The 121896-nt window shown below is 38.6% G+C and overlaps 7 protein-coding genes across 15 annotated transcripts in view; 1 reads left to right on the top strand and 6 right to left on the bottom strand.

The window, feature by feature from the left end:
• Nucleotides 1–4839: 4839 nt before the first annotated feature.
• On the bottom strand, nt 4840–64548 carry slc12a5b (solute carrier family 12 member 5b). The gene is made up of 26 exons (XM_027166997.2): nt 64342–64548; nt 27303–27406; nt 26022–26153; nt 25374–25520; nt 22413–22467; nt 21614–21744; nt 21207–21454; nt 20797–21008; nt 19861–20028; nt 18732–18830; nt 17770–17827; nt 17417–17591; nt 17206–17324; nt 16320–16418; nt 13810–13929; nt 13354–13458; nt 12895–13063; nt 12617–12812; nt 12167–12336; nt 10607–10738; nt 10387–10494; nt 10068–10193; nt 9150–9337; nt 8858–8872; nt 8437–8570; nt 4840–6226 (listed from the first exon to the last, which is right to left on the bottom strand). Exons 1-26 carry the CDS (start codon nt 64394–64396, stop codon nt 6135–6137), a joined length of 3357 nt encoding a protein of 1118 aa, XP_027022798.1. The 5' UTR covers nt 64397–64548; the 3' UTR covers nt 4840–6134.
• A 21292-nt stretch (nt 64549–85840) lies between these two features.
• On the bottom strand, nt 85841–95340 carry eif2d (eukaryotic translation initiation factor 2D). Its single transcript, XM_027166735.2, has 15 exons — nt 95140–95340; nt 93760–93950; nt 92949–93032; nt 92766–92856; nt 92530–92637; nt 91067–91320; nt 90421–90538; nt 89802–89847; nt 89553–89659; nt 88318–88473; nt 87981–88070; nt 87481–87576; nt 86963–87083; nt 86127–86301; nt 85841–86034 (listed from the first exon to the last, which is right to left on the bottom strand). The coding sequence occupies exons 1-15, from the start codon at nt 95193–95195 to the stop codon at nt 85964–85966; spliced, it is 1764 nt and encodes a 587-aa protein (XP_027022536.2). The 5' UTR covers nt 95196–95340; the 3' UTR covers nt 85841–85963.
• A 4522-nt stretch (nt 95341–99862) lies between these two features.
• Nucleotides 99863–102295, top strand: fmodb (fibromodulin b). Its single transcript, XM_027167155.2, has 3 exons — nt 99863–100359; nt 100613–101144; nt 101802–102295. Exons 1-3 carry the CDS (start codon nt 99961–99963, stop codon nt 101951–101953), a joined length of 1083 nt encoding a protein of 360 aa, XP_027022956.2. The 5' UTR covers nt 99863–99960; the 3' UTR covers nt 101954–102295.
• On the bottom strand, nt 100479–110351 carry pabpc1l (poly(A) binding protein, cytoplasmic 1-like). Of its 9 annotated transcripts, XR_007137652.1 has the most exons (19): nt 110194–110351; nt 109173–109375; nt 108570–108763; nt 108135–108250; nt 107465–107545; nt 107074–107213; nt 106564–106658; nt 106335–106472; nt 106111–106206; nt 105767–106033; nt 105595–105676; nt 105324–105437; nt 104627–104763; nt 103848–103956; nt 103591–103721; nt 103400–103477; nt 101769–101820; nt 101192–101313; nt 100479–101077 (listed from the first exon to the last, which is right to left on the bottom strand). XR_007137652.1 is itself a non-coding variant. In XM_027167038.2 (17 exons), exons 2-16 carry the CDS (start codon nt 109363–109365, stop codon nt 103415–103417), a joined length of 1956 nt encoding a protein of 651 aa, XP_027022839.1. In that variant the 5' UTR covers nt 109366–109375; nt 110194–110351; the 3' UTR covers nt 102866–103162; nt 103400–103414. The 9 variants fall into 9 exon arrangements, 3 of the variants coding, with proteins under 3 accessions (XP_027022839.1, XP_047655662.1, XP_027022841.1); XR_007137649.1 differs by having other exon boundaries at nt 100479–101313; XR_007137651.1 differs by lacking the exon at nt 101192–101313 and having other exon boundaries at nt 100479–101118.
• A 643-nt stretch (nt 110352–110994) lies between these two features.
• On the bottom strand, nt 110995–114454 carry LOC113656063 (14-3-3 protein beta/alpha-A-like). Its single transcript, XM_027167042.2, has 6 exons — nt 114296–114454; nt 112627–112927; nt 112351–112474; nt 112092–112255; nt 111918–112013; nt 110995–111819 (listed from the first exon to the last, which is right to left on the bottom strand). The coding sequence occupies exons 2-6, from the start codon at nt 112918–112920 to the stop codon at nt 111763–111765; spliced, it is 735 nt and encodes a 244-aa protein (XP_027022843.1). The 5' UTR covers nt 112921–112927; nt 114296–114454; the 3' UTR covers nt 110995–111762.
• A 338-nt stretch (nt 114455–114792) lies between these two features.
• Nucleotides 114793–118691, bottom strand: LOC113656062 (cytochrome c1, heme protein, mitochondrial-like). The gene is made up of 7 exons (XM_027167041.2): nt 118535–118691; nt 117424–117614; nt 117216–117342; nt 116924–117081; nt 116142–116302; nt 115655–115755; nt 114793–115149 (listed from the first exon to the last, which is right to left on the bottom strand). The coding sequence occupies exons 1-7, from the start codon at nt 118658–118660 to the stop codon at nt 115045–115047; spliced, it is 969 nt and encodes a 322-aa protein (XP_027022842.1). The 5' UTR covers nt 118661–118691; the 3' UTR covers nt 114793–115044.
• Nucleotides 118692–119918: 1227 nt separating this feature from the next.
• eif2s2 (eukaryotic translation initiation factor 2, subunit 2 beta) overlaps nt 119919–121896 on the bottom strand; it is a 6500-nt gene continuing 4522 nt past the window's right edge. The window contains exon 9 of the mRNA XM_027167447.2: nt 119919–120997. Coding sequence (XP_027023248.2) covers nt 120822–120997 — 176 coding nt within the window. The 3' untranslated portion in view covers nt 119919–120821. The remainder of the gene's footprint in view (nt 120998–121896) is intronic.

The following is a 121896-nucleotide window of genomic DNA, read 5'->3' as shown; positions in this document are numbered from 1 at the left end:
TTTGAAAGCTGTTTTTGCAAGCTGGCCTTTATAATAGTTTCTCAACATGATGACTAACTGTTAACCCATGGTTTGGTGGTTAGCATGTTTGCCTTCTAGCTCCAAGGTTGGGGATTTGATTCACTAGGAATGTGTGGTGTCTGCATGTTCTACCTGTGCCATTGAGTCCAAAGACATGTGTTGTAGGCTGATTGGCATCTTTAAATTGACCATACTGTGAATGTGCCCTGCGATAGACTGGCATCCCGTAAATGGTATACCCTACCTTGTACCCACAGCATAAATTGCTGCCCACTGCTCCAGGGGTGTCTTCACATTGTGTGTGTGTTCACTGTTGTGTGTGTGCACTTTGGATGGGTTAAATGCAGAGAATGAATTCTGACTATGTGTTACTATGTCACCTCTTTTTTTTTTTTTTTTTTTTTTTAAAAAGACAAGTGCATTGCATCTGCATATTTAATTTTTTGCATTGTCTTCAGTAATGCTTATGATGGTCATTTAGGGAAACATTCAATAAGTTTTTCTAAACATATTTAATACAATGAAATATTGTTCAACTCTATGCTAAGGTCCGATATAATTTTATATTTCTCAATTCCAGCTAATATTGCTCCAAAGTGAAAATTATTGCCAACAAAAGGCAGCCACAGCGATGTGTGTAATAAAACAACAATTTATTGCATTTGTGCAGACAACTCTATAAAATGGTCCAGAGAAACCATTAGCCATGTAATAGAGAAGCATTTTACAAGGTAAAACAATAATCTCAGATATCTCTTTTAAAATATGTTATCGAACACAATAGAGAACACACCTTTCTGTATTTTCTTTAAAATATTAGACTTGCATGGACATGGAAATAAAACAGCTACACTTGGATATAACTCTATAATAGTTGTATTTACAAAAACACCACTGCCTATCTTTTCTTATTTCGTATAGAAGTACAACTCAAACTCACACACACACACATACACACACACACACACACACCATGCCCTTTCTATCTCTATCCAACTTTCTCACATATGCCCTCACACACATTCAGGGAGTCCTCGCTTAGAGGATAGAGAATTGTAACAGACAACGTAAAACACTTTTAACATCGAACCTAAGCCATATCTGAGGACTACTATACAAAAACATATCACTACTCTTCTAAGAATAAAACACAAATGCTAAGGTGTGTAGAAATGCAAATTCTATTTCTGACCTTTTTTTTTTTTGCTAGGTGAGAAGTTTTTTCTGTCTTTTTTATTTTTATTTATATATTTTTTTCAGAATTCATAGTATGTATGTCCACGAAACTAAAAGCTAGATTACATGTAGTAAGCAGAAGATGAACAGGGCCTGGTATAATCCTGCTGTAAACACCAACCCAAGTAGATATTTAAATTTTTTTTGAATGAAATCATTATAATTTGAGAATGGTGGTTTGTGTCCACTCAAAAAAACAAAACAAAACAAAAAAAAACTTTTATATATTAAATATTTATCTTAATTTAAAGAAGAGATAATATAAGATAAACACATTTTAGGCTCACTTCAATTGATGGAGAGAACTTGCAGAGTTCAGTGTTGAGGATCCAACCCATGCAAATAAAGATACAGTGATTCTAAACTGACTATCGAAATCAGATCTTGCTGAAAAATCGTTCCTCTAAGAGGAAGCCATGGTTCTTTATGATACTCATTATTGCATTTGTACTGTACGTATTTGTGACTCCTGAGCCACACACGGCTTTTCTTCTCTACACTGTACATTTGTTAGCTACATCTTCCTTTGCCAAAGACTCTCTGATCTTTAAATAAATATATATTTGCTGTTTTCTCTTCTTTTTCTTTTTTAAAATAACATTCTTACAATTTCCACAACAATCATGCATATGTTTATAGCACCTTCTGAAAAAACCTGCAGTTTAATTAAAATAAATCTAATTAACTGGTCTCTTTATTGACCTTGCTGGACTACCGGTAGAAAAACTTTCCGCTTTCGTTGCAAGAAGGCTACAAGTCAACATTGCATATTAGCATGAGCTGAGATTCATGCTGTAGATTTCTGGATATTTTTAGAACACTCTGTTCCCTAAAGGCAACAAATTTCACAGCACAAGACAAGCATGAGGGATAATAGTTAAAGTGTGTGTGTGTGCAACCAAGATAATAAACCCATCTCTAACATGCACCAAAACAGATGTGAAATAAAATTTGACCGTCACGTCACAGTGCTAACATTTGTTCTACTTTGCCGTTACAGAACAAAGCGTTTCTTTAAAGAAAACTCAATGCCAGCTAAAATATATCTGGAAACAGATTAGCCCTAGCTAATAATTTAGGACAAAATCAATAACATTTTGTCCAGAACTACTCTTTAAACTGTCCAGCCCTGTAAGTAAGTAGTAAATAACAAATGCAATTTATTAGCATGGAATGATCCTGGAGAGCCCTTAGCATCACTGTGAATTGAAATTATTTCCAAATATTCCACTATGGTAACACTTTCCAAATTACATTAGAAAAGTAAGGTTAATCATTTCTTACAAACGAACTAGAATTAGTATTTTTAAAAGCTGACCACTTTATAAAATAAATACGCATTCATAAATATTGTAGTTGGTTTCTAATTATTCGTTGTTATTATTAGTTATGAAGGTTGTGCACCTCAGCACATAATGAATGGGATTATAATGAATCGTGTCACTTGCATTACGACATGACTGTCGAGGAATAATTATTATAATAATCGTACATTATTAGGCTGTTATTAAACATTATTAAAGTACTAAGAGAATCATTATCAAATTACAAAGAAGCCGTTTGTAACGATTTATGAATAGCGGCTTCATAGAAAGTGTTACCAAATCTTTTATTTTTACTTTAGAAATTCAGTTTTTTGACCTGAAATAAAATGTGGTTTGTTACTATGTAAGAAACTGTGAACAAAAACAAAAAACCCAAACAGACAAAAAAAATAGATGATGCACAAATTCTAGTTGAATTTTTAAAACACGCAGTTACACCCTATCTAGCTATGTAAATCTTGTTCTAGCTTGAAGTAGCTTAGCTTGTTTACGGATAGTTTAAATAAGTAGAAAGAAGGACAAAATTAATGAACAAATCAAATGAACATACTAAAGACATTTTAAGGGAAGGTGGTAAAAGTTCACATCTGAAATGGTGTACTTTTTCTTTTCACTAAACCTGTGCTGTAGTCGTATGATAGGTAGTCTGCTAGTAACATGTACTGATAGTGAAGTTCTCACAAAGGCGTCGCCTGTAAGTTAATGTGACTAAAGTGCCAGAAAACCTGTATAACCACCACGGAGAGATTTTCCACCCTTAGAGAAAAGTCACAAGAATTTCACAGGTGGGATCTTTGACACTTCACATGTTCAGGCTTCACACATTTTAAAGTTGTAGTGCAACTATACGTTTTTTTTCTATTGTCACATGCAAATTTCCCCACAGAGATGAAGCTATATAAATGTGATTTTTTTTCCACGTCAGCCTTATTTACATGTAGGCTTTTCATGCTAAATATTTTTTTACCAATTCATTTATTCACAGTTGATTTTCTACAGCACACAATTAATTCCACGTCCCACAACAATTTTCTTCTAATGTTATTTTTTGCCCTTTTTTTGTTTGTCATTTTCCCACAATTTTTCACAATTATGTTCACATGTCATTTTTCATGATTTAAAATACTTTTTCTTACGATTCTTTACAATTAAGTTATTTTCACATGATTTTTCATAATTTAGATACTTTCTCATATGACTTTTCACAATTTATGTTCACGTGATTTTTTTCATGATTAAGTTATTTTCCCCACATGATTTTTCAGGTAGGAGATTTTTTTCATGATGAAGCTATTTTCACATGAAAATTTTACAGTCATTATTTTCTCATGTAATTTCAATGTAATATTTTCACACCATATTTTTAAATCCTTAAATATATCCTTTTCACATGTCCATGTTCAGTTTAGAATTTTTTCCCCAATTACATAATTTCACATGACTGCACATGCATTATTTTTGTGATTTCATTGTTTTCAGATATTTTTAGTTTTTTATGATTAAATTACCTTTCATGTGATTACGTTATTTCCACATGGGAATTTTTCACTGATAACTTTATTTTCACGCATTATTTTTCACTCATAAATTTTTGGACATATGATCTGTTAATTCCTTTTACAGTAAAAATTTAAGTGCTTTTTTTTTTAACCATTTTCACAGGATATTTTTCACAAACAATTTATTTTCACATGTTTTTTAAAAAATACCACTGATTTATTTTTAAGTGAAATTATTTTTAAAAACCTGTAGGGCACCTGTGAAAAGTCTGCGATTTTTCAGTAAGGGCCGATAATTCAGACCTTCTCGAACGTTACTTTTTCTCCAAAGCGTACACTAGATGAACGTGAGATTATTTGAAAAAAGCAGTCAAGCAATGCTCTTAATTTCAACCAGCTTCCTGCCTCATTTACACAGCCTGCGGTTGGTGTGATTCTTATAATGTGTCAGATAACAGAATACTCAGTGCAATTGGATTCTAGTCTCTCCTTCACCTTCACAATTACACAAGACACAAGAATTCCTTTTTTTTTCCCCAAGAGTATACTCAGTAAACAGTTTCACCTTTGTAATTTAAAAAAAAAAAAGAGGATATATGGATATATATATATATATATACTGTATACTTCTAGTCTAAGTAAACATAGAACAATGCTTTTGAATATGTTGGTTGCTCTTACATCAAGAATATTCAATCTAATATAACATAACATAACACTGTGAAAAATAGAGAGTGTCGCTGTACAGTGGGTTTAGGTTTTGTTTGAACTTTTTTGTTTTTGTTTGGTGCGTTATTTAAACCATACAAAAATGAACGAAGCCCTAGGATAGTGCCTCATTAGCTTATTATAGGAATATAATATACCCAGTGTTCGTTTTTCACTTGGTTACGTTTAAAGAGAAAGGTCCTATTTAAATTTCTTTTATTTGTCCATATGGCACACATTGCACATTTCAGTGTTTGGCAGAAGCTGGTGATCATCATGGTAGTCATTCATTCAAAATTGCTGATAATGATAATAATCTTTTGTGTAGATAAATATTCACAATATACATATACTTTAACATTTTATATTCCTTTAGAATATTTTCTGCTCCTTTTTTTAAATGCTGTATGCTGTATATCTTTTTTAAATCGATAAATTTGTCACATAACACTTCTTTTTTTTGTTCTGTTTTAAAGCAATAATATGTCGAATATATCTATACTACAGTATGTACATCTCTATGTGTGATGAATCGTTCACGTTATGATCTCATAATATCTGTCATCCGTGTAAAGAGGATACTATGAACTGAAGTGTGTAAAAAATATAAAACTGCCTTCATGGTCTGGTCAAGTTTCCAAGAAACTCACATCCCTGTATTTTTTTTTGTTTTGTTTTGTTTTGTTTTGGTTGTTCTTCAATATATTAACATCAACCACTTATTAGATAAACTTATGCATCTCAGCAGCATCACTTTTCAACACTCAGGCATGTCCATGGCATGAACACATGGACAGCTACAAGGTTTGGCTCTAGTCAAGTCAAGCCAAGCGCACACACACACACACACACACACACACACACACACACACACACACACACACACACACACACACACACACACACACACACACATTCTGTGTTTTAGATTCAAAGTGCTTCTCGGGCCGTAAGACGATACACTGGAAGACGTTTTCATAAAATGATAATTACACCTGCTTGTTTCTCAGTATTACAGTATCAGTATCTTGGTGTTTGGCTGAGTCTAACTTTGGGTGTCGGCCTTCTGAGAGTCAGCTAGCTATCTATGCAATGCATGTACTTTCAAAAACTGGTAAAAACATAAAAGCAGTTCCTTAACTTAAGAGATAGAGAGAATAATGCTGAGCTAGACTGATGGTTAAGCTGGTGTAATAAAGAGGTCTCTGATGATGTAGTGCAAAGTAGTCTGATATGTGCTGGGGCTCTATTGCTCATGGCAGAGTCTGGGAACGCTGGGATGTTCAGTCTATGGATCGAGCAACATGGCATGAGAAAGACTTCACAGGGAGGATAGGTTTGTTCATTAAGAGTAGATGGTGATGACCTCACGTCCGCCACCACGCACAAGGAGGACTCGATTGAGACCCTCGGTCAGGACCTCGAGGAACTCCATGTCTGTAAAACCATTCAAGTTAAAGAGTTTAAACAACAACAAAAAAATTGCAGATATACACAAGAATAAAATTCTTTTCACACATGATTTTTTTCGCATATGCAATTTTTTCATTATGAAATTATTTTCTTTTGTGATTGTGTTTACCGTGAACTTAATTTCACACCTGATTTCTCCTGAATAAATGAGCATTGCATGTGGTTTTTTTTTTCAAAATGAAAGATTTTTCACATTTGTTTTTGAATCAAATTTCTTTTTTAAATGTAGTTTTATTTGTGATTGTTTAATGAATCATTTATTTTCAAACAAATTTTTTTAAAGAACAAAACATTTTACACATTTCATGTTTTTTCCAAAAATCATGTATTTTCACATTTCTTCCGAAACAGAACCAGAAAATTGATTAGTTTAGATCCCATAATCTCTGTTCTGCATGATTCTTTTTTTGTGTTATTTTCACATGTGATTTTACCCCCCAAAAGATTAATTTATTTGCATATGATTTTAAATACAGATGATTTAATTCCACAGAACATTTTCAGATAATTTTTTTTCATATTTTAATTTTTATATAGTGAAATTACTTTCACTTCCTTTTTTTATCTCTATAATTTTTCATAATTATTTTCCCATTTGATTTTTTACAGATGAAATGATTTTCACTTGTGATTGTTTCATTAAACCCCCCCCCTAAAAAATCAGGTATTAATAGTCATATATATATGACTATTAATACCTGACAGTAGAAAAGCAGAAAATGGACAAACTATATAATATAGTTTTCTATATAGTAGAAAATATATCAATCATTTGTAGCATGGTTATAGCATCATTGTGTATCTATTGTGTATCTATTGTCCTGTTTACTCTAACTCTTACTATCCGCTTTACATTACTTTACTTTGTACACTATCATGTACATATCTTAAATAGAATATAAAATCTGCCCTGTATATATCTGATTTATATGTAACACTCATTCGTATTCGATATATAATTGTTTTTATTTTTATTTTATTTTTCTTTATTGTATCTACATTTATATCTACATTTACAGATCTATGTTTACTTTTCTTTTTATTTGTCTTCATCTTTATTGCACCTACATTTTTTTTTTGTATGTCCTTCCACTATAAGGAACAGTCGTAAACATGTCACTACTTGTCATATTGTGTATGTTTGTGTTTGTGACAAATACAATTTGAATTAGAATTTTTTATGCTTTTTTTTTTATTATTTTTTACTCGTCTGTGTATTTTGCACTGTGGGCTTATTATCTTTTGCACTTTATGCAGACTTGCACCACGTTCCTATGGAAACCACATCTCTTACTGTTGTATACACGCTAGATAGTTAGACCACCTTGGATTGATTTGACTTGGCTTGACTCAGCCGACTTATCATAAACATCTGTTTCAAGGTGATTAACTCTTTACATAAAATCCTTAAAGGAACGTTATACATCACGATGCCTTAAAACTGCAGCAAACATCCTAAAAGTCCCTTTTCACCCTGGACTTCACCTATTTAAATTGCAGGAAATTTAATTGATTTAAACCAATGGACTTCTATCCCGGCATCATACGGGAGCTAAATGCTTCCAGGCTTGTGAACGCGCACACGTATACATACACTGATGGATCGTAACAAACTGATCTGACATTTTATACACAAAGCCTATAGGTTTACTTTCACTGTATACCTCAGTATGTGTTTATTCATACAGTATATTACTCAGTATGTTCAGATTCTGTTGCACATTATATTATATAATCATTGACATGTTTACAATCCTTTACACTTTGCAATAACTTATTTATATCTATATATTTCTATCTATATAAAATATTTGCATACTTATTTATACAAACAACAGTGTTTTAAGTCTCTGTGGATGAATACATTAACATTAGTTCACTAGGTTACAGACTTAAAACTTTCAGTTTCAGGGTTTTTTTTATACATATACATAAAATAAAATATATATAAATGAAATATATAACTAAAATATAAAATATTCACATATCTGACTTATTTATTACTAATTTTTTTTTTACTATTTTTTTGTGTACACTTTTTGTCAATTCTTAAAATTGTAGTTTAGCTTGCACCAAGGACTGAGGACTGCTTTAGTTTCAACGTACTCAGTATAGTGACAATAAAAGAATCTTGAATCTTTAACAAATTGGAAGAAGATGTGAGGGAAGGATACAGTTCTCTTCACCAGTGCGGTTTTTGGGAGGCCCAGGCATGTTCAGCAGGACTAGCTTAGCATCTTGCGACTTTCTCACAATCACTTCATTAAGCTTCTGCGCGTGGTGCATGCGCCTCACGTTGAACCGGTTCCTGAACAGACATGATGGCGAGAATCATCAAGAAGTCTTAAACATTCTTTGTGCAGAATATCTGTTATTTTTAATTATGCCTGATTGGCTTTCAGACTTATACAGTATGTGAAGGGTAAAAGACTTGGGAAGTACTATGAAAGCAGACGTAGCCACTATAACAAATCGTAAAATTGTGAATTATTATTACAGATCACTTCCCTGTACATGCTAAATCTGGTCATATATCACATTGTAGACAGAAAATGAGTGTGTAAGGGTGGCATGTTAAAATGAGAAGGTACTCACAGGTTTTCCCATTCCCTGAAGCATGACCAGGAGAGACCAACACTGCATTTAGAGCTAATTACACATGTATACAAGTACACTGAGTCTAATTAAAGCTAGAATCCTACAAATCCAACAAAAATATCATTGTCACATGTTAATTGTACTTAGCTGTAGCATTTAATTCTTATTTATTCTTATCATTTATGTTCTGCAGCGATATCACTATACCACTATACCCCTATTTTGTGTCCAAGATGGCTGCCAGGAACAGAACAGTAAGTTAAATCCATGTAACATCCATGTGACTCACGGTTTTATGTTAAACATGTCTTTATTGGTCTCCAATTTAGCCACAGGTGAATTCTTGGACTTGTCTAAGTCATCGCTCCAGGTCATATGCACCTCCTCGCTAGGGCTCATGGCACCTTTGTCCGTAGGAGTCGGAGTGACGGGGCTTGTCGGGGTGGGTGTGGCGTTCTTACCTTGGATGAGCTGTACCTGTCGGGAACAGGAGAGATGAAGAGACTGAGAGAGAGGAACATAGAAGAACATGTGATGAGAAGTTCGGTGAGGAAAAAGAAACAAATCAGGATTAAAACTTCTACTGCTTTTATGGCTGCTTCTTTTAGCATGGACATTTTACATAAATATAAAACTATTACATAGACCCAAAGCTACACTTTACTTACAGTGTTGACATTTAGTCCTTTGTTTAATCTGTACTTTGCATTGGATAATTGCTTAGTCTAATTACTTCTAGTTTCTGCACCAAAGGCACTTTGAGAAGTCAGTGATCGAGAAAATAATCCTCCTCCTTCATGCTCGTTACACCACATGTGCCTTCTCAATCACTGTAATCCAATTGTTTACTGTATAATCGAGTATAAAGTCTGGGCCAGAGAGAAATCAGCCGAGACCATTATTAAGTTTTACAACTGCGTTGTCTGTATTTTAAATCTCACATTCACACAAATTAAAAGCCAATGAAAAGCCAATTCCATTTGCATTGGATTCTGCTTGCCATTGCATTTACATTTCCACTGGCTTGCAGTCAGTCAGTCAGTCAGTCAGTCAGTCAGTCAGTCAGTCAGTCAGTGTAGAGAGCAGAAGTATACGATGGGCCTTTTTGTATTTCAATTTGAAATTGGGAATAAATTCATTAATAATAATCTGGAAAGACCTCCACAGCTATCACTTTATTAGAGGAAAAGGATTTAAATAGAGCTACCTCTTCCTCTGGTTTCTCCTCAGTGCTGCCCCCTGCAGGCTCCTCACTAATGTTTTTGGGTGGATGAAGGTTCGATGGGTTTTTTCGGCGGATGGAGCCACGGGACACGTCTGTGATGCTCTGAATCTGGGGGGTGTTAATAAAAAAAAAAACTTTGCTCAAACTCTCTGACAGGAAAGATAGCACAAGTACACACAGTTGTTTAGAAACCTGCCAAGTATTTGATATTTGATCAGTTGCAAGACAGACAGACAGACAGACAGACAGACAGACAGACAGACAGACCGACAGATGGTATAATATTGTGGTAATGCAGTACCTCTCTCTCCCACTCGTTTTTGGTAAGGTGCATCTCTTTAAGGATCTGTGACCTCTGCTCCATTACCAGAGTCTTCTCATAGGTGTAAGCTGAGATATCACTGTCATGCTTTGGGCACAGGGTGAGAAGTGGTCATTATGCATCTGTGTGTGTTTATGTGTTTGTATGTGTGTAGATGTGTAGAGTTCTGCAGATATCTAAAATTGTGCGTGCATCTCACCATTTCCACCACCTCCACCTCGGCGTCGAGTCGCAGGTGATAGAGGAAGGTTATCAGGTCTTTCTTCATCTGAATGCTGTTGTCATCCATCTGAGCCACAGTAAAGATGCGCATTTTGCACTTCCTCCAAACCTAAACACACACACACACACACACACACACACACACACACACACACACACACACACACACACACACACACACACACACACACACACACACGCACACACACACACACACACATTATGAAACACTTAATTTTAAATGTAAACCACAGCATTGGTGAATTCTTAATTCTGACTGATCAGAAGGTGTTGGGTAATTGTCTTAACAAGCAGATCGGATAGTGGTGGCAGCTGCCAGGCATATTTCAGGCTTTCGACATGTCTTCACAATCCGAGTCTTCAGAATTTTTTGTTCTTACTAACTTCAACAGAGAGAAAGAAGAAAGCCTTGGCAAGAAGCTACTATTTACAGTGGTTATAATGTAACTCATGAACTCATTTGTTTCCCAGTCGATCCACAACATGAATACAACCACACAAAGCTTAGTATAAACAACACAAGACGATTTTTTTCTGAAATTAACAACACTAGAAGTGGACTAAAACACTTCAGCGCATGCAATTATTGGAAAAGTATCAAATTAAGGTTGTAAATGTTATTCCACTAAACATCATCTGATTATTTTTCTGTAAGGCCCACAAGTATTTTATTTGTTACTAGATGTTCATTTAAAAAGTGACGTGACGTGACATACAGTACGGCTAAGTATGGTGACCCATACTCAGAATCCATTATCTGCATTTAACCCATCCAAAGTGCACACACACAGCAGTGAACACACACACCGTGAACACGGTGGGGGGTGGGGGGTGGGGGGTGGGGGTGGGTGGGTTTGGTGCCTTGCTCAAGCTCACCAACCTTAGGGTTAGGAGTCAAACTCTCTAACCATTAGGCCATGACTTCCCACTTATACACTTATAGCCAATTTTAATTACATTCCCAATCACATTTGGGAGGAAAAAATAAACAAATATCACTTTAAACAAATATCATCTCTCTTTAACTCATCTATCAATGGAATGGAATGTGAAAAAAATGGAATGTGGACCAATCAGAAAGTGCTAAAAATAATTCTAAATCATTTTTATTATACAAAAAAAAGTTTCTAGACTGTACAATGATGTCATCCACCCATCTCTTTTTAGGCTTATCTTGCACAGGGTTGTGAGGTACCTGGAGTTTATCTCAGGGGACTGAAGGCACAAGGAACAGGGACGTCCTGAACAGGGAAGGACCCTGTCAAGGCCCAATTCCTTACACATTACATACATGTACATAACATACATGGTAGAGATTCCAATCATCCTACAACACATGTATCTGGACTGCTGGAAGATACTGAACTATCAGAAAAAATCCCCTGTACATACAGAGAACATGCAGACAGGATGGAGGCAGTTATCAAATACCCCAACCCTAGAGCTGTGAGGCTAATCTGCTAACCACTGAGCTAACCATTTAAACATCAGAACATGCTAGCAGGCTGCTGAATACCTTGTGCTGTCGCAGCAAGAAAGGCAGGAGCATAAGCATTCCTCCATCATGGACAATCCACCAGACGTCGATGTGGCCCTCAGTGAAGCGCTCACCGTTAGATGGATACGCAGCAATGTTCTTTGGCACCAGAAGAGCCAAGTGAGCCGCAGTGGTCTCCCGCACAACCTCTAAAAAAAGAACAAACCCAGCACCCCAATGCGTTTTGTAATCATTTGGATCTGCCAAACTACAAAATTTGAATTATTTCAAAACTGTCTTTTCTCTTCTACATAGAAAGAAAAGTCTGAATGAAAAAGTAGCAACAATTTTTTGGATTTTCACAGGAGTTGCTTGTACATTATGATCGATTTCTAAAAGCCAGATTGTAACAGACTTTCTTCTCTATATCACTTGTTGCAGAACTCAGTGCTAGCATTGACTCTACACCTCAGAGGCTCAACATCGTACCAATAAAATTCCTTAGCTGATGATGGTCCTCGTGCTGCTTCCAGTTCTTGGGATAATTGATGACCAGCGTGTTGTGGCGCAGGCCTCCGAGTCCTCCAGCTTGGATGAGATGAGAGGTGGCCTCGCGCAGGTTGGAGGAGATCACCACCTGACTGAAGCCCTTTACCTTCTCCGTCTCCATCAGCTTCCTCAGAGACTGAGAGGCAAAAGCAGATTTGATTTCGAATGTTTTTTTTTTTTTTTGTGAGTGTGTGTGTTCATTTTCATCCTTTTCTTACCTGTTCTGCTTTCTGTGCTTTTTCGTGGTTGTTAAGGAATGTGCCCTCAATACAGGCTCCCACAATGGTCAAGCCTTTACCTGCCTTCAGCTGATTGGTCAGTGAGAGGAGGCGTGGCTGCTCCACGTTCTGTTCGCCATCCAAACCAACCAGAACCATGATCTGAGGCCTGGAAAAGATAGTGAGAAATGAGAAAATTCTGATAAACAACAATATATTAGCTTAAGCTGCTAGTCTTAATGTACATGTTTGTATAATCACAGGAAGATGTTCATGTTCTTGGACCTTTACAACCTATAAGCATTTTATTTGAGTTATGTAATATGTTTTTCCTTAATGCACTCGTCTTTTGTAAAAATCTTTTGGTGAGTAAATCTGACATCACCAGTTACAAATGATCTAATCAGAGGGATTGCTAAATGAGGATTGTATTGTTGGTGCATCTGGTGTGTTGCTCACCTCCAGTTTTTGGTGTGTGGTGGTCCTTCCTCCAGCCTCATCAGAGCGTAACGAGCAGCACTGAGAGATATGCCACGTATACCATCACCCCACTCTTTCTCCGCCCTGAGAAGTGAAGAAAAAAAAATCCCTCAAGAGTCAAGGTGGCTTCATTAATAGCACTTTTCCACTGATTAGAGTACTTCTAATTCCTTTGTCCTTTATCCAATCTCTTAATGGTATCTTGTACTATACATGCCGCAGTGATTTTACACCACAGTGAATTGCATTAAATAAAAGAGCCCAGCATATTGATCCAGCAGCTCTTAAAACAAGGCCAAGAGCAAAACTGCCAACCTGGTCCAAAAGAGTGGATAATAATAGCACTTTGCTAAGTAAGAGGCTTATCTGGTGTGTGGTGATGCCTCAGGCTTGATGTCTGCTTGTGTTCTAAGTGGGGGTTTAATGCCTGCTTACCCACAGAACTCGATGTATTTGTAGATGCACCCAGCAATGACCATGGCCACGATGGCATAGTACCAGGAGCAGATAAACATCAGGGAAAGACACAAGCTCATACCCAGAAAAGACAGAGCCCTGGATAAAAGAAAATACAGCAGAATAAATGTCAATGTTTATACCTGGATATTGAAATAGCAGAAAAACTGCTGTGCATACGATAGACCAAAAGCAGATAATCGTTTGATATGGTGAAGTTAAACTCCTGAAAAATAGGGAAAAATTATCATGACAACAGTTTGTATAAGTTTCCTCAGCCAGTGTTTTATTAGAATGAGGAAAATCACCACTAATCTAGATTTTGGACCTCCACTGAGATGAGGCTGACTCTATGAGAATCCTGAGACATCTACAGATCTACCAGCTCCAGTTGGACTCTGTGATACCAAGAGGAGATCTGAACTCCATGTGATCCTTACACCAATTCAACATTTGTTTGACTGTATATTTATAATCACACCCCGGTTTCCCCTTTTAGTCTGGTTCCTCTCAAGGTTTCTTCCTTACCCATTTAAGGGAGTTTTTCCTCACTACTGCTGCTACTACTACAAGTCACCTCAGACTTGCTCATTGGGGATAAATACATATGCATACATACATACATACATACATACATACATACATACGTAGATACATACATACATACATACATACATACATACATACATACAAACATACATACATACATACATACACACATACATACATACATACATACATACATACATACATACATACGTAGATACATACATACATACATACATACATACATACATACATACATACATACATACATACATACATACATACATACATACATACATATATACACACTGTGAACTATATATATCTTGAATTTTTTACTATATTAATTCTCTATATTTCTCCTTATGTTTATCTTCCGCATTGTAAAAAGTGCTATACAAGTAAACTTGAATTGAATTGAATTGAATCTCCACTCAGTGTGTGGGCACAGACAAAAGCAATCAAATTCAAATGTGCAGATTCACTCACTTTTTTACTTTCATTACTGATCATTACTGATCATTACCACAACTTATATAAGCTAGTAACTTACATTAACTTACATACAGTTATATTAACTTACATACAGTTTAACACGATTTTAACATACTTATAAATATTTATATAGTACAGTTAAGCGACTAAATGTGGGTGTGTCCTGCAATGTGACAAAGTTGAGAAAAGTTAAACTACATGAATGTAAGGAGCGACTTGGTGCAGCAACTACCAATGGGAGGGAAAACTGTAGAGGGCATGTGATCCGAGGCAAAGAGCACAAACGTCTTCATCTCATATAATATGATGCAGATATACACTGGTTAATTTTATACACAAATGTCGAATCTTCCTACAGAATGTTTCATTTTAGTGGCAAGAAAACGGATTTGTTGATGAATGTTATTACCATAGCAACAAGTAGTAATAGGAACGCCTACTGGTGGCTTCAAGGTACAAGACAAATCAACGCATGAGTAGGTTTTTTGCCACAGTGTGTTCTGTGCTTTGTGCGTTCTGTATTTTTAGGAAAGTGACAACCTACTTGTTTAATTTTTTTCATTAGCTTCAATAAAGTGGGAACGAGTGTTTATCACTGCCATAACATGAATGATAGCAGAAACTTGTTTAGTGGACAAACTACAACATTAATTGTAAATATATATGGTTAGACATAAATCATGTCATATTATAACTGCACAAATGTAATTATTTATAAATGTCTGCAATGTAAAAGAGGAATAAAGCTTCAGCATGGGCTTTGGCATGGTAACAGTATCTCCATTTCTTGTTATTACACATCACACCATATCTGTGTTTAAATTATTTTTTATTATTTGTAGTGCTGATTTTATGCCTTACTTATTGCGTATTATATTTTGCATGAGGGCACAATTTTTTAAAACCTAACTTTAACTTGAAAAGAAAAAAGAAAAAAAAAGACATTACAGAGTGAAAAATTCTACTACATGAAGTCTACTGCTTTATGGAATCGATTGCCATAGATCATATAAATCTGCCTCGTTTAATTAGCGATGTGTAAGAGCAGAGCATTAAGGGTAAAACATTTAAACCTCAATAATGATATACAGCTCACTCTTTAACGATTACTGCAATTCATTTTATTTATGCTGCATTACCACTGACAAATGGCGTCAAAAGTTCGTTCGTTTATTCATCTCAAGTAGCCGCATTTTCCTGGTCAGTGTCGTGGTGAAAACTTTGTGAGGTGAGAATCCACTTTGATTAGTATCACACATGCCAGACTATGCATCCTGAAACTTTTGAGAAGCCACAGACATATAGTACTCAAATAATGAAAAAAAAGCTTGATGAAGCATTTGTTATTATATGTATTCTGTTTATCAATGTCCTATTTTGTTAATCTTATCAGACAAATATACATATTTGTGTAACATTAACAAGGTGGAGATTGAGGTTACACCAACCAGTGGTAGAATTTGAAGCGTGGCCTCCAGTTGGGCGTTCTGAGGAGTGTCTGCAGAGCACAGGCCAGGTTCACAAACATGTAACACATCAAGAAGAACCTGTGCAAACAAAATAACATGATATAACAGATGAGCATGACATAAACACCTATATAGAGAGATAATTGCTGGAAATACCAGGGCAAGAGCAGAAATGAGGTCTTTGTGTGTTAATGATTAATATTTCAGGTGACATGGGGTTATGAATAATTGCTGCTTGTAAGACCATGGCTGAAGTGCCATTAAAATCCTTATTCCTTATTCCATTAAATGTTCTTCTCTAGTGATAAAGTTTGCATATAATGGGCATTAGTGGCTATCGCACCAAAAAGCATCAGATGCAATAAAATCAGAGACATGAGATGAAGAGTTTTCCAGTGATCAGCCCTCACCCTCTTAACTCATCCCATCCATCATCCCATTCTTTCATTACCACATTAACTTGGGATTAAGGTCATTTATTGCACTCCCTCACAGTTTCTCAGAGGAGTTCATCTACAGCTACATCTTTGACCAGTTCATCTACAGCTACATCTAAAACCAGTTCATCTACAGCTACATATAAAACCAGTTCATCTACAGCTACATCTAAAACCAGCTAATCTACAGCTACATCTAAAACCAGTTCATCTACACCTACATCTAAAACCAGTTCATCTACACCTACATCTAAAACCAGTTCATCTACAGCTACATCTAAAACCAGTTCATCTACAGCTACATCTAAATCCAGTTCATCCACAGCTACAGTTAAAACCATTTAAACTACAGGAAAGTTACAGTAGGGTCAGTGCTAACTAAATGAGATGGTTACGCATAATGTGTCAAAGCTATTAGAATTACGTACATGGAGAGGATGGGGGCGACAGCATCCAGAGAGGCAATAAGGATACCAATCTCACATATGGTGGTGGTCATAAGTAGAGCCCATGTGGGCTCACCGTTAGCCTTCCCATGACCGAACACCTGCCAAACATTGTACACAGAGTGTAAAGATCCCTCATACAGCATAGAAAAGAAACAGCTTTTCATTCCATGTACATGTTTCTCACACTCACCCTGAGGAAGGGGATAATCCCGTCTCGTGCAATGGCCTGTAAGAGACGAGGCGCCCCTGTCAAACTCTGAAGCCCCGCCCCGCAGGTAGAGAAGAATGAACCAAATACAATGACCCAAGGGGAAGGCCATGCAAGTGTACCAATGACCAGATTCCCATTGACCCCCTCACCAAATCTGTGCACAGAATAATGACAAGAATTTTTTTTCAGCTATAAGTCAACTAGAAAGACACAGTATCAAGAACCAGGTGAAGCGGCTTCATTAAGTGGCATGCAGTGAAGAGTAAAATAAGTAAAAGTGCCGATATTATGTCGAAAATGTATTGTACGGTGCGTGCAAGCATGTTCCTCACTTGTCTCTCAGCACTACTCCTTCTACACAGGCCCCGAACAGAATAACAGAGGACATGTCTAATACAACCAGAGCTCAGGAAAACAAATCTGACACTCAAATGATTCTCACTACTAAATAATTATAAACAGGAGGCTTAACTCCTTCCACCTGCCTAAACAACCAACTCTTTTTTCCAAAAAATATCATTTTTTTTCTTTTATAAGACCGGTTCATCTACAGCTACATTCATTCATTCATTCATTTTCTACCGCTTATACAAACTACCTCGGGTCACGGGGAGCATGTGCCTATCTCAGGCAGCATCGGGCATTGAGGCAGGATACACACACTATCATTCACTCATGCAATCACACACTACGGACAATTTTCCAGAGATGCCCATCAACCTACCATGCATGTCCTTGGACCGGGGGAGGAAACCGGAGTACCCCGAAAAAAACCCCTGAGGTACAGGGAGAACATGCAAACTTCACACACACAAGGCGGAGGCGGGAATCGAACCCCCAACCCTGAAGATGTGATGCGAACGTGCTAACCACGAAGCCACCGTGCGCCCTCTACAGCTACATGTAAGTCCAGTTCGTTCTGATTTCTGTTTTCACCTACTGTAGCATACACTTTTTTCAAAAGATTCCTTTTTTTATCAGGCAAATGTTTCTTTCTTCAGTGTAAATGTTCATATTCTGCCCAAGTCGACTAAAATTTGTCTTCACCTACTAAAATTCTGTGTAAGGTTATCGGGACCAAGGTGAAAAACTAATCACTCAGTTTTTATCAGCCTTGTGGCGATTAAATCATTCATATGTTTATATTAATTGAAAATGTCCCAAAAGTCGATTTCCATTCCACTTGTGAAATGAAACACCAGTGTACTGGTAAAAAAAAAAAAAGGTCCATATCAATTATAAAAACCACATATTTGATTTTGCTGCAAAAGAGTGTAAGATTACTGAAGGATACATATGGCAGAGGTGGTGGAGATGGCCAGGATGGTGCCGATGGGGATGGACTTCTGAGCGTCCTGCAGGTCACCAGAACGGTTGGATCCAGCCATGATACCTACATTGAAGACAGAGAAAGACAATCATGTTGCTGAAGAAGAATAAAGTTCAAACTTTTTTAGACTGAAAACTTTTCACAGCTGAAATTTTACTGACAATGGCGAATTCGTCCATAAATGGAAAAAAGAATTCCAGTAAATTATTAGACTTAGGGTATGTCGGGCATCTTCCATACAAGTTCTTGTTAAAGAGGTGTTACTATAGCAACAGTAACGTATTACAAGGATTGCGTTAGTAGAAACCTGTGATTTGAATAAGAGCAGAACTGTCAGAGCTGCTGTTTTAGAAAATGAATGGAATTCCTTGGCGAATTCGACAGAGCAGTGCTCAAATCCTGTTTAGACATCTGATTTGCTGCAATGTGTGTGTGTGTGTGTGTGTGTGTGAGTGTGTGTGTGAGCATGTGAGCATGTGAGTGTGAGCATGTGTGTGACTGGCAGAGGTCATGAAAACCACTGTAATCTTGTCAGATTGTGCTGATTCAGTGCCGCATGGATCACAGCTCAACAATTCAACACTTTCAACACACAAAGACACGCGCACACACACACACACACACACACACACACACACACACACTCTCTCTCTCTCTCTCTCTCTCTCTCTCTCTCTCTCTCTCTCTCTCTCTCTCTCTCTCTCTCTCTCTCTCTCTCTCTCTTTCTCTCGCTGTTTCATTAAGCTCTAAAATTTCATTTCATTTACTTCTCCAAACCAAGGGCGATATAATAAATAACACTTTGGAATAAAACACACTGACTGGCTATAAAGCAAAACACCAAAGTCAAAAGATTTTTAACCAAAAATGGATTACAACAGATTAAAACTGAACTCCAGACAGCAGGATAAACTATTCGATTTTTCTATGACTATAAACTGTAGTCTGTCTAATGGCTGAATGAAGCTACAACCTAAAACACACCAAAAGCCTTTTATTCAAAGCTGCAAAGTAAGGTAAGGCGTTTATTTGAGAAATACCGTGCTTCACTAATAATGCATCTGTTTCTAATCAGAGAATAAGTGCTACTGACCTGTGACTGAGGGGAAATAGATGCCCACCAGCAGGGTGAAGAAGCTGGTGATATCTGCTAGTACGTAGTGGTTACTGTTGGTTATTGGAGCGTCGGGTTCGGGCGCGGCAGGAATCCCTCGCTTCACTAAGAAGTCGTTTTTCTTCATAAAGCTGCTAAAGAGATTCTCTAGCAAAGAGAAACATTTTCATGTACAGCACATTTCTTATCTACATACTGTACATATTCATTCAAAGTGTTCCATCAACTGACACATAACATTATGAGCACTTTGTAAATGTGCCAAGCCGCCTGTCTTCTTCCAGCAGTGCTCTAATTAATCTACCCATAATCTCCCAAAGGTATGAGGAAGGTCTCTGTTCTGGCATTCTAGATGTCCAAATTGCCAAGTCACTGGTAGTCTCCAAAAAACGTCTTAAATCCTTATTTCCTCCTGACAGAGATTTACTCTATGTCCTAGCAAACCAGTGTCAATGTATTCACCAAGAAAAACTAATCTAAGTCGCTCTGGATACCGGCGTCTACCAAATACTATAAACATAAATGTAAACACATGTGACTTGAATGAAATGAAGGAATTTATAGCCATTTATACAAAAGATGAGAAAAGGAACCAGAAAAAACACTTTGATTTAAGCACAAGGCAGCGAAAGCTAATGCATTATAATCTCCAATTTGTTTAAGTTCACATAACTTTCTGAAACCAAATGCTGCTGTAAATCACACTGCGTATTCTCAGTCATAGTCAATTGCAATGTAGAAGTATGCAGAGACAAACTTTACATATCATACTGTAGGTTATACTTTAGTTCTGTAATGAGAAAAGTACTTGTTCATGAAAATTTATCTTTCCAAGCTGGGATAAAAAAAAATTCCCCCAAGTTTATGACGATACACAGACCATTGATTTGTGGTCTTGAGATTGGTCTTCCTTACCTGCCATGATGCCACTGGTGACGCCGGGAATGCCCTGCACCTCAGAAACGTTGTTTTTGGTGAAATATTCATCACAGGTGGCATTGAGGAACTCAGAGTCACAGAACAATCTCCAGAGTTTGGTGGTAACTGTAGCATTGCCCGTCTCAATGGTTTTTGCACAGATATCAAAGCCTTTAGATACCAAAGTCCGATCACCGAGCACACATATCCTAAACAGAGCAGGGAGTTTAGTTAATGGATTAAAACACCTATTAAGTGAAAATGTCCAAATGTCCAAAAGTCAGTAATCATTAAGATTCTTGCTAATAACACACTTATTTTGTCATTATTCATTCTTTTAGGTCGGACAGTAAGCAGTAATGCACAGAGATCATGTGACTATAATGAAGTAGAGTGAAGAAGCTCACGGGAAGTCTGGAGGGTCAAATGAGCTTTTGATCACTCCTGCATAAACAGCCAGAATGGACAGGATGACGCAGGCGAGGAAAACAAGCGCCAGCTTGTTCACATACTTTACGCCAACAAACACCACCAGAGACATGAGGGAGAGAACGATGCTGCCGTACACACGCATGTTGTTGAGCATCGCGGCTTCGGCTTCGGGGCCGTCCAGACCTTCCATCTTAAATATGGCTGCATGTGGAGCTATGTAGACCTAGAGAACAGAAAGAGCAGAAACACGTGTGTCAAAAATGACTGATCAGTTATTATACAGTACACAGAACTAGCTCACAAACAGTGACATCACAGATTTAAGTAAGATATTTAATCTCTTGACCAAAAACACACAGAAAAAAACTGCGCTTGTTCGTACCAAGAGAATCTCGATGCAGCCGAGTATATACATGGCTCCCGCGAATGTCGTTCCCAGGTAGAAACAGATGCCCACTGCTCCACCAAACTCCGGCCCCAGTGAGCGGGAGATCATATAATACGAACCACCAGCTGAAAGAGATGCACAGTAGCTACTTACATCAACAATACATACTGTACGTGATAGAAAAGCATTAAGAATGAAGTCTTTATTTCTTACATATACATTAGAGCACATTGAAATGCTTTTTTTTACACGTTACAGCGTCTTAGGAAGTCGTAGGTTAAGGGCCTTGGTTTAGGATCCAACAGTGGCAGTTTGTCAGTGCTGGGGTTGTTAACCCTGCCCTTATTTAAGGAGGCACCAGAGCGGTAACTATTTGAGCCATCACTACTCTAATCCACTGATTTGACTAGATTTGGTCGTCCAGCTTCTAACAGGTTCACAGCAGCACTTTATAATGGAGTTAAACTTTTCTTGAGTTTATATTTATCTCAGTGTCTCCCTCTGTAACTCTTCTAACAATAGCACGTAGACACATAATGGCTGAAATACGCATTGCAAAAGGACAACTCAGCTCACTGGGGAACTGTACTGTGTACTGTGACTAACTGGCCATAAAGAACATGAGGACAGCCATCCTCTAGGCAGACAGCACACACACAAACACACACACACACACACACACACACACACACACACACACACACACACACACACACACACACACACACACACACGCAAACACACACACATACACACACATACACACAGACATGGACCATTGCATTTTGCTTACCTGGCACTACTCCATTTGTAGCAATTGCACTCATTGAAATGGCAGTCAGCATAGTCTGCAAACACACATAAACCCAGACTTAAATACCTAAACAGTTCAGTTCCTGAATCACTGATACCTTTTCTATAATAGAAGTGTCTGAGATTTCATTTTTTTTTAATAATATTTTATTTCTAGACCACCAGTTTCGAACACAAGCATTTACCAATAAGAGTGGAATAATTTGGGATAGAAAATATGGACTGAATAAGAATGACCGAAATGTTGATATGTAAAAAGAAATCAGTGTGAGTCTCGACGGCGATGACGCTCTATTCGTGCACTGCTTCATGGCAGTAAAATACAGCATGTGTGTAAAAATAAAAAATGATAGCCTCCATAAAGGAGGTGCAGTAAAACCTATAGAGGAGACTTTATTTCAGAGCCTCATGGTCATGGAAGCTTTCATGGGGATAGTTTATTATATGTTCTCTCATATATCTGCTTTAAAAATAAAAAATAAAACACCAAATACATGAACGTAAAAGTGAACGCTTCATTTCCAGCAATTCATTTAGCGATCATTTAGCTGATATTAGCTGCTAAATTTTGTGAACTATAATGAACATGTATACATGACTATGTGACAAAAAATTTATTTCTTTGTTGTTTCATTGTGTTTGGAGAAGCAGAAGCAGATGATTGTCAGAGTTGGCTGAGATTTGACTCCCAGCTCTGATTTACTGTACTGCAATCAATAAAAGCAATGTTTAACATTACTCCATTACTCACCGTGACCCCATTAGTCTTATCTCAGCTTACAATATCAGTCACGTTACTGAGGAATTTGTGATCATGATTAAAACTGAATGAATTATACAGCTGTAATGCACACGAGACACATTCAGACACGACACTAGAGCCCAGAGCCATAGATGAGCTGTTAAAGAAAGAGAGAATGTGGAGAGGACTGCGGGCTTTGTAAATAAATAAAAAAAAATAAAAAAAACACTACTTTTCTACACTACTAATCTTTTCATAAAGGATGAAGTACCAAGAACGTACCAGGAAAGTTCAACAGGTCATGTGACATTCATTCAATTTAATTTACTTGTCTCAAAGCAACTGTACAGAAGTATAAGTATAATGTAAAATAAAAAATTCTAAGTTTAAAGATTACAAGATATCTCTAACATCTATCAAGTCTGAGGTGATGGTGGCAGGAAAAACTCCCTGAGATAATATGAGGAAGAAACCTTGAGAGGAACCAGACTCGGAATTGAACCTCATCCTCATTTGGGTGATAACAGACAGTAAATAATGTAAATGTAAACAATGTCCTTTCTACAACAGTTTATAGCTGAGTGGAATTGTGTAACCAAGAGCTCCTGAGGAACTAATAGGTCAGCGCAATTTCTGAGTTCACCACAGACCCAATACTAATTTCCTATCTTCCTGCCGGAGTCTTCAAATGATCGCTGATGAAGAACTGGCCATAAAGCTGACTGACTCACTGGCTGTACATGCAGATCACACCCCAGCAGACATGAGATGCTTTTCTGTTCACCATGCCTGTAAAGAACATTTATTTGAGGTAATTTTGTCTTCTGTTTGGCTTGAACACTGTTCGGCTTCAGTCCGGCCATTTTCCTCTACACCCTTGGTTTTTTTTGCTGTTTTCCTCAACATTCTGTGTGACTTCTAAAGCAAGGATGTTCAGTCTTATCCAGAATGGTCCGGTGTTGGTGTTTTCAAGTTTTCATTCGGACCGAGCAGAAGCCACACCTCATGGTGTTTTGAAAGCTAGGATTAACTAATCAAACAAATGAAATCAGATGCAGCTCCTTCGAGATCGGGATGAAAACCCGTAGCCGGATAAGATTGGACGTCGCTGATCTAGAGACTGCTGTGAATTCAATTGGATCCACAACCTTGCCAGTGCCCACCTGATGTCTGGATTAACACTGAGGTGAATCACAGGATTGTGTAAAAAAAAGTGCAATACTGAGTGGAATTGTATTAGTATGAGCAGTAGCATCTTAATTACACAACACTGACTGACAATATTTATGTTTATAGTCACACAAAAACTGGTGAGGAAAGAGATGTCCTCCAATTTCAGAGATGTCTAAAAAAAACTTTGATTTGTGATTCAAAATTTGTCTTAATTTCACATTTTTATGAACAATCCTGAGGCAGAACAGAGCAGCACTGTCATTTCCTTAGACTGTAGTTTCTTTCTACATGCAATAAATACATACATATAATAATAAGATCAGTCCCTTCAGGAATCCTCAAAAAAATTCTAGATTTTTCTCTTATATGGGACAAGATTGATATCACGAATGATTTGACATCATCACAACACACATTCACGTGTGTTCAAATGTGAGGACAGCTATCAGAAAAGAAAAACATTATTTAAAAATAATAACATGTGTCTTCACTGGTAGGAGTTTAAAAGAAGACTCCTGTGCTTGAAATTTCACAAGTTCTCATTTTTTTTGTTCAAATTAAAAAACAAAGCATTAAGAAAAAAAAAAAGGTTGCATCAAAAATATTTTAAAGATTTCTGCAGCAACATCAAACATATATGGATACAACAGTTACAAAAAAAAGAAAACAGTCTTGGAGGGTATGAAAGACAAAAGAATAGACTTTTATGTGTTTAATTACAACTGCAATTCACCTCTCGGCCAGTAGGAGGCTCTAAAATTTACATGCTGATACTTTAACCCTTTTAATAACCTGACCCCTTTAACACCACCTAATATCACCTTATCAAAAGACATAAATCTATTTTTCAATTACTATTCTTTATTTAAAAAGTTCAACATCTAAAAAAATAAAAATGTTAAATGTTTCACACTGTCATTAAAAAAATAATAATAATAATTTTTAATTTACGGACACCTGACCAGTAGAGACTTTGCTGTAAGTGCAAGCATTTATGAGGAGATTGAGAGAAAATATGAGACACACCGTAGAGCAGCACATGAAGACGATGAAAAAGGTTCCCAGGACGCCTCCGACCCCCACCAGCCACGTCATCCTGAGGAAGAGGATGACACCCAGGATGTTCTGCATGCATGGCAGATAGACACCCATCACCGTGCCCATACGAGGAGCCTGACAAGATCGATAAACTATAATCAGTAACCAGACAGCAGAAGCATCACTGGAGAAGACAAATCAATAAAATGAGTAACAAACAAATCAGCTGTGTGTGTGTGTGTGTGTGTGTGTGTGTGTGTGTGTGTGTGTGTGTGTGTGTGTGTGTGTGTGTGTGTGTGTGTGTGTGTGTGTGTGGGTGTAGGGGGGTATTAATAATGAATGCAGCCAGTCATTCAATGATCATTATACATGCTGAATCACTTTGTGGGTGGGGCTGAAATAATATATGCACAGAGGCAGGTCTGTGACGCACTGAATACTTTGATACTGACAACAAGGAAAATATTAAAATTATTACATTTTCTTTTTTTTTTGTAAAATTCAAATGATGTAAAAATAAAAAAGTTCAGATACTCAACTAAATGGATGAGACTGCATGGATGAATGGATGGATGAATGGATGGATGGATGGAATTATTCTTTCAGAAGGAAATTGGAGGATACATGTTTGTTTACCTGCACTGTTTTCTTGCGGCTCTCTTCGTTATTTTCAGCCTCCTCATGCTCCTTGCTGCCTTGAGTCAGGTTGGAGTAGTTGGCAAGGCTGCTGAGCAAAGAGGACACCATGGGACTCGTGTCCATCTCCTCCTAAAACACACACACACACACACACAAACACACACACACACACACACACACACACACACACACACACACACACACACACACACACACACACACACACACACACACACACACACACACACACATAAACACTCGCGTCAACAAATGGTAAACAATTTTAACGTCTCAAAGTCTTTAGTATACACAATATTTCCTTACATGCTATTTTATGCAGTGGATTTTCACCAGAAATTTTTGATGAGGGCTTTTAAATCTACCAAGAAATATGTGTTCAAAAACATTGAGAGTGTTTGTAATGGACTTAATTGTCATCACTTTCAGAATTTGTTTTTGTACTCACTTTCATATTTTAAGTTTAATGATTTTTATTGAGCCCGCTTACTTATTAGGCGGAAACTTTATTTTGACAGGTAATGTGGCTTCAGGAGCAATAATGATTATGAAGTTATGAACAGGAGCGTGTACGGTTACATAGTTCCAAAAGGCATAATGTCTTTGTATATTTGTCTACTGTTGTACTGAGTGTGGCATAATATACTGTGTATTTTGACTATAGTGCAGCATAAAAAGTATACGGTTGAGCGTTTCATGCGCATATTTCTTCTGTTAATTCAGCTCTTAAGCTGATTTTCTGGAGTAAAAACGGATGCTTGATCTTTGTATGATGTGTAATAAACTTCATAAAATTCATCAGTAAAGATTTGGCCATCATTCTGGTCCGATACACTGTTAACTATTAATATTTGAATAATTCAAAATGAAAGAAGAGATAACTTTATTTAATCACATAGACATTACAGCTTTACAACAACTTTGGATGTTGTCTTTGGGGTCAGAGCGCAGGGTCAGCCATAATACAGCACCCCTGGAGCTGAGAGAGGGTTAAAAGCCTTTCTCAAGGGCCCAACAGTGGCAGCTTGGCAGTGCTTGGGCTTGAATGATCAACAGCCCAGAGCCTTAACTGCTTGAGACACCACTGCGCCAATAATAATAATAATAATAATAACAATAATAATAATAATAATAATAATAATAATAATAAGAAGAAGAAGAAGAAGAAGAAGAAGAAGAAGAAGAAGAAGAAGAAGAAGAAGAAGAAATCAAGGAGATTGAAACAGAGATTTTTCTTACATCATATGTGAAAAACTGTACCTCAAACAAGGCCATGTGCTTGCTGTCATACTGCTGGCTCTTCTCAATATCAATGCTGCTGCTGCTGTTGATAAAAGGGCTGCTCTCTTTGGGGTTTCCATCTCCTGTGAACACAACATAAAGACTCAGTAATGAGGCTGCAGCCTCATCAGCTTTTTAATATCCACCCCCTTAATCAACAAAAGACTGCATCCAATTCAGATTTTCAACTAATCCATCCAAATGATACCAGTGAGTCCAAGCTGTACTGCTGTATATTACTCAGTCTCTAATGACCCACTTTTATAAGCTACAGCAAAGATTTTCGCCCTGGTTACTTGTCATAAGAAGTGATGCAGTGCGTATAAAATGCATTTATTTAATCTGGGATGAATTAGGATGAAGAATGAGACATTCGCGATGAGATATTTGCGTTTCCCGTCCGCTATGATGAGCTCCAGCACCAAAAGCTTCAATCTCAATAAACACAGTGCAGCAATGGGCAGAATTTCAAAATCCTCCTGCAAACTCTTCAGCCAAAAACAATTACACCAGTGTTAATCAAATTTTAGTCACTTCAGGAGCACAATATATTAGGTGGCTAGAGAAGGTTAAGAAAGAACTAAAGCACAAAGCTGTTAATATAAAATAAACGATGGCTACTGAATTGTATCCCAGAGTGTTGTTTATATTAATATGTATACCATATCAATGCTCCAACATTTTATGCATATTGGATGCATTTATAGTTAAACATAATTATACGCTTAATTATTTCCTGTTATCACTTCAATAATCTTCTTTTCACTCTCTCTCTTATAGACCAGAGTCCTCAGTTTCCATTACTGACTGTTACAAAGCACTGAAACTGGAGACTCCTTCCATAAACAATAACAAACATTTCACTCAAAGCTTCAACATATCAGTGATTTTATGTTTATATTTTGCTAAATGACAATGCATTAGTATGTGTACTTTATCATCATCATCGTCATCATCGTCATCATCGTCATCATCGTCATCATCATCATCATCATCATCATCATCATCATCATCATCACTGAGTTTCCGCCTGAACACCTGAGTTAAAGCAGTTTATACATGCACATATGGTTGCTGGACCTTGGCACATCAGTTTGAAGTATTTCAGTGAGCTTCCCACAGGCGCACAGTGTTAGATATGTATTTTTATACGCTGGATTGAATTTAGTGTGCCAGAGGTAAAGCGAGTGAAATAAATAGACTGAGATGAATGAAGTGCTAAAATAGAGAACAGCACTTTCAAAGAGAACACACTCAAAATAAGTTGAACATCCTGTGTGTGCGTGTCTGTGTGTATCTGTGTGTGTGTGCATGTGTGCGTGTGTGTGTGTGTGTGTGTGTGTGTGTGTGTGTGTGTGTGTGTTTACTATCTTATATGCAGCAGCCTTCTCCATAGCAACAACCCAGTAGTCAGCCTATTTCCATCCCACATTTTAAATTCGACCTTATGGATTTTGAGTAAATATTGTAGTTTAACCCTTTAGGAGGCAGCAGGTTGTTTTAAGCCATAGTGAGTTCTGCTTCGAAATACAATGACCTGGTCTTGTTTGGAAAATGATATATAAAACATATATAAAAATGAAATAGCAACTAGCAATGCAAACAGAGATGATGTCATTAATGGTGTTATATCCATTGCAATGTTTCGCATATATGCATAGAATAATAAAAGTGAATAAAAAAAGTGGGGTGGTAGCACCCCAGAGAATAACATCATGTGATAGCACCCCAGTGAATAAAATCATGTGGTAGCACCTCAGTGAATAAAATCATGTGGTAGCACCTCAGTGAATAACATCATGTGGTAGCACCTAAATGAATAAAATAATGTGATAGCACCACAGTTAATAAAATCATGTGGTAGCACCTAAATGAATAAAATCATGTGATAGCACCACAGTGAATAAAGTCATGTGGTAGCATCCCAGTGAATAAAGTCATGTGGTAGCACCTAAATTTATAAAATAATGTGATAGCACCACAGTTAATAAAATCATGTGGTAGCACCTAAATGAACAAAATAATGTGATAGCACCACAGTGAATAAAGTCATGTGGTAGCAACTCAGTGAATAAAATAATTTGATAGCACCCAAGTGAATAAAGTCAATTGGTAGCATCCCAGTGAATAAAGTCATGTGGTAGCACCCCAGTGAATAACATCATGTGGTAGCACCCCAGTGAATAAAATCATGTGGTAGCACCTAAATGAATAAAATAATGTGATACCACCACAGTGAATAAAATCATGTGGTAGCACCTCAGTGAATAACATCATGTGGTAGCACCTCAGTGAATAACATCATGTGGTAGCACCTCAGTGAATAAAATCATGTGGTAGCACCCCAGTGAATAAAATCATGTGGTAGCACCTAAATGAATAAAATAATGTGATAGCACCACAGTGAATAAAATCATGTGGTAGCACCTCAGTGAATAACATCATGTGGTAGCACCTCAGTGAATAACATCATGTGGTAGCATCCCAGTGAATAAAGTCATGTGGTAGCACCCCAGTGAATAACATCATGTTGTAGCATCCCAGTGAATAAAGTCATGTGGTAGCACCCCAGTGAATAACATCATGTGGTAGCATCCCAGTGAATAAAGTCATGTGGTAGCATCCCAGTAAATAAAATAATATGGTAGCACCCCAGTAAATAAAATCATACAGATTCATGCCAATGAGTTGTAAATGTTCATAGCAAACACCAGAACTGATGGAGAGATGAAATCTTGAATCATGGCATGGTTGTTGCTGGTTCACAGCATTTGGTAGATGCCATTATCCAGAGACTCTGTCGATGAATACATCCTTATACTAGTTTAGTATTCAACAAACCGAGAACACCATCAACATAAACACTCGGTTCGAGCACTTTTTTTTATTTATTTATATTTTCAGGAAGAGGTAAGTCTTTTGGTAGATGCTGTCAACTCAGCTTTTTGGAGAAGAGAAGAGTCCTGATGCACATCTTTCTTGCGAGAAGGTGGGACAAGTTCAGCACATGACAGTCTCCATATTTACACAGAATGGTGCAAAAAAAAGAAGGTCTTTACCATAAACATTGGGATGATGCGAGAAGTCAGAATAGACGGAACCACCGAGATACAGCAACTCAAATAAACACTCTTTACAAACGTGGTGTACAGAAAAGCATCTCAGAACACACAACAGGATGAAGGGTAAAGCTGGTGGGCTACAAGAGCAGACGATCAAGACAAGAAGTGGAATCTGAGGCTACAGTGAGCAGAAGCAGGTTCTGAAATACTTCTAGTTAACCTTTGTCATTGCTGTGAATTTTAACTGAAGTTCCTGACAATTTTCTACATAATACTCTGCATTGTGCTGCTGCAACATGATTAGATATAGTCATGAATAGGTCGGAAATTTGGGGGTTTGTGGTGATTGTTCCTAATACAGTGAATGCTATTAAAATGATTTTATGGTACATAACTAACCAGCTGCCTGCCATCTGTGTTACTGGGCTGCCAGTTTATAAGGTATTCAAGCAGTGCAAGGAACTAGGCAATAAATGTGCTAGAATATTTAGTACACAGGGTTAATATTATGACAGCATCTCATTACTGATGTTTTTTCTCTCTTGTGTTCGATGGCTGTAGCGCTACACAGATACGAATCTATAAATCATGTGAAGGTCAAGGAGACTGAACACAACGGGGGCGGTGGTGATGATCACAACTGGTGTCCTACAAAATCTCTCCCATCTCTTACACACACACACACACACACACACACACACACACACACACACACACACACACACACACACACACACACACGCGCGCGCGCGCACACACACACACACACACACACACACACACACACACACACACAAACTGGGTTTTCTTAAAACCATTTCTTCATGATGTTTTCTTAAACAAACACACACACACACACACACACACACACACACACACACACACACACACACACACACACACACACACACACACACACACACACACACACACACACACAGGGGAAATGGGGAAAATATCCATGGAAATATATTAATATGACGGTTTGCTGTAAGGAGGAAATCTGAAGCAGGTAATACATTCATGGTCCACAGGCATCACTGCATAGGTAACAATATTGTTTGAACCCAGTGGTAATTTATAGGTTGATTCAAATCCATGTACAAGAAAACTTGATGATTTATAGTTTTCTTGTAAGATATTAAATCAATAAGCCTCTCAAGGTTACACGATACAGTGATTCTATCACAGATATACATCTCTAAAACCATGTTGTCTATGCTAAACTCGCCACAATCATGAAAATCCTCCAGAAGCTCACGACTTTGGTAAAACAGTGACAAAACCACTACACTAAAATCTAAGGTTCACTCAATGATATTTGCAATAAACAATTATATTGCATCACCGTCTGTCTAATCAGTTAACAGAAAGCTTTGGTTGCTAAGCAACATAATGGCCAATGATTAGGGGATTCTATGGACAGAACGATGGCTCTAGTGTACAAATTATATTATTGTTAATCATCCAGACACACGTGTGAATAAGATTTGTTACAAACTGATAAATATCTATTTATCTGATATGAAAAAATTACCTGCTATGATGGTTTGGTTTGAGGGATTCATTGCCTGCTGCTATCTTTTAGAACCCAGAGATGCCAGACTATTAGGTACACTAGTACAATCTTTTATCGTATACATACCATGTTGCCGGTCTATTAGACATGACTCATTGTACTGTAAAAAAATAAAAATAACCCAATGACCTTGAGAACAATGACTGTGTATAATGGACAGTGTGGCAGTGGGTTGCAAGGTCTGTTATTTACTTTACTGTTTGACCTCTAACTGAATCCTTTATTGTGCTTCATATTGCATAGATAATTTGGATTATCTACACTAATATATAAGCCATGCATCAAAAATATGTCCTCGTCTTTTCTAAAATAGGTAATTACATTAACTATAATTGCCTGTTCATTGTGAGCGCATCAATTATATATATTGGATACGTCAACTCTGTGGCTAGTTGCATAATAAGGTTGATATAATCGAATGCGTTCATGTTTAATTAATGGCTGACTGACTGACCGAGCAGTGCGTGGTTTAATTTACATATTTGCTTCAGTTATGACCCACTGACTTTGAAGTATGCAGATTAACTCAGTCTAAATGAATGAGGAGTGTTTCCCTCGCTTACTTGCTCTTTGCCTGATAGTTTGGGTTTTTTGTTTTGTTTAGTGTTTTTTTTACAAATGGTAAAACCTTTATGTGAATGAAATGAATGACCAGAGTCATAAATGCTTAGCGTAAAGAGATTTTCCTAGTGATGTAATTCTAAGAAAATTCTTAGAAATTTAAACATTTCCCCTTGGTATTAAAGAGAAGATCTGAGTAAAGATACAAGATATAATTCATAAAACATCTTAACCCTTAAAAGAGCTCCTAAGGTCAAAAAGTGTTAGGAGTAGTGAGGAGAAAAGGGGAGAAGAAAAGAGAGAGAAGAAATGTTGTACATACAATATTTAATAATGATAGTGAGATAATAAGATGATACAGATTAGATATATTATATTATATTATATTATATTATATTATATATATATTATTACATTTATAACATACAGCTATTAGTGCATCTCTAATATGACCGTCATATGTCATTTATGATATGTCATAAACGCAATAAATCATGAATATTACCTCAATATTACCTACACAATATAACCTCAAACATAGAGACAAACATAGAGATAAACATAGAGACAAAGTGAAGGTTTATATTATACCAGATTTTAAAAGCGCTCCTTTTTTTATTAGACAACCAACCAGTCTTCAAAAGAATGTGTCATATCTAGTAACAGGGGTTTAGCTCCGCCTCCTCCATAAGATAAACATTGTTGTATTTTCTTGATCAGAGTTGCTTTGTGAATCACTCTTAAGATAAGTAGCTAGAAATTTTAAAGCTAAATTAGGAGCTCTCTGAGATCATTCTGAGAGAGAGAGAGAGAGAGAGAGAGAGAGAGAGAGAGAGAGAGAGAGAGAGAGAGCAACAAACAAGCGAATGTCCCAATATTTTAATAAAACAACCATAAAAAACATGATCACTTTTGTCTCTGATATAATTCTGTCTCATTTTTTTCCCTCTCTAACTTGACTCTAAACTTTTTAGAGTCAGTGCACATACACACTGATCCAAAAAAACTGGTAGACAGCATGAAATTTATGAGCATGAGAACATTGAAACATTAGCATAAGACCCTAGAAGCTACTATGATACACTATATAGTCTGCTGGTAAAGTTTTGGTTTAGCACTAACCACAGAAACAGCTTCATTTCACTGATTCTGATTTTCTAAAGCTAATGTTACAGTATTTCCAGCTGAGGGGTTTGTAATACAGTATGTGTTGTAAATTTAATTTTATAGCATGAGACAGACTTTGTTGTAGAAGTAATCTGCTTGTAGAAGTAACCTGCTTTTGAATTATTCATGTTCTTATACAGTTTCCTATTTTTTTTCCTCTCAGGGCTCTTGCATTTGTGTGTTTTTCAGCCACAGTGCTTGTTGCACCAATATTACACCACGTCATCCATGATTTATGAACTGCTCTGTTCTCTGGCAGCTAAGGACTGATGAGTTCAGAGCAGTAGGTGGCCTTAAAAGAACATCAAATGGAAACCAAGATCCATCTTCCAGAAAGTTACAGATTTCTGGATGAAACTTTTTTTTTTTTTTTTTTTGGGGGGGGGGGGGGGGGGGAGTAATAACAGAATATATAATGATTAAAAATACAGATTTGATCATTTCATGGTAATTAAGCTTCAATTTGGAGGCTATTTTCTGTTCAATTTTATGTCACATTTTCTTCTTATCTTTGTGACAGTGAAGGGATTAGATGGCCACAAATACAGGCAAACAATACAAAAAACATTGGACCAAATCAGACAGATCAGCAAAAAGAATGTTAAAGCAAATGTATAACACAAAAAATAAACAGGAAATGAGGAAAAACAAAGGCTTAGTGAATTCCAAGTGTGTGTGTGTGTGTGTGTGTGTGTGTGTGTGTGTGTGTGTGTGTGTGTGTGTGTGTGTGTGTGTACGTGTGTGTGTGTGTGTGTGTACGTGTGTGTGTGTGTGTGTGTAAAATAGTGTAGTTCATGGTGGTCATGTTCTGTTAATTGGAGTTGAAACACGGACCTGAGCTGGCAATCGCTACATGAACAACCTCCTCTTTAGAAATAGGTAACTCCCATCACTATTTGAGGGATCGTTTGCTGGACCCCCCCCCCCCTCCCCAATTATATCATCATAATACTCCTGACATGAGCTCTATCAAGAGGTTCAATTGTTTCCTTCATTTCACTTCTACATTTTAACTGCTTTTCATACAAGACTGCGGCTTCATCACATTTTCAAAATGAACTGCCTGCTTCTGCAAAAGACACCAGATTTTTTTAAAACATTAATTTAGCGTGTTGGTATGAATTTAGTTAGAAGTGCTATACTACAAAGGAATTTTAGAAATAGTTTAAGAGTAAAAAACCAAAGGACTGCAGTATTGACTTTAAAAAGGTTCTGCATTACGTGATGAGAAGCTACAAGCTTCCACAAGCTACGCCACACATTATACCCCCTCCTCCAGTCATCTTATATAAGACGTGACGCAGCGCATATAAAATGCGGGGTTCCATCTGGAGTGAATCTTACGGTGTGACATTGTGCTGCTATTCTTCATGTCCTTTTGGCCATGACGAGCGCTAACACCATCTTTCTCAGTCACAACACAACTCAATTCAACACCGTTGACCTTTGGGACCAGAGCAAATTTTGCACTCAGGTGAAACCTGTGAAAATCAGGACTGATGTAACTGTGAGCTTCAACATCAGTCACAGATCCAGCAGAAGGACAGATACCACACACAGCTTGTTTTTGACTGTTTAATTTTTTAATAGAGCTCTTGAAGAAAACAAAACAAGAAATTCCTGATGTAAAATGCAATTGTGCGTCAACAAGAGTCAAGGGTGATAATACAGCTTGTGCATTACATCAGTCCTTAAGCAGAGTGTGCTGACATGAAGTAATTGAGAAGGAGGTGAGAAACAATGGTGCTAGACCAGAAGTGATGAGCTCAAGCACACTAGTCAGAAAAAGAGACAAATGAGTAGATAGTGTGAGAGGAAAAGAAAAAATTGAATGGAAAATTAAAGAAAAGAATTTCCACTTCAGACTCACTTATTCAAAGCTACAATCTTGCCAAATTCTGTATGGATGTGGTAGCCTAATGGTTAAAGTATTGGACTACAGAACAGAAGGTTATGAGTTTGAATACCAGGTCCACCAAACTGTCCCTTACCCCTCAATTGCTCAGCTGTTATAAATGATATAAGGGCATGTGCTAAATAGTATAAATGTAAAATCCTGAGTTTCTAGAAGCTCTAAATAAAACATTGCTTAGATGTATTGCTATATCTGGAATTACACAACTTCCTTCTCTTACACATCATGGTTGTAAAGTGGAATGTGTGTGTGTGTGTGTGTGTGTGTGTGTGTGTGTGTGTGTGTGTGTGTGTGTGTGTGTGTGTGTGTGTGTGTGTGTGTGTGTGTGTGTGTGTGAACATTGTCACATTAAACCCTTGTGTCCTGTTGACAGAGGCTTCCATCGTGACTGTTCGTTTGATGAATTCGGCTGTACTGTCCAAGAGAGTTCATGTAGCAGTGTGATCAAGGATAATGCCGTTAAGTCCACTCTAATCTGATCTAAATCTGTGACAAGAGGTCATATCCAGAGTTTAGTTACTCTGCTTTTCAGACCTCAGAATTAATTAACAACGTTCTGATCACTTTCTATGTAAAATTCGGTCTTTAAACTTTTATTTTATTGGCATATGTAAGAAACAGCATTAAATTAATGAACTAACTGTAATTCACCTTAATGTTAATTTGTACTCAACTACACTCAGAAGTTGTGAAATGGCATTTCAGGTTAATTTAAATGTACAGACATAACAGGAATATGAATAACAATTGCATTAATGGTGCCCTAGATAAGGGACGTCTGTATTTAGACGACAGGATTTTATCCAGAGACAATACTTATGTCCAGATTCGAATTAATAAGCAAGTTTGATTAAATAGTCTGAAATTTTCCAGGTACAAAAGGATTAATATTGTGTAGAAACTAAATTAAGCACTTGGAAAAGTTACTACATGTTCTGTTGTGTCTCTCTATCTTCTCTGTCCTCTGTCTCAGTAACTCTTGCAGGCTTCTTTCTGGTGGTGTGACTTTTCAAAAAGTCAAACCTACTTTTCAAAGTCATTTATCTTCCACACAGATTCATAGTCAGCTAGGAGGACATGTTGGAACGGCACACTACTGCAGATCTGTTATATCAGGTTCTTTAACCTTATTGACCTGAGATGATCTGATCTAGATATTCAGCTGCCATAACTGTGCTGCTAATTTACTGCTAATGGAAACATTGGGCTGTAAAATGAATTGCCATAATTAGGCATTATTTACTGATCAAACTTACACCAAATAGATAACCAACCTGAAGACACACAACATACTATTACATACAAGTGAGAAATTAAATTTAATATAATTGTGTAGAGGGAGTATAATGTGTAATGGAATTGTGTAGAGAGAGTACAATGCGTAATATAATTGTGTAAAGGGAGTACGGTGTAATATAATTGTGTAGAGAGAGTACAATGCGTAATATAACTGTGTAAAGGGAGTACGGTGTAATATAATTGTGTAGAGAGAGTACAATGCGTAATATGTGTAAAGGGAGTACAGTGTAATATAATTGTGTAGAGGGAGTACAGTGTAATATAATTGTGTAGAGGGAGTACAGTGTGTAATATAATTGTGTAGAGGGAGTACAGTGTAATATAATTGTGTAGAGGGAGTACAGTGTGTAGTATAATTGTGTAGAGGGAGTACAGTGTGTAGTATAATTGTGTAGAGGGAGTACAGTGTGTAATATAATTGTGTAGAGGGAGTACAGTGTGTAATATAATTGTGTAGAGAGAGTACAGTGTGTAATATAATTGTGTAGAGGGAGTACAGTGTGTAATATAATTGTGTAGAGGGAGTACAGTGTAATATAATTGTGTAGAGGGAGTACAGTGTGTAATATAATTGTGTAGAGGGAGTACAGTGTGTAATATAATTGTGTAGAGGGAGTACAGTGTGTAATATAATTGTGTAGAGGGAGTACAGTGTAATATAATTGTGTAGAGGGAGTACAGTGTGTAATATAATTGTGTAGAGGGAGTACAGTGTGTAATATAATTGTGTAGAGGGAGTACAGTGTGTAATATAATTGTGTAGAGGGAGTACAGTGTGTAATATAATCACAGAGAGTAAAACATGTGACATTACATTACATAACAAAAGTTCACTTTTTGTCTTTTTTTTGTAAAGTCATTGTACACTATTGAACTATATTTGTTTTCAAAATCCTTTTAAGTCATAAGAGAGACAGAGAGAGAGACAGAGAGAGAAAGACAGAGAGAGAGAGAGAGACAGAGAGAGAGACAGAGAGAGAGAGAGAGAGAGTGAGAGAGAGAGAGAGAGAGAGAGAGAGAGAGAGAGAGAGAGAGAGAGAGAGAGAGAGAGAGAGAGAGAGCCCTATATTGTGATATGACCTAGATATAGAAGGTGGAGAGAGAAAGACAGAAAGCTGCTTTTCCCATAATCCTTTGCCTGAGGTAAAATTGAGACTTCTTCTGTCTCAGGATGGCGAAGCATGATGTAGTGTCTCTACTCTATACAGCCATCTAATGAGTTTACATAGCAAGCGTTTGGAGCTCGGCTCAAAAACAAAGGACGCTGTCCTTTAGGAATTCATCCCTGACCTGTACCATCCATATACCAGCAGCTGTGTAAGAACACACACACACACACACACACACACACACACACACACACACACACACACACACACACACACACACACACACACACTCACTACTTTTCTCACTACGGGGAAATCCTCACATCTGTGTGTGTACATCCCCCCGGGAAGGTTTAGGATATTATTTCTAATTCATTTACACATTTGTGCATCACACACACACACACACACACACACACACACACACACACACACACACACACACACACACACACACACACACACACACACACAGACACACAGACACACACACACACACGACTTGCAAAGCCGATGTAGCGTTACATCCAGAGTGCAATTGGTACAGGATCAGCACCACGGACAGCAACCCTGGAGACTCCACCACAACAACAGTGCTGAGAGGCAACATCCCAAACGCTTGCAGCAAAACACAACCAGCTACCAAATCACGTCAAGACCAGACAGCTGAGCTGAAAGCCAGGGAAAAAGGATAAAGAGAATAAATTCACTGTTCATAGCCAAATCCACTAATTCTGGCCTACAGACTCTCCAGAGGAAATTGTCCTCAAGCTTACCAGTAAGGACACAAACACACAACACACATTCACACAAAAACCTGCTCAAATCCTTCCCAGATCTCCCAAAGGTGAGCAGGAATCTGTGTTTAATGAATACAAAACGAATACTAATAAAGAGAACAATGAGAAAATGCAATAGACAAAAGAGAAAAATGTGGGCATTTTTGTGTGTGTGTGTGTGTGTGTGTGTGTGTGTGTGTGTGTGTGTGTGTGTGTGTGTGTGTGTGTGTGTGTGTGTGTGTGTGTGTGTGTGTGTTTTAATTTATAAACTTTTGAAGAGAAGAAACAAGTTCATATAACTTAATGAGGCTACCATCTTTTACTCTGATGTTAAATACGAACCGAAGGAGAATCTCATCCTTAATCCTAAAAAAAAAGAACAGAAAAATATTATGACAATTTTGAAATTTGGAACAAGTAATTTGAAGATTGTAATGAAACTAGTAAGAAGTAAAAAATGTTTCTTTTTTCCTTTTAAAAAATGTATTTATTATAAATAGAGTATAATTAAGTACAAAGTACAAATCCATCACTTTGCTGTAACAAAGTCCCTTTACTCAGGTATCCTCCTTTCCTGTATTCAGCTGATGAAATGTTTTTTTCCTTCGAATAGTTTTCTTTGTGATGATCAGTGCTGTAAGACACCTTCTGCTTTTCTTAGTGCTATCCATTTCTGAAGTGTCCCTGAGCACACAGAGTGATGGAGAGAGACGGATGGAATGGCTCAGCAGGCAGAAAAATTGATTAGTTGCTTGTTGCTAATGTTTAATGGGTGTGAAGAACCATATGGCATCTTATTAGTTGTTTGGAGTTTTTTCTGTTTAAGATCGTGTGCGTACACGATCCATGGCATAAATCTACCTCATACAGGAAGGTCCCAGAGAGCATGTTATTTGGAAAAGGTCACAATCACAGAGTCACTACAAAAAAATGTAGTAACCATTTAAATAAGGATCCTGAGTGGGATTATTAATATGTGTTGATCTGTAAGCTAAACTGGACCTACAGATAGCATACAACCATTCAGTGGACCGTATAGAGACATTCATGAAAGTAATGAATGATGTTCAATAAAGTAAAGAAACATTGTCTCATGAAAGTGGCAGAGACATGTTCACTGCAGTACCGAAACATTTATTCTCATTCCAGGGTCTTATGCTAATGTTTCAATGTCCTCATGCTCATAAATTTCATGCTGTCTTCCGGTTCTTTGGATCATTGTGTATGTGCACTGACTCTAAAGAATTCAGAGTCAAGTAGGAGAGGGGGGAAAATGTGACTGAATTATATCAGAGACAAAAGTGATCATGTTTTTTCTGGTTGTTTTATTAAAATACTGGGATATTTGCTTGTTTGTTGCTTTGGACTCTCTCTCTCTCTCTCTCTCTCTCTCTCTCTCTCTCTCTCTCTCTCTCCCTCCCTCTCCCTCTCCCTCTCTCTCTCTCTCTCTCTCTCTCTCTCTCTCTCTCTCTCTCTCTCTCTCTCTCTCTCTCTCTGTCTATCTGTCTTCCTCTCTCTGTCTCTGTCTTTTATTCTCTTCTCCAAATCTCTCTCTGCTCCGATTCTCTTTTTCTCTCAACATCTTTCTCAATCCCATTCTCCCATTCCCTATACTGTATCTCTGTCTCTTATTCTCTCATTCCCCCATTCTCTGTCTCATTCTGTTTCTCTCATTATCTCTCTCCTCTAATTCTCTCTCTCTCTCTCTCTCTCTCTCTCTCTCTCTCTCTCTCTCTCTCTCTCTCTCTCTATCTCTCATTCTGCCAATCTCTCTCTCATTCTTTCTCTCTTTCTCTTATTTTCATATTTACTCAATCTCTCTCCTGTATTCTCTCTCTCTCTCTCTCTCTCTCTCTCTCTCTCTCTCTCTCTCTCTCTCTCTCTCTCTCTCCCTCTCTCTGTCTATCTGTCTTCCTCTCTCTGTCTGACCTACATAGTGGAACGATGCTGGTGCCACACACAAATCCAATCACATTCACACACAGTTACTGTAGCATCTGCAGCATCCACAGTAAAAGGGAATGGATCAGAACTGCCATATGCACATAACTGAGATCTATGAGAATAGTTTAGCAGCAGAACATTATCCATTTAGTTATTTGCAAAACTCTGATCATGAACACATGGTTCTAAGATGCAATATGTTTCTTTAATTAGTGCGAATTTTGTCCTGTTTGTTTTTACAAAACACCAGAGATTCTGTACAACAGCAGGGATTTTCATTTCTTCAATAATTCCATAATATTTAACAATAGCTCACGTTTTGGTAGCCTTTAAAAAGATTTCGACATCAGAGGCTAAAGCTTATTATTTATTTTATTATATAACATGTGCGGTTGCTGAGGTTTTCCCTAATAATACAGAAGCTGGTTTACTCCAAACACACGTGTATGTACGGCTCGAACCTCGTGCATGTTTGGTAGCACATATCTGTGTGAGAAGCTCTTTGTGAGAAGCTCTTTTATTTAGATTTCCAGGGTTTTTTGGATCATGCTCATATTTTGAATTTGTATTATTTTGACAGGAGATATTTTTATGGAGAGCAAAATATTTAAATATATTTAAAGTTTAATTTTATTTTTTTATAAAATGGCTCAAAAGCAAAGAAAACTAAATGTTTTGATTTGTTATTTTTACTTTTGCGGAAAAGCATAATTTTTTTTGCAGCATGTTCATAGTCGTAACTTGTATAATTTTGACAAGGGATATTTTGATTCAGAGCAAAGTATTTTAAGTTATATAAAGTTTAAATTTATTTATTCTGGAATAATATGCTTGTCTGTTTTTATTCATATTTATGTTATGTGGCGGATTAGCGTGTTCAATAAATGTTTATCCTGTTTGGCCCCCAAAATTGTTCGAGCTAAAGTGTGCTTTTAGTTTTGGTCCCCTGTGCAATTGAGTTTGACACCTTTGGTCTAGAGCTATGCAGCAGCAGTGAAGGTTTCTACAGTGACAAATATGAACTAATAATATATTAACAGGTTGTTATGGCGAATGAGAATAAGTATTACATCGATCCTAACAGATGATTAACTTCAGCATTAGCATCAGCATTAGAACAGAATTACTACAAGTACTGATGAAGAAGGTGTCAGTTATACTAAACTGCAGCTTGAAGACAAACCCAAAACATTTTGGTTGACTGATATTTTAGTTCTATTGTATTTTTTTTTTTTTTGGCAGACTGTGTCTATTATATCGCTCCAGTTCTGAGAATGAGTTTGCAGAAAATAACTCATGCCTTCTGGGTAAATTCTGCTCATTGTCTCTACACTGATTCTGACCTGATGGGCCACCAAAGCGTCATCTAATAAACTTCATTAGAGTTAATGAAGTATAGAAATGGCCATTAAGATGGTGAAGAAATCCCCATAGGGAAGTGGAGTAGGCAAAGCTGATTTTAATTCTGTTCATACAGTATTTTCAGTATTTTCTGGTATTTGGCTGTGGATGTGGATGTGGATTATACAGTAAAATTTTATCTGCTTGTGTTGATGGATGCTGACCCTGATTTTGTGTATAAACCTTGATACGAGTGCTGCATGCAATAATGCTTTCCAAATAAATCTGTTGACTCATGAGAATATTAGCACCACATTCACATGACGTTTCTTTTTATATATATATATATATATATATATATATATATATATATATATATATATATATATATATATATATATATATATATATATTAACAGTTTAATTTCTGGGTGGATTTTCACTTTAAAGATAGAGATATACAGACATACAGACACAATATGTGCAGTGTACAGTATGTTGTGTATACATCAACTATATAATGAAGAAATGTAGACTTATTAAGACTTGTTCATTTCAATGCAACAATCTCCAGGATTAGTCACTAAGGATTTCTGAAGAGTCCTTGTTTAATAAAATGACATCCAGGGAAAATTAAATGTCTAGGTCACATGGGGGTCACCAACCCGTGTTTTTAGTGTTATTATTGTTGCCTTCCTATGTATTCCTTACTGCAACACAAATGCTAGTAATTATCCAGCAGTTTCCAGACTGAATTAAGTCTCTGCTGGCTAAGAAAAAGAAGGTGGGGGGTGAGGGTAGGGGAAAAGAACAAATGATAGAGAAAGCGAGAGGGAGAGAGAGAGAGAGAGAGAGAGAGAGAGAGAGAGAGAGAGAGAGAGAGAGAGAGAGAGAGAGAGAGAGAGAGATTGAAGAAAGGTATTTAGCATTAACTAGTACATCCTGCACCACTGACAAGAACAACGTCTTCTCATTTCTCCGTGACAGGAGTATTATCTTCTCAATAGTCATAAACTACTATCTACATACAGAACAGGATGAAGGAGTCGTGACCTGCAGCTGCTAAAAATAGCAGTCTTTTTTTTATCGTAGCCAATCAGCACCACTGCATGCACGGCCTCTGGGTGCCTTGTTTATCTCTCGTCTGTTCTTTCTTCTGTAAATGGCAAGGCATGCTCTACCTTGTCTTAGGCCACATTTAAATAAATGAAATGAAATATAAATGAAAGCCCTGTTTCCAAAAGCATTAGGTTATTGAAACAGCTTGTTCGTTTCGGTTCTGCTCTTGTTCATGAAGCTTATTTCAGTTCAGAGGGAATAAAAGTGGAGGGATTTATGAAGAGATTAGTTTATGACAACATGGTAGAGAGACGCATTTTCCTGATTAGTTAGTAATACTGACATACCATATGAAAGCATTAGTAATCGTACTAAGAGAATTTACTATACTTGCTCAACTATTATATGCCTGGGTATTGCTGTGGGGAAAAAAAGGGGTAGGGGATGAGGGGGATTATTGGTTATTTCCTGCAGCTGATGTTACAGTGGACCGGATAGTGTGCGGACAGGGGCAATTACATCAAAACCTGGGCATAACAGCATAGCACAAAAAATAAACAAGTAGCCGTGCACAGTGCTCAGTTACTCCTGGCAGTGAGACCCAGCAGCTGGATACGTGTTTTAAATTTGTCTATAATGTGTATTTATTTGTATACAGTAAAATACGTGACTAATACACATCCTGTCTTTACAGATGTGGGTGAAAAGTAGAATCTTTCTATGAGCTTTCTATGAAATATTTCTATTAGCTTTTTGTTCTTTTGCACGTGTGTGGTAAGTCCCAATGTCATACGTTTGCTGTCATTTTAATAGTAACCAGGATTCAGGATACTGATCTCTGATTTATCTGATTTATCATTTCAAAATGATAAAACTTTATGTTTATTTCCAGGCTGACATTGTAAAAAAAAATTTTTTTCAGCCATTTACATACAGTACATTCTCACATAGCAGCAGCCAAGTGGAAAAATAGGACCTAGTTCACCCTGTGCTCACTGAAGCCCTATTCTGACATTATTCATTTATCAGAGTGATGTATGCATGAGATAAAATCACATCATGCCTCATCCATGATAAAGCGCTTCCATCTGTGTGCAGATGAATGTGAAAGTTTGACTACCAACTAAAACTATGATCACATCAGATTAGATCAGGAATTTATTTATAAAAAACTAGAAGTACACTCTTGTGGCAAGTGCAAACAATAAATGAGACTATACTGGCTGTAACTGCATAAAATGATATGATCCTGGATATAGCATTTCACAAAACTTGGCCTCTGTGTGTGGGAGAGCTCAGATAAACTAGTTTATCCCAGATAATGATTTTTTTTGGAGGTGGTAATAAAATCATGTATGCAAAACCCCTTAATAAACACCCACACTACCAATATGGATGGAAATAAAATCACCTGCAAAAGATAAAATGGTAGCTGATTCTCACGCTCAGATATCATGCTACAACTCATGATATCTCTGATATCATGTTACAACTACTACAACTACTATAATGCGAATATTATTATTAATAATAATATGTATAATAATTAAAGCTACTAACAACGATGACGTGTGTGTGGTTGTAAGCACAAACTGAAAACCACATTCGCACTGCACTGACATCGGTTCTCCTTAGTCCAGTGCAGACAGACTGTGATTATTTGAGTGTTTGTGTGTCCTGTGAACATACTTGTGTCAATAATTTTCCTCAATCTATCTTTATCTTTTATTTACAGGTGCATCTCAATAAATTAGAATGTTGTGGAAAAGTTCATTTATTTCAGTAATTCAACTCAAATACTGAAACTCGTGTATTATATAAATTCAGTACACACAGACTGAAGCAGTTTAAGTCTTTGGTTCTTTTAATCGCAATGATTTTGGCTCACATTTAACAAAATCGCACCAATTCAATCACCAATTCTCAAAAAATTACTTCCATAAGAGCAATAAAAAAACATTTTAGTGAATTGTTGGCCTTCTGGAAAGTACTGTATGTTCATTTACTGTACAGTATGTGTACTCAATACTTGGTAACGGCTCCTTTTGCTTTAATTACTGCCTCAATTTGACTTGGCATGGAGGTGATCAGTCTGTGGCACTGCTGAGGTGGTATGAAAGCCCAGGTATCTGAGGCCTTCAGCTCATCTGCATTTGTTTAGTTCTTGTTTCTCTTTTTCCTCTTGACAATACCACACAGATCTATGGGGTTCAGCTCTGGTGAGTTTGCTGGCCAGTCAATCACACCAATACCATGGTCATTTAACCAACTTTTGGTGATTTTGGCAGTGTGGACTACTGCCAAATCCTGCTGAAAAGTAAAATCAGCTGAAGGAAGCATGAAGGGCTCTAATATTTCTTGGTAAACAGGTGCAGGGACTTTGGTTATCAAAAAACACAGTGGACCAACACCAGCAGATGACAATGCACCCCAAATCATCACAGACTGTGGAAACTTGGGCTATGAGCTTCTCCACCCTTCCTCCAGACTCTAGGACCTTGGTTTCCAAATGTAATACAAAACCTGCTCTCATCTGAAAAGAGGACTTTGGAGCACTGGGCAACAGTCTAGTTCTTCTGACGCCTCTGACGTTGTCTGTGGATCAGAAGAGGCTTAACAAGAGAAGTAGAGGCTTATCAATTCCTTGACACATCTGTGTGTGGTGGCTCTTGATGCCCTTTTTTTTGTGAATCTTTTTCTTCCCCACTTTTCCTTCCACTCAACTTTCTGTTAACATGCTTGGATACAGCGCTCTGTGAACAGTCAGTTTCTTTGACAATGAATGTTTGTGACTTACCCTCCTTGTGAAGGGTGTCAATGATTGTCTTCTGGACAACTGTCAGGTCAGCAGTCTTTCCCATGATTGTGTAGCCTAGTGAACAAAATTGAGAGACCATTTTGATGGTTTAGGAAACCTCTGCAGGTGTTTTGAGTTGTTTAGCTGATTGGCATTTCACCATATTCAAATTTTTTTGAGACAGTCAATTAGTGCATTTTTGTTAAATGTCATCACAATTAAAAGTACCAAAGACTAAAGTTTCAGACCAAAGTTTCACTATTTGAGTTGAATTACTGACTCTGATGAATTTCGCTCTGTGAATTTCGCACTCAGAATTTCGCACTGTGAGTCAGTCACTCTACTTGTTCTTTAAAGTTTACCTTTCCTTTAGAAACCTTACCCCAAGTCCCCTACCAAAAAAGGCCTCTGCTGCAGCTGATGTGCCTGGCAGGAACAGCTGGCCATCACAATTTAGCAAAGCCATCAATCATTGGCGAACACATCAGCGGGATTACAGCAGGACGCCATATTAAAATCCTGGATGTGGCATTAAGAGGCAGCGTTTATATAATGCCACATGCGCTACTGCTTTGGCATAATACTCACCCAATTATGTAAGAGCTACTGTTCCATCCGTTGACCCAAAAACCTGCTGAAAAGCAATGCTAAGGAAGAAAAAACAAAGTGCACTCATCACTTAGAGATCTATTCTAAATTGTCCTTGATGAACTGTAGTGAGATACTGTTAGTGTCGGATTAATAAAGGTACATCTCATCTCTTATCATCATCATCATTATCATCATCATCATCATCATCATCATCATCATTGATGCTGCATTCTAAAACAAGTGCAGCTCTGACAATACACTAACTGCAACACAAATTACAAGTCTGTAGTAGCATCTTCTTCTACTATTATTGTTTCTATAGCAACTCAATTTTTTAGAAAATTTTTTGATTTATTACTTATTACTTGCTCTGTCAACTTTAATTTAATAAAGATACATCATCATCATCATCATCATCATCATCTCACACCTCCAAGGTTTGGGGTTCGAACCTGAGCTTATGTTGAATAAGCTCTCTACAGTACTCTGTGAATATTTTAGTTCATCTCCTGCTCTTGACTGATCTCTCTGACTAATCCCGTCTGATTCACACTCTCATCTGTTTCTACTTAATGTTCCCTTTATGTTTAATGACACAGTGTACATTAATGACTCAGGGCATAGAGTAAGCGATATATTCAGCCGAAACACTTTAATTAGACCTATGTAGAGTCTAAACATTTATGACTAACTGTTAATAAACTACGAATGACTCTGTAATGTATCTGTTATGAAAGGAACACGAAGTGTATGCAGCTATGAGAATGAGAAACATTCTGATTTCAGGGGTCCAGTGTTGGACATGTCAGTGTGCTGGAGTTGATATGACTAACTTGATGATGAAGACTTTTGACCTGCTGATCACCAACAACACATTCTTGAGGCTCGAATGGTTAAGGCTCTGGGAATTGATTAGCGGATTGGGTTTCAAGCCCCAGCACTGTCAAGCTGTCACTGTGGGCCATAGAGCACGGCCCTTAACGTTCATTGTGCCAGGGGTGCTTTATCATGGTTGATCCTGTGCTTTGACCCCAACCTCCAAAGCTGGGAAATGTAAAGAAAGAATTTCACTGTGCTGTAATGTATATGTGACAAAAATAATAAAGGATTCTACTGTATAGTGTTTACGGCAGTGCAGTTAGGCATAATACTAATGTGTGTGTGTGAGTGTGTGTGTGTGTGTGTGTGTGTGTGTGTGTGTGTGTGTGTGTGTGTGTGTGTGTGTGTGTGTGTGTGTGTGTGTGTGTGTGTTTTAGGTAGTGAATGACCTCCAGGCCAATCTAATTGAAGGAAAGTGCTGCTTTGCTTTAATCCCCGCAGCATGTGCACCATCTAAAGCTGGTTTGCACCATCTGGCCCTCTGTGTTCATTTGACATCTGACAAACAACGACAAAAATCCGAGCAGCTATCACTATCCGAATTGATCTCTCCTGTTTTTTTTTCTAACAAGCCAAACTGCTGAAGCTGATGGTACATTTTGTGGCTGCTTCTGCAGAATTTCATTGTGAAGCTATAAATCTGGGGCCAGGACCCACTTAAAGAGCTTCACACAGATAACAAAGTGAATCGTTAAAAAAAACTCCAAGTCACCGTGACTACTTTATCAAAAATATTACAGGGCTTGTATACAGTAGAGGAAAATGTAATTATTCTCCTCTCTCTCTCTCTCTCTGTGTGTGTGTGTGTGTGTGTGTGTGTGTGTGTGTGTGTGTGTGTGTGTGTGTGTGTGTGTGTGTGCGTGTGCGTGTGTGTGTGCACATGTGAGTCTCGCTCTTGATGTAGTGTTACGCATTGAGGTGATCGATGACGGCTTGCTCATGGGTACCAAGACTATATCACAGAGCATCCCACAGGTCTGAAGTATTTTTTTATAGCACATCACTGTTGAATTCTAAAACATTACGGGTTAGAAGGCTTTGAGTAATTTTCTATAAGCGCAGCTCTGACAATAGCACCAACTGCAGCACAAATCGCAGGTTTCTAGTAGCTTCTAATTTCTTCCTCTTTATCGTTTCCATAGCAACAACTCACGGCGGGCGCTCCATATAATCTACGTCTAATAATTAACAAATTGAAAAGCATTATTATGTATCAAAAGCATCTGAGAGACGTATCTAATTGTTGATGAGGTGAAACTTCTTGTAAGAAGACATTTAAATGACGCTTACAGAAGACTTCTTATAATATGTCAATCCTATGGCACATGAAGGAAATAAAACCGAGAGGATGGGGAGGGGAAATTGTTGTGGTGTAATGTCAATGTAATGTAAAATCAAAACATTCTCGGAGTTCGTCAACCTGGCGTTGCTCCTGGACGGGTCCACGCTAACCTTGAGCGGTGTAGAGACGGAAGCCGGCCGTAAGTATTTTTTTGGGGGGGGGCAAAAAATAGGTGTAAAAAAAATAGGTGGAATCAGCCACGGACGCCCGAATGCTCCACAGTGCCTCCGCCCAGACCAGTCCCGTGCACACCCGTGATTGAGCCAGTTCCCATGGCTACCGTACCGGCGAGCTCGGCTGAGGTCCGTGCTAACCGGCTGGTCTCCAAACTGGCGGATACCCCGATGAGGTCGGCTCGGGCGGCCGGCATCCCTAAGCCGCCAGCTGGACCAGCCGGGTCGCCGGAACCAGCCGGGTCGACGGAACCGACCGGGTCGACGGAACCTGCCGAACCGACCGGGTCGACGGAACCGACCGGTTCGAAGGAACCTGCCGAACCGACCGGGTCGACGGAACCGACCGGGTCGATGGAACCTGCCGAACCGACCGGGTCGACGGAACCGACCGGGCCGATGGAACCTGCCGAACCGACCGGGTCGACGGAACCGACCGGGCCGATGGAACCTGCCGAACCGACCGGGTTGATGGAACCGACCGGGCCGATGGAACCGGCCGAGCTGACGGAACCAGCCGACTCAGCCGGGTCGACCGAAATGACTGAGTCAGAGAACGCGGTCGACATCATGACACCCAAACTACCTGAACTCTCTGCCTGGCCTGAACCTATGCATGTTTCTGTTTTCCTGTGTTTTGCTTCGCTGGACTTGCCAGCCCTTCTACCTCCTGTCCCTGTTCATAGGCTCAAAGCACCACCCTGGCTACCAACTCCGTTCCGGTCTCTGGCTCCGCCTCCAGCACCACCCTGGCCCCCGGTCCTGCTCTGGTCTCTGGCCCCGCCTCCAGCACCACCCTGGTCTCCGGTCCTGCTCTGGTCTCTGGCTCCGCCTCCAGCACCACCCTGGTCGCCGGTCCTGCTCTGGTCTCTGGCTCCGCCTCCGACACCACCCTGGTCTCCGGTCCTGCTCTGGTCTCTGGCTCAGCCTCCGGCACCACCCTGGTCTCCGGTCCTGCTCTGGTCTCTGGCTCCGCCTCCGGCTCCGCCCTGGCCTCCTGCTCTGCCGGCTCCACCCTGGCCTCCTGCTCTGCCGGCGCCGCCCTGGCCTCCTGCTCTGCCGGCGCCGCCCTGGCCTCCGGCTCGGCTGGCGCCACCCCGGCCTCTTGCTCAGCGGGCGCCACCACTACACGAACCCGACCCGCCCTCCCACCCTGGTTGCACCTTCGCTCCACCCGCCTGAACTGGGTTTTGTGGACTTGGGAGCGTCTGGAATCCGCTCGTGGGGGGGGGGGGGGGTGTCTGTAATGTGTCTGTCTGTGTTTTCCCCTTGTTTCTGTCTGCCGTCTCTCCCTGGTATTAATTGTTTTGCTCCGCCCACTCATTGCTCACCATGGACACTAATCACATTCCATCTCTTCCCCAGGTGTCTTGTCTTTGTCTCTAATCGCCTCTGCTTTGTTATTGGCTCCTGTCCACTATATCTACTCTGTCTGTTCACTTCCCTGGTGTTGGTCGTTGTAGGTGTTTGGTTCATGTTGTTCTCTGTTCCTGTTCCGTGTCCTGATCTGTTTTTGCCTGCCTGTATGTTTGTTTCTTGTTTTTGTCCAGTAAAGTCCTATCTGCATTTGGATCCTCTCTTGCCTTTTGTTTCACCGTGTCACATCGTGACATGTGGTTTAGCGTGACATCTGCAATCTCACATCCTGCCACAGATATTATTTTAGGGGATAAATATGATATTTAAAATGAAATATTTCTTGCTTCTCTTTTTCTACCCTTCCCAGGACATCCAGAGATCCGGTTGTATTCTGTGTCATGAAGATTTCGGACCGTCATTGAGATAAGGTCATCCCTGTAAGAATCCTGAGGCAGCTAGAGATGTATCAGCTCCAGTTGGATTCCACTTCATGAAGTATTCAGACATTCAAAGAGAAGATGCCAACTCCATGTGGTGTTTGAGGACAACAACCTCCTCATCAATACACAATTGTCAGACCTTATAGGACTGCAGAAAGTACATTATTCATAATAATTTATAACAGTTTATAATCACACCCTCCAGTGTCACCCAAATGAGGATGAGGATCCCTTTTGAGGCTGGTTCCTCTCAAGGTTTCTTCCTGTCCTATAGGAGAGTTTTTCCTCACCACAGTCACCTCAGTCACTCAGGCTTGTTCATTAGGGATAAATACAAACACATTTAAATATGAGTCTAATATTAATCTTGAACTTTTGTATTATATGAATCATTGTATATTATGAAACTCTCGTATTATGTTTCCATTGTTCTGTAAAGCTGCTGTGAGACAATGTCCATTGTTAAAAGAAATACATTTATAGAAATAAATTTGAATCGAAATCTAATTAAATCTGTGACAAAAATAAACATTAAAGTACAATTGAATTAAATGATAAATATTTCATATGAAATAGAAACATTTTCTTAGAATACAGTACAATGCCATGTTTTATGCTTTATGTACTCAATTTACAAGTTTCAGGTTAGCAACCGATGTCCTACAAGTACTGAGTATCAGAGACAAGAAGGTGTTTTGTCTCCTTAGTGTGATGACACAGTCCTTTGTTTGACTGTTAAAATCCACAAACTGCAAGTTATTACACCAAAAATATTCCAGCTCTTGAAACGATTTGTGTCACTTTTTTGCTCTTTCCTCAGCTCTATTGTCAACATCTCACACTCTATGCATCACATCAAGGTTCCCATGGCAACAGCAGCAGGTGCTTTTATTTTGTTTCATTCTTGTCTCCATCCTGTCATCGTTGCTTCATTATGTAGATTGTTTTCACCGGTCCTTTGTTTTCCTTGATTAGGTTTTCATTTAACTTTATTCCCCTGTCTGCTGGCAAAACTCATGTCATGCCTAAAATACAACAATATTTTCCCTGCGTGCCTTCAGAAAAAATATTATTTCCTTATTTTAAAACTTGTCTGTTTGACTTTTCTGAATTATTCTGACACCCTGCTTTGGATACTACTTCTTCTTCTCCTTCTTTTTCTTCTTCTCCTCCTCCTCCTCCTCCTCCTCCTTCTTCTTCTTCTTCTCCTCCTCCTCCTCCTCCTCCTTCTTCTTCTTCTTCTTCTTCTTCTTCTTCTCCTTCTCCTCCTCCTCCTCCTCCTCCTCCTCCTCCTCCTTCTTCTTCTTCTTCTTCTTCTTCTTCTTCTTCTTCTTCTTCTTCTTCTTATTATTATTATTATTATTATTATTATTATTATTATTATTATTATTAATGGTGCTTGCAAAGCAACATTTTTGTTATCTTGCATACTGATTATTCTTCTTCCAAACAAAACTTCGGCAGATGAAAAAGCAGACGAAAAAGCGGCCAAAAAAGTCCCATAGACTTGAATGGTAAATTCCTAAAATTTTACCCTAGCAACCGAGTGCCGAGATTTGCCACGTGCAAGCACCATTCACATTTTCTTCAGGAAATGTACATTCTATTTATTATTATTATCCTCCTCCTCCTCCTCCTCCTCCTCCTCCTTCTTCTTCTTCTTCTTCTTCTTCTTCAATACCTGTAAAATCTTTAGGTAAAAATCATGTCATCAAAGCCGGTGTATGTTCCCTATATTGCTAGCATCCAGGGGCATTCCTCTCTTTTCCTGTTTATGACTAATAGCATCCAGGCCGCTCTTTCTACCATTCATAGCTGTGCCCCATTTATCACATTGGCATAAAAAATGTTGTGACCTCTTTGTCACACCAGCTGGTGCTAAAGGATTTCTACTGGTGACTCAAATCAGCTCCCATCCTGTTGCATGGAAAATGATGAAATACAGAGTGAATGTGGAAATACCTCCAATAAATGGGAGTCTATTCATTACAAAGGTCAAATGAAATTGTAAACAAGTTAAAGAATAAGGACCAAACCCTGGACCAAAATGGTGTTCTAGCACTGTTACTAATGAAACCTTGTGTAACTAATTGTGCTCTGAGTCGTCTGGGATAATTCTCCAGGTTCCATGAGATCCTGTGTGGGATAAACGCTACAGAAATTAGATGGATGGATGGAGGGAAGTTTCATAAAATCAGCGTCTGATGTTTGAATGACTATCTTCATTTGAAGTCTGGAGTAGCATCTGAATCACTCATGAATGATATTAACATAGAGAAGGATTACTTTAAGCATCAGAGTTACAGTTAAAACTCCATTTTTTTTTCTATTTAGAATATAAGACCAAATTATTGTGAAGTCTTCTATTTGGTTCTATTTAGAATAGCAATATAAAAATCATTTTATTTCTTTTTAAAAGTCTTTTAAATAATTTCTATTATTTTTCTATTTTTTTCTAATTTTTCTAATCGAAATATTTTTAAAAATATATTTCTATTTAAAAGTCTTCTGTGTCGAATACCTATATAAAAATCAGGCTATTTCTATTTAAAAAATAGAAATGTAAAGGTAAAAAAAATGTAAAGGTATTTCTATTTACAAGCTTTCAATTTAGAAGTTAGTTCTATTTAGAAGAATAAAAATGATTTTATTTCTATTTAGAAGTCTTCTATTCAGAAAATATGTCTAATTAGAATCTTTTAAAAAAAATTCTGTTCTGTTTTTTTTTCTTTTAAAAATTTATTTCTGTGTAGAAGTCTTTTGTGTAGAATATTATAAAATATCAAGCTATTTCTATTTAGAAGTTAGTTCTATTTAAAATATGAATCTAAAATAAAATCAAAGTGGTTCTATTTAGAAGTCTTCTGGTTAGAATATCCATTTAAAGAATTAAGTTATTTCCATTTAGAAGTCAATTCTATTCAGAAAATATTTCTAATTAGAATATAAAAACAACAACAATGTACTTCTATTTAGAAGTGAGTTCTATTTCGAATATCCATCTAAAAATTCTATTTTTGTGTTACTCCAGTCGTCTGCAGTTTGACTCTCTCTTCTGTAATAGAGCTGAGGAGTATTACGATTACTATTCTGGCAGGTCGTGAATAAAACCAAACACAAGCTGTGTTAAATGCATTCACCGGAGAGAAGAGAATGTGAGCGCACACATATAATTACAGGATTCTACAGGATACTGTGTAATTATAACATTATAGTCTAATGTCTAACAGTGGATTATAGAACAGCTATAAGAATGTAATTAAGTCATTATCACTGAGCCACTTCTTATTCTCTTCTATTCACTTTTTTAAATTCTTTTATTCTCTTAGCTTTTCTCTTAGCTTTTTGTTCTTTTATTGTATTATAAACTTTCCAGAAAAAAGACCCTGGACCCTGATTATGACACCTAATGAGATTAGAATGTATTTGCAAAATGAGACAAGGGTTAAAGTGAGACTGAATGCGCAAACGTTGGAGAAAGAGTAATGTAGCGACAATATCAGGTGAGATATGGAGAAGTCTTAAGAAAAAAGGATGCATAATATAGTACAGTATATAGTGTGTGTGTGTGTGTGTGTGTGTGTGTGTGTGTGTGTGTGTGTGTGTGTGTGTGTGTGTGTGTGTGTATACCAAATAAGCACTGGTCTCTCTCCATCCATTCACAAGTCAACACTGACTTCTCTTTTCGCTGACAAGACTACAATCAGACTATGAGACGAACAGGAACATGTGTGTGAGTGTGTGTGTGTGTGTGTGTGTGTGTGTGTGTGTGTGTGTGTGTGTGTGTGTGTGTGTGTGTGTGTGTGTGTGTGTGTGTGTGTGTGTGTGTGTGTGTGTGTGTGTGTTCAGAATAATAATAGAAAAGTAATTATAGTGAAATGCACACTGGGGAATCAGGCACACACCAACTACAGCAGCCACACACACACACACACACACACACACACACACACACACACACACACACACACACACACACACACACACACACACACACACACACAGCATAATCTTAGATTCAGAGCAGAGATGGATTGCTCTAATTAAAGCTGATATTCATCAACTAGAGCAGGCTTTCTTGCTATCGCAATAGCTCTCGATATCTGGTTTTATCTGCAATGGATGTTAATTCGCACAGATGCACAGATGAGGCTTCCCCTCTCACAGATAACCATCTAACTGCCAAAGCCTCTGTAAATTTACTTAACAAATCATTTGCAGTTTGTCTCTTTCTATCTCTTTATCTCACACTGTCTCACATATACACAAAAACAGTCCCTGATTGCATCGCTGTCCTGAATAGAGAGCATGGGAGGCAATAACATCTATCAGAAAATATTTGTTTGGGTTTGGCTTCATGTAATGGATATGTGCTGCTAGTGTTTGGCTGATGACACACACATTACACAGCTAAACAGTGCTTTCTACCAGAAGCTGTCATTAACCCAGCGTGTATCTCTTACTGCGCTCTCTTTAATAGATTGGCTTAAGGTTTATATATTTTTTTTTTATAGTTTATTAAAGTTGAAGATAATTGAAGAAAGATAAAGAAAATGACCCTGGAAACTGTAAAAGTAGTCAAACATAAACTGTGAAAACTCACAAACAAACAAACAAACAAACAAACAAACAAACAAACAAACAAACAAACAAATAAATAAATAAATAAATAAATAAATAAATAAATGGACAAACAAACAAACAAACAAACAAACAATATAGCTTTGGGAAGCACGGTGGCTTAGTGGTTAGCACGTTCGCCTCATACCTCCAGGGTTGGTGGTTCGATTCCTGTCTCCGCCTTGTGTGTGTGTGGAGTTTACATGTTCTCCCCGTGCCTAGACATGCATGGTAGGTTGATTGGCATCTCTGGAAAATTGTCTGTAGTGTGTGAGTGAATGAGAGTGTGTTTGTGCCCTGTGATTAGTTGGCACTCTGTCCAGGGTGTATTCTGCCTTGATGCCTGAGATAGGCACAGGCTCCCCGTGACTCGAGGTAGTTCGGATAAGTGGTAGAAAATGAATGAATATGGCTTTCTTAAAAGAAATAGATGTAAACCTTATGCTCCCATATGGTGTTCCTGATTTTTCAGTACATATTCAATATAACATATCATTGCTATCAAAAATAGACAACACTGTGAGACCCAAAGCACTAGGAAAATAATCAGCCCCTTCATGATGTCACAGTGTTTTTTGTTATTGTTGCAGCCAGAAATGCTTGAATTTGCACCCCTCCCCCCAAAAAAAATAAAAATTATTTGATATGCTGTACTATGTTGTGTTTGAGGCACAAGAAATGAAGAGGCCTTTTGGCTGAATGAGCTTGAATTGTTGCACAAGTCTTGGCTAAAATCTGTCAAAAAGTTGCATCCATTTTGAAAAATTGTTAGCTCCTCCAAACAATTTGCAGTTTGCGTGATATTGTGTTAATTTCTACGATTAAGAGATCACAAAATTCCAGATGGACTGAATACACAAGCTGCGACTCCTCATTACCTGTGAATCTTGCAAAAAAAAAAAAGTGGGCTAAAATGGGAGCAGAATTTGAATCTGTGCATGAAAGGGTTGAAGGTTTCTTATGAAGCAATAGAAGGTAATTAGGAAATCAAGGTGAAATTGACAAATTTGTCTAAACTGATAACTGATAACAGTGTGATTTAATCACACTGTCTAAAGGTGATTCTGATTTAGTCCCATAGTAAAAGACAAATGAATTAACACCTACATGTACCACTGCTGAGCAGGCTGTAACATTAGACTATATTGGCTAATATTTTCTAACAGATCCATGTGTAAAATGTGTATGACTGCATTGGGTAAAGACATGTCCTGCTTGTCCCGGGTGGAATGACAGAAAAGTATTCAACTTTTGTTGAGAGTTTGCAGCTTTGAATCATATTGATAATTTATTCTTTTAGCAGAAGCAGTGTACAATTAAGCTGAGCAGATGAAGGTTAAGGGTCTTGCTCAAAGCCCCAACAGTGACAGCTTGGCAGTACTCGGTGTTCTCATGATAGGTGCAGTGACCCTGTTCAGGATAAAATGGTCACTTAAAATTAATATTCATTCTAATGCAGTCCCTGGTGAAAAAAAATCCTTTCTAATTGTTTTCATCTCATGAACTTCATTAACAATGAAATCACTCAATAGAAACCATTCGGCCATTTCTAATTAAGTGTTTTTTTCCACTGCAGTGGCTTCTGTAGACATGGTACCAAACAACATGTCCCTTCTCAGTGATTATTTTAAAAGATTCTTTTTTTTTACTAGAGCCATGCCTTGGTTCTCGCTTTGCCAGTATTCGCCACATTTGCGCTTTTGACACTTGCCAATCTTGGGCATCAGAAGAGGTCAGATAGCACTTTTATTTCTATTGAGCTACATTGTAATGCAACCTGAAAAAAATGCAAGTGTCTGGCTTTATACTCGGCCAGTTTGGTAGCTGTTCTATGATCGGGGAAAGCTGGTGGGCGGGAATTGGCAGGTCACCAGATTGGGGAGAAAACGTGGAGGAAGAAACTCCTGCTTACAATGCACACTGTAAAACCTGTGCCAAGAAATGCGTTCTCAGTGATGTGCAGATCTAAAATAGGTTTTGCTCCAATTAACACCAACATTGTCTGGCAGAGAAACATGTCCATAGGGGCTGAGACAGTGAACTTTAAAAAATGGACACTGCATCTGTAGCCAACATGCTGACTCAGACTAAACAAACATCCAGTATCTCAGTGTGCAGTAGACTGATACAGTTCTGGTAGCCTATAAAGCTTGCTCGCATTACAGAAAGTTGTGATGCTACATAGTGAAACCAAACAAGCAGATTGGGAATTCCGTGCAATTTGATACATCCCTGTTGGGCCAACAGCCATGTCTGAGGTTAGACTTCTTCTGCTCCAGTGACTAAAGACGAGCTGAGGGAATTTCTAGGTAAGCACCATATATACAGTACACAGAAGTCCAGCTGTTTCAGAAGTGATGCATAAAGTAGCTGTAGAGAAATCTCATATGCAGTTTACAGCATTGCAAATGAAACTCATTGACCTTGAATGGTGAGTAAATTAAAAAGAACAATGCTGTTCTTAAACATTCAGGAGTATGATGAAATTTCCTAGAAAATAATAGACATGACCTCAAAGCTGAACATAAAGACCTGTATTGAGTGAGTGAATAGCAGTACATAAGTTATATCTTTAAGCCTGGATTATATTTGTTTTAACTAAACATACAAGATGGCTGCTGTGCAGTTGAAGCAATGTTTGTTAACTCTGCATAGTATAAAACAGTGTACAATGTAAATAGTGGGGAAAGTGGAACACCGTGTTGTTTGCAACTAATTATACAAACTAGTATTGTGTTTCAATTAAATACATACAAAAGTCTGTTTTGTGTACAAAACTGCCAAATGTCTTAGATGTAAAAGTAGCTTTAAATCTTCTGGATCTAGATTCCAATTTTAAATTCAGCTCATTAAAATAACAACAGAAGTGTTTAAATAGAAAGAGAATTTGTAGGTGTGTTGAACATTGGTGTACTTAGATACCTGATCGTCACAGCTATTTTTGGCTCCAACTAGTTGTTCCAATGTTCCAACAGTACATAAGGAACACAAGCAAGTACAGTTTTGTGACCAAATGCTGCTTGACTTGCCCTTGCTTCTGCCTGCAAAGTCATGTATCATGTATAATCCAGGCCTTAGTGCTGATGTTGTAAAGCCAGATGACTTCAACCATTGCCTCTGCCAGTTAACAGGAAGGTACTTCAAAGCCTGTCATGATGACAAGATACCTCATGAAGCAACACTTACACCAGCTCTGAACAATAAGCACCATTCACTACTCTGAAAATTTCCATCACCCAGGATTCAAGCAGATGTCTCAAAGGATGGTGTAAGCCTGATGCAAGCAAAACAACCAACTGCTTGTGTATCCAGAGCTTTGTCTGACAAAAGACAAAACTACAACAAATGGAACTCTTCAGACCACAGAGTTGGTTCTGAAAAGATTGCATCAGCACATGTATGGTGCTAGGTTTCAATGTGGTGTAGCAAATAGCATTTCTGCCTCACAGCTCCAGGGTCCCTGGCTTGATCCTAAGCTAGGGTAACTGTCTGTGAGGAGTTTTACATGTTATACCCATTTAGGTTTCCTCTGGGTTCTCTGGTTTCCTCTCACCTCCTGAAAACCTGCCATCCCATTGGGACTGGCATCCCATTCAGGGTGTATACCAATCTGTTGCTGTGACAGATTTCAGATCCACTATGACCTCTTGACCACTGAAGATGAGTGAATAAATGAATGTATAGTGAATTCAGGAAATGCCATCCTGATGATATACCCTATATACTCTATCAATTGTGGGTGCATTGTTCAAGAATTTTGAAGATGTTCTTAATCAATGTTATCTCAGTGAGGAGAAGGTCAAATACACCGCAGTACAAAAACTTGTCTACTGGACAGCATAATGCAAATCTTTAGGAAAAAACTGCCCTGAGGACAATGAAGAGAATACATAATACAGCCACATTAGTTCATTAAACATTATGTTTGTTAAAGAAAGCATATTTTGGCAAGCATATTTTAGGACTTAATGCTAAGATGGGGTTTCTGAAATGGTGGCACACAGCACAAGTGCTTTATACAATGACATTTGTTTGATATAAATTCTATCATTTACTTTAAAAAACAGTTGTTTTTGTGATTAATGTGATTTCAAGATGAAATTGACACCTTTAAGTTGTTAAGGACAATTAACATTGTGGAATTCATTATGAGATAGTAATAGTAATGAGACAGGAATAGTAGCTTCTCATTGGCCATACATTGTAGGGTTGAAACCTTTAAGCCCTTTTACTTGGTTCCAAAAGACTGAGAAAATAAGACAATGAATATGACATGGCATAAAAATCATACTCTAGCCTTGGTCAAGCCAACTAGGTAATCTTTTTATCCCTGTGAAGAAATACAACAATGAGTGAAAGCTTGAACCACTTGCTTCAAGCAGCTAAGGAGCAAAACGTGAAAGAAGCAGGTGAATAAGAGATGTTCACCAGCCACCTGATTTTTTTTTTCTATCGGGAGGGTGATAGACCATGTGGCAGAACAGGTCAACAAACCTGTCACATGACTGCACAATGTCACCATCATTCATCCAGACATCAGTGGCCCATTCAAGTGCTTTCCTAGTGAGCTGTGAGATGAGCTGAGCCATGCTGCCTTTATCAAACTTGATCTCTGGAGAGCAGAAGTACATTCAGCGCTGTATTTGGAAACCCAGGCATGTCATACTTGTCAAGAGAAGCTTGTTACCTGACATGGGCACCAGTACTGGAATTCATCACATGTTGAAGCTGGCTAGGGAGACTTGCTAGTGTTGCAAAGATTTACTGACTGAGCTTTACTTGTTGCTGTTCACTGACTACACCGCCATGAGCAGAGAGAGGTGCTGGAATTGACTGAACCCATCGTGCTCTGATGTTTTTACCTAAGTCATCTATTGTGAAGCAGATATCTTCTAGTAACTGTTCTTTGTAAGGTTGCTTGGTTGCAGAACAGGTACCGCAGTGTCTCTGGTTTAATCCAAATCTCATACTACTAAGATTTCACATATTGTCCCTCTAGTCATATGTGTGTTCCTCTCAGTTCCCCAGTTTATTTCCACCCACAAAACATTTCTGTAAATAGATAACTTGGCAGCTGTAAATTGAATGTATGCATGTTGCTCTGTAATACAGTAGTGACCCTTTCATGCTATTCATATGGCTACATTGGCACAAACGTTTATTCATTTGCAGATGCTTTTATCCAAAGTGATTTACAATTCAGCTGACAAAATGAAGGTTAAAGATCTTGCTCAGTGACACTTGGAAACCAGTGTTTCTGAGAAAGGCTCTACTTGACCCTAAACAGGATAAGCTGTTTACTGAAAATCCAAGTTCTTTGTAATGCAGGTCATTGTATTTGACCTAATGACCTTCATTAGCAGTTACACCATTAGATACATAATAGACACCATTAGGCCATTACGAATTAAAGTACGTTTTTTATATACATTTGGCAAACATTCTTATTTTGGATATACTTTCAATAATATTTAGTTGTATGCTTTCATGTATTTCTAAATTACTGCTCTGATATTGTCCAGGTTTGCCTATTTTTCTATAACAGAGACAGTGCACACACTGCTTTGGGACTGCTTTTCTAATGGTGACTCAGTTGTAAGCTAGTAATTATTACAGAAGCCACAATTGGGCCATTGAGCTAGAATATTATTAAATTTCTTCACTTATAAGTCGGTTTGCATCAGAAAAATGATTGAACTTTAAAGTGTACCTGCATATGTTCTAGCCCTTAATATGATGTATGACTGTGATTATTGTGTGGTGTGGTACTGCTCTGTTATCTCATTCAAGGGTAAAACTGCTATACTGTAGGTTACTGCTCTAGGTCTGATGTCAATCACATACTACAGATAAATGTCAAGAGGTGGCAAAGCAATCAGAATAATCTCCATCCCAGCAGGAGGAGGACCTTCATCCAAAAAAGCAGTCTGGCAAAGGCATAATTTGGCATGCTTAAGTGTCAGACAGTTTGAAGTACTGTATGTGCTAAAATATGTGTGCACTGCTCACACTTTTCTCATTGATTTGTAATGTTTATGCTCCTAAATCATGTGACATTACTTAATACATTTCCAGCTTGAAAGTCTTGCTTGCTGCTCAGTCCTAAAAATCTGGAAGACATTAGATGGCAAGATCTCTGCGTAACTCAGTCACAGCATTGTTTCTATGATTTGGTCACTGTAGACAAATACACCTGCCAGAAAGATTCATAGGGCATCTGTTTGAATCTAGAGGTGTGCATCGGAACTGGGATCCCATGGGACACAACAGAAAAGATGCACGAGAAGGCATTTTTTACAATCACGCAGGCGCAACTGAGTGGTGAGATACGCATTTACAGCTTCATTCATTAATCCTTAACAACTGCCTAGTCAGGTTCATGCTGTTTAAATTAAGCTATTAATTTTCTTATATTTTGGGAAACAGAACCAATAGTTATTTGATAGATTAATTTGTTATGAAATATCTCAGACAGTTACGAAGCAAAATAACAAAAGCCAGAGCTGAAATTGAAATAACAGATCTCTGAGATCACGTATGGCCTCAAGTGATGTAGCTGAGGTTGAGGAAATGTCAGAGCCAGAATTAACACAGCATGTTGTCATGTGCAGGTATTTACAATATAGGATTGTCCGGTGTTTCTGGGTCATTGTGGGAAAGGTTCAATAAAGGGGATAACACCTTTTCAATTTAGGCCACACCCAGTCGAGGACTTAAATCTGAATACAGATACAGATACTGATACATATAGGTACAGTATAGAAAGCACTAAGCAGATGCACTAATGTTACTGCACTTAGTTACACTCCTAATTTTTAGGATATAGTTTTTTTGGGTCACCTTAAGGATGGAAACACTGACATATACAGTACCCGGCATTACAGTAGAGTAGAAATGTTCTGATCTGAAGACATTTTTTCTGTGCACGGAAAGACTTGGCTATGATGGTGATTGAGAATAAAATGTCAAGGACCAAACATGAACAAATTTTCAATAGGCAAAAAAAAAAAAAAAAGCTGTGACATTGCTGTTAACCTGCTATAAATGAGTTATTTTAAACAACTCTGTGGGTAGGATTTTAGAGAAGTTTGTCCTTCAGCTCTAAATGAGCATTAAATGGCATTTATTATTGTCTGATGGCAAAGATGAAATAATGGCAATACCACGTATGTGGAGAAGCTTTTAAGGGGATCTAACGGCTTTGTGTATTATGATCTCATCTCGTGACGTTAATGTAGTCTGATAGAGAATGAAGGTGACAACACAGTGACTGTTTTGGCACAGCTTTCAGGAACAAATCCCTAAAAACCAAATGGGTAGCAGCACTGCAGCACTGTCCCAGTTCCCCATAAAAAAAAAAGAGGGAGCGACAGCGAGTCAGATCCAAAAGCCAGTCATCTCTGGACTCTGTATCAAAAGCAAAAATCATTGTCAGGGCTTAAAATAACAAATAGACACAAAATAATATGAGTAAAATTCTATAGGTTATAAGAACAGGAAAAAAAGCAAAAACATTGCCTGCTTTTTTTTTTTTTTTTTGGTTGTATAAGGAAAAAGTGCTCATACCAGTACTATTATTAGTCAGATATCATGTAATAAGACCTTAGATCACTGATATATTTAAGACCAAATCCATTTAATTCTCTGCACATTAATATATCCGTATTGACTATTAGAATGAGTGTGATGTTTAATATGAAGATAAAAGGAAGAGAAAGCTTAAGCACTGCAGCACTTCTAGCACAGGCCAGATCCAGACGGAGCAGACCTGCAGTGCTCCTGTAAAGCAGAGCAGACCTTGAGATTAGAAGAGCACTACGTAGTAAATTCATTATTCAGATCAGTATTTTAAAACTAGATTTTTTTTTCAATCCCCCGAATGAAGCATGGACGAAGCAAGAACAGTATTTTATAGGATTTTGATTTTTGTTTTAAGTCCCTAATAGCATTATAACACACGCATACACTCATCAAAGAATTTCACTGGATCTCTGAATCCTAAAATTTAGCATATAAATATCTTGCACATCAGTTTTTCCATCTGAATTTCTGCTTGTCTAGCTCTTATCATCTGTCTCTGCCTATCATCTCCTAATCCCATGATCATCAGAGCTGCACACATACAGGTCCCTGCTCCTGCTCTACTGCAGAGGGTCTGTGAAAGGTCTATGATCCTGTAGTGAAATAAAGCAGTCTGACATCACTATCTTTCATCTTTCAAGCCTCATCGAAAAGAAATCATGTGCTCCTGCTTATGAAACAGACAAATGTCAGAAACACCTCGGAGCTTCAGACACAACGCATTCCGCAGCAGATCCACCTCACACACTGCAGCGGAGACTCGCAGCAACACACACACACTTCAGTCACCTCAGTATCAAGGATAGGATTATAAGAGGGAGATGATAGGTGAGGGGGCAAAGAGAAAGAAGACTGATGCAGGTGGATGACACTATGCGTGTGTGAAACTTCTCTCATTCATACATCCATAATGCATCAGGCATGCACTAGACATACCATACTGCCCGTCCTTCCTCAGTCAGAGGCAGAAAACATTATCATTCTCCTCACAGCAACCTTGCAGCATGAGCTTGTGCCAAAACTCTCTCACATCTCTCTCTCTCACACACACACACACACACACACACACACTCGTTCCTTTCCTAAAACTCATTTAGTATGTCACTGTCGCCCTGGTTACTTCATGCACACTCATACACACATACACACTTACTGTACAGGTACCAGGTGATAAGCACACTGGACAAGTATCAGGAACAGCGTCACACACTTACACATTTGCACCAGTGCCAGGTATCACTGCAGGATACGCAGTTATTTCAAGCTATGTCAAATACCAAAAAAAAAAAACCTTGTCAGGACATGTCAGCTGTTCCACGAGAGCTGAAACACACACACACACACACACACACACACACACACACACACACACACACACACACACACACACACACACACACACGAATGCAGTTGCCACTCACCCTGGTTGTTGGTGCCCCCATCCCCCTCCTCGCAGTCGGTTAGGTTGTTGAGCATCTTCTGGGAGAGAGAGGACCAGAGCTCCCACTATCGCTGCTGGTGCACTGATGCTGCCTCAGCTGCCTCTGTGGATGCTGCTGCTGCTGCTCTGTCCAGGAAGGAGGAAAAAAAAACATGCAGAGCAGATAGAGAAAGAGAGAGAGAGAGAGAGAGAGAGAGAGAGAGAGAGAGAGAGAGAGAGAGAGAATGCTAGGAGGAGGAGGAGGAGGGAAAGTGAGCAGTATTAACTCTCTCGCTCTCTCCTAAAGAAAAAAGAGCAATGAAGCAGCCTTCTTGATGTTGCTCTGCATGTTGCACCTCTCTCGCTCTTCTCTCTCACTCTACAGGAGGAGGGGTGTGTGAGAGACAGCCTGCAGGGGAGTACATGATGGAATGCCTAAGAGCATGGCTTTTCTTATACATTTCTCCTGTAAAAATCAGCCTACATTTTTTAAATAAATGCTTTATTCATTCTTGCCGTTTCATACCACCGTTCTTATCCGCATAAGAAATCTGAAAGAAAAGGAAAGACAGATCCTCTTTTGAAGAAGACCTACTGTATGGTGCTTCCGTGTCTTTTTCCTTTTTTGTTACATTTAGGTCCAATATAATGTATGACATTAGAGCAGAATTCTGCTTTAATTTGGACTGTAGTATGGACCGTTAGTTCCTAATCATGCAGAGAAAAACATTAGCATGAATGAAGTGAAGTATACTCCAAACAATATATCAACCCTGAATATCCTCCTTCTTTATCCATCCTTTCTGGGGTTTATGTGCAATATCAATTTATCCAGCTGTCATACAGATCCTGGGTATCCTCCACCCTTAACCTCCATTCATCTGTTCATCAACCAAGAGCACCTGCCATATCCATGCTAAACATGCGATCCTCCATCCATCCCATCGTTCTAAGCATGATCCATCCATCCATCTTGAGCATTTGCCATTCTTACATGCAATCCAAATATTCATTCATCCCTTTTTAGCTTGTCCTGTTCCTTCATCCATTCATCCATCTATCCATCCATTCAGTGTATCTAAAATTTTTCCATTTATCCGGAACATCTGTTATTTCGCCATCCATCCAACCATGCAGAGACATTGCTATTCCTCCAATCACCCTGAACATCAATCTATCCCATATCAACCATCCATCCATCCATCTATCCATCCATCCAGCCGGCCATTCATAAATTCTGAAATCATTCCTTATTCCAACCTGGTCATTCTTCGTTCCACTTTATCCATCTGTCTTGAATAGCTTTCCTCCATTCATTCTAGATCTTTCATCCATCCATCCATCTTAAGTATCACACATACATTAATTCTAACATCCTCCAACCATCCTGACATTCTGCTGCAGTAAACAAAACACAGTTTCCAGAGTTCCAGGCACAACTATCAAAGGTTTCACTCTGTTTCTTGTCCTGATTATATCTGTGAATGGAAGCTGAAAAGGGAATTAACCGTATCTGTTCTCCTTGTGAGAAGGATGGCCCTGCTTCCCTGTTGCTTTCCCTGTGGCCACATATGTTGGATGGATCAAAACCTATTCTCTTCAATATACTCTACACAATGATGACATGGTGAACGAATGGGAACGTTTTCTCCCTGTTATTCAGAACTGAGCATCGACTGAGACTTTGCTAGGGTGAGGGTTAATTCTTATATATTCACAGTTTTCACAGAGCATACTAAAAAAAAAACTTTGTGTATTTAATAAAACACAAAAATGAATTTGTTTTACATTTCCCATTCTCATTCAAGTGCTTCTGTAGGTAACAGCTTAATTCACCTAAATCCATGTGCTAGTCTTGTAGTATTATCCATCTAGTCATCCACCATCCTCCATACAGTACCAAGAATAGAGCATCTGAACCATAAGGATCTTAACTTACAAATTTCTTTATGATTGGAATGATGCTGGATCTAATGGTGCAGTCCATCCTCTCGGGCTTCAAGGAAGATTTGCCCAATGTGTTTCATGATGAACCCAGAACCCCTCAATAAACTAAGAGCTTTCTATAAATACATCACGGAACATAAGGGGGAAAAAACGCTCACTGCAGGGAGGGCAGATGTCAGAGAAGAAACAACCAAGGACTGAGAGTCCCATAAATAGAATGCACTTGGAGTGAAATAGGAATAGAAGGAGGAGGTAAAAAATTAAAAGACACCTTTTATGATGTTTTGCACGTTCTCCTTCTGTCTGCACAGGTTTCTTCAGTGTTCTCCAGTTTCCTCCCATCACTCAATGACTTGCCAGTAGGTGGATTAGCTATGTTCAATTTTTCTGCATGACTGAAATCTTGTGAGTGTCTGTGTGTGATTGTGTTTAAAGCTGGTTGTAAGGTTTGAAGTTGTTTTCACACGATTTTATAACTTGAGATGAATAGGTGATGAGACAGGATAAGACTAAGCATTACAAATCATATATTTTTTTTAAATACCTTAAATAATTGTATTTCTGGAATGTACTACCCGTGTTCTGCCATCTCAGAACATTAGTGCCTGATATCTCAAATCTGTTTCTCACCCCTACAGAAACCATCATGTTAATTTGTAACATATCCTGTGGTTATTATTAGCACTTGAGGACACTTGAGGACAATCTCATATGGCAGTCATTTATGGGTATTGATGTGAAAATGACTATATTGCATTGACCTGTTTACTGAATCATTGGGACAGAATTCTATGAAATCAATTATGTTTTTCAGTTGAAACAAGAACAACATTGTGACCAGTGATTGTCATTTTAAAAAAGCTCACAGTGATATGAAGTACAGGATGCAGCTGATTTCTTTCCAGAACAAACTGTACAGTAGATTCACACAGTATATCGTTGGCAGTCATGTCAGGTACATTTAATGAAATGCTTCCGAAATTTCATGTGCTGATGCATCCACATAACATTATCAGCAGTTATCACTACATGTTTTACTGACTTTTCTACGGGACAAACTAGAAGTATAAATTAGCACATACTGATTTAGTCAATGTACAACCTACATGTAAAGGAACAGTAGAATCAACAATAGGTTTTATGCAGTTTGAAAGAAAGAGGTAGATAGCAGCAAGCTCAGACTCCCTGTCATAAATGATTCTGAATAGAAACCTAGAACGAATAAAAGGGTTAGAACTCTGAACTCTCCTTAACCCCTTAAATCTAACTCTGTCCTGCTCAACACTGTGCTTGCCCCACAACTAAGATGAAAGGACCTACTAAAAGAACAATAAAGTTAAATTAATATATAGTGATATATGCACCACCACCAACCCACCTCCACACATTACAGAAGTCCTCCAGGTCTTCATGGCAAAGATTTCATAAGGTGGACCTTTGAGATTGAGTCTTTAGGATTCAGATAGGTGACTGGGGAAGCCACTGAAGTACAATGAGCTTATTATCATGTTCATGGAACTGGTCTGAGATGACCTGTTCTTTGTGTTTTCATGCTGGTCTTAGCCATTATACAGTAGAATAGTTAATTGGTGGCCCTTAATGAAGGCTCCATGTCAGCAACAATATCCAGATAGTCTGGTGCATTCAAATTATTCTCAACTGGTATTTAAGGGCCCAGTGTGTGGCACGGAAATATTCACCTCACCTTTGCATTACAGCCACAAGTCTGAACTTTTGATGCAAATTGTGAATTTATAACTTCATGTATTTGTTGATAAATCTGGATAGTACCATCCTTCATCCCTTAAGATTTCCAAGATTCGCCAATCCACCTAAAAGTTCTGACGTACGTTTCTGTTTAGCAAGAATGTAAAGAGTGGTTATTTTAAAGAGTTACTGGTGCCTTCAAACTTCTATCTTATCCTTTGACATCCCTTATCAACATGGTTTTGTAACTGCAGATGTGCCAGTCAGGATTTTTGCGTAAATTCTACAGAAAATCCCAAAAGATCAGCAGTTTCTATATCAAACCAGCCAATTTACAGTAGTATCAACCCCAATGCCATGGCCAAAGTCACTGTCATCATTTTCGTTCCCTTTTCTGGTGTTTGATGTGAACATGAAGCTCTCGAACTGCATCTGCATGACTGAATATTTTAACATTAACATAATTTGATAATTGTATTAATGTGAACCCTAACAGGTGATTGTTTCTATTATATTTATATTCCAAGCAAGCAAGAAATGTAATGATGCTAAACCTTTACATACTACTTTGATTGGAGTCTCATCTCAAAGGTCTGTACAGATGAAGAAGCTGCTTAACCTATTGGGAGGATTTTTGGTGGAATTGATCGGAGCTGCATGCATATAAATGTGTCCTCTAATATGTAAATACTAGCGACAGTTAAGGTCTGTCATGATTGGCAGACTTTACAAATGCCATTTTCATCTTAGCCAGGCAGCTTTAATTGAGCTTAAACCAAGGGCAACACCCCTCTTCTAACACACACACACACACACACACACACACACACACACACACACACACACACACACACACACACACACACACACACACACACGTGCACAAGCATTACAAGCTTCTCGCACTGCCATAATCCAAAGATTAAGGGCAACAAGATGTGACTTTTTTTCTTATTGCAGTTGTCTGAAAATGCAGGAATATAATGGCTGATTAAATAATCCTTGGTCTTGTTGCCATGATTTTCAGATCGAGATTGGAGAGTATGATACTGAAAAGAGCTAAATGCACAAGCTGTGTGCTGGGATTACAAACTCATGTCCACCAAAGCATGGAACATCATACACAGAGAGCTCTTGTTTGTAATTTATATCATGTTAGTCAGTAGCAAACAACTGGCTTGGCTTTACTCTGCCGTGCTGTTAATGATGGCCATCTGAACAGTGATGGAATGAAATCGGCAGATGTTACACATTTTTAGGTAATTACAGGCAGATGAGAATTTAGAGAATCATTAGAGCAAAATTTGCATTAAAATCTGCCTCCATCTGGCTGTATACAACATGAGTGTTAACGGATTTTGAAAAATGAAGAACAGCTCACTCTTGTTAACATCAGATTTTATTGTTGTTTTTTTTCTTGTCATACACACACACACACACACACACACACACACACACACACACACACACACACACACACACACACACACACACACACACACACACACACACACACACACACACACACACACATACACAAATTGACCAGTAGAAAAAGATGGTGTCAAGCTTATGTCAAAGAAATGCTACATAATACTAAACTAAACACGGTCCATATTCTCTTGTTTGGTTTAAGCTTTAAGTGCACTTTTTTGCTTCACTTTTCTGGAACTGAGAATAACAGAACCACCAGTGGTTGAATGTAAACCCATCAGAATGTTCTGAAATAGAGACTGTTGCCAATTTCTTTGTAGCCTAGTCTGTATAATCTCTCAGCCTGTACTTTTAGTCTGACAGGAATGAAACCCGAAGTGGTCTTCTCCTCTAGTAATTTCTTCATTCTGTTCACCACAGATGTAAAGACCGGTTATTTGTGATACCATAAAGTGTCAGCTCAAACCAATCACAGGATGGGTTTTTCAGCTTTTCACTGCCAACAGCAACTACGTCACAATCAAAACCACTGAGAACAGATTTAAAAAAATTATACATTTACTCCAGCAATACATTGAACAAAACTTACACCAATCAGCCATAACAATAAAACCACCTGTTTAATATCATCTAGGTCCCCATTGTGCCAGCAAAACACACCATGAAGGCATGGACTGACTTTATTCTGAGCTGATTCTTTAATTCCTATAAGTTGCGAGGTGGAACCTCTATGGATCAGACTTATTTATTCAGCACATCAAATAGATACTTGATCAAACTGAGATCTGGGGAAAATTGGAGTCAATTCAACAGCTTGAACTTTTTGTCAAGTTCCTCAAACCATGTAAGAACAATTTTTGTTGTGTGCCAGGTTTTGGCATCTCTGTTTTATAGATGCTCTTGTTTCCTGGTTCTAAAATATTTAGTATTTAGTGCAAGTATTGGTGTCAATCTAAAACCTTCTTAAATGACCAATACATCTTATTTTTATCACAAAATTATTTTATTCTCATCTCATTCTCTTTTATTCGTATTCTTCTGTGGTGCAGAATTTTCAGTGTTAGATACATAACCTTAGCTGGTGTGTAACAAGACAATATATGTGCTTGTGTCTCAGGGGTTAACTACTGTGTAGAGAAAGAGTACAATGAGTGTTTGGGACAAAACACCAACCCAGAACAGCCTTAATCTTCACCAAAATATATGAATATATTTAGTCACTGTTGCAATGGTATAATAAATCTAACACCTTAGCACAACATTGTCTATATCTTGATCATATGCCAAAATCATATTCATAAGTAACGATTAAGTGGTATCTTTTAGCATGAAAAGTTTTTGTGTTTATTTTGGAATTTTGCTCATAGTCTAAAAGGGACAAAGCAAAACGTACTGTATTGACGTTTTTTAACCTCCATAAAGTGCGTCCCTTTATTGCCACCTCAGGAGAGTGGAAGAGGAGCACTGTGGAAGCAGTTTCAATGATGTGTGAGAAATTGTATTTGTCCTAAAAACCTCCCTTGAATAAAGTCAAGGACAGTATGTGTCTCTTGTCCTTCTCCCTGAGTTTCTAAACCATCTGTCTGTCATTTCCCAGCAGGGGCTGCCAGTAAAATACCCAGAATGAACTATAGTGTTATGGTGTGACCAAGTGATGCAGAAAAAAGAAAAGATAAAAGCTCAAAAGCTAAATGAAGCTGAAATTCATGACAGAATAAACATGGCTGAAGTGTCAACATCCTTCATAACCATCAAATATATTCCAAGTCCATTCGTAGCATCATGAAAATCTTTTATATGTATTATCTAAAATAGTTCTCTATGCAGTAACTACTCTGAATTACTTAATTAGTTTCTGCTTTATTAGGTTTTGTTCACAGAGCTGCTTGACGGCTATGCGACCTGACATGAAGAGTGATCTCCAAAAATGAAAAAAAAAAAAAAAACCAACACATTCCAACAGGCATCAGCTGTAAGAAACACTGTGCGGTGACTCTTGTACTCAACATATGGTGATTTGATGAAATCTCTGGATTGTCAATAAAGTATAAACTATAAAATGTACAGCAGCTTTTACAGTGTAGCTGTTGTATTTTTAATATCCCCCAAAGGTATAGCAGCAGGATCCCGCTCTCTAACCCCTGAACCTGGGCTCGATTCCTGGGCAGGGAACCGACCGAGCCAGTAGAGGGTTAATTCTCAGTGCCAGTCCTAAGCCTGGAGAAGAAAGAAAATGTGTCAAGAAGAGCATTTTGTGTAAAAACCTGTGCAGTAAGGTTGCTGTGGCAATCATGGGTCCCTGAGCAAGGCCCTTAACCCACAGTTGCTCAGCTAAATGTAAGATAAATGTAAGTCATGGAGAGGGGAACGCTGTTCTGGATATGCCAAGTGGTCTTGAGAATTTTAGGAGTTGATCAGCACACTGAATCAATATCAGACGATTCCCTGCAGATTCAGAGGTTCCCACATGAGTCAAGTATTAACATAAGAACCATTTTTGGTTCATGTCATGTGTCTATTTAATGTAGTATTATAATAATAACAATGCCAGATTATGAGCCACCTCTGCAGATAAAACGGAACCGATGATGACATTTATAATGGAATGAAACGGTGTAGAACATTGGTACATGTTTTATTGGAAAGTCAGTTTGAAGAAAATGGATTTTTTTTTTCTATACTGTTGAATGATCCAGTGCTATGAAGGAAAAGATTTGTAGGAGAACAGTTGCTCTTGACATAAACCACTGCATCATTTATCGGATCGGCTCTGGGAGGTTTTATATGTCGTGTTTAAAGAGAAGAAGAGAATGGCTGTCATGGGCAGCGTGAAGGCCTCAGAGTGTTTTAACAGAAGTTTGACTGTGTGGGTGTAATATATTAGTAAAGGGATGCATTTATAAATCATGGAGGTGGAGAGGAATAAAGCTTAATGCTCTTCTTCAGCACTGAACCTCACCAGAGAGTCTTAAACCCATTGGAAATACAGGTAATATTCAGAAAGAACACACACACACACACACACACACACACACACACACACACACACACACACACACACACACACACACACACACACACACACACACTGCAAACTTCAGGCTTATCTGGAGGGCACTGGGATAGGATGTAAGAGAGAAGACTTACCAGAAACAGGAACAATTTCACTTTTTTTTTCTCATAATGTACTGCTCTCTTGTTGGAGCAAGACTTTTTTTCTCTGTTATTTATGTGTCTGCTTCCTTTGTGTTGATGTATTTTTCTCTGGTTTGTAGCAGCCCATTAAATGTGGATGGCCAACGTATTAGTTTCTGCTGATGGAATGTAACAGGAGCGACGGCTAAAGACAGAAAGAGCACAGACTGATGAGGAGTAAAAGGTCAACGAGACAGGGATAGCAGCATAATGAATGTTGATTGGCATTTATAAATAGCTGAAGAGAGAGAGCGAAGGCGTCCTGGCAAATAAATTATGCAGCAGGACACAGAGATGTATTCGGGTGGTCAATTATGTCCATATCAGGCAAATTCACACCATGTGAATGTTTGAATCACCCTTAAATAATAACCCGCATGTTATTACATATTAATGCTTCAAGAAACATACAGTCGTTGCAATACATTTCCCTATTTCAGTGTCGTTTCCTGTATTGGGAAGAGAAACAGAAACTGATCAGAAATTCTTTACAGATTTTAAGGTTTGTTTTAAAATCCACTTTTATTCAAACCACATTGAGAAGGTCTGAATAAAATGCAAACACAAAATACATTTTGATTGCCATACATTAAACCAGTCACCACTTCTTTTTCTAAACTGCTTAGACATAAATGAATAAAACTGAGTGTTGTTAATTTGGGATAGAAATATCAGGATGGAACAGGAGAGGGTGGCACATTGGTGCAGCGTGTAGTATATAGAGTTGTATATATGCCTCATAGCTCCATGCTTCCCAGTTTGACTCTAAGCTTGGGTTTATGACTGTAAATGGTTTAGTATTATCCTAATGTGGCGTAATGTGGGTTTCTTTAGTTTACTCCCATCTCCGTATAATGCAAATAGATGGACAGTCTGCTCTAAACTGCCCCGAAGAGTGACAGTGTGAATTGTAAATGTTGCCTTGGGAGTATTCCCAACTAATGCCCAGTGTTCCTGACATAGACATTTACAGTATTTGGCAGAAACACTCATCCAGAGCAACTTACATATATCTTATTTATACAACTGAGCAGCTGAAAGTTGAGGGCTTTGCTCAAGGGCACAGCAGTGGCAGCTTGGTGGTCCTGGTGGCTTCACAATTTGACTTGAATTTACTGACTTATTTTAATAAAAATGTGTTCTGTAGTTGTCAAGCTAGTAATAGAAATATATTGTTGCTGCATTGTTAGTAGAATAAATCTAGGACAATAACTCTCGGTAATCCAATGTCTTAACCACAATGCCTCTAGACTCATTTACATTTCTGGCATTTAGCAGACACTAAATCCACCCTTATCCAGAATGACTTACTTTTGATTTCAATTTATACAACTGATCAATTGAGGGTTAAGGGCCTTGCTCAGGGGCCCAACGGCATCAGCTTGGTGGACCTCGGATTCAAACCCATGACCTTCCGAGCAACAGCCCAACAGCTTAACCACTTAGCTACCACGTCCCATTGTGGACCAAGCAGAGCCAAAATACCATAATAAAGCACTGAACAAATGAAACTGTCCCCGGTCTCCTGTATGCTGGCCTGTAAATCTGACTGCTCTTATTTGAGTGTATTGAAAATTCTTTTTAGTATGTATTCATGCCAGATAATGGGCCATCAAAGCTAATAATGGACCTGAGTATAGACCTGACTTGGGCTTGGGGTATTGGGAAATTTAGAAGTCAGACATATTTGCCACAATATGTCATTAAAGGCACAAAATAAATGCTTCACCAATCTATGTTTTAATTTGGCGTGACCGGCGAGTGACTCAGACCGAATGGTAAATCAATTTGCTGACATGTTGAGGCTTAAGATATTGATCATGCTATAAGGACAAGAGCAATGTTACACCTTAAAACTACATCTGTGGCCTAAAAAAAACCCTGCCACAATATTGTAGCTGTAGGAAAAAAGCAGATTAATAATTTCTTCAAATTATTTTTGAATGATGTTTTAAACGAAGTTATTTATCAGAGAGGCACGATTATGGAAGCTTTTATCATGCTGAACAAATTTTCTAAATCTTTCAGAAGGCTGAGAGGGTGCTACATGAAAAATGTATTCCTTCAACTCAAGTCCCCAGAAGAATGAAGGTTCACTCAAAAGGTCTAGAGTGCCCTCGATAGTGGGCTTTCAATTCAGATAAGGGAAGAGAGTGGACATGCGTGTAATTCCGAGCACGTACCTTACTATTCAGTCCTGCATGCTTCTCAATGTGTAGTGCAGGAAACCACAGCAGTGCCTGATGCACAACCAAGGCTCTGCCATTTCTCTCATTTTGTTACAGCGATGGAAATCGCTGTCCTACTTTAATCAATATTACGTCAAAGATATTAGTATTAGAAATAATAACATGCCACCACAGCTTTAGTATTTACATCAACTTGAATTTACTTTAAAAAAAAATAAAACCTTGCTAGTCAGGTTTAGTAATTTAATACAAAACACTCTTACAATATTGTGCTTAAAAATACATTTTAAATTTAGGCAAATAAAATATATAAAATATATATATATATATATAAGTGAATAAGATAAAAATAATAAAAAGTAAAAAATCTATAGAAAGAAAGTTGACTATCAAAAGCTTGCCAACTCCCAGTTTAAACAATCATGTGGGGTTTTTTTAGGGTTTTGTTTTTTTTTAATAGATAATACTATTTTTGGGTCGATGTCAAAACGATAAAGCAAATAAATAAATAAATAAATATGATTTCCCACATTAGCATTCTTACTTTAAGATGTTTTACTGGTGCTTCATTTTGGCTCCTTTATTAATCAATACCGCATAAGATCATTGATACACTTATTAGTCACAGCCTAATGGACTCTCCTGACAACGTAAGAAAAAGAATCACTGTTCTTGAAATAGTGTGTGTGTGTGTGTGTGTGTGTGTGTGTGTGTGTGTGTGTGTGTGTGTGTGTGTGTGTGTGTGTGTGTGTGTGTAGGCGAGGCTCGATGAGCTAGTGAGAGGAGAAAAACAGAGAAGAGAAGAGAAGAGAAGAGAAGAGAAGAGAAGAGAAGAGCAGAGAAGAAAAGGGCAGAGAAGAGCAGAGAAGAGAAGAGCAGAGAAGGCTGTAGTGATTACAGGCAAAACAACCCTTAGAAATTTTTTTTTATTCTAGTTTAAATAACTTAGTCTTCACTGTCATATAGCATCTGTCCAGCACGGATTGAGAAGGTAGACGTGTAATATAATTGCTGATGTATTAAATATGAACAAATCGATTACTTCCTTGACTGCTGATTTTTCCAAAATACTTTCGTAGGAAAAACTAGAATGAAAGTAACATTGTGCAATCAACGTACAAAGCACAAGAAAGGGATGACAAAAGTGTATGTTTTGTGTGATTTGAGTAACTTAAAAAGCAAGAATAGTGCTGACTATCGTTCTCTCCCTGCTATAAAGCTCAACCAAACTGGTATGTTTAATCCTCAAGCTTTTTCTACTGTAACTCACCTTAGAAAAATGGAAGAGTAGTGAAGAAAATTTTAAAGTGCCCATGATAATATTTTGAATCAGAAATAAATGGCAGTCAACAGTGGCACGAGAATGAACACACAAACATACCCAAAATCTTCCATCTTATTTTGTGCACAGTTACCATGTGAGCGAGGCTGAGATCATGCGCAGTGAGTAGGGTCATATGTCTTTATAAAGGTGAACCTCATCCATCATACACAAGAGCTACAGGAAAGCTCATTACTCACTGCAGCAGTAGCCGGGCCAAGCCTGTCACACATGTTAATACCTTAAATATACTCATGACTAGACCGAGGAGCTATGCAAAGACCTGTTACAGTAGACAGCTTTAGCTGAGCAATTAAATCAGAGTTTAACCTCTTTTATAACAGTGGGTTCGAAGTGATATGTAAATATAAATTTACTGTAAATGCAAATACAATGAAATCTCCAGTGTCAGCATTGTGTAACAGTCAGGCATTCAGAAACAGAGGCTGCTGTGGGAACAAACTCTTTTTTTTTTTTTTTGCTGACTTTCTCCAACAGTTAATGAAACTATAAAATCCTTTAATAAATAACTTTGATGGTATAAGACAAATAAAGTGCTTTGAGCGGTATTGCTAACTAGATTTAATGACTAAGACTAATAAATGATGAGCATTCTACCCACAAAATCCCTTAACGGAGAATTTCGTTTTGAGGAAGATGACCCTGAAAATTGAATTGAATTTATTTCTTCCTCAGGGAGATCAAAAGAAAAAAGAAGATGTGGAAGACACTTACACTTTGTGGCTGAGTGGTTAATGATTTTCCAGACGTAAAAAAAAATATATTTTTCTTTCTGAGTTCAAATCCTGGCACTACCCACCTACCTCTATTATGGACCCGTGATCAACACCCTTACTTTTCATCGGCTTGCCTTAATTGTAAGTTGCTTCAGGTAAAAGCATCTGTCAAATGATTCAAACCTTCTCCTTCCACGCTTTCTGACAGGTGTTACTGTGGCAACAGGCTGAAGTGTTCAACCAAGAACATCTCCATCTCTATCAACCAAGATCATCTCTACCTCCAGCCACAGATTCCAGCTCCACTTGTCAATTATCCTCAATCATCCCCGAGCCTGCTGTGAGAGATAATCTTGGCTCTGCCTTGTGCTCTCCATCTAATGCTCTACTTCAAGCCAATCAGAGGTTGTCCTTGTAAGGTGCCCAAATCACCTCAATTGGCTCCTCTCCATTAGAGTAATGACTTTACTCCATTGGGGCAGTGGAGGCTCAAGTGGAACCCTTTCTGCTCCAGAGGCACTGTATCATGTCTGATCTGCTGGATGACCCCAAAGTGGGGTATGCAAAGTAAAGATTCCACTGTGCTGTAATGCATATAAGACATGAATAAAAGTTTCTTCTGAAGATTTCTTTCAAGGTTCTGCATGTTTGTTAAGCTCCTCACCTTAAGTTGAAGACCACCTGCACTTGTGATCTTCTTCTTACGTTAGGAGCAAGGAGTCTGACAATTGCTATAAATGGAACTCAAAATTTTCAAATGTGAAAAATATTTATCTAGTTTTTATTGTTGCATTTTTGGGTTCTATCAATAGATGGAGTGAAACTCCACTTTGCCCAGGGAGGTAAAAACATCCATTTTGCCCAGGGAGGTGAGGTTGAGGTGCAGCTTTTTAAATAATTCTCCAGATTAGTTAGACAAAGGATTAAATATCGAGTGCTTTGGGGGCTAGAATTGATCAATGATAGCCTCACCTTCCCAAACAAAATAATTTCCTCCTATGTCTCTAATGTCTCTAAAATTCTGTAATGTAGGCTAAATTACATATTCTTAGCTTACATGTCACTGTTGTAAAATAAATGATTTTGTCTTGGTGGTATTTAAGTTCCACACAGAAGAATCTAAAAGTAATACATAAAGTGTAACAGAGAAATAATGAAATCTTTCAGGGGATTCAGGTTAGTAACCACTGGGTAAGTAGGTCATAGTAGGTAAACCCGAAAATAGCATTATACACTGACAGAAACAAGCACAAGTGCATTTCCCATGTTGCACAAGAAGCTAGAACATGTTCCTGTGGGGTGAGGGTTGAATGTGTTTCATAAATGATATTAATGTTTTGAAAGCCAAATAATAGACTAGAGAGTATTAGTGTTTGTTAATCCCCAAGACATTTGGTGTAACAACAGCCACAACACAAGCACAACGGGAAGGACTAGGACTTAACACTAGAAGAACATGTACAATAAACTAACGAATACTTACAAATTTTACAAATAAATAAGAATGAATATACACATGAATATAAATGTGAATAGGTCTCAAGTCATCTACAGACTGAAACTGAGGCCTTTGTACAGGTTAGCAGTTTAAAGCTCTGTATGATGAGCAGTTTGGTACATGTTATATTGTCGTAATGATTTTGGAGTTTAAAGTGGAGTTTAAACATTTGATTTAATTGGCTTTTAGACAGGTTTACAGTTTGACAATTGATCTATTTTTGTTACCTGGTTTTATTTAACCTACTATTTAAATGGTTTCACTGAGAGGTTACACCAGGCAAGATTTTTTGGGCTTTTTAATCATTGGACTAATTTTGAGGCTGGTACTTATTCACCTTTTTGCTAGTTTTTGTTATGAAGTTTGACCACTGGACCAGGTTGCAAGTAGAAAAATGTAGATTTAAATGTCCAACTAACTTTACTATATATTTAAAAGTCATAACTGATGTATTTACCTTGGGGACAGCTGATCTGTAATTAATGACCTGTTATTTATATTGAAGGTTAGTTACTAAGTGGGGCAAGTCGTGGCCTAATGGTTAGAGTCTGACTCGTAATCTGAAGGTTATGGGTTCGAGTCTCGGGCCGGCCATGACTGAGGTGCCCTTGAGCAAGGCACCGAACCCCCCAACTGCTCCCCGGGCACCGCAGCAAAAATGGCTGCCCACTGCTCCGGGTGTGTGTGTTCACTGCTGTGTGTGTGCACTTTGGATGGGTCAAAATGCAGAGAACGAATTCTGAGTATGGGTCACCATACTTAGCCGTATGTCACTTCACTTCACTTCTAAGTGCCTGCCTACTATGTGCTGGTTCTGGATGGTTGGACCAGCATGAAACTTACATAGATTCTGTTGGAGGCTCATCAGTAACCCAGTCATGCACCACATGCTGTCAGGATGTATGTAGACCTACTTTAAAAGAAAAAAAAAAGATTGATTATGTATGCTTTAGAAACCGTATGAGTTGTACTATTGCCATCTTCTGGCCACATTCCTCAACAATAATCCAGGTTTGCTGCCACAACAAATCCCTGATCAGATACAGGCGTGTTTAATACACCAGAAATAAAATCATCTGAAAACATTAAATTAAGATCACATTCAGAATGATTGCATTCACATTTCTTTTGAATTATTAAATGTTTTCGACCATGTTACTTATTTAATAATGTTACATAACCTTTTATGTTCGTTTCAGGTTAAATCCTTTTTGCACTGAACAGTAATCTTTTCCATATTTGTTGCTCTTATTTGTGGCTTCTGATGCCCAAAGGAATCCAAAACCATCTCAAATGCATATCACAGATAATCCATAATACATATTCAGAGGTTTTGAGTTAGTAACTGCAGATACAGACCATCATCTCTTCATATTGTCATCATCTTGTCTAGAGAATTAGCGACCACTGAACAGCAAATCTATAATTCGGTGTGAAAAACAAGTGATCTTTATGATTTGATTACCAACGAAGTTCTAATTATACCAGCATTGTCAATATTAACAGAACTGACAAACATCCCACATGACCTCATGTTTCCTTGACCACAGTTAGGTGGGCAGGACATCGATGCCCAACCATTTCCTTTCTCCACCCATGGAGTCTTTTTCAAGTTAAAGTGAAGCCGGATTTGTTATCGGAGGTGAGCAATGGAAGCTCAAGGGCACTGGATGATACCCCTGCAGAGGGTCTACTACCCTACTCTTGCAGGCATCGGAATCCCCTGTGAGTATTTTACTCTGTTACTCATTTGTACATACAGTGGAGCATGTATTGGAAACATCAATAGACAAATGTCCATGCGAATGAGAGGTTGCCGGTGATGGTTTCCATGTATTCACTGTTTGAAATAAAGGTTAACTCTAAAGCCTTTTAGAGATGTCTGGAGAAGATTTTGTAGTTCATGAGTCCAGGGGGTGCTTGCAGGTTTTCACTCCATTGATTCACCAGTATTGAATTCATCATGGCCTTCAGTCGATTCCCACCTGTAGCTGTAGCTTTATTGTAATGAAACCTGGTGTTAGGAGGCTAAAAACCCTTCAACGATCCAAGAGGATTTTTATCACTTGGTTTTACAGTCATTTCATGACTCATTAATGAATTTTAGACAACCTTAAAGTATCTACTCGATGAAGCATAAAATGTTCACTATTTCCCAAGACCAATAGACAGAAAGCCAGTGAAGAAGCTCTTCATAAATTATAAATGACTCCAAAAAGGAATGAATTAATGAGTGTAATGAATTTGGATGTTTTCCTCTGCCCCGTAGCTAACATTATGTCTTTCGTGATATTCTGGAGACGCAAATGCATGCTCTCCAAATCAAGCACCTTCTACCTGATGGCCATCTCCATAGCCGACACAGCTGTCCTGGTGTTTATTGTGGTGTTGGAGCTGTCCATTAAATACCTCACAGAGGAACCCTTTTGGTCTCGGGAACCATGGTGCAGCCTGCGTGACATCTTCAATTACGGCGCCTCCAACATCTCTACATGGCTGGTGGTGGCCTTCACTGCAGAGCGTTTCCTCTCGATTACCACCTTCAATCTCAGGAAGAAAGTCGGCATTCCTCATGGTACATTATGGACCATCTGTATTATCTTTGCACTTGGTCACTTGCTAGCGTTGCCCTATTACTGGGCATATGTATCCATGTACAGCCCGGATCTCCAACGCTGGGTCTGCATATATAAACCCAATGCCACCACTCAGTACACACTCACCATAGTGAGCATGCAGACAATAATCTCCTACATTTTACCCTTTGTCATTATTGGCGTCCTGAATGGCCTGACTCTGCGCCAGATCTCTCTCATTAACCGAGTCCACATAATATGTACATCAGGGCAAAAGGTGACACCGCTGCTACGTTCGAAAAAAAGGAAGTCTGTGGTGCTTTTGGTGACCGTCTCCATGACTTTTGTGTTGCTGAGCATCACACGCTCCATCACTCAGATCATCCTGCGCACTAAGGGCTGGCAACTGAATCGTGATGATTACAGCCTGAGCATAAATGTTGCAGCAGATATCGGGACCATGATCAGCCTTAGCAATGCCGCCATTAACATGTACTTATATGCATGCACGCAGACCAAATTCAGACAGGAAGTTATAACCTGTGTCAAATATTTTCTGTGGAGATGCTGCTTGGTCACAAAAGTTCCACCAGGACACACATGAGCCACTGTTTGGAAAGCGGATGAGGTAAAAACTCCTAGCTAGGAATTGCAAGGAATCCATCTCTGATATGAAAACACCAACACAAAAGCTCTAAGTGTTCCTCTGAAGGAGAAAACGAAGAACCCTTAAGGGTTAAGACTGCAATGCATATTAATATCTCTTCCAACAGAAGTGCAATATGATATGTGGACAAATCGGATCAGATTTATCTTATTATACACGACATCATTGTATGTATTTCCCTATTCACACATATGGTTCACTTTTAGCTGTCATTGTTTCAGTATCACTGTGTTATTCTGAATTTATTGCAGCTACAGTAGCTACTGTACTTTTTACTGATCTTTAAGTTTACAGACAACTAAAAACTACAAGTGCTCTAAAGCATAATGTATTGTAAATATAGTAAAATAATGATTTTTTTCATCTGCAAACAGCGTACATGCCTTCAAAAAAGGACATTAATATAAATTCCATGCTTCATTAATCAGTTTACTATTTCATTTCATTTTATTTCAGTTTATTGCATACTGCACAAGACATTTGATGCAATTATTAGATTTATTCCATGTCTAGCTTTTCCACTCATTCTGTGATAGTTCTTTTGGAAATAAAAATAAAATAAAAATGCATAAAATCATCATTTGAAAAAAAAAATAAAACTATTATTCTGGATTATTTTACAAACTATTATTATTCATTCATTCATTCATTTTCTACCGCTTCTCCGAACTACCTCGGGTCACAGGGAGCCTGTGCCTATCTCAGGCAACATCGGGCATCGAGGCAGGATACACCCTGGACGGAGTGCCAACCCATCGCAGGGCACACACACTCTCATTCACTCACACACTCACACACTACGGACAATTTTCCAGAGATGCCAATCAACCTACCATGCATGTCTTTGGACCGGGGGAGGAAACCGGAGTACCCGGAGGAAACCCCCGAGGCACAGGGAGAACATGCAAACTCCACACACACAAGGCGGAGGCGGGAATCGAACCCCCAACGCTGGAGGTGTGAGGCGAACATGCTAACTACTAAGTCACTGTGTTCCCCTATTATTATTATTATTATTATTATTATTATTATTGTTGTTGTTGTTGTTAACAACAACAACAATAACAACAACAACAATAATAATAATAATGTTGTTGTTGTTAGGTAATAGAGCTGCTCAGTGGTATGTCTATGGCACAAAGAACAGCAGACTTACATGAAAAGTGCTGTGTGCTTAAGTTAACTTCTCATCATTAAAGCACATGTTAATGAGAACCTGGACTCCTTTGTCCTGAAGACTTCCTCCAGAGGTACAACAAATCTGCATGACTGTTACAGACGCTGACACTGAAGACCTTTCAGAAATGTGAAATAAATGTCTTATTACAGAAAACTTCACCATATCAGCACTGAGTATAAGAAAATGATTGCAAAAGCATTAAATTGATGTTTATCTTGGAACAATTGCCAGAGCTTCTGCTCTGGAAAATGAACCTACAGCTAATGACGAATCAGACTCCAGAAATCTGTGGCGCTGTGGAAATATTTTCCAGTGTGACACTGATGATATCATGAGAAAACGTATAGTATTTAAATTGTCTTTTCGCCTTTAGAATAGAATAACAACACTGTAAGGAGTCCTGGTGTAAGTAGTGAAGGAGAGCCGGGAGTTGGTAATCTCGTCCACATCATTTCCTCCATCATTTTCCAGAGGAAAGGTCGTGAGGGGGGGGGTTAAGGTCAAGCAACACATGCTAAACTTTTTCTTCTGTACGCAAATTCAGTTCCAGTTTAACATAAAAAAAGTAGTGACACTTTGTGGTGTCATTTGGTATTACTTTATATCCAAGCTTTTGTCTATTACTCACTGAGGGTTAAGGGCCTTGCTCAAGGGCCCAACAGTGTCAGCTTGGTAGTGCTGGGGCTCAAACCCCGATAAGCAACCCAGAGCCTTTACCGCTCATGCCACATTTGCTACTTCCTGCCTCATTTGCTATTAGATTAACTGTAAAATACAGGTACAAATCCTGCCCCTAAACAAGCTCTATAGTGCTAATTCCTGGGTGCTCATGCTGATGATTTCCAAACATAAACGATGAAACATTTTCACACAATTTCACATGATCTCAGTTTAAGAAATGCAAACTTTTATTATTAACTCTTTCATACAGTCTGAAGTAAAGGAAAACCTCATGAACACTTTACAAAATTTTCTGCAAACATTTATAAAATACACCGCACTTCCTTTTCACACCTTTATTCATCTCATCTGCAGCTTCAGGTCAGTCAAACCGAACCCCATAAACCAGCTTTAATTTCTCCTTTGTGCAAACGCGATGCATCTGTGAGTCTTTTATTTGGTTAGGGAGTGTTGCTGTGTTTGCATTTGAAATTTAATTTCCTTTAAAAATGCAGAGATGCGCTTCAAAACAAGGCCATCCAACAGATTCTACAACAAGACGAAGCAAATAGACGTTCAGTTTCCATAGAGCTGCCATATAGTATAATAAAAACTGCTGTGTAACATTATACTATACAGTATATTATAATAATAAAAAAAAACATTATAACTTTTATTTCCACCATGTTTATAGGATAAGTTAATTAGATAAGGGATTTTGAAAGCTAATTATATAACGTGTTTATTTTGCTCTGCACTGCCAAAAACAACTATGTGCAGATGCTGTATATTCTATAGTGCGTATTTTGGTACATTTATCGCATAAGTATTGTTTTAGCATGCTTTAAATGCAGCTTTGAACTAGAGCGAAACCTTTACACCTCTCTCTTTCTGTCTCTATAGCTATTTTTATTTTTTGTTTTAATATTATTCTTATTTATTATTATTCTTAGGCTGTACTTGCAGTTTTAAACTGTATAACTGTGTATGTGACAAATAATCCTCTTATGCTCAGTTAGCATCCTCTTATCCTCAAACTGAGTCATATTTATTTCTTTACATATCTATTACCTACTTACTGATTTTCAGGATTGTTGTATTTTCAAAACTGATCAATATTTACTGTGTCCAGCCTTGCAGCAATTTTACAGTACATATTAACTGCATTGTTCATTCATTCATTCATTCATTCATTCATTCATTCATTCTCTTCCGCTTATCCGAACTATTCTCGGGTCACGGGGAGCCTGTGCCTTTAACTGCATTATGAAAAGGTTAATGTTAATCTCAATAGTTCATTTCTTTTTAGTCTTTCACATAATATTTCTTCTTGGAGTTTTAGTTTAAATTTAAAAGATGACTACTTTGTCACATGTACATTACAGCACAGTGAAATTCCTTTTTCACATATCCCAATGTTGGATATTGGGGTCAGAGCGCAGGGTCAGCCATAATACAGCACGCCTGGATCAGTGAGGGCTAGAGGATCTGCTCAAGGGTCCAACAATGGGGCTTGAACCCTGATCCTACCAATCAACAACCCAGAGCCTTATGAATCACCACAGCCTCTGTTATTGAATAATTAGATAATGAAAATAAAGCTGAACTATAATCCTGAAGCGAACCAAAGATCTCCCTGCTGTCTGTTTGTGTTTTTTATATTTGTGTCAAGCGTTACTGTATGTTACTATTCAAATCAGCATAAAATTATGCATTATGTTAAAATGTCAACAACCATGAGAGGAAAACTTAAGTATAATTTAATAACATATCTGCAACTGATCAAATTTTACTTATTGTTGAAGGAGCTTGAAAAGTTGAGGACTGAAAGATGCCACTTTGCTCACTGTAGATTCCTTTACTTTACAGACAGGACAGAAGGTCGTGATGGCTTTCAGCTTTTGTAGTCCATCCTTCTCAAAATCTGATCCGAGATGATTTTTCTGCTCGCCATAGTTGGTCATTTTTTCTGCTCGCCATAGTTGGTCGCCATAACATTGGTTATTTGAGTTACGTCAGTCTTCCTGTCCACTTGAACTGGTCTGGCCAGTCTCCTCTGACCTGTCTCATAAACGAGAGGTCTGTTGTGTGTGATAGCAATTTTTTTCACATCATAAAGTCTAATATGTTCAACCCAAATATCTACCATCAACAACCATGCCACAGTCAACATCACTGGGATTACGGATTTCCCCTTCTGATGTTTGACATCATACGTTTACAACGTGCCAAGTTTACAAGACAGAGACAGAATAAACTTTTTAGAGGGTGTGTTATCATGTCTTCTTCTTATCATGTCGTGTCTTTTTGAAAAGCATGTGTTTTAAATTATTGCATCTTTCTGTGCATTAAAATAATGATTAAAAAAACAATACAGAAGGCTGTCCAATGGGTTTTGTACTAATGTTTTATTCCATGATTGAATGTATGCCAGTGGAGTAGTCCTAGGACACAACTGATGAATTCCAAGCCGGTAGTTTATGTTTATGTACAGACTAGTGTGGGACGCCTGTTATTTCTTCTTGCCTGCTTTCGGAGCTTTATCCAAACCCTGGATGTATTTGCGAGGGATCTGATATTGCTCTATAAAATAACAAAACAAAACAAAATAAATGATAAAAGAAGCATAAGAGGAAACAAACAGGTGTAAGTGGTTATGTTGACCCGAGCTTTACCTAGTAGTAGTTTGCCGACGTGATGCACCTGGTTGCCTTGGATCTGCACCAGCTGCCGCTCTTTGGCACCGGGGACGTCGTGGAGGACGGAACTGGCCTGGACTAGACGCTGCAAGGTGTCTGCTACCACCGCCGGCTCGATCCCGAACACCTCCAAGTTCTTTATTATCGTCACCTGAACACACCGGCAGAATCGGGGCGGGAAGACACATGCACATTAAACACTCAGATTTATTCTTCCAGCGAAAAAAACCTATAATGACTTTATAAACATTATGAACTTTTTAAACAACTGCTTTTAAGATTTTCATGAGTCCCGGTTTGTCCTGAGACACTTAATCTGCCCACAAAACCTTCAGAAAAATCCACCAGGCCCTGCACATTTTCGCTTCCCAACATCATTTGCATATTTGATCCCTTTCCAACACAGTTCTGAAATCCATCTTCTCACACTTAGGACAACTCAAGGACTCATACACAACTATTACATTCAACAAAATACATTCACTGATGCTCAAGAAGGTAACACGATACATTAAGAAACCAGGTTGATCCCTAATGATGTTTTTTATTTATTATCATTACATTGCAGATGTAAACTTCTGACCTGAACTGTGTAATAATTACTGACAATAATGACAATAATTAACCCAGTGAACATTAAGACAATTAACCAAAGGATGTAGAGATGATTCTAGGATTTCAGCTGAAACACGTTTGACGATACTACAATGAAATAAATCCCTGATCCAGAAACACAGGCAGCATGTGACTGGTTGCCCTCCTGTCATAAGCGACTGAACATGGCTGCTGTTGTTAATCAGTCTGATTCATACCTTCTTGTTTGAGCCTCTGGAGGCTACAGTGATATCGATGGGCTCCACCTGCCCTTTCCGGACCACAGGAGCCTGGCCTGGAAACTGTATCTGATGGCACGACTGCATCCTGCTCAGAGTCCTGAAAGCACAGCCAAGGGGGCTTTAATACACACTATACACTGTTCCACTAATCTACTACTGTAATTATATATATTGCTAATCAGTACATCATGCACTTCTCTAGCTGGGGATTAGAAGTGCGTTTTTGAGTCATATACTCCACGTAAGTCCTCCGTTTTGGATTCTGAATGTATCTGCATATCAAACATGGATGCTCAAGAACTGTAATTGGTTTCCATTTTAAATAACCTCATGCACAATTCACCCCAATAACATGACTCCGGATCGATGAACAGTCTCACTTCGTTAAGAGTTATAATTCAACAGCTGCCAGAACCATCAGAGTCACACTAGCTGTTCAATCAGAACAAGTAACTGTATCTAGAAACACAGAGAATCTAGAAAATGGAGTTTACCGGCTGAAGAGATCGTCCCATTTTAACACCTCGACCTCCTGATACTCCGATTTGTCCAGTAAGCAGTCACACAGCACAGGGCTGATGTTCACATAACTGCCAAATAAGGAGGAACACAGGAAAAAGAGGTATCAATTTACCAGTTCTGCATTTCTATAGAAGACGAAAAAGTAGAAGAAGAAGGAGGTGGAGGAGGAGGAGAAGAGGAAGAAGAAGAAGAAGAAGAAGAAGAAAAGTACTAATACATGTTTTTTGTCCCCGCTGAAATACTGATAGCAAAACGAGTAAACTAATAGTATTAATCAATCAATCAGTGACGCACATGTTCCCAGGTTTGTTCTTTATATTTAGCTGTTAAAACTAAATATTTTAAAATGACGTTATTCGCTAGATACACAAGTTTCATTGGACTTTATTTTTTTCCAGTTTAAAATCTCTTGAATATTCAAGAAGCTGACTGTCTATTTGAAAGAAAATCCGTGGGTTTGACACGCGTGTACCTTTTATTCGTGTCATGGACAAGCTCGTTTTTTTTCACATAATCGGTGATGATGCCCCTCACCTCATGAGCCTGCAGCACTGCACCCTTTCTGAAACAGATAAATACACACCAGCATACCAAGATAAAGAATAATAATAATAATAATAATAATAATAATAATAATAATAATAATAATAATAATAATGAGGAGGAGGAGGAGGAGGATGGTGATGATCATCAATCACACTGAGACCTGCTGTGTTGTTGATATCCACAAAATACAAGGCAAATAGAAAACAAGTACGAGTCATTTCTTGTTAATGATGTTCTAACAAACTCGATTCAAAAACGCTCACTTTTTCCGCACATCTTGGAACAGAGGCTCCAGACGTGCGGTGACCCCATACAGCAGAGTGATTTCAGGGGGTTTGTAGACCTCCTCGCAGTTCTCCCGATCCTCACCGCACTCCTCTGGGGGCTCCCAGTCTAACGGCACGCAGAAAGAACACAACCTGACAGGAAGTGTGTACTTATTAGAGCAAGTTGTTTACACATGGCCAGGATTCGATTATACTTCCTCACAGGTAAATTAAAAAGATTAAGAAAATATCTTCCCTGTTTACTTACATGAAACAAACGCTTTAACTGGTTATGCACTTCGTGTTTAAACTTACACATATGTCCACTATACATATGAGAATGTTTTCACTATAAGGTGGATTAGCTCCTAAATAATCAGCACATAAGAATGTACTATAATGTTTACTTGATGCATGCTGGAGCAGAATATTACAGTTTTGTCCCAGTAGACCGTCTGACTGTATATCTAATTTTCTGGAGCTTAAGATGAACCATGACTTCCCTTGATCCAGTCAGTGGATTGCGTATCCTAATTTTCCTTTTACTAAGACTAGTGTTTTCTGAGGCCACACCAAACAATGCATGTAAAGTCACATGTGGGATCTGTGTCAGCTTTAATCTTAGAAAGCCTGACTTTTGTCCAATGTAAAAGGTGTTCGATTTTAAACTGTATTCCAGCATTTCTAAGGCAAATGGATAATGAAAAAATTCCCCGAATTACTTTGTACCAGACGTCCTCTGAAATCGGTTCGTTTAAGTCTGTCTCCCAATTATTTCTGAGAAGACCTATGGATGTTAAATCCTACATACTTAATAGACCCTGCTTAGAGGCTGCTTTTGGACTGATTTACATTCAAGGATTGAATCTAATAAAGAAGTTGGACGGCAAGATGAGAAATAATTTAAATTCGATGCTACAAAGTTCCAAAGTTGCAAATATAATTGGGATTTGTTCAAAAGGAACGCAAAATTTCCATCAATTATAAAGATCAGACAGTTAGACCAAAGCGTTTGTAGCCAAATCTCAAAAGCATTGTCCATCATTCATGGAACAAACATGTAGTTTTTAGCAATCGGTCTAGGATGTGATAAATCTTTAAGGAGAAACGATCGTCTAAACTGATTCCGGATCTGATTGGCTCATGTCCCTATTAATATTAAGACTAATGCTGCACACGGCTGTATAACATATACAGAGATGAAATACTGATTTCTGTTAAAGTGAACGTACTCAGGGTTCTTCCAGTCGACCTCTACGATGCTGTCCACTCCTTTACTCAACTCCTTTACTCGAACAAGATTGTGTTCCTTCTGCATCGACTGCAGGAACTTCGAGAGCTGGGAATCGGAGAGAGAGAGAGAGAGAGAGAGAGAGAGAAGGATAGACAGAGAGAAAGAGAGGGAGATAGATTAGAAAAAGAAAGAGATAAAACAGGGCTACTAAAATAAACATAGTCTCAATTCAGTCACTTTTACTAACCTTTTTATAGCTGGATTTTTTTATGTCAAGGTTTTTTCCTTTAGGACTGTAAAAGAAAAGGTGAAAGAAATCAGATAAGGAAACCTAAAGTAAAAACACGGATTAAAAATGATCTTGTTGGATTTGCATTTTGCTGTAAACTGTAAACACCAAAATCCGAGGTTAATGCCTAAGTTAGGATCAGACACCCAGGCTAATACAGCGTGCCTTAAAAATGAAGGGGTTTGGGTTGGGAATGTAAAATACAGCTGATTCCTACACTGGGTGATTTGCTGTGATGAATAAGTTACAAGCTTTGTAATATGACGGTCTCTAGGATTTACATTGCTTTGTAATTGCAGAAATGAATGCAAAATCAAGTCAATTCTGTGAAACTGAATTCTGTTCATTTGTAAAAGGGAAAAAAAATTCTAACACTGTATGTAAAAAATTAAATTAACCAAAGAATATTTTCAAAAGTTAATTATAGCGATTTTTAAATCCCCTTATTGCAATCTTTCATTTTAAGCACAATTCTGACTTAATAACTATCGCAAAAATGCTAGCTTTTTACTGAGACAGGATGAATTTGTGTGTTTGTTTGTTTGTTTTTTGTGTTTGTTTGTTTGTTTGTTGTTACCAGCATGACGCCATGTGCTTGCGCAGAAAGGTGCCGGTCAGCAGGGGGAGCTCTGACTTCTTCACTTTACTCTTGAGAGCATGGAGGAAGCACTGCAACAGCAGAGAGTCCATCTGCTCTGTAGAGAGAGGACAGAGAAACATGGTCAGTATTCACATGATGAGGGATTAAGGAGAGGTGTAAGAAAGACATCGCTCAAGTAAGAGAGATGGAGATATTTAATTCTTCAGATTGATTTAATTCTATTTATTTGTATAGCGCTCTTAACCAATGACAGTGTATGAAAGCAGCTTCACAGAAGAATTTGTATTGAATTTGTGTTACTATTTATCTCTAACATTTATTCCATATGAGCAAGAATGAGGTGACTGTGGCAAAAAAAAAACCTCCCTGAGATGATATGAAGAAGAAACCTTAAGAGGAACCAGAACTAGAACCAGAAGAGAAGCTCATTCTCATTTGTGAGACACTGGATAGGAAATAATGTAAATGTAAATAATGTCCTTTTACAACACATTATATTCGAGTTGAAATGTGCAACCAAAAGCTCCTGAGGAACTAATATGTCAGAATAATTTCTGAGATCAGTACAGACTTTACACTAATTCCTTCCTACCAAGATGCACTCTCAGATGTGAGAACTTGCCTTGTGGAGACCTTGAATCCTCTTCTTCTGACTGCACATCCTCTGTGTCCTCTTCCTCTCGGAGGCAAAGATCCTGGATGTTTTGACAAGACGATTCCACCGCAGCCGTCCCGCAGTCATTCTGTCCTTCGCTCTCCTGAGCCAAATCTTCTGTTCCTTCTTCATCGCTTTCCCCTCTGTCCATGTCTGCCTCGGCCTGGACTGAAGGATCAGTGACGGGGATAACAGGAGGAGCGGTTTTATCCCCAAAAGCCCTGTGGGAGAAAATTAACAAGATGAAGGCAATAAATATCAAATCACAGCACAAGGCAAAGACTAATTTTAAACACACTTGCAATGTGAAACAAGATTTTGTGAGGAATTTTTTAAATTTCATAATGTGTCTGTAAGACTGTAGGACATAAAGAGGATGTGCTTTATCTGGCAGAGGCCAACCCAGTAAAAACAGTAGAGTGGAAAAACACAATGGCAGAAAGTTGGAGTGAGAAAGAGAGACAGACAGAACGAGTGACAAATAGCCAGAAAGAAAGATAGACACAGATGGGCAGAGACTGACAGCCAGACACACAGATGGACAGAGATTAACAGCCAGACACACAGATGGACGGAGACACACAGAGACTAATTGACGATGAGACATCTACAGAGACAAACACTGATAGACAATCAAAGAGAGACTGTAAGAGACACAGACACAGAGACTGAGAGAGAGAGAGAGAGAGAGAGAGAGAGAGAGAGAGAGAGAGAGAGAGAGAAATAGAGACAGACAGAGACAGAGACCAACAGAATCTGACACAGAGTCTGACAGAGAGTGTAATAGAGACAGACAGAGGAAGAGGCGGAGGCAGCGACCAATAGAATCTGACACAGAGTCTGACAGAGAGAGAGTAATAGAGACAGACAGAGACAGAGGCAGAGGCCAACAGAATCTGACACAGAGTCTGACAGAGTGTAATAGAGACAGAGACAGAGGCAGAGACCAACAGAATCTGACACAGAGTCTGACAGAGTGTAATAGAGACAGAGACAGAGGCAGAGACCAACAGAATCTGACACAGAGTCTGACAGAGTGTAATAGAGACAGAGACAGAGGCAGAGACCAACAGAATCTGACACAGAGTCTGACAGAGAGAGACACACACATTGACCCAAACAATGAAACAGAGACCAAGAGAGCCAGAGGGACAGTCAATGAGACAGATGAAGAAGACTGTGGATGAGAGTGTGTGTGTGTGTGTGTGTGTGTGTGTGTGTGTGTGTGTGTGTGTGTGTGTGTGTGTGTGTGTGTGTGTGTGAGAGAGAGAGAGAGAGAGAGAGAGAGAGAGAGAGAGAGAGAGAGAGAGAGAGAGAGACACACACACACACACACATTCTGTTACATTTTCTTAAAACACTGTAATTTCTGTGTTTTTTTATTTTGGTGCCAACATTTTGTTGTGTCTAGGAATTTGCGAGATTCATACCACAGCTGGTCCATGTAAGTGTGCAACACATTTACTCCTTTTCCCTTCATCCCACCGGTCCTCATCTCTCTGCTCGACATGGCCGCAGTTCCCACAGCAACAGGAGCTCTGTGTTATCAAGCAAAAGTCAGCTCGACTCGCTCAAATCGTTTGGGCTGAGTTCTGGTTTCACTGTAAGTAAAGAAGCTACGTATGACTCTTGTGTGTTTTAAGTAGACATATAAGTCAGTCTTTACCTGTTTGACACAACATTGACCACACAGCAGTCCCCTTGATTTACATCTGGTAGTCCTGCAGAAGACACCACTACTCCTGGAAGCATCAGGTCTGTTTAAGATAGAATAAAATCAAGTAAACACACACACAATCTCTCTCTCACACACACATGCACTCATGTTTATTCCTACAGAACATCTCACCTGCCCCACCAGTTAGTTTCTGTACCACTGGAGGCCATGTTGTGAAGGCAGGTAACAGATCAGGATATCGCCAAAGTGTGTACACTGATGAAAATATGGATAATAAAAATAACAGAATCAGATATAACGGACGATTCCGGAAGTAATCGTATCTACATATATACAGTAGGACCTTCACAGTACAGTCTGCATCAGTGTTTATCCAGCCCAAGTATCCGTCCATAACGTGTCTATACGAAATATTGAAGCACAAATTTGTTTACAATGTATTAAAGATATGAAATAAATAAAATTGCAGGGAAAGAAACCTTTATCATCACTACATATACATTACAGCATGGTGGAATTCTGTTCTTTCATATCAAAACTGAGGAAGGTTGGTGGTTAGAGCACACGGGTAGCTATGATAAAGCGCCCCTGAAGCAGAGAGGGTTAAGAATATTGTTCAGTTTCCCAACAGTGGCAGCTTGACAGTGCTGGGGCTTGAACTATCAACAGCCAAGAGAGTTAACTGCTTGAGCCACTACTGCCATCCTACCTGCCATCAAATGAGTGAGAAATCCTTAATTCATGTTTCAGGGAGCGAGGAGAGTGTATTTTTAAGGTCACATAATTATGTAGAAAACTGTACTACCACTCGATATCCACGTCCTATATTGACTAAGAACAATGCACTAAGCGAGCACGTGAAAAACAAGGTGCTTTATTAATCAGCACAAAAAGATGTTCATCTTGACCACACGTGTTAGTATTCTGAACACAGTGCTACATGTAATGATCCTGTGCTGTAGTGGTGTACAGTATACTACACCTGTAGGGTACAACTGTTTCTCCAGCTGGAAGAACACTGGGTTCCTGTGGAGCACATACAGAGTGACAGCATCTCCTTTGTGTGCGTAGATTTTTACGACGTTCAGTTCTTCTTTGTTGGGTATGAGCTCGTTGAGCTGCTCAGCAGACAGGGACTGAAACGCGGCGGAGACGTCCGCCCTCAGCTTCCTCCTGCGGGACAGACGACACATGAATGAGTGAAGAAATGAATTATCTATGCTGATGCTTGCTGGAGGGTATGGCTGATGAACAACATTACTAGTATGACATCATGTGACTCCAGCATCTCTTTATTTTTGGTTTTCGATTTATTTTTGACTATTACTTATCACAACACGCCTGCTGAGAAAGGAATCACCACAGAGTTTATTACGTTCCTATTACATATTAATATACACCACGTTCTAATACACAATTGTTTCTATATTAACAACTAATTCAGAGAGACTTGGACACAATCTCCACAGAATCATCTGTTAGTAAACGGTCATTTAGCACAAATAAACGTATAATCTGTGACATGTTGATGCTTTACGGAAGATGTTTAGTTAACATTAATGGAAGGATTCTCCAGTGTCAGTGATTTGAAACAGTATGTGGTACGTAGTAGAGTGTGAGCAGAAATCTGTTATTTTTTTCTAACAAAACAAACTGCATTATGGCCTTATTAATTTCACTGGGGGAAAAAAAAAAAGACTTCTGAGGAAATGTACGTCGCTGCTGAGATGATAATGGCCTGTCCCATAGACATTCCACAATATTAAATGTAGCTTTAATCGGATAAAAGTATGACATGACACTCTTTAATAAATTTAGTTAAACTAATTGAAACTGTTGGCAAATTGCTGTGGTTCACAAGTAATAAAACACCTCAGGATTTGCTTTTAAAGCTCAATGCTAACCCTGAGAATATTGTAGGTTTCCTCGATATTTCTAGACAACTGACCAAAAAATATACAACAATAAATAATCCTGAAATGTCAACAATTCATTCCTTATCTTCTGTTAGTTTATTGATATTTTTTTAGATCTAAATTAGTTCTCGTTGTATTTCATTATAGCTTTTTAATGTATGTTCTATAAAAAAAAAAAATGATGAGAAAACTAAATATGCAAATGTGAAAGTCAGCTGTTTCAATATGCAACAATAATCCTTAAACACACAAACGTGTCATGAAAACCTCCGAGCCTAATCCTAAATAACATCCTAGCCGACTAACATGACGTGCATCTAAGATGTAAGGGTCTTAATCTCGTACCCTATGTAGTGCACCAACAGAGTGTACAGAGAGTCAAATGTGATTACACCAATCAGCACCTTATAGCTAACGCGCTCGCGCTGTACTGGTTAGGTACAAACCTGTCGGATCCTTTGATAACGGTATTGGACTTCACGCGAAACGCTTTTGTAAACATCCTGCTGTGTATTTTATTTGTTTTACCTAGTTAAGGAAATGCGACAAACTAATGCCTGGACTACACTTGTGTCAAACATGCTACAATGAATTAGCCAACCATCGCATAAGCGTGTGGCTGCAATACAAAATATGTCCGGGTGGAAACATCAACCCCCGTTAAAGCTGACCTTTTTACGCACACATAGCGCCAGTTTTATTATTTTTGTGTTTTGTATTGTCGTGTTTAAATGCCAATATGATATTCAAAATTTTGGATAGTCATACTATTGATGATTATTAGTATAATGCGTTATTCCATAGGCATAGGTGAAAGTTGATATATATATATATAGACAGGAATATAGGGGCTCATATGTATAGATGCAGTTGGAGCTCTTTGTTCAGCTGTTCAAACAAACAAACATCAATCTTTGTTTTCAGCTCCATACATTATTTACTTTATGCTAAAATACTAATGATTGCATTTGGCTTTCTAGATGTTGGGCATTTAGCATCTGCAGCGCATCCTAGTTATTATGACACCTAGTGGTCCAAAGGGGGAACTACAGCAAACAGTAATAGAATCCCAATGGGGCAGGAATCATGTTGCTCTATATTTCCTCTCCTTTCATTGGAGGTTGAGCAGCAGACAGGACGGTTAATAACAGGATTCCCAATTTGGGATAGTTTTACTATAATAATCCAAAGTGTTTTAAACAAAAACAGGAATTAAACAACACTTGTAAAATTATACAAATCAGATAAAGTGTACAGAACGTGCAGACGTGTATTGTGTATGAGTGTGTTTGCATGAGGTACAGAACCATTTTTAAGATATAATTAAAAAAAGAGGGAGAGAAGAAACTGAGGATTATAGACTGGATCATTGACCTTGTTTTCCATCTCTGTCCTTCAATGTCCATATTTTTGGGTTAGTTTCATGTCTTTGGTGTGTGTTTGTTTTTTCCTGATGTAGTTGTAGCTGTATACAGAATAACTACAGTATTGGCCGATTTAATGGCCGATTACTGTTTCCCTCTTAAAATTCACTAGATATTAGCATATAGCATAATTCAGGTGCAATAGTCTCTCTTCATTTTGTTTGAGGCTCCGTCACTGATCAGGAACCACCGCTGTTCATTATGAAAGTAAACAACCAAAGGGAGAATTTGAAAGTAAACAACCAAAGGAAGAACCGGAGTATCAGTGCTTTGTAATGGTTCCAATACCATTAAACAAAAATTTTAAGACATATTATTACTGCTCAAATATATGGAGTATCCATGTTAATAGCGAAACCTTACAATTAATTGAATAACATGAGTCGAATTACAGTAATCTATTGTCAGAGCTGCTGTTATAGAAAACTAAGAGAAAGACTCTTTAGCTATGTATAAAACAAAGTTTTTTTGTGTGTGTAGAAACCGCATTGATAAAGCATGTGCATAATTGGAAAATTATGTTCCCTAGCCAAGATCTCTGTGGTTTGTCTGTGAGCCATTAAGGAGCGATGTATACTTTCAGCTTAAAGTCAGCAATTTTCATTCCTCACTATCTTCTTTGAGAGGGAGGTGTTTTGAGAGGACCACCTGAAATTGAAATGGAAACTAGAAAATACAATGAAGAGGTCAGGGATTCATTTGAATGTGTAAATGAGCAAGGCAGTAAACCAATGCCAAGTGCCCTTGTCCACGTTTTCCTGGTTACTAAAACTTTTTTTCATGGTGTTCAGTAGAATTAGTGCAGAAGCTGGATTAAAAACAGATTGGAAGCATGTGTGGTTATTAGCATTCAGCAACAGGCAGTCACGCTTGTGCAAACCACCAACACAGATCCTGGCCAAATTCCTCATAAACACAAATGCACGTTTGCTGGGCTAATGATAAGGCTCACGTTTCCATCCTGACAGGCTAGAAAGAAAGGTTGTTAAAGAGCAGATGTATTGCCTTGAGACACACATGGCATTCATATTTGTATGGCTTCAGGACATCGAACCCAGCTATTTTGTGCCGTGTACAAACGAGTGTCAAAGAGATTTCAAACCCAGTGTGTTGATGGATACAGGAGGATTAATGATGGAAGGGATGCTTGTGTGTTTGGGGTCCACATGAGATACATGTGCAAGATTTGGTGATAGCACCACAAGTATCAATCATCATTCTTTAGTAACTGCTTTGTCCTGCTCAGGGTCAGGATGGATCCAAAGCCAATGCCAAGAACATAAACCCTGGATGCCAGTCCATTACAGAGCAGCATGTGTACACACATTCATACCGGAGAAATTAGAGAGCCTATATATATAGGCTGCTTCCTATTCAGGGTCACTCACTCACTCACTCACTCACTCACTCACTCACTCACTTTCTACCACTTATCCGAACTCAGGTCATGGGGGGGGCTATCTCAGGCATCATCAGGCATCAAGTCAGGATACACCCTGGACGGAGTGCCAACCCATTGCAGGGCATACACACTCTCATTCACTCACACACTCGCACACTACGGACAATTTTCCAGAGATGCCAACCAACCTACCATGCATGTCTTTGGACCGGGGGGAAACGGCCGAGGCACGGGGAGAACATGCAAACTCCGCACACACAAGGCATAGGCGGGAATTGAACCCCAACCCTGGAGGTGTAAGGCGAACGTGCTAACCATTAAGCCACCGTGCCCCCCATTCAGGGTCACCAAACCGGATAATCAGATCCACATATATTTGATTTGGCACAGATTTTTAGGCTGGATGTAATTTCTGACAGAATCCTTTCACTTTGTCTAGGTCCGAGTGTCCAGCCTACTAAAACAAAACCCAGGCATTACCCTTGTACCCTGAGACATTATGGGAAGTGTTCTGAAGTATGTGGGTCCAGAGACCAAAGGCATGTGCTGTAGCCTGTTTGCCACGTTAATTGGTCAGTTGGATGAGTTGGTATCCAGTCCAGGGAGTCCAGTGGGATAGACTCCAGGTTCCCGTTTACCATGTGTAGGATAAGCGGTACAGAAAAAGAATGGATGGATTTTATTTTGGCATTTGTGCTGTAAAGCTAAATACCAGATGCATTTTCTGAAGCAACAGAGCCTCATCTGGCTATTTTTTAAAAACTATTTTAAATAATATGTGACAGATTTCAACTAAAGGTAAATCAAGGTCATTTTGTCTGCCTAGGTAGCTAAGGTTTGCAAGCTACCCTGATATTCTAAATATCTAACCAGATTTTCACCAGATTAACAAATTGTAATAAACTCAACTGTCTGTATTCTACCTTCTGCATTGTTCTGTCTACATTTTATATTAACAGTGTAAGACACAATGTGTGTGTAATTATCTCTAGCAATGCACAGTTAGAGAGGCATTTAGAGATGCCATGCCTCTACACCCCCTTTGTTTCTCCACCTCTTTACCTCGTCCTCTTGCTGTTTTTCACTCGAGGGGAGATCGAGGCAGAAAGAACACTGCAATCAGAGGTAGGTGTAGCTCATTCTCTAGCTTTGAAGAATTTGCTGAATTAATATGAAGTCAGTGTAGTGGTGTAGTGGTACAGTAAGAACTATTTCCCTTTGGGTTTAGGTTTTTGTTGCTGATTTTAAAATGTGATCCTTCCATCCAAACTGCATTGGATTGTAGCTCTATTTACAAAAAAGCTGAATATACACAGGAAAGAAGGCATTTATGATAATGCTGGTGAAATTATACCATGTTGCTTTCGAATGCTCAACTCTGATTAGTCTGAATCATCTCTGCATTGATTCATTTTCTAGAACAGCAGCTCTGACGATGGTTCCTGTTGCTAGATTTACATTAACATTTGTACAAATACATTCTCTGCTACTGTATATTAACTCCTGCTGTAGGTTCGACACTTCACAAACAGATTTTAAGAATCATTTATATGTTTTCTGTGAGACAAAGTGTGTACCATTAAGTTTTCTGCCACACCTTTTTCTGCCAGTTACTCTTCCTCGGTAATGGGACAAAGATGCAGGGAAATAATGTATAGCCTTTATACTATAACTGAAAGATGTACCACAGTATAAACACTAAATGTAAAGGGATAAAAAGGGCAAGTTGTTGTTTATTTAATGAAAATTGTAATTGTTGGCAAATTGCTGGGGTATTAAACGCTCACAGTATGACACTGTATGGAGTTATTGGAAAATAATTAGCTTTGGGTTCCAAACTGTTATATATATATACACACACACACACATACATACACACACACATACACACACACAACCTTAATTAGCTCCTTACTTTATATCAGGTATAAAATAACAATACAGTAATAATCGTAGTGTTTTTAAGCTGCATTCTGAGCTTTGTGTGTCACTCTGCACATCTGTATCAGAAAAACACCCCCAGGCCAAAATACACTTCTCTCTGTGCTCAGATTCCGTGTACAATACAAAAAAAAAAAAACCCAGTATTTATAGTTGATGCTGCCTGTCTAGACATGAACATATTTGTAGGCAACACCGTTTTTAATGTATGGAGTTTTGTTCTGGCTTGAGCGAGACAGATCTTTACATTGTTAAAGAGCAGAATGTCACTTTTAATCCCAGATAATAGTGATGTATGTAAGAGAGTGGAATCTGCATTATACAGAATCACTGCATTTCAGAGGATAAAAGTAAATGGGTAACCAGTTGCTCAACCTTGTATCATTATATGAACAAGAGATAACAACTGTTTAAACATGTGTAGGTATCAAAAATGTATAATTCTGATACAGTGAGTTTTCATCATTTGGAACAGACAAAAAGTGAAGACCATAGTGATCATGTGGAGTACGTTTTTGCTGTGGGTGGGGCTTGTGCACTTCTCCCCTGTGAACGCCGATTCCCTCACCTGGCTCAACTACCTACGCAGTCGAGCCTACAGATATAGATACAGCTACAGCTCAAACCAGGACAACTATGCCTCCCTTCAAGGACAAGATGACACTGAAGCACTAGACTGCCCCCTAGAGTGTGAATGCCCTCCTGCGTACCCTACTGCCATGTACTGCCACAACCGCAACCTCCAACACGTGCCTTTTGTGCCCTCACGCATGAAGTACGTTTACCTCCAAAACAACCGGATCACTGGAATCACAGATGGGGTTTTTGACAACGCTATTGGGCTTGTGTGGGTCATCCTGAATATGAACCAGCTGAGATCTGAGAGAATCAGCAGCAAGGTCAGTACAACACAAGTGTCACAAGAAAACAAGTGGGGAATTAGTCCAGGGCACAGACCAGTACATAGTTACACAAATTATCTATGTTCATAATAAAAACTGAAGAAACAGGAGAGTGATTTAGAGAGAAAAGCCTTTATTATAAAACAAAAGCATTTATATTACATATTAGAAGCAGGATGTATTCAGGACAAAAAAAAAAAATGTGCAAAGATTTTACTCCATTCAATATTTAATACTTTTCTCTTATTAGGTCTTTGCTAAGCTATCCAAACTGGAGCGTCTGTTCTTACAGCACAACAAACTCGAGTACATCCCAGAAGGACTTCCTCATTCTCTTCAGGACCTACGCTTGGACCACAATGCCATCACGTCCGTGCCTCCTGGGTCCTTGCGTGGCATGAACAGCCTCACAGCTTTGCGTCTTCATTATAACACCATCCAGGATCTGGGCGGTGCTGTAGAGCCTCTGGTCTCACTCAGCTTTCTGGATTTGCGTGGGAATCAGTTATCAAAGGTTCCTGAGCAGCTCCCAACCAAGCTGAGTCAGCTGTACCTCGACCACAACCACATCTCTTCTGTGCCTGTGGATTTTGTGAAAAAGCGGCCAGAGCTGCGCTTTATGCGCCTCTCGCACAATCGCCTCACCGATGCTGGAATCCAACCCAATACTTTTAATGTGAGCACTCTCATGGAGCTGGACCTGTCCCACAACAAGCTGGAAAAGATTCCAGCCATCAGCACAAGTCTGCAGAACCTCTATCTCCAGGCAAATCACATCAAAGGTACAAGAATCACCTTACTATAGCATTATGGAAAGTGTTTTACTGACCAATATCTAATCAAATGATTTGGCAGGTACAACTGGAGTGAATGTGCTGCCACTACTTTGTACTATAGACAGCACAAGCTCAAATCGCAGCACCCTCCGTGTCATCAAAATTAGCTATTCTCCTGTTAAAGACAGCAACGCAAGCCAATCAAAAGGCACGCATCAGCTTGTTTGTAGAAGAGGTCAGCTAGCACCTCAGCATGCATCAAGCATGAGCAACAGTTCAGCAAAACGTAATGGCTAACTTTCTGCATATGGTGGGTAACTTCCCCAGTTCCCAGCTTGTTAGTAAGTAGGACTTTATTTTATAAAACTTTTTACTTGGCAAAATTTTAAGTGGGTAAAAGTGGGGGGTGGGTGTCTCAATGGAAGCTTAAATCAGTAACAAAGTTTCTCATGTCAGGAGAAATATACACACACACATTGTATATTATATATTTTTTTTAAAAAGGGACTTTAGTGTCTCTCTCTCTCTCTCTCACACACACACACACACGGAAAGATGAGAACTACAGTTTTCACTATATAAACAAAGCAAAGGGTTAATCACAAAAGCCATTTTGTTGTAATCACTGACCTGCCACTAAAATGCTGTTTTTCCCTTCCTCAGAGTTCTCCGTCAGCAGTTTCTGTCAAGTTATAAACATGACCAATTACTCCAACCTGCGTGTTCTGCGGCTGGAGGCGAACAAGATCAACCCTCAGGATGTGCCCCCTGAGGCTCTGCTATGTCTGCGCAAAGCCACGAGTATCAAGATATAGGCATGAAATGAGATCATGCCGACATTAACAACCAGGCAACGTGGCTGCAAACTATTCAGCATACTTACTTACTTAAAGAACAGGGCTTAAAGTAATGTACACTGATATTAATAATGGTCATCCTGCAGGTATGAACAACTCCTTAAGTATTTCATGCATTACTCTGTGATAATTTATATAACCAACCCATATGTTACATTTGAGTAACAATACATTTATAGGAAATTAGTAAAAGTCTTATTTGAAAAGACCACACAGAGTGCTGACATGCTTGATTTCATTTCTTGCTCATCACATTTCCACCATCAAGGAAGTGAGAAACGGGTCACACTTTGGTGATCATGGGAAGATCAAACGTAATACCGGTTTTACAAACAGCACCCGTGAGTCATAAAGCATCCAGTACTTGGTTTTAATTCTTGAGTCAAATGGAACAGGGAAACGAATGCTTTTTTTGATTGCTACTTCTTACATTTCATTGAAAGTCGCCTTGTGCTCTGGGCAAATTGAGAACAGAATCAACATAAAATAAGGGTAAAGGGATTATTATGGGTCATCCTTCTGCTTTCTTTTGTGCTAATATGATGCAATCAGTTGAACTATAATTAATCTTACCCCAAAAATGAGGGAAGAAAAAAAATAGTGAACACAACGAGTCTCCAAATGAACCTACTGAGAAACAAGTTGGTAAGTGAATCGCTCATCAAGCAAGAAAATCACAAATAAAATCCCCACACATTCAGACAAGCATCTGTCTTTATCCTGTACACATTAGGTTTAGCCTTAGTGACTTAATCTTCCCAGTATAAACTTGTGAATATGGTATCATGCAGTTATTGGAACCAGTAACGCTCAAAACCCTTCCACACTTAACCCAATGAAAACACCTAGATAATAGACAAGATGACAATGTTTGCCGATAGGCCAAAATATTTTTAATGCACAACAGTTTTTTTTTCCCCTTTTCGATTTTTTTTTGCATTTTTCCTTACTTTTTAATTCACTTTTTTTAAATAACAAAACTCAGAAATAACATAACATAGTGCTGAGCAGTACTGAAGTGAGGAAAAACTACTCACAAAAGTGCCATTGCCTTTTGTGCCTAAGTGCTTATCATTTTTTCCCCCCACCATTAATCATTTTTATTCTTATTACACCCCCCTTTTCCCCCCTCCTTCTGCAAAGCCCATGGACCTTCAAAGTTCATGCCTGGGGGAAAAAAAAATTGATATCACAGTATTATATCTGTCCTCATGACCTACTTTTAACAATATATTGTTAAAAAAAAGCAAAGCAATGATTATTTTTGTAAACATGTACTTCTGTAAATTTGAGTGTGTGTTTACTCCAGCTGGGAGTACATTGCAATTTAATGATACCAATGGATTTTGCATACTTTTGAAGATATTAAACATTTTTATTCAGCATGACCGTGTGGCATTTTACCTGCATAGAATTCCTCTATTTCTTAGGGGAGGCTTCCTTTGCTTGATGAGCTTGAAGAACAGCCACTGCCTCCTCAACCTAAATGTGTTGTAGATTAACAGGAAAAGCATGCATGTGATTATTGAAAGAAATATCATGGACAACAAGCCGCCAGGTTTTGGTAGGGCATTACGTTTGACATTTAAAAGTACCTTTGCATGTAGAGACTCTGGAGACTCGAGCATGTGCAGAAGTTCAGAGTTGTCTATTTCGAGCAACATGCCAGTGATCTTACCAGCAAGGTTAGGATGAAGGGCCTGGATCAGAGGATACAGACGTTCACCTGCAGAGAGACACACACAGAGTCCCTGAGAGGTAGGACAGTAAACCAAGCTAACCGTTAATCCAAATCCACACTGAACATCACAACTCCACAACCTAAAAAAATCCCAACCTGAACGAGACATACCCAGTAGTTGCTTCTGCTCTAAGAGGGGTGCGGCTGCCAACATTGATGGAGTAAGGGGCTCTTGACCTTTCATGTGAACTGCAGGCTCAATAACTGGAGAAGACACCATCTATAAAATAACATGTTACCCAGACAGAATAAGGCTGAAAAATTAATGAACCTCTTAGGCAAGTCAGCTCGAGTGCAGAGCACTCTCAAATTCAGTTGTAATTAGTGCCACTGTGATGTATGACTGACTAAAAGAAAGCTAGCTGATACAGAAAACCTCCGGGTCTAGATATTCTGGAATGCCTTATCTAAATACAGATTCCTGAAATCTCACACTGATAAGAACACGTTAGGTTTTTAGTTTATTCAGGCATACACGACCCCCAGTCCAGCTAAACCTAATCAAATTGATGAAAATGTTCTCAGTCAAGTATGGGATCACTTAATGAATTTGGATGGGTGGTTGCTTTTCTTCACTAGGTGCCAATCAGCTCAACATAATGGAAAAACACCAAGGTTTAAACACAAATATAAATGCGTATATAGCTACATAACGTGTGGTGAACAGATTAACAGTACAGATTAAACTGGGGTGTGATTTCATGCAGAGTTATGATCCACGTCATACGGTCCAATGCTTCTTTCTTTGGCTATGAGCCAAATACATTTAATAACTCCCTGCATTCAAATTCAACAGTAATATTTACAGATGCTTCAACAGCCAAGCCTGAACCTTCTGAGATGACACATGTGCTCTGCATATACTATATGCTTGCATAAATGTATATTACCTGATGGGGAACAGGAGCTGGTACAGTGATGACATGTTGAACGTTTCGAACACCGCTGGAGTATTTGTAATGACTTACGCCTCTCATCATAGGCCCTCCCACAGTTCGCCCACCTGCTGTCTGAGTCCCAATGTGAGCTGGAGAGAAACAATGTTTGAATTTATATCTGCTACATGAAACAAAACACAATCTAGACAACACACAAGAAACAGTAGATTGTTTAATAAGAGCACATTTGTAAGGGAATTCAAAGTTTTTGCATTTATTTGGGTAATAAGCTTCATACATTAAAGATTTTTTTTCTCCACCCATCTGGTTAATTAGAGTTGGGTGAGACTATACGTGGTAGAAATGGCATCAGTTTTAACATTGCATCAACTAGAATCAGTTGGCCATCTCAGTCCCCCCCCCCACACACACACGACTTTTTTCAATTCGCGTCATCTAGTTTGGTTTAAACTAATTTACTGTAGAAGTTTGTGTATGGTAATGGCGCATGTGTGGGGTTTTTTTAATAAATGAAAGCAATGTTTCTTAAGGTGCTAAAGGAAAATGTGATTTATATTGCCTGTAAGTAAGCAACTAGTTGCTCTTAAATGAACACTATGAAGTCAACAATATGCAACAAGGGGGAGAAAAAAAAATAAAATAAAAATAAAACAACGTTGAGCCTCGTCAATATTCCCCCAGACCTTACCCATTCTCTGAGTGTTCACACCTGGAGCCTGGGTGGAAGCCTGGCGCATGGTGCTGATGGGAGTGGAGGTCCTGCGTGGCACCACTGGCCTCAGTGACTGAGCTGAGTAAGGAACTAGTATGGCCAATATAAGAGAGCAAACATTAGCACTGTTTACACAGACATACTCCCACACAAAACAACCATTTGTCCCAGTACAAATGCAAAAATGAAGTAAAAAGGAAAAAAATAAGAAAAAAAGTAGGCCACACTTATGTATTCATATGCCTACCCTGTGGTCTTGGGGCTTGTCCAGTAAAGCGTGGTGCTGGTCGTAGATTCGGCACAGTGTTGTAGAAGGCACGCCCCTGAGGCTGTTCAAATGAATGAGAATACTCAGAACATTTATTTAACAGAGCAGTTATAATGAGTCTTAAACACTAACTCATAACTCATTCACCCACCTGAGGTATGGAAGGCATGTAGTAGCCAGAACTCTGCTGGTAAGCAGGCATGGCAGGGCCGGGAATGGCTCTCACGCTGGCCAGTCTCTGCATGTACTGGTTTGTGAGGATGGCCTTGCGCTCCTCTTTCCTTTGTGCCAGGGCCACATACAGAGGCTTGGTGCTGACGATCCGGCCGTTCATCTCAGTCACAGCTTTAGTGGCCTCCTCAGGAGAGGAGAAGCAGACAAAGCCAAAGCCCTTACTGTGTCCTCCCTCTGTCATCACCTGGATCAGAAAATCATTATACCAACCTGGACATCGGTATTTTTTCCAGCCTGGAAAATTTAAGATAATTTAAATACCTTAGCACTGGTGATCATGCCGTAGGGGGCAAACTCTTTTCTCAGTTTGTCGTCGTCAATGCCATCATCCAAATTCTTTACATACAGATTTACCCCCTGCAGCCAAACATTAAAAAAAAAAAAAGACCTGGTATCATCAGATTACTAGCAAAAGTAAGAGAGATTTTAAGCATCTATTAAAATCCAGGTGCCAAGTCAATCAGCCATGGATTTGCCATGTTTACCTGGTACCGGTTCAAGCGTTCTTGCTTAATTTGCTCGAACTTGCGTTTGAGTTCGGACTGTCTCTCCAGTCTCTTCTGAGCTCGGCCCACGTAGAGAACACGTCCATTTAGCTCCTTTCCATTCATCTCAGCTACTGCCTGTAAACAAGTTAGGTAGTCTAGATGATGGATTTTAGTTGTCAAGATGCTCGGCAAAATTCACGCATGACCACTCTGTAGCATCCCTTACTTTCTGTGCATCTTCATGGTTTTCATAATTCACAAAGCCAAAGCCACGTGAACGCCCCTTTTCATCAGTCATCACTCGAACGCTCAGGGTTTTACCTGTGAACCACACAATTAGCAGCAATAGTTAAAAGCATGCACTGACAGAGCGAAAAAAAAAGACTTACAGAACTGTCTAACCAAACATAGCTATGAGGATACAAATTTCCAAAGAAATACAAAAAGCAAAATTACACATCCGAATCTTTTCCAATCCGTGTTCCACTTTCAGCCTGCATGTTACCTAATGACCCTTTAAAAACAAAAGGTTTTGCTGCTATGCATGTTAATGTGCTTCACAGTGATGCAAAGCACCTCTCTTTTACCCATCACATCATATGTTTACACAAACGTAAACAGCTTGTCTGAGGTCCACCTATTCACACATGGGTTAGAATGCTAACCCTTTTAAGTGATTAAAAAAAAGTATGCAATTTTTAAAGAAATTCTTGAACGTCTCAAATCACTTTCTCACCAAATTCAGAGAAGATATTGCGCAGTTTCTCATTGTCAAAATCGTCCCCAAAGTTCTTGATGTAAACATTGGTAAACTCCATGGCTTTTGCACCAAACTCTGCCTCCCGCTCTTTACGAGATTTAAAATGTCCAACAAAACTTCATGAAGAAATATGCAAGAAGGAAAAACAGTTAATATTTTATGGCTAATATTTACATACAGTTTACAAATCACAAGTACATTAAGAGAATCCTATACAGAATCCAAAGGTCTAATAGCAAAGACAATACAACTACTGCTAAATTTATTTCACAGGCCTGCTGAAAGTCTGAAACTCATCCTGACCATCACTGACATACAGCCATTTCAACTCAAGACCTGCTGCAAACTCTTCCACCTGTGCACTGACCTAACCGCAGACAGTTGACTTATTTTCCCCAAAGGATTGACTGGGCCTGGGCTGCTTTCCAGCTCTTTACCTGCATATTTTCTAAGCAAAGAAAGGTCAAGAGATGTTCATGACAAAACTTTTCACTACCATTTCACTCTGCGTTACGTTTGCTGGTCCCAAAGTGAATCTTGTTCATATTGGTACCAAATAATTCCAGAAACCTATAAACAAAATCTGAGTTTGTATGTAATAGGTTAAACCCAATTTAAACAACCTACAATTTTTTTCAAAACATACTTTACAGGCCTAATGCAGACAGAGATTCTAGCTCAATATAAACTCACATGGATGTGGCTAAAAGAATAAACAGTGGCAAATCTCTAAGGTGAATAAATTATGGTTAGATTTGTAATGTAGACAAATTCTAAATGTTATACTTTTTGTTCTTGTAGGACTTATGCAATCATGATCGCTTTCATTTTCTTCCCAACTTTCATTTTATAGCTAACTCAAATTAACAGGGATGCAAAGTTGTATAAATGGTAAAGTACATATACCAACTTATTCAACAGAGAATAATTGCTTGTTTTAAAAACCCAGATATCTTCTGCACATCTGTCTGAACCCTGGTTTATGGAGTGGTGTGATGTACAAGAAGACTACAATGCATAAAGACACAGATACTTACACTTTGCGATCGTTCAGGAGCATGCCGTTCATTGTTTCGATTGCTCGCTTCGCTGCCTCCTGTGTCTCAAAGTGCACAAATCCATAACCTTTTGAGCCATTTTCATCACAAACCACCTATCAAAAAACACGTTATGACAAATGATATATTTAAAAATATGCTTAACAATAATACTGCAATGTCAAAGGTAACTAACTAATGCCTAACAAAATTTAACACAATTGAGTTTCTCCATCATCTAATATAACAGAGTAAAACTTGTGTACTGAATATATTTGTATTATATTGATGCACATCAAGATGTTTCCTAGACTCTATTCTCCCCCTTATGCTTGTTATCTATTATGAAACAGAAAAGAAAAAAAAATCTTCATGGCTAAGCCTAAATCTTACTTGAACTAAGGAGTGGAAAATGGAAATTTGTCTGATGCTGACCTTACATGACAAAATGTTTCCAAAGGCAGAGAAGGTGTCGTAAAGAGCTTTGTTGTCGATTGACTCGTCCATGTTCTTGATGAAGATGTTCCCTACTCCAGACTTCCTCAGACAAGGGTCTCGCTGCGACCACATGATCCTGATTGGTCGACCCTTTATCACTTCATAGTTCATCGTGTCTAGTGCACATTCCGCTGCAGCAGAACGGCACAATCGTTAACTCTTCTCAGCAGCACATGACTTTAAAAGATTCTATCTTGGTGGAAAAGCCATTTTTCAGATCAAGTACATCAAGTCTTTGATTTCCCTCTAACATATTTTTGGAAAAAATGTTCCTAATGAGTAAAGCACAAGTGCATGCATGATCTTTTCATTTCATTTCGCTTTTCTGTTATATACACAACAATGCACAAAAGATACCCTTTGCGTAACGATTCCTTAACACTTTTCACAAGCTTGTGTTTGAACTATCTTGTCATAATGCAAACATCCCTTACATCCCTATAGAGATATAAGGTCATTTCGACAGATTAAAATGTCAAGTTAAATACGCTTAAATAATTAAAGACCTTTAATAAAGTTCAGGGAGGTGTTCGTGTTTACCATCAGCAGGCTGCTGGAAATTGATGTAGGCATAGCCGAGGGACCTGCGTGTGATGATGTCCCGGCAGACACGGATAGACATGATGGGTCCCGCAGGGGAGAACTTTTGATATAGCATGGCCTCTGTGACATCAGGGTGCAGGTCACCCACATAGAGCGAGGCCAAAGGGTACACTGGCCCACTGCTGTTCATCCTGCAAGTTCTGCCGTGGTTTACACACACGTATGAATGACCAGACACTGCGAAACCTCAACAGGACAAACTAACACATTATCTGTGATTAATATCAAACAAACAGAACAGTTAAACCAGGTGTTACTGAAAGTATCTCAACTATTATTCTTGTTATCTTATGAGAAAACGTCTCCAGTATAAAGCTATACATAGAGGAATATTTATACATTTAATGCAAGTTCGTTCAATACATATTCGTATTATAAAATCTCTTACAAAAAGCGTTAAAACAATTAAACGAATTGAACGGAAAGGCATTCAATAGGAAAAAGTAGCGCGCATGCGCAGAAACCCTTGGTCGGAATAACGAGTGATCCTGATACAAAACTCATAGCTTGTTGTGTCCACAACAAGCCTAAAAAAACCATTTAAAGCTTTATTATCAGACCTCCAGCAAACTATACAGCTAGTACGCATCAATTAGAACAACACATTAAAACATAGCAATTTATATCAATCTGGTAATTATTTGAATCTTTTATACTTAGCAACAGCGGCTAAAATCAAGCGACCGTTAAGGTCTCGAGCCACTGAATTAAAGCGAATTTACTCAAAAATACTGGTTATAAAATGATTTAAAAAAGATTATAGTGACTTTTTCTGACAATATACGTATATGAAAGATCACTAAGGGGGAAAAATTTTAAAAATAGCAAAAGAAAACTTAATTAGCTGAATTTTGTTAAGCTAGTGTTATTAGTTATGCTATAACCGAAACACCTTTAAAAAAATAAAAAAAACAAGACTTTCGTGGTGTAAATTTCATGCTTGTTTAAAAAGAATCACCTTTTCCCGTGAGAGAAACACAGATGGTAATGAAGATCCAACTCCTCAAAGCGGCAGCGATTCTGTGGCAAATGTTTTTGTGTGATTATTGTCTTGAAACACCTGTCAAATCAATGCGCTCTACGCCACCGCTAATTAAAAACCGCCGCCGATTCGTTGAACTTCGCCACAATTGAGAATTTTAATCCTCGGCGTTAAATAGATCCATGAACAATTTAAAGGGCGGGTACTTGAAACGTTTATTAACAGATAATGATTCAAATAAAAATATGCACGTCATAAAGAAAATGTTTTTTATATCATTCACTGTAAAAATAAGTAAATAAATAAATAAAACGTGTGAGAAAAACACAATTAATTATAACTGTCCACTAGAGGGCAGTCTGTATAAAAAATGCACCAAAATGCTTTCCGACCGACACACTGGACAACGCAGTGCATTAGACTGTAAAAGCCATTCATGTCCTATAATGTGCAGTCTGAAAGGAAGCCATTTTCAGAATCCAGAGTTGTTAGAGAAGGATATTAGGAATTTATCGAGCTTCAGGGCTAGATTTTCTTTATTTTAATCATATGTGTACACCATTAAGAGCGGTTCATCCGTATGTGCCCATAACATATAGTTTTTGTAGCCAATTGATAAAACCCTACTGACCCAATAATTTGTATTGGTCAAATTATTAGCCGCCATTTGTTTGGGAAAATATCTGCTTACTGCATGCGTTTGTGAGTGAGTGTGAGAGAGACAGACACACACACAGAGGCATCGTATAACAAATAAATACACATTTTCTACTGATATTCAGTTTTCAGACATTTACTTTATGAAATGGCCCACTGACCATGTGTCTGAACAGGGCTTTCAGTGAATAAACGGAGCACTGAAACTAGGAATCCAAGCTGAGGCAGAGCATCACAGGTCCCAAAACAAATTCCATACAAAACTCAAAAAATTACAGTGTTTGGTGAAAATAAACTGCCAGTTTAATAACCATACAATAAAACCTGCAAATACCATGACGAATTACACTAAAAAAATCCATAACAAAAAATAAGGATGAAAATGCACAACTAGCTAAAGTGGAAAAAATGGAGGGAAAAATAGGGAATCATTAGGAAGGACTTTTAGAGTTTATAACCCCTGACTCCAAAACACACACACACACTCACATGAACAACTCAGTCACACTAACACTCACTCTGTCTCTTATACACACATGCACTTAACCAATATGGATCTGATATTCAGTACAACCGCATTAATTTTCACAAACAAAACGAGTGGACCTATTGAAAAATGGCATGTCACCCTGCAAACCCTCCCTCCCTCAAATCCCTGCCGCCGGAGCTTGTGTGAGAGGCGTCACTGTGTCTTGCTTTTGGTGCATCTCGTGATGACTGTATGGGAGGGTAGGTACAGGGAGCAGGCTGCTGATGGAAATAGGTTGGAGGATGGAAAGCAGGGTGGGTAAATGGGTGGTCGGTTTGGAGGAAGCCATGTGTACATTTTTTTTTTTTTAAGTAATATGAAGGTGTGTGCGCGGGTGTTTGGAGATCAGTGTAGCTCCTCTAGTTCTCGCCCTCGCCTGCCTCTGCCTCTTCACCCTGGTTTTCCGACGTCCACAGCTACAGAAATTACACCACAAAAAAAAGTGTTAGACAATGCTTCAACATACTCAGAATAACAGTGAAGTGGGAATATAAAAACAATAAATCTAACTTACGGTTAGATTGTCCCTTAGTAACTGCATGATCAAGGTGCTGTCTTTGTAGGAATCCTCATTTAAGGTGTCAAGCTCAGCAATGGCTTCATCAAAGGCCTGAAAACAAAATTAATTTCTTAACAAAACAAACATCTTGGAATTGCTAGAATTAATACTAGGGTCATGAAAGCTAACCGTCTTGGCAAGGTTGCAGGCCTTCTCAGGCGAGTTCAGGATCTCATAGTAGAAGACTGAGAAGTTGAGAGCCAGACCAAGCCGGATGGGGTGTGTGGGCTGCATGTCTTTCTTGCTGATCTCAAACGCATCCTGGTAGGCCTTCTGAGAGTTATCAACTGTAGCTGTATGAAGAAAATCGAATTTTACATCACCCTAATTTCCAAGCCATCTGTAGCTACTTCAACAATTTGGGATCACCAACAACTAATGAACTTACTGCTCTTAGACTCCCCAGATGCAACCTCAGACAGGTATCTATAATAATCTCCTTTCATCTTCAGGTAGAACACCTTGCTCTCAGCCTGAGTGGCATTGGGAATGAGAAACTTTTCCAGGAGACCCTAAAGAGAACAAATGGCATATTACACACATTTACATACATTAGGTTATTCAAATATGAAACTAAACCCACTCATTCCCAGTTGTCTCATTTGTTTAAAAATCAAGGCAAAATAATCAAGATTGCTGTATAGGGAATAATGATCAGTATTACCAGAACATCATTGCAGATATCCTGCAGCTCATGCTCAATCTTCTCGCGATACTCGCGAACCATCTGCTGCTTCTTCTCGTTGGATTCGGTCTTCTGCTCAATGCTGGAGATGACACGCCAGGAGGAGCGGCGTGCACCAACCACATTTTTGTAGGCCACAGACAGCAGGTTGCGCTCTTCGTTGGACAGCTCACCACCACCCTCAGTCACCAGCTTCATGGCGGCAGCCATGTCATCATAGCGCTCTGCCTGTTCAGCCAGCTTGGCTTTCTGCACCAAGTCGCTCTTGTCCATGATCAGACTACAAGACGAGACAGAATCGGCATTAAAACAGAGTTTGCAAGAGTGCGGCTTCTCAACAAATTCACGTATAATGCATCAGATTGATTTTCAAATAGGTTACAACTGCTTCAGCGTTTTACTCGATGCCTGGTGAGGTCCATCTAGTGGTAGGTTTAGTGAAAGCACTGTCAAGTTTAGATTTGCCAATTTCTTTTTAAATGATCACAATTGACACTGGAAGCCAAACAAAACTGGGGAGTTGAACGGTGTTCCTGCTTTTATATACACTTCCTCAAACCAGATAGTTAAGACTATGACACCTTTAAAGTGTGAATCCTGGTCGGAATTAACAGGATGCGATGATGTGAAGCAAACGCATTCTTTTTCCCCGTTCATACTAATCTTTCATGTTGAAATCTAAGCAGAGGAACAGGCGAATCGAGAACAATCTGATTTCCGACGTTAGATTACCAAATTATTTCCTAAAGCGAATATTAAGACGAACTAATTAGGACACGACCCACTTAAACTCGTCGCCTACGTGATCCATTTGTATTCATTTCTCATGTACAGGATGGAGCGCCCTGCACACCTACCAGGATATAAGCAGCTAGTGACATGAGTAGCTAGCAATCCGACCCCTAATCCTTCAAAAAAGATTTCATCTACCAACCGTAACCACGATGTTCTTCCCTCAATGCTTCCTGTTGAGACAATTCTTCATATTCTCGGGTTTCTAGACCACAAAACGATTTATTCGAGTCGTGACGTTAATCCCAAAGGCCCGACTCTCAATGAATCACTAGATACACAGCACTAGTTAGCTGGCTACAATGACGTTTGCGAGCTAATCGCCGCTAGCAACTTAACCAGCTTAAAAAAAATCTACACGATGTACAGAAACACCGCCTCGCTTTGTATTAAAATAACTACGTTTCTTTAACATTCGTTCCTGTCATTTCTGGGTATATTTTTTGCGTTGTAATGGCGAAATTTTCCATTGCGGTCTTTCACTGAAGGAGAAAGACAGAGGCCTCGCCTTTGACGAGCATTGGTTATCAGAATAAGCTAGCAAGCTAACAAGCTAACCAAAACCTTGTCCGAATCCCAAATGATTCGATACGAGATGTATAATCTACTAGGTATTATGCACGGTGCGATATTTTACACCATAAGTAAGGCGTTTAGACGGTGAGCAGGAAGCCATTTTGTATTCAGCCCTCGTTTTGTCTTTTCGCTAGCAAAGGAAGCTAGCTAGTCACTCAACGCTTTTCGCTAGCTAATGCTAACGTCTGCGGTTCAGTTGTTTTTCTAATTCAGACACCAAAAGTGAACAGTACCAGGCACAGATTTAATATTTTTGTCATTTAAAAGCAGGTAAACTCACGGTTTAAATAGGCTTTAGTTCCGCTTTTTTCTATGAAAGCTCCGGTTGGAGTGTCCGTCCTCCTCTCGTTCTTCACTGTCTCTGGGCTGTACCACTTCCGCTAAACTTGACACATCCGCTTCCTATAAATTGGGACAGCCTTACTTTACAGGGGGTTTGTTTCCTCCTCCCTCCCTACCTACTCTTAAATAACTAAAATAACTAAATATCATTTTGATTATTTATTTCACAAAACGTGTGTGAATGTGTATGTATGTGTTTGTGTGTGTTTATAAATCTCATACCTATTGTATGTATTGTATATAACGTGAGGACGTGGTGCACGCGCTCAGTTTCCATATTCAGATACAGAACAATTTGCATTATTACACACCCTCAGACATTATACACTTTTTGAGTGCATGAACAAGAGACCTTATATTTTATTGTATCAAAGGGACAGGAAGAATTGATCTACCCATTGTTCTAAAATTCAAAACAAAGTGTACACACTTGAACACTTGTAAAATACAGTTTATTGGATTCACACCTAGATAATACATATTAACACAGACATGTGTATATCATATCTGGCTAGCCTGGTCTATCAGCTCATGCTGAACCATAATTCGACTGTTGATAGATAGCCTTTAGCCTCCGAGTTTAAAATGTTCGAAATCGTTCCCTTTGTAAAAAGTGGAATGTCCCTTTATACAAAGCGGATGACCGAGTGGATGCAAATTCTTGATTGACTTGATCCAGGTTCATGTTTATTTTGGTGGCCTGTAGGCAATCTTCCTGCTCTTAAGTACGGACCACCGGTGCCTCTTCAGATAATACACCAGTGGCAGAATGATTGCTGCGCCCATAAGCAACTGAAATAGATAGAAATATGGTTAGAAGGAAACCCAATTCTACACAGTTTAGATAAAATAAAAAAATGTTACTCTGAACTTCAGCAGTGAAACAGTACTCTTCAAAATTATTGGTCCCTTTCAAGAGAGGGCAAAAATTATAATAAATTCAATATGAAGTCTTCAACTGAAACAACTAAAGAAACCATTCCTTTAATAAAAAAGAAATGTTAAATAGTATTTTTCCTCAAAAGAAAACACAATAGCTTTTTTTTTTATTTATGAAATAATTGTTGCCCTGCTGAATTTTCATAGAGGATCTTTCAATATATATATATACATAATCTATTAAAACTAATATGAATGGTTATTGATAGTAATATTAACAACATTAAGTAATTGTGGAGTTGCCTGTACATTACAAATACTTCAGAGGAAACGATCAAGTATGGAAATTAGTTTTTAAGCAGTGTTAATTCCCTACTTTAAAGTGTACATTAAAGGGGGTCAAGGCATCACGCATTACCTTAAGGCCCATTTTTTTCCGCTGGTCATGTTCTGGTTCAGCTGCCCAGCGCAAGAAAGTACACACATCTTTAGCCACCTGGCTCATTGTGGCTGGTGTGCCTGTAACAGGACAAAAGCCCTTTCAGTTAGAGAAATTCTCCTGTCATACATAAAAAATGACATCATCTACACTTTTTAGACCTCCATTCATCTGCCATACATCTACCACACTAATTTGCTCAACAATAACAGCAGATATACACAGAGCAAGGTTAAGATTGAAGTATAAATCACACAGCATTGCTTTAGCTGTTGCATTATTAGAAGAAACAGTATAGAATTTAAACAGATGATTTCCCCCTTAGATTAATGGTAATGAGGATTTACTTTGTCTTTACTCCCTAGATTAAGCTTGGCAGTGACCCAAACTTGGACCATTCCTTTGGCTAGAAGTTCGCTCTGAGCATCATGTGTAGGTTTTTTATTCTTGCTTGTAGAAAACTCACCATCCTCATACTCTAAGACCTCATTATAGATGGGTGGAGCCATGCCGATGGCCTGGCCAGGAAAGTAGGGATTGTAGTAGAGTCCCTCCCTCATAGACACACCAGCAGGGGGATCACAGTAACCAGTCAACAGCGAGAAAATATAGTCCTCACCACCATGCCTGCAATGCACATTCACATTACTAACTTTCATACATAAAAAAAACAGACACAATTCACATTGTCAGAACAAATGCCTGAGCGTGTGACCATGAACTCTATTTTCTTTTTACATGCTTTTTTTTTTTTTTTTTTTACAAAAAAAGACATCATGCTTCACTGATGATGCAAGTTGCTTCTATTTATAGCAAGCAATCAGTGGCATAGGAGTGAGAGACATGGGGAGCACATTAGGCTTCTTAAGTGCATAAGAAGGCTACCCCGCATTAAGAATTAAAATTTTTTTTCTTGCCGCATCATACAGCATTTCACGTTAATGCACTGCAAATGATAAGTGCAAAAGGTCTGCTGAATGTGACTAAGGTTTGAATACAGAAGTGAAGTGTAAAAACAGAGCAGAGGACATGCCTAAGGCAGTAAGTCATCTTTACACTTATATATTTTTATATATATATATATATATGTCATGAGGTCAGGAATGTGGGCCTACTACTACACATTCTCGTTCTCTACTAGATAACTCCAGTTATTGTTCACAATTTTAACTTGAATTACAGCATTGTGATGACTGTATATGCAAAGACATGACTTCGTTCACTAAGTAAATTAAGCTCCAGTGTTACCTGGCATTAACAATGTAGCTAAGGTCAGGAGGCAGAGCTCCATTGTTAGCGGCACGGGCAGCTTCCGGGCTGGCATACGGCTTTGGGAAATAATCAGACAGCTTCCCAGGACGAGTGAACATCTCTCCTGATTCATCTGGACCATCTACTACCTCGATCTGTGAGGTGAGAGGAAGAAAGGGAGTTGTTCACAGCATTTAGTGATGTCTCTCAAACTAAATAAACAGATGTTAAAATACAATGACCCTTTTACAGTCAAATATAAACCTCAGAAACACCCTTATAAACCCACCTCCTCAGCGAGGGCCTTGGCCTCATCCTCTGTGTGTGAAACACCCACGAGATTTCGGAAGGCAAGGTACTCCATACTATGGCAGGCTGAACACACCTGCTTGTACACCTGATAGCCACGCCGTATGCTGTGAAGACACAGAAGCATTTCAATAAAATATGGCTGTCATAATAACATCATAATGCAGTTAGAGAAAGTGTAAGTGCACCTGGCATGGTCTAAAGCAGAAAGCATGCCACCATGGCTCCATGGATAAGATGGCGCATGTAGCTCTAAGTCAGAGGCTTTCACAGACTGATGTAAAATCAGAGCAAGTCCGGCTCCTCCTGCAGTCAACACACCCAGGGTAGAGATCGCTGCTTTCTTCCCATTTGACAGACTGGCAAAGGATATATTTGCCTAAAAATCAAACAGAAATGGAGTTAGCATTCATTCATTCACCTTCAGAAACTGCTTTATAACAGTCAGATTCCCGGTGGATCTTATCATGGGAACCATGTACATGAGGTGGGATGGCGCTTTATCGCAAGGCACCGTGCACGTATACACACACACCTGGAGGAAACCTGGGAACACAACACAACCAGTAAACCAAACTCTGGTTTAAACTACAGACCCTGGATCTGTTACCCTTTGAGAAACACACCATCCTTTATTTAAAACGATTCATAACGTCTCGTTAGGATACTAACGCAAACTGAGTTTTAATGCACTTTTCTTATAAGTTAAGTGAAGGTCAAGGCTTGACAGCTTGCAGGCCAAACAATCCAGCAATTCTGGAGGTTCACAGAAAGGAGGTTTATATGTTAGTGTGATATAACATGGTCAAATTCTGTAGGTCTTCAACACCTGACTCAGGAAGGTTAGATTTATGTTAATGATCTGGTGGTTATTGCTATTATTAAGGTGCACAGATCAGTCTTCTATTATAGTGTAATATAAAACAGTTGCCAGGTTTTTAATAAAACAGCACGAGCACAAAGTGAAGCAACCTCAACACAAACCACTTCAGCTAATAAACGACACACACATGAACATGTCAGAGTCTCCTATGGAACAGGACAGACTCAGACATACTGCACACGTTATTGACACATTAAATAAAAACCAAACTGAAGCGAGAAGGTCAGTAAATGTGGTCGAATTTAAATCCTACAAGCAACATAAACCTATATTTGGCGACAAGGACAAGGTGAGTAAAATATCACTAATGTGACCTTGTGTTGTCTGACTGAGCTCGTTAGTAACCCTAAATAGTAAAGCTAAGCCTCCATACTTTCCCCAAATTGTTATCTGTTTGTTTAAATCACTTGACTCACTCGAGAAAACCGAGCTGGTTGTTTTGAGTGGAGTAAAGCTCTGCCGGTAGACCGCCACACAAACAGCCGGAGCGCCGCCATTTCTGCTCCAACATCGACCTGAGGAAGCGTCCTCGCAGTGCGCATGCGCGTTACACATCATGCTTTCACGTTTGCTTCATGGCGGAATGTCACGCCGTGTGCTAGTGGCTTGGCAGAGGATGTAGTATTGGTGTGTTATTGCTGCTTTGAGAGACTGTCCATCTCTCCTGATGGCTGTTAGAGATGCACTTTGGAACTGGGGTAGTAAACTACACCCTTCCTTGTCACTGGGTTGTTACCCTCAAGCATGACCCTTGACCTCCGCCAAATGAAGGGTTTCCCCAAACTGGTGCCAAATACATGCTGCACCTTTTACAATAATCTTTGCTACAGGGCTTAACCTGACCCTGCTCCAGCATGACAGTTCAAACAAGCACAAAGCATGTTTTATGGACATTTTATGACTTTAGTGTTTGTCAAGGATTATGTAGAAGAAATCGAGTGGCCATCACAGAGCATTGACCTGAACCTGAGTGAAAACCATTGGGATGAACTTACCCGACTTAACTAACGGTCTTGTGGTCGAATGGGTTGATCTTTACAGCCACAAATTCTAGAATGTAGTGTTCAACAAGTATTAATAAGTGTCCACATACTGGGTGAAAGATCACCTCTTAAATGGTACACAAGATAAATTTACCACCCCAGCATGGGACCTAATAATTCATCGGAATGGGCAATTTTTACTTACGTTTACATTTCCAGCATTTGGCAGAAGCCTTTATCCACAGCGACTTACATTAGTTTTTTTTTTATATATATATACAACTGAGGGTTGAGGGCCTTGCTAAAGAGCCCAACATTGTCAGCTTGGTGGACATGGGATTGAACTCACAACCTTCCTATTGGTAGCCCAACACCTTAACCACTAGGCTACCACATGCCTTGCAGCTGTGAGTGGTCAGTCACATGATGCTCACAGAACAATAAAAGGCCATGTTTATAGGTGATGAATTGCAGCACAAGGTGACGCACAGAATTTATGCATTTGTTTTCAGTAACTTTTGTCCTCATCAGGGTCATGGCCATTGTAGTTTATATTACTTAATTTAGTTTCCTTTTAGGAAACAGAACCAAAGTTTATTCAAAAATATAGTGGACAAATGCAAATAAGAGTAGTGGGATTATTCAAGAGTGTTTGCAGGACCAAGCACGATTGATCTGATTCATTTTTTAATACATACATTTTATATATAAAACACAAACACACATGTATATAGACATTAATATCAAAAAGTCTAAAATCCTGCCAATGACTTGCATGACTGCATCCGCTTGAGAACCACAGTCAGACACACAGATATTGATGTTAGAGTAAATTTTTATTAAAAAATTCAGTTTTAAACAATGACATCCATCTTATTTTCATCAGAAACACTGCACTGTAATCTCTCCTGCCCCATTATTTTTTATACATCCTACATAAATCATACAGTTCTGTATTTCTCAATATTTTGCAGGGCTGTTCTGTAAATATGATTGAAACAAATATGTGGATGTCACTTTCATTAAACTGTGTGATAAACAGTAAACAACCAAAATCCTAAGCACAGCAGTCAGAGCCCGACACTCCTGGTGGAGTTTTGTCACAAAGGTAGCAGAGCTCTCCAAACCCTCAAGGCTGAATCAAAACACTATAAATGGAATCTATATAACGCCTGCTGGACAAAAATTTTCATCATTATCAGGTCTCGTTAGAGAGAGAGCGAACTCGATCAGTCACTGTAAAGGTCTGTAATTCCATGTGGTTCGGTTTTAAAAAGCAGAAGACAGCACGCAGACCACTCGCCCAGATTTTCACCTACTATATTCATGCAACAAAATCAAAACAGTAGAATGAAATCTGCTACCACTGTGCAAATAAAATGTGAGTCTGAAATGCTCTGGCCCCTATTCCGGCTTCTCACACTACTTTGTGAAATCAAAAGCTGTGATCAGAGAGGCGGCGTGACTCATTAACAACAAGTGGTGCAAGCTGTCCAGCCCTCTTGCTTATTGTACTTTAATGTTTTCTTTTAGATTACAACCCAAAAAAACAAAAACAAACAACAAAAAAAAAAAATCCACTTTAAACCTTTCCACCAGTTCACTTCAAAAAGTCCATGACTCGGAATAAACTAGTGATGAGCAGTTGAAGTGGCCATATGGGGCTCAGGAGCACAGGGTTTGGTAATGGAGAGAATGAAAAAGAGTAGAGGTTGTCTCGTTAGTTGGCTTTGGCGCGGAGTTGCGCTCTCTTGCCTGTGACGGCCTGGAAACCTGTTTTAATGCTGGCCACAGAGCAGCGCGAGTGACACGTCTCACACTGCAGGAAGTACAGGCGAGTGTCCTTCTGCAGGATGGTCTCTGGAGAGCGGCATGTGTGACAGGTCACATATTCCTCTGTAAAAGAGAACAAGATAAGTTGTCAGCACATTCTCACTTGACCAATCAGGTCACAGGCAGAGTGTTATCAGGAATACAGATTTTATACTATAATTAATATGAATATAATTAATATATATTATATAAATATTATAATTAATTATATTCACTGCTTCTCATCATAAGTACTGCATTATCAGGACTCAGTCATCAAATCATCTGTATATTTCACACTATTGCTGCATATTGTACAAAAGCATAATATTGCATAATATAACTGATCAGTCATATTCTATATTCATATTTTATATATTTTATTCATTCTATATTCATATTTTATACTCATTCTGTCCAAATTGTATCCAACCGTCTGCATTGTCTTGTATAGTATTGTGTATGTCTACTTTTGAGAGTCACAAACTGCTGGAACCAAATTCCTTGTGTGTGTCAACACACTTGGCCAATAAATCTGATTCAGAATGGTGTGGAATGCTTGGTTATGCTATGCTGGCATTATCACATGAGCCACACTATTGAAAAAATTAAGCCACGCTTTTTGGAAATGGAAAATAATTTCCAAGGACACAAATTTAGTTATTACTATCTGTGTAAATTAATTACCATTGTCTGCCATTGTTTAAGTATAGAAATCTACCTAATATACTGATGGTGTACATTTATTTGAGAGAGCTCTCTATTCCAGAATAGTTCATTCAAAGAGCTAACATCACTTCCACAACAAGTGAAAGATGCCTTATTTTTTTATTTATTACCATATAATGCATATGGTCTACGCAATGCAGACACACAATAGTTTTAAGCAATTATAAAGAAGGTTGAAAGAATATCTATGGAGCCTTGGATCACATGACATGTGTAATAGCCATGTGAATAACCTAAAAAAAAGTACTACGATG

This window comes from Tachysurus fulvidraco, chromosome 14, assembly GCF_022655615.1.
Source record: "Tachysurus fulvidraco isolate hzauxx_2018 chromosome 14, HZAU_PFXX_2.0, whole genome shotgun sequence".
Lineage (NCBI taxonomy): Eukaryota > Metazoa > Chordata > Actinopteri > Siluriformes > Bagridae > Tachysurus > Tachysurus fulvidraco.
The sequence above is the reverse complement of the archived record's forward strand: the minus strand, read 5'-3'. Positions and strand labels throughout refer to the sequence as shown.

What these genes read in the sequence shown, in the direction of transcription:
- eif2d (XM_027166735.2), bottom strand. Translation starts at nt 95,195, where the DNA reads ATGTTTACAAAAGCGTTTCGCGTGAAGTCCAATACCGTTATCAAAGGA. An exon ending in ACTTACATGGACCAGCTGTG is followed by an intron (nt 91,321 to 92,529) that starts GTATGAATCTCG and finishes TTTCTCCCACAG; the next exon opens with GGCTTTTGGGGATAAAACCG. An exon ending in GTCGACTGGAAGAACCCTGA is followed by an intron (nt 88,474 to 89,552) that starts GTACGTTCACTT and finishes ACTTCCTGTCAG; the next exon opens with GTTGTGTTCTTTCTGCGTGC.
- pabpc1l (XM_027167038.2), bottom strand. Translation starts at nt 109,365, where the DNA reads ATGAACAGCAGTGGGCCAGTGTACCCTTTGGCCTCGCTCTATGTGGGT. An exon ending in ACCATGAAGATGCACAGAAA is followed by an intron (nt 106,473 to 106,563) that starts GTAAGGGATGCT and finishes ACTTGTTTACAG; the next exon opens with GCAGTAGCTGAGATGAATGG. An exon ending in TGTGAACACTCAGAGAATGG is followed by an intron (nt 104,764 to 105,323) that starts GTAAGGTCTGGG and finishes GTTTCTCTCCAG; the next exon opens with CTCACATTGGGACTCAGACA.
- LOC113656063 (XM_027167042.2), bottom strand. Translation starts at nt 112,920, where the DNA reads ATGGACAAGAGCGACTTGGTGCAGAAAGCCAAGCTGGCTGAACAGGCA. An exon ending in ATATCTGCAATGATGTTCTG is followed by an intron (nt 112,475 to 112,626) that starts GTAATACTGATC and finishes TGTTCTCTTTAG; the next exon opens with GGTCTCCTGGAAAAGTTTCT. An exon ending in TACTAAGGGACAATCTAACC is followed by an intron (nt 111,820 to 111,917) that starts GTAAGTTAGATT and finishes TAATTTCTGTAG; the next exon opens with CTGTGGACGTCGGAAAACCA.
- fmodb (XM_027167155.2), top strand. Translation starts at nt 99,961, where the DNA reads ATGTGGAGTACGTTTTTGCTGTGGGTGGGGCTTGTGCACTTCTCCCCT. An exon ending in CTGAGAGAATCAGCAGCAAG is followed by an intron (nt 100,360 to 100,612) that starts GTCAGTACAACA and finishes TTCTCTTATTAG; the next exon opens with GTCTTTGCTAAGCTATCCAA. An exon ending in CCAGGCAAATCACATCAAAG is followed by an intron (nt 101,145 to 101,801) that starts GTACAAGAATCA and finishes TCCCTTCCTCAG; the next exon opens with AGTTCTCCGTCAGCAGTTTC.
- LOC113656062 (XM_027167041.2), bottom strand. Translation starts at nt 118,660, where the DNA reads ATGCGCACTGCGAGGACGCTTCCTCAGGTCGATGTTGGAGCAGAAATG. An exon ending in GGTCTTAGAGTATGAGGATG is followed by an intron (nt 115,756 to 116,141) that starts GTGAGTTTTCTA and finishes GTCCTGTTACAG; the next exon opens with GCACACCAGCCACAATGAGC. An exon ending in GGAAAAAAATGGGCCTTAAG is followed by an intron (nt 115,150 to 115,654) that starts GTAATGCGTGAT and finishes TATCTATTTCAG; the next exon opens with TTGCTTATGGGCGCAGCAAT.
- slc12a5b (XM_027166997.2), bottom strand. Translation starts at nt 64,396, where the DNA reads ATGCTCAACAACCTAACCGACTGCGAGGAGGGGGATGGGGGCACCAAC. An exon ending in GCCGCAAGAAAACAGTGCAG is followed by an intron (nt 25,521 to 26,021) that starts GTAAACAAACAT and finishes CGATCTTGTCAG; the next exon opens with GCTCCTCGTATGGGCACGGT. An exon ending in CTATTTCCCCTCAGTCACAG is followed by an intron (nt 18,831 to 19,860) that starts GTCAGTAGCACT and finishes TCTTCAATGTAG; the next exon opens with GTATCATGGCTGGATCCAAC.